The following is a 144,179-nucleotide window of genomic DNA, read 5'->3' on the forward strand; positions in this document are numbered from 1 at the left end:
CTTATGTGTTTGTGTTTTCTCCTGTGAGCACATTTTCAGCAGGGATTTTTTTGCAGGGGTGGAGAGATGCCTATGGAAATCCCATGTATCCTGTTACAGAAGTGTTGCTACAGGGAAATTTGGTATTTTCTTCTACAAATTACACTGAGTTACCCCTCCGTTGCGGAGCACAAGCTCTGGACGCGCAGGCTCAGCGGCCATGGCTCACGGGTCCAGCCGCTCCGCGGCACGTGGGATCTCCCCGAACCAGGGCTGGAACCCGTGTCCCCTGCATCGGCAGGCGGACTCTCAACTGCTGCGCCACCAGGGAAGCCCTGAGTTACCTTTTTAATGTTCTCTCTTGGATTGAAGATTCTGGGACTACTTGAGTAAATATAAATTTGAACGCCACCTACACAACTCACATGCCTGGGTCTCTGATTTCTCAAAGGCATAGAAATGCTTTAGATCACTTAGCTAAGTGAGCAAACTGTTTCTAGTCCTATTTTACTAAAGGTGCAGCCCTGGAAGCGTTCTGTCTCTAAGGAGAGCTCTCAGATTTAGTTTCATCTCTTACGAAAGCCCAAGGCCACACCTCTGTCCTCAAATGAACATAAATATTAAGCCCCCAGTGACTAGTCCCTTTGGTCCATTTCCAGACTAATATCTTTCTGAGCCATTGTAGCACCAGATCTCAAAGTCACACATCTGGCTTCACATTTCCTCATTGGTTTTGGCTCCCAGGGAATTCTCTTTCTTCATTTTGAGCTCGGGTATTGCATTTAAATTTTTTGTTTCAATATTTTGTCCTGCATTTACACATGCTTGGAATGAGGAAAGAAGATAATATGGGCTATCTCAGTAAGCCATATCCCCAGAACCCAGAAAATATATTCTTATAAAGTTTTCTATTAAATGGAAAGCATACATTATCTTGGCAAAATTCTTATCAGAAAATGTTGTTTCCATTTCCCAAATAACTTTGGTTCATTTCCCCAGCTGAAATTTCTTTTTTGAAAGTAAGTAGTGGAGCCAAAATTGGCCATATGTTGTATATAAAATTTTATAAACTGCCTTCTTGATGTATTGTTTTTATCTTAAAACATGAGATAATTACCATTTCCTGTATCATTAAAAATTCATTCAAAAAACCCTGATTTTTAGGACCTGTGTATTATTTCACTGCATATCATAAGTTGTTTAACAATTACTCTATATTGAACTTGGACATATTCTCCAATGTTTTGTATAAATGATACTATGATGATTATCATCATATTTAAATATTTGTTCACATTTTTTTATTATTTCCTTAAGATATATTCATAGAAATGTCTTTACTGGGGAGTTGCATTAACTCATTCAAGCCTGTGTACTACATGGGAAATGATTGTTTAAATTGTATCACTGCCAAGAACCGAACTGGCTAATGTGCCAGCAGGAAGAGAATGATTAGCAACTACCCTCCAGTAAACCGCAATTTCATAAGATTATTGTTTGTTTTATGAAAAGTTGTCTCTTGATTGCAAGTCGTTAGGAACCAATGATAAAGAAAACCCTAGATGGGTTTCACAAGTGTGTTTAAATTTCACAAGCTTTGCCTATACCACCAGAAAGCCAAATGCAGTTTGCTGCTTTCATGAAATCTCCCAACTTCCTTTTCAAAGACAGCCCTTCATTTCCTGCTCCACGTTTCCAAATGTCATCCGTCTATAAGGATCCAAATCGAATGCCATTACCTTCAGGATCCCACCTTATCAGGAGAAAAAGATGCCTAATGTCACCCTCCTCTGCTCTCCCCCAGCACTTACTATATTCTCACAACATCAAACACTGTCCACTCTGTCTTACAGTCATTGTGCCCATCTCCCATACTCAGCTATATATGCCTTAAGAACAGGATCTGTTTTCCCCCGTTTTATTGAAAAATAATTGACATATATCAGTGTGTAAGTTTAAGGTATACAGCATGATGATATGATTTACATGTATTGTGAAATGATTGCCACAAAAGGTTTAGTTAATATCCATCATCCCATAGAGATACAATAAAAAGAAAGGGAAAAAAATTCTCCTTGTAATGAGAACCCTTAGGATCTACTCTTTTAACAACTTTCCTATATATCATACAGCAGTGTAAACTATAGTCATCATGTTGTACATGACATCACAAGGACTTGTTTATCTTGTAACTGTAAGTTTGTCCTTTTTGACCTCCCTCCTCCAATCCCCCCTCTCTCCCACCCCACCTCTGATAATCACAAATCTGACCTCGTTTTCTATGAGTTTGGTAACTTTTGTTTTGTTTTGTTTTGTTTTGTTTAGATTTCACATGTAAGTGAGATCATACTGTATTTGTCTTTCTCTGTCTGACTTATTTCACTTAGTATAATGCCTTCAAGGTCCATCCATGTTGTCGCAAATGGTAGGATTTCCTCGTTTTTTGCGGATAAATAATATTCCACTATTCCACTCACAACTTCTTTATCCACTCTACCAATCAATGGACACGAAATGTTTCCATGTCTTGGCTATTTTAAATAATGCTGCTATGAGTATGGGGGCGCAGTTGTCTTTTTGAGTTAGTGTTTTCATTGAGGACAGAATCTTTTTTATAATTTATTTTATTGAAGTATAGTTGGTTTACAATATTGTGTTAATTTCTACTGTACAGCAAAGTGATTCAGTTATACGTATATATATTGGGTGGGCCAAAATGTTCGTTCAATTTTTTCTGTAAGATGGCTCTAGTAGCACTTAGTTGTCTCTGACTTCATTCGAAACAATTTTGTTAGATTGTATGTGACAGCTGTCATATCAGCATGCATTTTTAAAAAGACATCAAAATTGGTGAATTTTTGTGTAGCCATTTTAATATTGACGATGGAAGAAAAAAGCAACATTTTCGACATATTACGTTTTATTATTTCAAGAAAGGTAAAAACACAACTGAAACACACAAAGAGATTTGTACAGTGTATGGAGAAGGTTGCTGTGACTGATCAAACAAGTCAAAAGTGGTTTGTCAAGTTTCATGCTGGAGATTTCTCACAGGACAATGCTCTACTGTTGGGTAGACCAGTTGAGGTTGATAGCGATCAAATTAAAACAATAATTGAGAACAATCAACGTTATACCACTTGGGAGTTAGCTGACATACTCAAAATATCCAAATCATTTGCACCAGCTTGGTTATGTGAATCGCTTTGATGTTTGCGTTCCACATAAGTTAAGTGAAAAAAAACCTTCTTGACCATATTTCTGTTTGTGATTCTCAACTTAAATGTAACAAAAACTTTCCATTTTTAAAACAAATTTTGACAGGCGATGAAAAGGGGATACTGTACAACAATGTTGAACAGAAGAGATCATGGAGCAAGTGAAATGAACCACCACCAACGACACCAAAGGCCGGTCTTCACCAAAGAAGTTGATGTCGTGTATATGGTGGGATTGGAAGGGAGTCCTCTATTATGAGCTCCTTCCGGAAAGCCAAACGATTAATTCCAACAAGTACTGCTCCCAATTAGACCAACTGAAAGCGTCACTCGATGAAAAGCATCCAGAATTAGTCAACAGAAATGCATAATCTTCCATCAGGATAACACAAGACCGCATGTTTCTTTGATGACCAGGCAAAACTGTTACAGCTTGGCTGGGAAGTTCTGATTCATCCGCCACATTCACCAAACATTGCACCTTCAGATTTCTGTTAATTTCAGTCTTTACAAAATTCTCCCAATAGAAAAAATTTCAATTCTCTGGAAGACTGTAAAAGGCACCTAGAACGGTTCTTTGCTCAAAAAGATAAAAAGTTTGGGGAAGATGGAATTATGAAATTGCCTGAAATATGGCAGAAGGTAGTGGAACAAAAGGGTGAATATGTTTTTCAATAAAGTTCTTGGTGAAAATGAAAAATGTGTCTTTTATTTTTACTTAAAAAACTGAAGGCACTTTTTGGCCCACCCAATACATTCTTTTTCATATTCTTTTCCATTATGTTTATCAGGGTATTGAGTATAGTTCTCTGTGCTATACAGTAGGACCTTGTTGTTTATCCATCCTATATATAATAGTTTGCATTTGCTAATCCCAAACTCCCAATCCACCCCCCACCCTCCTCCCCCTTGGCAACTACAAGTCTGTTCTCTATGTCTGTGAGTCTGTTTCTGTTTCATAGATATGTTCATTTGTGTCATATTTTAGATTCCACATATAAGTGATATCATATGGTATTTGGAGGACAGAATCTTTGATTAATCTTCACATCCCCCAAAGTACCTAGAACTCTAACTCTGTCTAAGGCATAGGAAAAAGTCAATAAATAATGCTTGTAGATTTTAATGCACAAATGGTAATAATCCTAACTATATACAATTTCATTAACAACTTAGCAACAATATATAGTTCTACTATTAAAGAGTGAAAAATTAGTTTTTACTCAACTATTTTGAGGAAGTTTTGCTCTCAGAATATAAATACCGCCTTGATAAAAACTACCTAGTAATAGATTTGGAGACATCAAAACTTAAATAAATCAGTATGATTCAAGCAAAAATAACGTAACATTCAAAAATTCAGTTATAAAAATTCAGTTAATATGATTTTTTGCGTCTAACATTGTAACTAATTTTATCTACATGATGGCTGAGAATAAGCCTAATTATAATACAAATAGCAAAGTTAAGTGATTTTTTTTCCTTTTTGAATACTTTTTTCTTTTGAAATTTTAGTAACAATCCTTAACTATTTGAGAAATGAATCTGACCACCAAATGACCATTTCGTACTTTTTTTTCCTGTTAACAATAAGCTTATAGTGGATGGATGGATAGATGGATGTATGGATAGATAGACAGATGATACGCAAATACAGCAACATGTTAACAACTATATTATTTAAATCAGAGCTTGGTAAACTTTTTCTGTAAAGGGTCAGATAGTAAGTACTTAGGCTTTGCAATCCCCACTGCAACGACTCAACTCTGCTGTTATAATACAAAAGCAGCCAGAAACAATACATGAACTAATAGGCATAGCTGTGTTCTGATAAAACTTTATTTACAAAAACAGGCAAGCAACTGGATTTGACCCATGGACTGTAGTTTGCCAACCCCTGATCAAAATGATGCATATATGGATATTCACTATATAATTCTTTCAACTTTTCTGTATCTTTTAAAGATTTTATAATAAAATGTTGGGGGGAAAATATATCTATGGATTATCCAAAGGTTTTAACTACTATGCAAATGTTTAAAGATTAAAAGCTTATATATTGTCCCCATGTTTTTGTTTTTATATATGTTCTTTGATACAGCCTTCAGATGGTAAACAATTTAATACCAAATTTTCTGAAATATCCTTAGATTTGGGCATTAAAATCATCCTGAACAGGAATGACTGATCCAAAATGATTGGTCCTTGGTAATAATAAGAAGAAAAATTGCTTCCCTGCTTTTCTCCCCCCCGCCCCCCCAGTGACTTTCTGTGTAGCAATGACTTTCCACTTAATCGTGACCTTTCCTTTCCTGTCAGGGAAGGGGAGGTGGATGTTTTCGTGGCACTATTATTTTGTATACAGTGTATATGCCTTTTTCCAACCTTTTAAAGACGTTCTATTATTTAAAGTTGGCATTATCTAAAGTTGACAGCAGTGACTTTTCACATTATATTATTTCCCTTTGAATATTTCCATCTACATGGTACTTAATATAATCTGACATATTTTCATTTTCTTCACAATGTGGATTTTTTAAACTACTTTTCCTGACAGTTGTGACACTGGTTATTTAAAACATTACATGGAGTCTAAATTTGAGGTGTTTATAGTATTAGCTCTGCTAGACAGAACAAGATGACAATCAGGTCATAAGACACCCTTTAGGATCTGTGTAGCCTTTTTTTTTTAAATTTATTTTGGGCTGCGTTGGGTCTTTGTTGCTGTGGGTGGGTTTTTCTCTAGTTGTGGTGAGCAGGGACTACTCTTCGTTGCGGTGCACAGGCTTCTCATTGCGGTGGCTTCTCTTGTTGCAGAGCACGGGCTCTAGGTGCGTGGGCTTCAGTAGTTGTGCTGTGTGGGCTCAGTAGTTGTGGCGCAGGGGCTTAGTTGTTCTGTAACATGTGAGATCTTCCCGGACCAGGGCTTGAACCCGTGTTCCCTGCATTGGCAGGCGGATTCTTTTTTTTTTTTTTAATTTATTTATTATTTATTTTTGGCTGTGTTGGGTCTTCGTTTCTGTGCGAGGGCTTTCTCTAGTTGTGGCAAGCGGGGGCCACTCTTCATCACGATGCGCGGGCCTCTCACTATCGCGGCCTCTTTTGTTGCAGAGCACAGGCTCCAGATGCGCAGGCTCAGTAGTTGTGGCTCACGGGCCTAGTTGCTCTGTGGCATGTGGGATCTTCCTAGACCGTGTCCCCTGCATTGGCAGGCGGATTCTCAACCACTGTGCCGCCAGGGAAGTTCCCTGTGTGAAAAAATTCTGCGTCATAGTCACTGGCTTAATTCATAATCCAAACCAGCGTTAGGAGGAAATCATAGTGTCTTTTTCCCTGACAGAATTTTTCTTTAGGCCTATAAAGCAATTCTGGCCTTAGAGACAACCATTCTCCATAGCAGACAAAAAATGGGAGCAGGGAGGAAAACAGTCTCTGTCATAGAATCATTTCAGCCACCACAATCCCAAGAGCTTCTGAGGAGCCCAGACCTCCTGGGTGCACACACTGCCTGCCTCCCAAAACTGAGGATCCCCCCCAGCCTTCTCGCCACTTGGCTCTTTTATGGAGACCCCTGGTGTAAGACCCAGTGGATCCCCCCAGAGGACCTGGCCCTCTCCTATGCTGCAGTCACCTGCACTAAGCGCCCACAGTCACCCACCTTGTTCTAGAGAGTCACCATTTTAAATGAAGAAACTGACTCTGAGAGAAGTTAGATGCCTACCTACACCCTTCCCTCCTACTGGGATGAATCCCCAGTTCTGAACTCTTCTGTTTCTGTCCCATCACCACCATTTCCTGACAAGGTAGCTATCTTGCAAATGCCTCCTTTTTGAAATAGTGCAGAGTATAAACTCTGAAGTCAAGTATATCAGAGTTCAACTCTCATAACTGCCACTTACTAGGTACAGATTTTGATGAGGTTACTTAACCCTGCTGTGCTGGGCTGAAAATGGCTCCTAAGATATGTCTGCACCCTGATACCTGGAACCTGTGAATCTTACCTTATATGGTCAAGTTTTTGCAGGTGTGATTAACTAAGGATCTTGAAATGAGGAGATTACCCTGACTATCCAAGTAGGCCCCAAATGCCATCACAAGTGTCCTTAAAGAGAAAGAGGGAGAGTAGATGCCACACATAGACAAAAAAGTGATGTGAAGGTGGCGGTGGAGATTGGAGTGATGTGGCCACAAGCCAAAAGATGCAACGGCAGTTAGAAGCTGGAAGAGACAAGGAACGGATGCTCCCCTGGAGCTTCCAAAAGGAACCAGCCCTGCTAACATCTTGACTGCAGGCCTCTAGCCTCCAGAACTGTGAGAGAATAAATCTCTGTTGTTTGAAGCAACCTACTTTGTGGTAATTTGTTACAGCAGCCGTGAAAAACTAATATACCCGCTAAGCCTCAGTTTCTTCATCTATTAAACAGAAATAATATATACCTTGCTAGGCTGTTTTGATAACAAAAATTAACAAATGCAAAATACTACCTCAATCTCTGGCATACAGTAGGTATACAGTACATAGCAACTATTGTTTCTATTATAATTATCTTCATTATTTTTTAATATGAGTAAAAGAGTATAGGCAGCTTATCCTAAACCCGACACTGCTGTTTTAAAAATTAGTCAAACCCAGGAATAAAGACACAGACCTACTAGAGAATGGACTTGAGGATATGGGGAGGGGGAAGGGTAAGCTGTGACAAAGTGAGAGAGTGGCATGGACATATATACACTACCAAATGTAAAATAGCTAGTGAGAGGCAGCCGCATAGCACAGGGAGATCAGCTTGGTGCTTTGTGACCACCTGGAGGGGTGGGATAGGGAAGGTGGGAGGGAGGGAGACGGAAGAGGGAAGAGATATGGCAACATATGTATATGTATAACTGATTCACTTTGTTATAAAGCAGAAACTAACACACCATTGTAAAGCAATTATACTCCAATAAAGATGTAAAAAAAAAAATTAGTCAAACCAAATACTCAGTATATCATCTTTGTATGGGAAGAGCTGTATATTTATTTATAGTTTTTATCAAAATACTGCCTTTCATCAAAACGCTGTCTTCTATACTGTTGCTATATTATTATGAAGTGCCGGATCTATTCATGCCAATAATTAAATAAGCCATGTTGCATTTTTCCAAGCATTTAATTGTGAATTTTACCATAAATTACATGTTTAAAATGGAAAATAAACGGTTCCAGCTGTTTTGAGGACAGCAAACCTAAATTCAAACTGCTGAATTCTGGAAGAACTACAGATCTTTTAAGTAAACCATAATTTTTAAAAACCGATGTCAACTCTTTCTTATTCAAAACTTTAACATTCACTGATATGTAAGTAGGGGAGAGTGGGAGTTTTACATTATGAAAGACTGCATCCCCGCACACAGAAGTGTAGTACGTAGGGAAGTAGTCATTCATTTAACTAATGATTGTTAAGGAACTGTGCTAAGCATTGGAGGATAGAAAGGTGAGACAGACAGAGCCTCTACCTTGGAGGGACTCACAGGACAGTGAAGGACATAGAAATTTAAGCAGATAGATTAAAGTTCAGAGTAATAGTGAAGCTAACATTTACCAGGTGTCTCCTATGTGCCGAACACTGTATAACTCTTTGCATGAGTTATTTAATTCTCACAACAGCTCTAAGCAGTGAGGTTTTAGCAAGATTAACTCCCTAAAGGTCATATGGCTAGTTTAAGAAGAGTCTAATTCCTGAGAACTCTGTCCTAACCACTACTACAGAGGCACAAGCTACATACTATGAGAAACAGAAAAGAAGAAACTTACTGTGTCTGAAGGAAGTGAGGAGGCTTCATCCCAGAAATACATTTAAGCTGGATCAAAACTGAATGAGAGTTAGGAGGACTTTTTTAAGGTGAAGAAAAAGTCAAAAGGCACTCCAGAGGGAGAGAAGAACCTGTGCAAAAGTGAAGCATCAAAAAAGGGCTATTTTTTTACGATGGCTGGAGTGCCAATGAGGTTTGGTGGTCAGGAGTAGTATACTGTACACAAATAAGGACATCAAATGATTAAAGTCTTTGGGGAGAGCCAGAATCAGATTTGCATTTTAGAAAGATGCCTGAGGATCCACGTGAAGGATGGAGTGTACAAAAAGAAGTCAAACCTGGAGGCAGAGCCTTCAAGTTCAAGGTGGTAATCAGAACACCACTCACTTACCAATTTCCATTGGGATAATGAAGCAAGTACCAAAGAAAATACTTTGTATTACTGTTGGAAATCAGAGAAGGATGCCATCCACATATCAGAAGGCATTGTGGCAGAAGAGATGCTTGATCTCACTGACTGGTAGACCCATCTAAAAATGTCTGAAACAGGGGCTTCCCCAGTGGCACAGTGGTTAAGAATCCGCCTGCCAGTGCATGGGACATGGGTTCGAGCCCTGGTATGGGAAGATCCCACATGCCGCAGAGCAACTAAGCCTGTGTGCAACAACTAATGAGCCTGTGCTCTAGAGCCCGTGAGCCACAACTACTAAGCTGGCGTGCTGCATCTACTGAAGCCCACGCACCTAGAGCCCATGCTCCACAATAAGAGAAGCCACCACAATGAGAATCCCGCACAACGCAACGAAGAGTAGCCCCCCGCTCACCGCAGCTAGAGAAAGCCGGTGCATGGCAATTAAGACCCAACACAGCCAAAAATAAATAAATGAATAAATTTATTTTTTTAAAAAATGTCTGAAACAAATTTGAAGCTCAGTGTGTGTGCACACACACTAAATTTAGACAAAATAGAATTCAATGGAAAATATTTTTTAAAACAGGAAAAGGGGTAATGTTAGATGTATAAAAGGGAAAATTCAACCAGGAATACAGTCACGAATGATTATGCACCAAATAAGATAGCATCAAAATAGATAAAACCAAAGCTGCTAGAAGCACAGGGAAAAGTCCAAAGTTGTAACCATAATAGGAGACTTTAACATACTCTCTCTTCTTAATAGATCTAATTAAAAGCAAACACAGTTAATGTATAAAAATATAACGGAAAGCTTGAGTTAATAATATATATCATACTTTGTATCCCATAAGTTTTAAATTGTTTCACATCCTAGCCAACAAGAAAATCTCCATACATTCCAAAAACTAAAAAGTTGTACAGGCTACATTTCCTAACCACAATGCAATTAATAAAATGGAAAACAAACAAAAAAGTAGACCATTGGGAATTATTAAACACTATATTAAATAGTTTGGGCCACAAAAGAATATTAAATTGCAATTACAGACTTTTTAGAAAAGTCTAAAAGACTAAAGTCTAGTGTTTTTAGAAAACACTACATATCTAAACTTGTGGAGAAAAGTACTCAGAGGAAAACATGAAGCCTCAAGCATTTATATTAAACAAAAAAAAATCAAAATAACTTAAATATAGCTCAGTCAAGAAGCTGTAAAAAGTACCAAAAAATAAATTTAAGGAAAATATGAGGAAAGACAGAATGCAGCAGCTCACAGCATAATCAGTTCAAAGTATCAATTATTTTTAAGAAATGGTTCACTTTTACAGACTAAGAAAACTTAGCTCTGGCAATCATTATCAAGGTTAAGGAGAAAAAACACCAATGTACAACATAAGGAATGAGAAAGGAGGCACAAACACAAATAAATTTATTTAATCTCTATTTTCTGAATACATATTATGTATATATATGACAAAATCTTTGATGAAAAGGTGATAAACCTAGTAGGATAATAACCAAAGGGGAAAACTTTTCAACATGTCTAAAAATATCCCCACAAAAGATACCAGGTTATAGTCTCATGTGGTTTCACAGATTAGTTCTTACAAATCACAAAGAGGAATCCATAATTTATATGCTAAAGAATATAGAAAAAAAAAGGAATGTTTCCCATTTCATTTTACCAGATGATATAACCTTGATATTTAAACCTGAAAAATATGCAAAAAAATAGTTATCTAACATATAGAGATTTAAAATCCTAAAAATACTGAAAATTATAATCCAGAAGTATATTTTTAGAATATCTTAATTTATAATTCAGTTAATGTAGTTCACCTGTTAACAAACTAAAAATGTAAAAGCTGTGTGATCATCTCAACACACACAGAAAAAGCATTTGACATCTAAATCTCAGCAAACTAGGAATAGAAGGAAATTTTCTCAACATAATAAAAAATATCTATGAAAAATCTACAAATAATATCAAACTCAGTGGTGAAAGTCTAAATGTTTGCCACCTAAGATCAGGAACAAAATGAGAATATCCGCTCTCACCACTTCTAGTCACCATTGTTCTGGAGATTCTAGCCAGTGCAATAGCCATGAAAAAGAAATAAAAAGCATCCAGATTGGAAAGGAAGAAGTAAAACTGTATTATTCAGAGATGGCATGTTTGTCTATGTAAAAATATGATGAAATCTGCAAAAAATAAAGCTGTTAGAAATAATAAATAAGCCTGGCAATATTGCAGACTTAAGATTAATACATAAAAAACAATTGTATTTTTATACATACTAGCAATGAACAATTAAAATTGAAAGTTCAAAAATAATGAGAAAAAAAATTAACAAAGAACTAAATACATGGAGAGATTGGTCTAGAGATTCAATGCAATCCCAATCAAAATCTCAGCAGTTTTTTAAGAACTTTACAAGCTAATTCTAAAATTCACATGGAAATGCAAAGGACCTAGAAAGGCAAAACAACTCTGAAAAAGAAAAAAGTTGAAGGACTAACACTAACTGACTTTACGATTTATTAAAGCACTACTTTATTATTGTGGTACAGTGTGGACAGCATGGTATTAGCTTAAAAAGAGATAAATTGATCTATGGAACAGAACAGAGAATCCAGGGAAAAATAAATACATGAGCAACCTGTTTTTGCCAAAGGTACAAAGGGATGAAAAAAAATTCTTCAAAGAATTGTCTTTTCAACAAATGGTGCTGGAAAACTTGAACACCTATATGTAAAAAACAGCAAAAACAACTGATCCATACCTTGCACCATATACAAAGATTAATTCAAAATGAATCATAGACCTAGATGTAAAACCTAAAAGTATAAAACTTTTAGAAGAAAACATAGGAGAATATCTTTGTGACCTTAGTTTGGGCAAAGATTTCTTAAATATGACATAAAAGCACAATCCACAAAAGAAAAAATTAATAAATTGGACTTCATCAAAATTAAAAACTTTTATTCTTCAAAATACACTGTTAAGAAATGAAAAAGACAAGCCAAGACAGGGAGAAAATATTTGTAAAGCATGTACCTGATAAAAGATTTATATCAAGAATATAAAAAGAACTCTCAAAATTCAAGAGTACAAAAACAAAGAACCCAATTTTCTTTTAATGGGCAAAAATATTTAAACAGATACATCACCAAAAAAGATACATGGATGGCAAATAAACACATAAAAAGATGCTCAATATCACTAGTCATTATGGAAATGTAAATTAAAACCACTATATACCTATTAGAATAACTAAAATTTTAAAGTCTGACTGTACCAAGTGTTGACAAGGATGTGAAGGAACTGGAACTCTCATATAACGCTGAAGGAAATGTTAAGTGGTACCACCATTTTGGAAAATTGTTTGGCTGCTTCTTGAAAAAAAAAAAATTCAATTCTCAGTTTTTCCACCATAGATTGCTTTGTCTGTCCTTGAACTTCATCTAAATGGAATCACACGGTATTTACCATTTTGTGTAAATCTTCTTTCACTCATCACAATGACTTTGAAATTTATCTGTATTATTGTATATATGAGTAGTTTTTTCCTTTTTATAGCTGAGAAGTACTCAGTTGTATGAATAAACCATAGTTTGTTTATCCAGCCTCTTACGGATGAGCACCTGAGCTGTTTCCAGCTTGGGGCTATTATGAGTAAAGCTATGAATGCTCTCATACAAGTCTTTCGGTGAACCACGCTTTCATTTCTCTTGGGTAAATACCTAGGAATTCAATATCTGGCTCATAAAGTAGGCATATGTTTCCTTTCATAAGGTATGGCCAGAAATTTTCCCAAAGTGGTTGTACTATTTTAGATTCTCACCAGCATTGTATAGGCGTTCTAGTTTTGGGTGAAGCAGAGCTGGGGACTGACTATGCACAGTCGTGAGCAACTTTCTGGGGTGCTAGAAACGTCCTATATCTTTATATGGGTTTGGGTTCCACACATGCATTTATCTGTCAAAAACTCAGCAAAGGAACAATTCTGTATACATTTCATTGTATGTAAACTTCATATCATAAGAAAAAGCTGTAAACAAGTATTGAATACTAATGATTTGAATAGCTAATGAATGCTTACTGAAATATTTAGGGTGAATTGTTCTGATGTCTGCAATTTACTTTGTGATGCATCAGAAAAAAGGTAGATTGATGGGTGGATAGAGAATTCATTGCATTGATAGACATCTGATAAAGCAAGAGCATAAAATGTTAATGATACAATTTTATAGTGTGTATAAAGGTGGTCACTTAAAAGTCTTTTCAACTTCACTGTGTGTTTAAAATATTTCAAACCAAAATGCTAAAACTGAGCAAAAGATAAAACATAAATCTACCATAGGAGCCAGCTATCCTACTCCACTCCTAGGTATCAACCCAAGAGAAATGAAAGTATGTGTCCACACAAAGACCCACACGCAAATATTCAAAGCAACTTTATTGGTAATGACAAAAAACTGGAAACAACCCAAATGTCCACTAAGGTAAATGGATAAACAAAAGGTGGTATATCCACACGGTAGACTGCTATTAAGCAGTAAAAAGGAATACACTATAAATATGTGCAACTCAAAATAATTTTGCTATGTGAAAGAAGTCAACCCCTGCCGATAAAATTCCTACTGTATGATTTCATTTATATAAAATTCTAGAGGATGGAAATAATCTATGGTGACAGAAAGCAGAACAGAATTGCCTGGGGATAAGGTGTGGGGAAGAGTGTGGAAAGGGGTGGGGATGGGGAGAGAGGGGAGGATTACACATGGGAATGAGGAAGCTTCGGGGCTTGACTGTGATGATAGTTTCACAGTCGTGTGCACATGTCAAAACCTATCAGATTTTAAACTTTAAATAGGTGCAGTTTAGTATATTTCAATTGTACCTTTAAAAAGCTGTTTTTAAAATCCTAAAGAAAATATTGAAAATTTTAACCCAGCAGTATATTTTAGAATATTTTAATCATGTAAGCTTAATGCAATGAATGCAAAGATTACATAATATTGAAAAAGTATTAATATGATAAATTATATTAATTAGTTAAAATTTAAATTTTCAGCTAACATTTTTAAAGCCTGATATTTTTCATTCTAAGAGAATTTCATAAATGTTTCATAAAATGATTTTTAAAAAGTCTCTCAAGCTGATATCCAAAATGCTATTAATGATAAAATACTAGATGGGTTCCCATAAAGCCAAGAATGCCCACTATTACTACCTTCATTGTTTCTTTAATTAATCTGACATTTCTAGCTAGTAGAATTAAATAAGTAAAATGAATAAGAAATATAAATATTGAAAAGGAGGTGATAGAAATGTCATTATTTGTAGATGAACTGGTTTTCCAACAGAATTACAAAAATAAATCAAATGAAAGACTAGTGGAAGAAATTCCAATAAGTTGGTGGTTGGTTGTAAAACATACCAAAATAATGGTTTTTATATATTGTAATAACAACAATACAAAGTAGTTCAAAATACATTTAAAATAAATATGCAGATCTAATGTAAAGAAAACTACAAGTCTTTACTGAGGGGCATAAAGTAGTCTAGGAAAACTGTAAGAGGTGTTTCTGGACTAGGAAGGCTCAGTGGTAAGATGTCAATTCTGTAGAAATTAATCCAAGGCAACACAATGAAAATAAAAATGCCAACAGGATTTTCCTCCAATTTGACATGATTCAAAATTTCATCGGCAAGAATAAGCATACAAGAAAAAAACACAGAACAATATAGAAAGAATATCAGTGCAGGGAAACCCGTCCAACAAGCTAACAAAATGTGCTAAGAAGCCACAATAACATAAACGTTAGGCTGAAATTTGGGCAATCATAGACAGGTCAGTGGAACAGAATATAAAATCCCAAAAAGACCCAAATATAGCAATAACGTCTCAAATCAAATCAAATGGTATTCTAAGCACAAATCAAAAGAAGTCAAAATATAAAAACTGGCAAAAACCCCACACAACCTTAAATTTCTTTCTAACAAGAAAAAACAACACAAACAAAAAAGAAAAGGCAAATTGTGGGGAGAAAAATGTAATATGTTATGACAGAGAAAGAGTTGCTCAAATATAAAAGAATCTCTAACAAACTAATGTTTCATTAGAAATACATGCAAAATCATAAACAGTGCATTTTTTATTGAAGGAGAGTTGATTTACAATGTTGTGTTAGTTTTAGGTGTACAGCGAAGTGATTCCATTATACATACATATATTCTTTTTTTAATTTTTATTTTATATTGGAGTATAGTTGATTTATAATGTTATGTTAGTTTCAGGTGTACAGTTAAGTGATCCAGTTATGCATATACATATATCCATTCTTTTTCAGATTCTTTTCCCATATAGGTTATTACAGAACATTGAGTAGAGTTCCCTGTGCTATATAGCAAGCAGGTCCTTATTGATTAGCTATTTTATATATAGTAGCTTGTATCTATTAATCCCAAACTCCTAATTTATTGCTTCCCCTCTTTCCCCTTTGATAACCATAAGTTTGTTTTCTATGTCTGTGAGCCCATTTCAAACTGTATTTTTAAGAAATACAAATGTTGTATAGACAAAGAACAAACATAACATTACTATTAATCTGAGAAATGCATATTAAAATAATGAGATAAAGATATTTCCACCTGTCAAATGATTAAAGATAGTATCAAAGCATAACAATAGTAAATATTTGCAAAAGTGACTTTTTGTTGCATTTGACCAATGGGAGTCACCAGCAAGAGACAGGAAGCAGGAGAGAGATTGGAATTTTTATTTCCTGCATTTGGGCTGTGGTGTGCCATGCTGTGTTTCCATACCTGAGTCCACAGTACCTGTTAAATGGTCCTTCCCTCAGCTACAGCTCCCACCAGGTTCCAATAACAGCTCCCTCCCCAGACTCTTTCAAACCCCAGAGGCCTAGGGTGGAAAAGGTTTCCTGAGATATCTAGTTTCTAGATGCGCTCTACCTGCTAGTTCCTCTAACCCTGGCCTCATACTTCTGTAAATCCTCCCTCTGTTAAACTCTTCAAACCCTATAATAACCAACTTGAGTGCGGTTTCCTAGCAGGACCCTGACTGATACACAACCCTACAGTATGAATGTATTGTTGAAGTTTCCGTGTGTATGTGTGTGTGTGTGTGTGTGTGTGTGTGTGTGTGTGTGTGTGTGCATATACAAATGTAGACTTAGACATAGGTAGAGACACTCAGAAAAATATCAGAATGTATATATACCAAAATGTGTCTCTTAGAAACACACACATGTATATACACATACATACATTTCTACGTATATAAATTCAATAAATAATAAAGAATGTAGGAAAGATTTATTTTAAAAAATGCCTTTGCTTAGTTTTTATACAAAAACTTCATTTAGACCTTCACTATACAGACTATATAAAAACTGCATGTAAAAAAATTAAAACTTTAAAGAAAGAAAATATAAATTAAAATCTATACAATCTCTGAGGGAAAGCAATTTATAAATTCCATAGGAAGTTTAGGAGGGGAAAGTCTGAAAAAGATGAATCAATTTAACATTTAAAAATGTGATTTCTACTGACCACAAACAAAACTAAATGAAAATGTATATGAAAAACAAAAATATGTACATAATTACAAGACAAGCAAAAGGTTTATATTATTAATGTATAAAGGATAATAACCAGTGAGAAAAGGACATGAATGGAAAGTCCATGAAAGAGAAGGTGACTTTTTATACCTCCATTTAAAACTTCCAAGCCTCATCTCTTGCAGCACCTCCTCGACCCTATGACTGTTCCTTTGGCTTAGAATTCTCATCTGTTCCCACCCCGACATTATCCCAGACCCCCACGTCTTCACCAACTCTCGCCCTATCCACTCACCTGCACAGGCAAACATCTCACCTGGAAAACCCCAGCCAGGACCCTGCATCTTTGGGCCTGCACCCAAGTAACTGGTATAGCTTGGAATATCACACAACTGTGCAGACTAATCTCCCTTTAAATTAGTGACCAGCAATCTCACACTGCCCAGAAATCCCAATAACTTCCCTGATAATCTTGCTTTCCTACTTTTAAAGAGAGTAATTACATTTGACAGGATTGTCTACCAACGGGATCCACTTCCGTGTCTCTCATTCACTTTTCAACCTTCTCCCATCTTCCCCCGTCACTGACCCACTCTAATAAATTTTTCCTTACTCAGGTTGCCAAATCCCATAGACACTTTTCAATCCTAATCTTACTAAACCTCTCAATTGACCACATCCTCCACATTGAAACACCCTGCTGTTCCAGTTCCATGAAACTTCACCTCCTTAGTTTCTTCCTTACCTCCCTGCTTGCTCTGTCTAGGTTTCCTCTTCCAGCCTTCCCTTTTCTTCCCCATCTCTAAAGAGTGTGGAGTTATTCTAGGCCTCTATTCAGGAGTCTTCTCACTCTATACTGGATGATCTCACCCATTCTCATTTATTCCAATATCAATTCTATGCTATCAAATCCCAGATTTTTATCTCTAATCCAGGTTTCTCTCCTGACCTCAAGACTCATATCACCACCTGGATATCTCATAAGCTGCTCACATCTAATATGTCCAAAACAGAACTCATTCTTTCTACACCCTCCGTCATCCAAGCCTGTTGCTCTATCTCTCAGTAAAAGATACCTCCATCAAAACAGCTGCTCCAACCAGTAACCTGGAAGTCATCATTGTTATTTCCCTCTTCCTTACTTCCCAAATCTAATTCACCACAAATTCTTGCTGATTCTACCTCCAAAATATATCTCAAACCCATCCTCTTCTGCTGAGGATTTGGCCCCAACCAAGCCACCTCTGTTTTCCTTCCTGACTACTGTCATAACCTTTTGACCTCACTTCTACTCTTGCCCCTCCCAACTATTCATCACACAAGGGCCAGAAAAAAAAAAAAATCTAGAAATATAAACCTGGTCCAAACCCTTCAGTGGCTTCCTATTAAAATTAGTGTCAAAATCAAGAACCCTCACCATGACACTACATGACCTGGCTCCTTGTAACTTTTAGGCTTCATCTCATATCCTTTTTGACTTCTCACTCTCCTCCAGCCACACTGCTCTTCTCTCAGGTCCTCAAACGTATCAAGCTCTTCCCACTTCAGGGAGCTCACCTATGTTTTTCTCTCTGCTGAACCACTTTCCATGGCTCTTTGCTGGTCTCTTACTTATCCTCTGGTCTCCGCTTAAATGTCATTCCCTCAGAGGTTTTCCCTGACCACTACCACCCTCAATCTAAATTAGGTCTCTCTAGTATACCATCTTGTACTTTGCCTTTGTATAATTTACTTGGTTTGTGTTATATACTTATTTATTTGATTATTTCTAGTGTGTTTTCCCACTAGAACTAGATCATACACTGCATGAGAAAGGGTGCCAGGGAATATTTGTTTGGCTCATCACTTTTATACCCAGCACTCTGCCAGCACCTGGCACATGATCTTGGGTTTTTTTCCAACAATAGATTAATGAATACATGAAGCTTTGGCTCAAGCCTCACTTCTTCTATAACTCCTTTCTCAACCACCCTCCCTGCTCCCCAAAACTGGTAGATTTCAGCACGTGCTTCCTTGTTCCCCACTGAGTACCTGTAATCACACATGACAAACAGTCTCACTGAACTTCTTTTGGGTTCTTAAATGAGCCAACACTCCATATCGCTTCTAGGCCTTCACACATGCTAATCACTCCAACTGGAACACTGCTTTCCTCACTTAGCCAAATGATCCAGCTCACATGATTAGGGTCAGTTAATGTTACAGAGTGAATTAAGAACCTGCTCCAACCATTCCCTCCCTCCCTAGGAAGGTGAGAGGAGACCTGCTTCTACCTTCTTAAACCAACACGTTTCAATGTGAAAAACACATTAGGAAGAGGAAGTTCTAAAATGACCTACTACTGGCCCCAGAATCACACTTTGCCACTGAAAATACTACAGATTTAACTCCATCTCCCACAAATGGAGTAGAAATAAATAAACCAGTTTCTCTGAAATGGCTTCAAGGATGGTGTCAATGCAATCTGTGTTAACAAAATTTCAGGCAAAAAAAAAACAATGGTTACATAAGGCAAGAATGCCTAATTTTCCACATAGTCGATTGGCTTTTTCAGAAGAACAGTCTGGAAAGTATCCAGAAATCAATTGCTTTGGTAATGTACACTCAGCAACCTCAAAGTTGACATATGGCTTAAATCACCAAGTGGAAACCAGGGAGGCCTTAATAGGCACTGACCAAGTAAAGATGTACCCCGAGGACAGAGAGTACACGAGAAAGGGGTGACTGGCATGTGCCAAAACAAACTCAGTCATCAGTGGTATCACATGTGCCATTTTTTTAAATTATTTATTTATTTACTTGGTTGCGCCAAGTCTTAGTTACAGCTCGCGGGCTCCTTAGTTGCAGGAGGTGGGCTCCTTAGTTGCAGCTTATAAACTCCTTAGTTGCAGCATGTGAGCTCTTAGTTGTGGGATGCATGTGGGATCTAGTTCCCTGACCAAAGATTGAACCCAGGCACTCCACTTTGGGAGCATGGAGTCTTAACCACTGTACCGCCAGGGAAGTCCCAACATGTGCCATTTTTTATAATAACTATGTTGCGGGCATCACAGGTTGGCTCACTTGGCATTCATCCCTACTTTTCTTTCTTTGTTTCCTCTAGTATAGAAGTTAGGAAAGCGAAATTATTACTTTCTCGGCCTCTTTTGAAACTAGGGATGACTAAATGAACAGTTTGGGCTGAAGAAGCCTTCTGCATTCCCTCAATTGCCTAAGTCAAAAACTTGGAGTTGCTGGGCAGTTGGACTGGCAGTAATGAGTAATAGTCTAATAGATTCACAAAGTTTGATTATAATGGGATTGGGAGCTTATCTCAGAAGCCATTAAATGTATGTTTGTTTGCAGACAAAGACAGATCCAAGAAATATTTGAGGGTTGAACACAGCAGCATTTCTTAGGCCTTACCTAACACTGCCTCTAGCCTTAAGGCTTATCACCATCAATCATCTACAGGATTAACATCTCCCAATCCAGCTGTCCAGCCAGGTAGATCCATTGATTATTTAGGAGTGTGTTGTTTAACTTCTGTATGTTTGTGAATTTCTCAAATTTCCTTCTGTTATTGTGATTTTCTAACTTTGTTTCATTGGAGTTGGAGAGCACACTTTGTATGATTTCAATTCTTTTAAATCTGAGCCCTAACATATGATCTCTCCTGGAGAAGGTCCCATGTACATTTGAGAAGAATATATATTCTGATGTTGAGGGAGTGTTTTATAGATGTTCTGTGTCTGTTACTATGTTTATAATTTGATCAAGTTTCTATTTCCATGTTGATCTGTCTAGTTGTTATGTCCATTATTGAAAATGGGATATTGAAGTGTCCAAAAATTATTGTTGAATTGTCTATTTCTCCCTTCAGTTCTGTCAGTTTTTCTTCATGTGTTTTGAAGCTCTGTTGTTGGGTGCATACATATTATTGTTGTTTTATCTTCTTAATGAATTGACACTTATATCATTTAAAAAAAAACTTGGAGTCAACCTTGACTCCTCTATTTCTCCCACACCCCACATCTGATCTGTTAGCAAATTCTGCTTGCTCCACCTCCACAATGTATTCCAAATCTAAATATTTCTCACCACCTCCACCACTACTATCTTCATCTAAGTCAGCATGATCTATTGCCTGGGCCATTGCCATAGTCTCTCTGCCGCCGTTCTTACCCCCTACAATCTATTTCCCAAAGAACAGCTCTGAAGTTATCTCTTTTAAAATGCAAACCTCATCATATTACTTCTTTGCTCAAAGCCTTCCAACATCTTTAAACAGAATAAAGCAGAACTCCTTACCATAATCTACAAGGCCTTGTATGATCTGATTTCCAGCCACCTCATCAACATCCACATCCACCACTCTCCTGCCTGCTCACTCTGCATCAGCATTGCTGGCCTCCTTGCTGTTACTCCAACATGCCAAGCATGTTCCTCATCAGGGTCTTTCTATTTGTTGTTCTCTCTTCCTGGAACACTCTTCCGCCAGATACGTCTCCCCTTCATTTATTCGGGTCTTTACTAAATCATCACCCTATCAGAGACACCTTCTCCAAATATTGTATCTAAAATAGCATTATGCACATACTTCTTACTTCATTGCACATATTACAACTTGACTTTATCATTAATATGTATTGGTTTATTTCTATATTGTCCCTCCAACACTGACACATGCATAGACACACAGACGCTATTTTATTTACAACTGTATCCTTAGCATCTAAAAAAGTGCCTGACATGTAGTAGGAGCTCAGTTATTGTATTTGTAGAATTAATAAGCTTCCCATATACCTCTGCCCAAATTTGAGTTATCCTATATTACCATTCTTTACCATTTCTTCTACTTTTTCTAAATTAATAATTATGACACACATGGTTCATTTTCCACCCATCACTTAAGCCTCATACCCCACTTCCATGACAATAAAAGCCTGATTTTTTTCAAGTAACCATAGAGCCATTGATCTACCCCAGTCCCCAACAATGAATCATGATTCACCTAAACCAGTCATGGTAATCCTATTCTACTTTGGCATAGACTGTTATACAGTAAACATGTCGTCTGATTTTTTTCAAAGGAAGGGAAAATTAACTAAAATATTTCACATCTCAAATAAAAAGACCAAGTCTTAGAAGTAACTAATGTTTTGTACCTGTCTCTTCCTTCCTTCTTGGAACATGGCTTTGAAGATATAATGCTCAGAGCTGTGGCAGCTATCTTGCAACAATGAGGTGACATTCATGAAGACTAAAAGTCAACTCAATGAGAATAGTACAATGGAAAGACAGGAAGACGTAAATCCTGATGACATCATTGAGCCAGTGAATAAGCCTGGAACTGCCCACTTCTGATGCTCTTATTAAGTAAACAATAGATATTCTTATGGTTTAGTCTATTGTTAGTTAGGTTTTCCTTTATTAACAGCCAAATGAAATCATAGCTCTTTCAATTATTTTATTTATGAATGTTTGTGAGGACAAACATGTTTTTCTTTTATGTAGAAGAACATTCTGGATAAGAAAAGAGAAGGAAAGAGGGAGAGAAGGAAGAGAGAAACAAACTCAGCTAACTTATGGATGAAATAATCCTGGAAATGGAGTAAATTACAGGAAGGATAAAGAAGCAAATATATATATTTTTTTCCAATATCTTACCTAGTCTCAACTTCCTCCAGTCTATCTTTATCTGAACCTTCCACTAGTACATAAAGATCATAAAGTAAGCCACTTCTTTGATAAATCTGTTACAGTGATTTCATACCATCACACTCTAAAACCTTTAATGACTTCTCATAATCTACCAGGTAATGTTCATCTAGTTAGCATTCAAAGATTCTAAAATCCAGTCACACCAATCCATTGAATTTATCTCCTACTCTTTCCTAATCTAAATCTTACCACTCAAATAAAAACAAATAAATAAGAACAAACTGTCCTTACTGTTCTCTTATTCTTTATTATATCTAAGCCTTGATCTCCCCATTCCAAGTTGCTGGATAATCTAATAGAGAAAGTAAGTAGGTATTTAAAACACTAGCAAAACAGAGGGCAGAGAGAGAAAGAGAGATTCAACTATAATGCATTTATCCAGAATTTTGCAACCAGAAAACTAAAATAAACTGTTTAATTTCATCATGCATGCATGTTTTGTGCTTACAGTTTTAGAATTGTTTTATTTTGAATTGCATATGGTATACACACATCATAAATTTTCTTCTAAAAGTTAAATCAGGCCCTGACCATTTAGAACACATCTTCTCTCCTCCCATCTAAATCTGGCTCCATCCCTTGAAATCAAGTCAAAATCTAACCTTCTCCAAGTAACTTTTCCAGACCACAATTGGCTCCTTTTTTTTGATGAATTTTTGCAGTTTTTAGATCCAAGTTTTCTCTTAAATATATATTTGTTTATACTGCAAACTGATCTAAGTTATAGCTTACCTCTCTTATTAGACTCAGAGTTTCCTACTCATGAGTAAATCCTTAGAATACACTGTACTTTTTTTCAGTCTCCCACATCACAGCTAGAACAGCAAGAATGCAATGAACACTTGTTGAATGGGAAGAGTACAAACCCTTGACTTACCAGTTTATGTGACTGAGGTGCAGATGACTCCTTGAATATAAATTCTTTATGTTTCAAGAGTTATCAGCAATTTATTGGGTCAAAGATAAATCCTGGATTAAGCTAGAAAGTAGGATACTATAATCAGAATCAATAAATGAAGACCCAAATCCTCCTTTGAGAAGTTCTGCAGGACTCTATCAATTTTAACCATACGCTCCTTGCAAAGTCTTTCCTAACAGGCAAGGGAAGATAACACAAGAACTTCTTCCTAACACAAGAACTTACTAGGTCAGACATTAGACATCGCCACCCAGTCCCACTCCTCCCCTTTCACCCAGCATCACTGCTATCCCCATCGCCAAATCAAAAATGCATATGCTTTAAATCAGAATATAGAACGTCAGCGAATAGCACTTATGCCATACCAAAATTGATTGCCATCACATGCCTACCTCCCCGCTGCCTATGACAGTCTGCTATCTGCCTCAGTGACAAAAATTGGCAGCCAGCATGCTTATTCCTCCACTTCAGTGTCAGTGAGCTCTCCTGCTTCCTCCCTGTTTGGAAATCATGGCCAGCCGCCTCCAAAATGTCAAAGGGAAGGGAGTAGGAACTTTGGCACCCTACTTTTAAAAGGGTGCCAGTCCACGTTACCCCAAAGCAATTAAATCAGAACTATTTTAGGGTGGTGGGATCACACACACACACACACACACACACACACACACACATACACACATACAGATACACACAGACACACACACATGCACACTCTCCCTTACTCACTTTCTTAAATCTTCCCAGATAATTTAAGTGAGCAGTCAGGGTTGCAACCAACTGACTAAGGACTTCCGGCTCTGCCTTAGATCACCTGACCAGTGAGATCCAACTCCCTGTCACTTCATTGGTAGATCTTATTTTCTAGCCTCTGCTCTTTAAATAATGAAAATAAAAGGTCCTTTGAAGAGTCATACTTCCCCAAATTTCATCATTCATCAGTAGCTGGTCTAAGTACAGAGTAAAGAGGCTCTCAGACCAGGCTCCTAACTTGTCAACTATGAGTCTTGCATGTTTTATACAAGAATACGACTCTCCCTTCAAAGAACCAACACAAAAGATTTGCTTTTTAAGTTCATGCCAGAGAATGTACTTCTCTGATATCTAAATGCACCTTCTCTTATATCAGAAGCCTGGCTAAAAGTGACGCCATCAAGATGGCAACATAATCATTCCCAACTTCAGTCCTTCTCACAAAACACCATCAGCAACCATCCATAGACATGGCACCACTGTGAAAATCCCAGAAACTGGGGTTGAGGCTAGAGCATACTCCTGGACCACAGAGACTGAGAAGGACCCCTTTCGAAGTGTCAGGGGGCACTCTGACCATGTCACCCCTCCCCTAGGCCAGCATAGCACTGCACCAAGAGGACTCCCCTAGTACTACAATTTTTCCAGTGGGAAAAGAGAGCCCAAGGTGGATATCCAGCTCCCCCAGCATTGCAGGATTCTTCCCAGGAGGTTCACTCAGTTCTCATCTCGCAGGGACCACTGGGGGGATCTTCAGGGCTCACCCACTGGGGATCAGATAGAGATGGAGAAGGGGAGCAGGGCTTCCAGCAACCAGTCTCCAATCTTGGCAGACCGTGTTCCTGCTTGCAGCAGTGCCAGAGCAGAGATCTCAGCCAGCAGTTCTGCCCATCTGCAGAGCCGAGCCAGTGGCTGATCCCAATCTAAAATAATTCTGATTTAATGGATGTGGGTCATCCATTAACATAATAAAAGCCATATATGACAAGCCCACAGCTAACATCATACTCAGTGGTGACAGATTGAAAGCTTCTCCTCTAAGATCAGGAACAAGACAAGGGTGTCCACTCACCAGTCTCACCACTCATGTTCAACATAGTACTGGAAGTCCTACTCAGAGTAATCAGGCAAGAAAAAGAAATAAAAGGAATCCAAATTAGAAAGGAAGAAGTGGGAATTCCCTGGCAGTCCAGTGGTTAGGACTCCACGCTTCCACTACAGGTGGCAGGGGTTCGATCCCTGGTGGGAGAACTAAGATCCCACATGTGGCTCAGCAGGGCCCAAAAATAAAATAAATAAATAAATAAAAGTGTTCCAGTCCATGATGTAAAGGGAAGACTATATATTCTCTTCCAAATGTGGACCCTGCCTATTTCCTTTATTGTAGTCATTAGCTGATGTCGTTGGCAGTGAACATACCAAGTAAGCTTTTCCAGGATGAGCCTGTAGACTTGGAAATAAATCTTCCAAAACAAAAAGTCCAACTTCTAACTGTTTCTGTTTGTACCCACACATCCACCAACACACTTCATTTTTTCAAATATTTTTTTAACCAAGCAAGTCAAATTCATACTCCCTTCTGTCCCGTTACCAGTAGCAAATCATTTAGATTTCTACTTCTCCTTTTGGCCTATTTTCTTTCTCTTCTCAATTTACAAAAACAAAACAAAACAAAAACAACTTTTTTTGTCACCAGTCATTACTACATTGCCCACTTTCCCTTTTCTGTCCGCTGGCTTGTTTTTCCTGTCCTCTTCCTGAACAACAGAAATTTTAAAAAGTGAACTGTGGAAAAAAAAAAAAAAAGTGAACTGTGGGTAATCTATAATTGAAATTTTAAGGTCAGTATATTAAAACTGGATATGAATAGATCCAATAGATCATTTATTTCTTTATAAATCTGAATACAGATGTATTTAGTATTCATTATAAAGTGTTTTAAGGAGAAATGTAAAATTTTTTCTCAGGAAACTTATTTTGGAAGGCTGCATACTCGTTTTATGCCAATATCACATTATGATATGACAATAAATATGAACTACTATAAACTCTTTTCTACTGGATTCATTGACATGAGTCTAACAGGAAATCCAGAGCTCCAACTTCAATCAATTCCAGTATCAAATGTCTGATTATCATATGCTCTACTTAATGAGTAACTAGCTAGAGGGTAAAATGTCAGCTTGATGCAGCATGATATGTACAAACCAGACCACTGCATTTTCTACTTTTAACACAGTTAAAGAGTAACAAATATGTTTTAAAAGTCCATGGAAAAATACCACATAGCTAGGAGAATTGAAAAACTAAACGCTTCTAATTACAGGTTAAGTTACTCTCAAGGCTCTGGGCCTGATTTTTCCTTAGGATCTCTCTACCAGTTATCTATCTATCTATCTATCTATCTATATATATATATATATTTTTTTTTTTTTTTTTTTTTTTTGCGGTACACGGGCCTCTCACTGTTGTGGCCTCTCCCGTTGCGGAGCACAGACTCCGGACGTGCAGGCTCAACGGCCATGGCTCACGGGCCCAGCCGCTCCGCGGCATGTGGGATCTTCCCGGACCGGGGCACGAACCCGTGTCCCCTGCATCGGCAGGCGGACTCTCAACCACTGCGCCACCAGGGAAGCCCAGTATCTATATCATTTAAGCCATGATTGTCTAGTGTGAGGACAAAACCAGATTCAAGCATATCCATGATTTTTATTATGCTCTTCCTCAGAGTTAATCAAGATTTGAGTCCCAGTTCTACCACTCAAGAGCTACATGATATTTAGAATGCTTTTCAGTCTCAGTTTTCCTATTTCCTACAAAATAGAGATAATAACCTACTTCACAGGGCTGTTGTAGGAATTAAATGAGAGAACCTATATGAAATATCTATTGCAGTGCCTAGAATCTAGTGAATTTCCTTCGAACCTCTCCCCATCTCTAAACATTCTTACTATTGCAAGCCAGTAGGGATGTATATGGGAGCATCCCTTTCATTCCTTAACAGCAATGAGTTGAATGAGTATCTTTCTGTTTATAAGTGTTCTTGCAAAATATATTGTTTTGTGTGAAGGTAATTTTCATTTCTATAAATAGTATTATATATCTCATTCTAGTTTTATTCTATTTCCATTTTGGCTTCGGCTTGGAGGAGCTCTTTAATTCTTGTTATTGTGGTTTGGGAAAAGCATAAAATCTGTTAAATATTAGTCCTTCACAGCTCCTTTTCAAAGGCAAATTCAAAAGCAAGATTTTCTAAGTCAGGTATGCCCAAACTTGCTTGGAACAACTTTATCTGAAGAGATGAGATATACATGCAAGACAAAGACATGATTGTAAGGGTGCAGACTTTTTTTAATCATAGGTCTTTTTTGGGTTTTTTGGTGGAGGTGGGAAGGTGGGGTGGATGCCCCAGGTGCACAGGGTTGAGTTAATCATATTCTCCACTTCATGGCCCATTATCATCATTGGTCTGTGCACGGCCTCGCCCTTATTTTATTTATTTCCTTTAACCCCTATTCCTCATGCCTTTCTCCTTCATCCCTCATAGGCAACCATGCCAATGAGTTGAATAGATATCTTTTTGGCTGTTAAGTGTACTTACAAAATATATTGTTTTGCGTAAAGATAATTGTAATTTACTTAAATAGTATTTTGCTATATATTTTATTTCTTTTTTTCACTCTACACTATGCTTTTAAGTTCATCTATACTGCCATGTGTAAATCTGCTTAGCTATTTCTGATTATTGCCTTGTTCTATGGTGTGGAACCACCACACCTAGCCCCTGTCCCAGTAATGGACACTCAAGGGAGCATCCCACCACCTACCACTACAAATAATGCTGAAATTAAAATTCTTAAATGAGTTCCCACATTTACCTATGTGAAATTTCCTTGGCACACATATCTGGGAGCAGAGTTATATATTAATGTATATAATATATAATTTTATATATTATACTTGATAAAACTTTAATTTTATCAAGTACTGCTAGATTACACCTGTCTACTGGTACCAGCTGTCCCTGAGAGTTCCTGTAACTCCAAATTTGGCATGATATAGCTTTCTAAGAAATAGAAACTGATATCTCATCGTTTTAATTTGAATTTCTCTGATTATTGATGCATTTAAGCATTTCTTAATTTGCTTATTGGAGTTCCCTGCATTGTAAGTTAGGCAAATTCACGTTCATATCCTTTGCACATTTTCTTATTAGAATTGTTGTCCTAGTCTCCAGAGCATTATCTGTTATGGAAACTTGTCAAATGGTTCATGCCATGGAAATGTAAGGGTCATTTTTAATTAAAATACCATGATCCCTCTAGTAAGCCAAATATGCACAAAATAATGCTTCCCAGCTTTAAATTGAGGAATTTGGGTTGCTAAAGGTGAAAAAGAGGACAAAATTAAAGAAGCATCATTCAAAATTTCATTCCTCATAGTAAAAACAGCTATAAGTTATGGTATTAGTATGATGATTGTACTAAGAGCCATATCAGTAAAATTGATACTTTCCTCTTAGAAAGCATTTAGCAAAATTTATCAAATAACACTATTGAATTTTGAATATCTGGAATATAGCTGTGGAAGGCAATTACTATCACATACCCAGTCTAGAAGCTACTTCACTCTACGGTTGCTTAAAAGCACTGAAATTATGAGTCACCTCGTAACTCTATATATTTTATACAGGCAGTAGATACGCACTTGATGGCTTTATGTATTTAACACTGAAACCTTATGCTACAGGGGGAGAGATTATGATTGATAATTATTTTGTGAACCTGTGATGTGAAATGGAAAAGGTGTGCTGGATTTAGTAATGATTGAGTACCAGCTATATTAGAGCAAGGGATGTGCTGCTATGCAAATAAAAGAACCGGTGTCTAAACACAGATCCATAGCTCAGCGGGTAATCTACATATACCTCTGGGTCTTCACTCAGCATTGAAGAAAATAGTGAATTATGCCAATGATTAAGGACAGCTAATAAATACTTTAAGTTTGCAATGAGAAGAAATATTTCATTTATTTATTTTTAACATCTTTATTGGAGTATAATTGCTTTACAATGGTGTGTTAATTTCTGCTTTATAACAAAGTGAATCAACTATACATATACATAATCCCCATATCTCTTCCGTCTTATGTCTCCCTCCCTCCCACCCTCCCTGCCCCAGCCCTCTAGGTGGTCACAAAGCATCGAGCTGTTTTCCCTGTGCTATGTGGCTGCTTCCCACTAGCTATCGATTTTTACATTTGGTAGTGTATATATGTCCATGCCACTCTCTCACTTTGTCCCAGCTTACCCTTCCCCCTCCCCGTATCTTCAAGTCCACTCTCTAGTAAGTCTGCATCTTTATTCCCGTCCTGCCCCTAGGTTTTTCATGACCTTTTTTGTTTTTTTTTTTGACTGCGTTGGACCTTCGTTGCTGCGCGCAGGCTTTCTCTAGTTGCGGCGAGTGGGGGTTACTCTTCGTTGTGGTGTGCGGGCTTCTCATTGCGGTGGCTTCTCTTGTTGCGGAGCACAGGCTCTAGGCGCACAGGCTTCAGTAGTTGTGGCACGAGGACTCAGTAGCTGTGGCTCACGGGCTCTAGAGCACGGGCTCCGTAGTCAGTTCAAGTTATCCATGATCAAACCGGTCAGAGATTATTATTAATAATTTTAACATGCTTTATTTTTTAAATTAATTAATTTTATTTATTTATTTTTGGTTGCGCTGGGTCTTCATTGCTGCATGCAGGCTTTCTCTAGTTGGCGGCGAGCGGGGGCTACTCTTGCGGTGCGCGGGCTTCTCATTGCTGTGGGTTCTCTTGCTGTGGAGCGTGGGCTCTAAGCACGTGGGCTTCAGTAGTTGTGGCTAGCGGGTTCTATAGCGCAGGCTCAGTAGTTGTGGTACACGGGCTTAGTTGCTCCATGGCATGTGGGATCTTCCCGGACCAGGGAGCAAACCTGTGTCTCCTCCATTGGCAGGCGGATTCTTAACCACTGCACCACCAGGGAAGTCCCTATGCTTTATTTTTTAATGCTAATAGATTTTAAGGCTAAATTTGGTGACTTGCATATGCTCTAAAAATCCATTAAATGATCTGTGGACATCAAAAGTTAGAAAAACACAGTTTGATGGTAAGCTATGATGAGAGAGTGTTTTACTCTGTGCCTCTGGGTAGCACTGATTTACAACTAGCATCCAAGGTTTCAGACAGGAATCAAAAGGAGAGACTCTTTCTCTCCCTAGGTATGAGTCACGGAAACGGGTATTATTACTATACTGTACTGTCTATTTTTTTAAATAAGAAAACTGTAATTTGGGTAAGTAAAATGAGCAGAGTCATATAGATTGTACACACGAGAAGCAGACCTAACTCAGGTTTCCTCACCCCTAATTCAGACTCTGCTTTACACCATCCCTTCTCAGAATTGGAGCCTTTAGGGTGCATTTGGTATAGTACAATGCTTTCGTTATTTAAACCATCAACTTAAAGGAATACTCACCTGGAACTCTAATTGGGTTGATGACTACTAACTAACTGAACTTCTGACATCGCAACTAGGTGCTAGTTGTTCAGCTTTCATTGCGAAACTTCCTGCTATCCTGCAAAATTTTCTTCTTCCTACACTCTTGAAAGAGCATTCGATGCAGCTCAAAGCAGTGCATGTTTGAGTCCAGAGCTCTCTCTACTCTAATGGCACACTATTCCCCAGACTATGTGCAAAGCACCAATTTCTCTCCCTACCCGAAAACTTGCCTCCCCTCCCCCACTTCACTTTCAGACCTGGACATAAGGAAGCAACTGAACGCTCTTTTTATATTTCTTTTTAAGCCTTAAACCAACATTGCACTTTGTAGTTGGGCTGAAGGTTCATATTCATGCTATTTGCCAGTCTCTAAAAATGAGTAAAGCCATTTCCACTAGATGGCTGTCTTTACCAAGAACTGTAAGAGCCATGCCAGCTTGTAGCAATTTGCAAATTTTAAAGCCTACCTTTTACAGAGAAGTATATATATATGCAGCCATTTAGTAGACTTACTAATACAAAGCTTTTATCTATGATTCCATTTTTTTACGCACCACTTTGAAAAAAGTCAATAAATGTTAAAAACATAATGTGCTTTTAAAAAATAGAGAAATTATTTTTGTTTCTGGTTAAATTTTTTCTCCTTTTAATTGAACTCATAGTATTGTATAAATTTAAGGTGTACAACATGTTAATTTGTTATATTTATATATTGTAATATGATTGGCATTGTAGCAATAATTAACACCTCTATCACATTACATAATTATCATTTCTTTTTAGTGGTTGGATCAATTAAGTTCTAGTCTCTTATCAAGTTTGTTGATTATAATACAATATTGTTGTCTATATTCACTAGACTATGCTAATGCACAAATTTCTAGGACTTATTTACTACTCATTGCAAGTTTGTAGCCTTAAACAACAACTGAAAATTTTCTTAAAGAAATAAGGAATTTTACCCAAAAGAAAGACTGAAAGACATATATAAAAATTATCTCTTTGTAATTGTTGTTCATATTCTCAGATCAAAAAGTACTTGTTGGGAGGGTGGGAGGGAGGGAGACGCAAGAGGGAGGAGATATGGGGATATATGTATATGTATAGTTGATTCACTTTGTTATAAAGCAGAAGCTAACACACCATTGTAAAGCAATTATACTCCAATAAAGATGTAAAAAAAAATAAAAAATAAAAAAAGTACTTGTTGATTATAAAAATTAAGTGTTTGATATTTGGGAGAAAAGATTGGCTACTGATATTTATAGTTGACATTAGTGTTGCATTTTTTCCCCAGGTGATAAAGATACTTTTAAGTTAAAACATAATCCATTGAGTAGAATTTATCATATGCTGCAATTTCTACTCTGATCATCAATGAGATTGTTTCTTCCCCCTCACATGCTTTTTTATTTATTAGTATTTGATAATTTGTTATTTGATTAGTAGAAAAATTGAGCACCTTGAAAACTTCTTATTGAAGTATAACATAACTAAAGAAAAGAGCACAAATTGTAAGCGTACAGCTCAATAAATTTTCACAAAGTGAAATGAATATAAATGTTTTTGTGCAATTGTAGATTTTATCTTTTTAGATTCTATTTTCTGTCTGTTCGGTTACACCCAAGTAATCAGCGCCTAGATCAAGACTTAGAGTACTAAGAGTACTACAGCCACCCAGAAGCCCATTATTCTCCCCCCTGGTTACCTGCCCAAGATGGTGACCATAACCCTGGCTTCTAATGCTGTTAGACTTTTGCCTGTTTTTGAAACTTATATGAATCTTCTGAATTCTTTTGCTTTCCATTGTGTTTGTGGGTCTCATCCGTGTTGTTTTCACTGCTGTGGAATACAACTTTTTATTCATTCTATTATTAATGGACACATGTGTTTTCTAGTTTGGAACTATCATGAATAGTGCTTCTATGAAGTTCTGGAACTGAAATGCATATGCATTTCTTGGGGTGGGGATATACCCAGAAGTGAGATTGCTGGGTCATGGGATTTGCATATGTTCAGCTTTGGTAGACATTGCCAGTTTTCTGAAATGGTTGTAACCATCTACAATCTCACCAGCAGGGTATAAGAGTTCCAATGCTCTAGTTCTTCCCCAGCATTTGGTAGCCAGTCCTTTTATATTGTAGCCATTCTGATAAGTAAGCGTGATATCTCATTGTGGTTTTAAATTGCATTTCCTACTGAAATTGTTTATATGCTTACGGGTTAAGAACATTACAATCTTTTGTTCATTTTTCTATAGTTTTTTATATCCTTTTTATAATTAATGTGTAGGAGTTGTTTATATATCTGAGGTTTGTCAAATCGGTGGTCAGATATAAATATATTATAACCATCTCTTTCCACTCTGGGGCTTGATTTTTACTCTATAGTGGTATCTTTGATGAACAAAATCCAATTTATCATTTTTTTAAAAGATTTATATATATTTATTTATTTATCTTTGGCTGCGTTGGGTCTTTGTTGTGACATGCAGGCTTCTCATTGTGGTGGCTTCCCTTGTTGCGGAGCACGGGCTCTAGGCACATGGGCTTCAGTAGTTGCAGCACACAGTCTAAGTAGTTGTGGCTCACGGGCTCTAGAGCACAGGCTTAGTAGTTGTGGCGCATGGGCTTTGTTGTTCAGCAGCATGCGGGATCTTCCCAGACCAGGGATTGAACCCGTGTCCCCTGCACTGGCAGGCGGATTCTTAACCACTGGGCCACCAAGGAAGTCCCTATCATTTTTTTTCTTTATGGTTAGCACATTCTTTGAGTCCGTTTTTTTTTTTTTTTTTTTTTTTTTTTGTGGTACACGGGCCTCTCACGGTTGTGGCCTCTCCCATTGCGGAGCACAGGCTCCAGACGCGCAGGCTCAACGGCCATGGCTCACGGGCCCAGCCGCTCCACGGCATGTGGGATCTTCCCAGACCAGGGCACGAACCCACGTCCTCTGCATTGGCAGGTGAACTCTCAACCACTGCGCCACCAGGGAAGCCCCTAGTTACCAGTTTTTGATTTCTAACTGAATTCACTCTGGTCAAAGAACACATTCTGTATTATTGCAAACCTTTGAAATTTTTATGACACATGCTTTATGATCCAGCATATGGTCAATTTTGATAAATGTTCCACATGCATTTGAAATGAATGTGTATTATGTTGTTGTGTGTAGTGTTCTATGTAGGTCAGTTGTTTTGTTAATCACGTTGTTCAAATCTTTATACTTAATGATATTTTGTCTGCTTCTTCTAACTGGTGTTGAGAGATCCACATTAAAGTGTTTCACTGTGACTGTGGCTTTCCCTATTTCGCCTTTTAGTTCTGTCAAATTTTTGCTTCATGTACTTTGAAGCTATCTTATTGAGTGTATGTAAATCTAAAATTGTTATATCTTCCTGAAGGATTCATGTCTTTAAAATTATTAAATATTTCTCTTTACTCCTAGTAATATTTCTTGCTGTAACGTGTTCTTGTCTAATATTGATATAGCTACATCAGTTTTTATTTCATTAATTCTTTTAGATTCACATTTTCTGTGTTCTTATATCAAGGTATGTTTCTTCTAAGCAGCATATAATAGGATTCTGTTTTCTAACCAATATGACAATCTTTTCATTGAAATATTTAGTTCATTTACATTTAATGTAACTAAATGTACACTTAATGTAATGTAATGATTAATGCATAATATTATAATATGTTTACTATCTTATTACTTGTTTTACATCTCACCCAGATGGTTTTTATCTTTCATTTCTTATCTTCTTTTGGTTTAGTTAAATAATACTACATTATTATTATTAAATAATGCTATATTTTCCATCTATTATTTATTTATACTTTTTAAGCTATTCTTATAGTGGTTAGCCTAAATACTATAATTTATTACCACATGTACTAATTTCCTAAGGCTGCCATAACTAAGTACTACAAGCTAGATGGCTTAAAACAACAGAAATGTATTCTGTCATAGTTCTGGAGGCTAGAAGTCCAAAACTCAAGGTGTCAGAAGGGTTGGTTCTTTCTGAGGGCTCTGAGAGAGAACTATTCCATGCCTCTCTTCTAGATTCTGGTGATAGCCAGCAATCCTTGGCATTCCTTGGTTTGTAGATGCATCGTTACAATCTCTGCCTACATCTTCGTATGACATTCTTCCTATGTCTCTGTGTTGTCACGTGGCTGTTTTCTTATAAGAACACCATACTGGAGTATGACCTTATCTCTACTTCACTAATAATTCTCCAGTGACCCTATTTTCAAATAAGATCATTCTGAGTATCTGGGGTCAGCATTTCACATATCTTTTTGGAGGAACACAATTTAACCCACCACACAGTCTAAAATTAATTATTACTTTTATTACTTCCCTGACAATGCTAAGACTTTAGAACACTTTAATTCCGTTTACCATTTCCTGCCTGCTGTGTTATTGTTATCGTGGATTTAATTCCACATATTTTAAAATTGCAAAGAACATTACTGTTGTTTTATACACTCAGAATCCATTCATGTTTATCTATGTATTTATTCATATATTTAGCTTTTTCACTACCCTTCACTTTTTTTCCACATTTTCTTTCTCTATCTTGGAGCATTTTCTTTCTCTTTATCTCCTAGTCTGCTGGGACTCCAGTTACGTATATGTTAGACCTGTTTGCTATGTCCTATCTGTCACTGGTGAAATTCTCTTTTTCTTAATCTAGTTCTTCCTTCTTTTTCTCTGTTTTCTTGAATATATTTACCATAATTATATTAAAAATTTTACAGATATCTATAATTCTGAATCACCTGTCTGGTTTTTCCCTTATGTTTTTGGTTATTGTGTCCTATTTCTTGGCATGCCTAGTACTCTTTAGTTGACAGTCAGATATTGTGTTGAAAAGTTGTAGAAATTCTGGATGAGGAGGGAATCTCTAGAGAGGATTCACCATTTCATCTGCTAGGTAGGTAGAGTTAGGGCTGGTCACCTTAATCCAATCACAGACTGAGCTAACTCGAGGTTATGCTGCAGTTTTACTAAAGCTTTTTCTACCTCTTCATCACTCCCACCCTAGAGCATAGCCTGCAAAGTTCCAACTAAAAGCCTGACTAGTTCCCCAGGGCCTTTCTCCGATGGCTTGTCTTGAACTCTAATCCTTGACTGCTAAGTAGCCTGGGACAGCCAGAAACCCCACTCTGCTTTTCAGAAACTTTCTGCCTCCTATATTATACAGCTTCAGAATTCAGCAAAATGCTTTTAAAAAAAAAAAACCTGACCAGTTGAGTTCATTTTTCTACCCCTCCAGGCTCTAATTTATGTTGCTTTAGACCCACAGGATTACCAGATGCTCTGATAGTTTTTCTGCCTTCCAGCAGCTGTCCTTTGCCCAAGACTTTTATTGCATGTTCAGCCACATTCCTTGAGCCCAGAATTGTGAAATACCCTTTGGAAAAACGTCTGCAGAATGTTAGTTCAGCTCTCCGTGGTTTTCTCCTCTCCAGAATCTTGACCTCTCAAGTTCTAAGTTGTTTATCAGCTTTCCAATACCCATAAAGAGATTTTATTTGTTTTTGTTGTTGTTTTATCCAACTTCTCTCTAGTTATTCTGAAAGGATGCATTTTTCTGACATAAGTTACTCTACCATGCTAAAAGTAGAAGTCGCAACCACAGAGTTTTAGAGCTTCCCCTTCAGTGAAGCTATTGATTTTGCTTAAGGAAGTTAGAATGCTGAATAAGAGAATTTCTCTCTTTTTTTTAATCAGGTATATGATGATCTCTAAATACTAACTGTATAGTAATTAGTGCACCTTTTGACAAAATGTGAATTTAAATTAATTAAGAGAACTTGCCATTTGACTATTTTGTCAAGAAACAAATGAGAAAAATAAATATACACAATAAAAACAAACATGCAATTAATAAAGGACATGGAAAATAAATTTTGTTCAAGGTTGAAGCAAAAAGAGAATGTGGTAAGGTTTTCATAGGAATAGAAATGCTCTTATTAAGTAAATATATGCTGCACTAACCTAATAAAGTAATTTGCAATTTTAAAAGATGGAAGCAAAATGTTAATTTTATTTCATTTATTTCATATTGGTATAGGTAAACTAAAATATTTACAAAATAAAAATAGAATCCTTTCAAAAAGTGTTATACCTTAGTAAACTATTAGCAGAGCCTTCTTTTTTACCTCAGATGTATAGAATTGAATTGATAATATTAATTTCATGGCAAGCTATCATTATCCATTCAAGTTAAGACTCATTAACATTTTTAAAAATGTAGTATTTATTATCTTTTTCCTTTATTTTTGTCCCCAGTCTCCAATTCCATGTTCTTCCTACATCCCATCATAAGGTCTCTTTCTTATGTATTATATAATGTATGTCCTTCCAATCTACCTTTCAATACATGTATTTGTCCTTGAAAATATGTGGTATTATTTTGTGTATTTCTTAATTTACATACATGAAACTATTCTATCAATTGTATTCTTTTTCAATTTTTGTACAATCTTGTTTATGAGGTCTTATTTATGTTGCTGTATGAAAATCCAGTTCATTTCTTCTGATCATTGCATCATATTCAATCATATGCTTATATATTTTCCTTATCCATTCCTTTATTAAGGACATGTAAGTTGTCTCCAACTCTTGACTACCATAAGCAACTGCAGTGAACATCCTGTGCATGTCTACTTGTGCATCAGGTAAAAACTCTTGAGAGGAATTGCTACATCATAGCATGTACACATAAATTTTATTAAACGTTGAGAGACTGCTCTCCAGAATGGCAGCACTATATCATTCAACCATAAATGGTTTCCCAGTTTCCCCACCCTCTCCTAATATTATCTAATGATCTAATGAGTATAAGGTAGTCTCTCATCTTAATTCACATTGGAAATATATCAGTCTTTCCCCCAATTAATCAATAAAAGCAATTCTAATTAGAATTCCAGAATTTTTGAGGTACTCAAACTTTTTCTAATATTTATGTAGAAAAATAAATTCCACAAATAGAAAAGTCAATTTTATAGAAGAAGAGCAAAGAGGAGGAAACCTAACCTACAAGATGAAAGTATATTACAGAGTTATAATAATAAAAACATATGCTTGTATTGCAGGAACAGGCAAATAGACCATTGAAACAGAATTGAAATTCAAAAACAGAACATGGATATATGAGAATTTTTTAAATAATAAGAACAGCAACAATAATAATGTGGAAGACAATATTGTCACAATTCTTCCTTTCTTTTTGGCCCCTGCCATAGTTTCACTATGGACAGATATCCTTACCCCACTGTTTTGGGGCTTGGCCATAGGACTTGCTTTGGTCAATGGAATGTGAGTGAATGTGACATGAGCAGAGGCTTTACATGTGTTTCGTGGCTTGTCTTCTCTTGCATATCTGCCACCTGCCATGAAACACACACACACACACACACACACACACACACACACACACGATACACATATCACAGAAAGAGGTAATACAAATAGCAATAGCCAATACTTACTGTAGACTTTTTATCCCAGGTACTATCCTAAGTACTTTAGTTGTAATAACACAATTAATCTGCCCAGTCACCTCATGGGGTAAGTAATGTTATTATCATTTTACAGATGAGGCAACTGAAACATAGAACTTGCACAAGATTATAGAATGAAATAGGAATTCTAGGTAATACCATAATACAATGGGGAAAATGGATTATTTAATGGATGCTGTAAGGAAAATAGTTTATCCTACTAATTTTGATAATAATTTCACATCATTTTTGGGGGGTTTTTTTTGGCTGCATTGGGTCTTCGTTGCTGCGTGCAGGCTTTCTCTAGTTGCAACGAGTGGGGGCTGCTTTTCATTGCGGTGCACAGGCTTCTCATTGCAGTGGCTTCTCTTGTTGTGGAGCATGGGCTCTAGGCGCGTGGGCTTCTCATTGTGGTGGCTTCTCTTTTGCGGTACGCAGGCTCCAGGACGTGCGGGCTTCAGTAGTTGTGGCCTGCGGGCTCAGTAGCTGTGGCTCGTGGGCTCTAGAGCACAGGCTCAGTAGTTGTGGTGGACGGGTTTAGTTGCTTCGTGGCATGTGGGATCTTCCCGGACCAGAGCTCGAACCCATGTCTCCTGCATTGGCAGGCAGACTCTTAACCACTGTGCCACCAGGGAAACCCCCACGTCAATTTTTGAAAAGGTAAATTTGATATGGATCAAAGGCCTAAGTGTGAAATGCTAAGAGAATGAAGGAGTATATCTCTATGATCTTTGAGAATGGAAAAACTTGTTTAAAAAGACCCAAAAAGCACAAATCTTAAGGTAAAAATTAAAGGATCTGACTACGTTAAATTAAAGGATTTTTTTTTCAACAAAGAAAACCATAGAGAAAGTTAAACAGCCAGGGATTGCATTTGCAGAAGATATTTGTAATGTCGACAACAACAGGTTTTAATCAACTAGGCCAGTGGTCAGCAAGCCTTTCCTGTGAAAATCCAGATACTCAATATTTTAGGCTTTGGGAACCAGACTGTCTGTTGCAACTACTCAATTCTGCTGTTATAGCACAAAAGCAACCATGGACAAGGTGTAAATGAGTGGGCATGACTGTGCCCCAGTAAAAACTGACCAAGTCCCATATGTTATCAACAGTGCAAGAGGGTTCTGGTTTCTCCATATCATCCCCACATCTGACTTCCTATTTTTGTCATTCTGATGGATATAAAGTGGTAAGTCTTTGTTGTTTTAAATTTTCTAGTAACCACATTTAAAAAGTTAAAAGGAACAGAGGGAATTAATTTTAATAATACATGTTATTTAACCTAATATATCCAAAATATTTTCATTTTAACATGTAATACTAATGAGATATATTTATGTATGTGTATTTTAGGCTCATGGCACAGAACTAGCTAGGGCAACCTTAGAAGAAATTCATTGGAAAGTCAGAACTTCTGTTACCCTGGATCCCTGAATGACCATGTGGAAAAAAACCTTCCCTCCCCACAGCCCAATCACATAGACTTTATGGTATAAGAAATAAATTTCTATTGTATTAAGCCACCGAAATTTTGGTAGTTTTGTATTACCTTAATTAATACAGAAATTAGAACCTTGAAGTTGAGTGTTGTAAAAGAAAATCTAAATTGTGTGGCATTGGCTTAATGGTGGATAGGCAGTGAGGAAAATATTATGATTTGTGGGGTAGTGTTGGAAATGGATATAGAGACCCATATATGCAATGGCAAAATATATGGTAAACTGTTATCAGAGATAACTTGAAAGACAGACCAGGTATTTACCAGGTCCATAGCTTAGGGGAAGACATTGTGAAAACAAAAAGTTAACTGTGTGTTATGGTTGTTACTGATTGTATTTAGCAAGATATTAGAAAACAAGATAATCTCAGGTAAGAATTAGCTAATTTCAAGCAGAAATGAAAGGGAATAAAGAGAATCCAGAACGTGAGGCCTAGGAGGGTCACAAAAGCTAAACAGAAGGAAATAGCATTGAGAAAACTCTTGTGCAATCAAGGACCATTAAGAGTTAGCCAGGTAGCAAAGAATAAATTAAGAGGCTGGCCCTCCTTCTCAAGCCTTATGGACTTAATGTAGCTATCATTATAGTAAGAGAAAGAAGCGTGGCATCAAGGAAGCAAAAATTAAATTAGGATTGAGGATTGTGTTTGTGAAAGAATTTAACTGTGGTTACAGGCACCAGGAATTGACTAGATGCAAACTGATCAGAAACCTAATAAGTTTTTGAAGGAATTATCTGGCCAAAACCAAAAACAGAGTCAAAAACAGAGTCTACTAAAGAAGCATTGACTCTTCTGGTCTTCAAAATTCAGGTCTTCAAATCTGCATAGCTGCAAGCAGACTGAGAAAACTCTGCTGTCCCCAAGAAGGGTTTACTCCCCAACTACCTCTTCAGCTGTGGCCAGGAAGGAAAATGGACAAGGAAGAATATCCAGGAGGGTTAACTCAAGGACCATGAGAAACAATGGACAAGGGAACTCCTCAACAGGAACAGGATCAGTATCTAATCAAAAATTACCCCACACCCAAGGGTAGGAGGTATTCACAATGCAAGTCCCAGAGGATTTCATAATTATTATGAACCCCTGACTGCTGTCTCCCATCTTTTCCTTTTCCAAATAAGAATTTTTAATTGTAGCTATTCTATCCCCGTCCCATTAATATATTGGGTGTGTGGGAGTAGGGATGAGAAGAGGTACAAATAACTTATCTCTTTAGTTCATAGGTGCCTTGACCACCTATGATGGAAAGAATTGCATATCACCAGGAAATTCTGGAACTTGAGTTGCATGCAGTGACTGAAGGAGAGTTTGGGTAGTCTCTCTTAAGATGTGGTATAAACTATGTGGGAAGAAGCATGAAGCAGATATCGGTTGCCAGAAGAGTGAACTATGGCAGAGACTGGCCACCCACTCAACAGACCTAATTCCTTTTTCTCCTGGACCCTCAACTACACCATATTTTCCAGCCTCCCTTTTGGTTAGGAGCAACTGTGCGACTTTAAGCCTGTGGAATGTGAGTAGAGTGATATATGCCATTTCCAGTCTTGGCCTGTAAAAATCTCCCATGCAGTCCTCTACTCTCTCTCTTTCTTTCTGCATATGTTGGTTGGCTATCAACATTTAGAACCACGGCAAAAGATGGCAGAGCCTCCACCAGTCTAGGCGCTGAATGATTCTATGGAGCATGCCCCACCACCAGCTGGACTTCATATGTGTGAGAAATTTCCATTATGTAAAGCCACTGAGATTTTAAGGCTTATCTATTACAGCAGTTAGCTTTATTTTAATTGATATATGAATCCACCTTAACCCATAAATACCTTTTTTTTAAACTTTTTTACCTAAAGGGAATATGTACAAAAATTGCTTATGGTAGTGAGAGTTGGAATTAACTTGGGTTTTCGTCACTAAAAAAGATGGGGAGGTAAAATGAAGCATCTGGAAGCAATGTACTAGATGAACATACAGTAAGATATATAAATCTGAAGAAGATAATATTGGGAAAAACAGCAAGGAGCACAACTATAGACGGCAATAGCACAGTATCATCAATGTAACTGATGGAAAACTGAAAAGAACTACAGCTTAGTACCACTGATATAAATTAAAAACACATAAATACACAAAACAGTATTATATATTTTTCAAAAATAGTTCATAATCAAGGAATATACACCAAACATATCAGGGTAGAAGAATGGATCTAGGGATCAGTTGAAAGGGAAAAAAAATAAAATAGAAGAGATTGCTGCCAAAACAGATGGTGATAAAGTGCCACCATCTTAGTCAGCTTGGACTACTATAACACCATAGAAGGTGTGGCTTTAACAGCAAACTTTTATTTCTCACAGTTCTGGAGAACCTGCTGCCGTATCCTCACGTGGTAGAGAGAGAGATCATGTCTCTTATGTCTCTTCTAAGGGCACTAATCCCATTATGAGGACCCCACTCTCAAGAACTAATTACCTCCCAAAGGCCCCCACATCCAAAAATCCAACAGACTGGAGATTAGGCTTTCAACCTGTGAATTTAGGGGGGACACGAACATTCAGTCCATAGCAGCCATGAATTACAGAATATGATTAACTCAGTTTTCTATACCTATATGTGGTAAATGCTGCAATGTGCCACCCAGAAATGGGTGGACTCATTCCCCCAGCCACTGGAAGTACTTCAGGAAGACAGCCCTCTGTTCTCAGCCCTCTTTGGGGATTACTTTGCCTAAATAAGACTGGCCCAAGATCATACCTCCCTAGAAGGGTAGTTCCTATTCAATGACTGATCGATGTAGGAGGTGTAAGTGTCTGTTCCTCATGCCCAAATTTGGGACAATTTTAAGGGCCATCTGAGATCCAGAGTTTGTCATCAGGTTAGTTGATTGGAACTGTATCTCAGTTCAACTTCTCCCTCTACCCAATCCTGCTTCCTTCTCCTCCCTTCCACAAGTATTGATCCCAAGACCATTCCTTAATAAACATCCTGCACACTAGTCTCCATCTCAGAGTCAGCTTCCCAAAGAACGCAAGCTGTGACACGAACGTTAATGTGTGTGTGTGTGTGTGTGTGTGTGTTGACTTTTGTTAGCATATTTTTCCTTTTGCTGACCTCTATTTTTCAAACTTTCAACAACAAACATTTTGTGAAAAGAAAAAACAAGTACATTTTTTTAAAAAATGAGAATGCATTTCTGTCAGCTTTAGTCAAAAAAAAATGCCAAATTTTCTATCATGAACATAAAATAGCTGAAAGTACCATAGAAACTGAACAGCCAAAATACTTTCACTATTTATCTAGGGAAATTCAAAGGGCTATGAAAGATGAAGAGTAAATAGGCATATAATCTGTTTCCATTAGGCAGCAAGTTAAACACCAAGGCAAAGCTTTTCCACTAAATCATTTTGCTGTTTCTGTCTCCTTCCCAAGCTCCTACAACATAACCCTTGAGCAGAGGTCAGTTGGTAACCCTTTTCATTCCCTCACAAGTTGTACATTTAGTCCATTTTCCCACTTTGCCATGCTCTTGTGAGCTTTCAGTTCTTTGAGCACTTATATTTGACAAGCATTTCTCACAAGTATCAGTGGCCCTGTGTATTCATTTCCTACGGCTGCTGAACTGAGTACTGCAAACTGAGTGGCCTATAATAACAGAAATTTATTCCCTCAAAATTTGCAAGCTGAAAGTCTGAAATCAAGGTGTTGGCAGGGCCATGCTTTCTCTGAAACACTATGGAGGATACATCTTGCCTCCTCTAGCTACTAGTGGTTGCCAGTAATCCTCAAATTACCTTTTTCCATATGTTTCTGTGTCTGTGTGTCTTTGTCTTTTCTTGTAAGGACTCCAGTGATTGTATTTAGAGCCCATCCTAATCCAATACGACCTCAACTTAATTACATTAGAAAAGACCCTATTTCCAAATAAGGTCACATTCTGAGGTTCAAACTGGACATGATTTTAGAGGGGACACTATCAACTCAGTACAGTCTGCCATCCGCCTCCCCCAAAACTCGCATCCATCCCATGTGCAAAAATACATTCATCCCATCCCAAAGTCCCCTGAAGTCTTAACCCATTGCAGCATTAAATCTAATTCCAAAGTATTGTCAACTTAAAAAAAATTCCAAATCTTGTCATCTAAATCATCTAAATCAGGTATGGGTGAAACTCTGGGCATGGTTCATCATGGGGCAAAATTCTTCTCTGTCCACAGACCTGTGAAACTAGAAAACAAACTGTCTGCTTCCAAAATACAATGATGGGACAGCCATGGGATAGACATTGCCATTCCTAAACTGAAAAAAAAAAAGATTACCTTTCTAAAACAGTTCACCATCCAGAAAGACAAATTCTATTAGGCTTCAAGGCTTAAGAGTAATCCTTTGTGGCTTGATGCTCCATCCTCTCAGTCCTCCTAGGTGGAAGTCCCACCCTCTCTGGCCTCTGCCTTCATGGCTCTGCCCTCAAGGGTATTCATTTCATCCTGTCTCTCTCTGTCCCCTTCCATCCAGGCTGGCAGTGTTTCTGTTGGTGTAAAATTCTCCAAAACCTTGTCAATCTTCTGTGGATGTCAAGAGAAACCACACCATCAGACACAAGCGTTCCTGGGTAAACTTGTCTATTGCTGGCTGCTGCTGAGATGGTTGATTGGAGCCATAAATGACACACACCTGATCTCTATAGCAAAGAGTTGTCCACTCACACCCTTGGCCCTGTTTCCAGAGTATGCTATCTGGGTAGGCTAAGAATTTTCCAATTCATCATTTGCAGGTTCTGTTTTCCTTAACCGTTTATTTCTCAATTTATCTCTTCTCTTATTTTACTGTAAGTGACAAGGAGAAACCAGTCTGCACCTTCCACCTGTTGCTTGGAAATCTATCCAAATTCATCTCTTATAAATTCTATTTTCACCCAATAGTAGAACATAATTCAGCCAAGTTTGCTGCTGCTTTATAACAAGGATTACCTTTCCTATAGTGTTCATTAATATGTTCCTCATTTCTATCTGGCACCTCATCAGAAGCATTTTATCATTCATATTTCTGGTAACATTCTGTTAGTGATATTTGTATGCCCTCAGACTACAGAAGCTTTCTCTACAGTTTCCTCTTCCTTCTAGACCCTCACCAGAATTATGTTTAACTTCTTTTTCTACCAACCATCTCTTCAAGGCAATCTAGGCTTTTTTCTATTATGCACTTAACAATTCTTCCAGCCTCTACCCACTATCCAATTCCAAAGCCACTTCCATATTTTTAGGTATTTGTCACAGCAGCACCCCACTTTATAGCATCATAATCTGTTATTAGTTCCCTAGGACTATGATAACAAAGTACCTCAAACTGGGTGTCTTGTAATAATAGAAATTTATTCTCTCACAATTCTGGAGGCTAGCTGTCTGAAATTAAGGAATTAGCAGGGCTGTGCTGTCTCTGAAGGCTCTCTAGGGTAAGATCCTTTCTTGCCTTTTCTAGCTTCTGATGGTTGCCTGCAATCCCTGGCATTCCTTGGCTTGTGTATGCATCAAACCAATCTCCGCCTCCATCCTCACATGGTCACTTTCTGAGATTCTGGGTGGATATGAATTTGGGGGGGACACAATTCAACCTGGTATAGTCTTTTTCTGTACCTCCTTATTTCTGTTTTAACTCACTATATCTACGTCCAAGCTGTTCACTTCCCTTTTTTAAATTAACTAATTTATTTATTTATTTATTTATTTATTTTTGGCTGCATTGGGTCTTTGCTGCTGCATGAGGGCTTTTTCTAGTTGCGGTGAGTGGGGGCTACTCTTCGTTGTGGTGCATGGGCTTCTGGTTGCGATGGCTTCTCTTGTTGTGGAGCACGGGCTCTAGGCGCACAGGCTTCAGTAGTTGTGGCATGTGGGCTCAGTAGTTGTGGCTTGCGGGCTCTAGAGCGGAGGCTCAGTAGTCATGGCACACGGGCTTAGTTGCTCTGTGGCATGTGGGATCTTCCCAGACCAGGGATCGAACCCGTGTTCCCTGCACTGGCAGGCAGATTCTTAACCACTGCGCCACCAGGGAAGTCCATCACTTCCCTTTTAATGAAGGGAAAAATAAAGGTAGGTAAGGGAAAGTATCTTGTTTCCAATTAAGAAAATGACTGTCAGATTCAGTCCCACAGTTGCTTTAGTTATACATATAAACACCTCTGGAGTTATTTTTTGTGTGTTGTATTTGTTTTGAGTATTTTTTTTTCAAGCACCAGCTGGTTCTACATCACCTTTTTGGATTCTGTTAGCTTATCGTCTATTTAGAAGTTTTATATCTATGTTCATGATTGAAAGTGGTCTGTAATTTTCCTTTCTTGTCCTTACCTGCTTTGGTTTCAAGGTTATAACAGTGTCATAGAATGAGTTAGTGAGTATTTTGTCTTCCTCTAGTATCTGGAAAGAGTTTGAACAAGACTGGAATTATTCTGTGAAAGTTCGGTAGAATTTGCCTAAACAACTCTCTGGACTTGATGTTTACTTTGTGGGAAAATTTTAAATTATTGATTGGTTTGACATTAGAAAATCCATAAATAAGATTAACTACATGGACAGATAAAAGAAGAAAATATACCTCAATAGTTGTAGGAAAAAATCATTTGATAAAATTCAACATCCAATTATAATAAAAACTTAACAAAAAAGGAAGCATTTTATAAAGATTCAACATCCATTCATGACAACAATCATTAGCAAAGTGCAAACAGAAGGAAACCTCTTTCACCTGAAAAAAGTGTAACTACCAAAACATTATGGAAAACAACATCTTAAAAAACATCATTCTTTTTTTTTTTTAATCGAAGTATAGTTGATTTACAATATTAGTTTCGGGTGTACAGCAGTGATTCAGATATCTATAACTCTTTTCCATTATAGGTTATTACAAGATATTGAATATAGTTCCTTGTACTACAGTAAATCCTTTTTGTTTATCTGTTTTATATATAGTAGTTTGTATCTGCTAATCACAAACTCCTTATTTGTCACCCCCTCTCCTTTCCCTTTTGGTAACCATAATTTTGTTTTCTATGTCTGTGAGTCTGTTTCTGTTTTGTAAATAAGTTCATTTTTATTATTTTTTAGATTCCATATATATAAGTGATACCATATAATATTTGTCTTTGTCTGGCTTACTTCACTTAGTATGATAATCTCTAGGTCCATCCATGTTGCTGCAAATGGCAAAATTTCAGTCTTTTTATGGCTAAGTAATATTCCATTTTGTGTGTGTGTGTGTGTGTGTGTATATATATATATATATATATATATATACACGCCACATCCTCTTTATCCATTCATCTGTAGAGGGATACGTAGGTTGCTTCCATGTCTTGGCTGTTGTAAATAGTGCTGCTATGAATATTGAGGTGCATGTATCTTTTCAAATTAGAGTTTTCATCTTTTCCAGATATATGCCCAGAAGTGGGACTGCAGGATCATATTGTAACTCTATTTTCAGAGGAACCTCCGTACTATTTTCCATAGTAGCTCCACCAATTTCTATTCCCACCAAGAGTGTGGGAGGGTTCCCTTTTCTCCACATCCTCTCCAACATTTATTATTTATAGACTTTTTGATGATGGCCATTCTGACCGGTGTGAGATAACACCTCATTGTAGTTTTGATTTGCATTTTTCTAATAATTAGCAAAGTTGAGCATCTTTTCATGTGCCTGTTGGCCATCTGTATGTCTTCTTTGGAGAAATGTCTATTTAGTTCTGCCCATTTTTTGATTGGGTTGTTTTTTTGATATTGAATTGTCTGAGCTGTTTGTATATTTTGGAAATTAAGCCCTTTTCAGTCGTATCATTCACAAATATTTTCTCCCAGTCTGTGGGTTGTCTTTTCATTTTGTTTATTGTTTCCTTTGCTATGCAAAAGCTTATAACTTTGATTAGATTCCATTTGTTTATTTTTGCTTTTATTTCCTTTGCCTTGGGAGACTAAGAAAATATTGCTACGGTTTATGTCAGAGAATGTCTTGCCTATGTTCTCTTCTAGGTGAAAAAACTTTTTTTTTTTTTTTTTTTAGTGGTGGCTTTTTTTTATTATTATTTTTTGGCTGCATCAGGTCTTAGTTGCAGCACGTGGGTTCTTCGTTGAGGTGTGCAGGATCTTTTGTTGCAGCACGCAGGCTTCTCTCTAGTTGTGGCGTGTGGGTTTTCTCTCTCTAGTTGCAGCGTGCAGACTCCAAGGCACGTGGGCTCTGTAGTTGTGGTGCACAGGGTCCAGAGCGCATGGGCTCTGTAGTTTGCGGCACACAGGCTCTTTCGTTGAGGTGCGAGAACTCAGTAGTTGTGGTGCGTGGGCTTAGTTGCCCAACGGCATGTGGGATCTTAGTTCCCCAACCAGGGAATCAAACCGTCCCCTGCATTGGAAGGCGGATTCTTACCACTGGGCTACCAGGGAAATCCCCCAAACATCATTCTTAACAGTAAAAGGTTAGATGTCCTTTTAAAAACTAGAACAAGGCAAGCATATCCAATATTAATACTTTTACTCAATATTACATTAGCGGTCTTAGCCAACCCAGTAAGGCCTAAGGCCTAGGATGGGAAAATGAGAAACTTTTTCCAACATTCACATTCACAGATGATTAGACTGTCTAGAGCGACTTCCCTTGCAGTCCAGTGGTTAAGACTTCACCTTCCAGGGCTTCCCTGGTGGCGCAGTGGTTAAGAATCCGCCTGCCAATGCAGGCGACACGGGTTCGAGCCCTGATCTGAGAAGATCCCACGTGCCGTGGAGCAACTAAGACCGTGTGCCACGACTACTGAGCCTGCACTCTAGAGCCCACAAGCACAACTACTGAAGCCCAGGCGCCTGAAGCCCATGCTCTGCAAGGAGAAGGCTGCACACTGCAATGAAGAGTAGCTCCCGCTCTCTGCAGCTAGAGAAAGCCCGGGCAAAACAACAAAGACCCAACTCAGCCAAAAATAAATACGTAAATAATTAATTTAAAAAAAAAGACTTCACCTTCCAATGCAGGGGGTGTAGGTTCGATCCCAGGTTGGGGAGCTAAGATCCCACATGCCTTCTGGCCAAAAAAACCCCAAAACATAAAACAGAAGCAATATTGTAACAAGTTCAATAAAAGACTTTAAAAATGGTCCACACCAAAAAAATCTTTATTTAAAGAAACCCAGCTGATCACTACCTTAAGCGTGAGAATTATGTGCTTTTCTTGTTTCATAGCAAAAAAATAAATAAATCGCAACTCATTGAACTTTGTCACCAGTATATCCACACCTCAGCCAAAGCAGCATAATATGGAGTTACGAGTGGTCATTTAGTCCTAAACTAATAACTATGGAAACAGTAATTAATCTAAGCCATGCCTCTCAATTATTAATTTAGAATTGGAACAAACTTTCATTGCTTTCCTAATTTTCTTCAAATGACCTTGGGGCAGCTCATCCAAACTTCCCATCAAGCAACTCATTCATTTCCGAGAAGTGGCCCACAAGAAACAGCAAATTAGCAGTTGCGGGGGAAGGGAAGAGACAGTGGGGATGGGGGAGGGGGTGTACAAACAAACAAGCGAAACAGAAAAGAAACCCCCAGGAAAAAGGGATTGTGGAAGCTGAAAAAATGGAAATTTTCCACAAAAGAAGTCCAAAATAATATGCAAGATCGGGGAAAAACTTTCAAGAGTTCTTTTCAGTGTAATAATGAAATTCAGATCACGAAATCCATTCTTCAAAAAAGACGATAAGCAGAGTCGCTCGACTTCAGCAAAACCCACCACAAACATGGCGGTGGGACGAAGCCCCCTCTCCTCCCAAAGCAGGAGGCTCTCGCCTCACATTTCCCACAAGCCCCTCCGGGCCGCCCAGCTCGCCGAAACCTGCCCGGCCGTCTACGACCAGTGCGCACGCGCAGCGCGACGTCACGTGCGCTCCCAGGGCTCAGAGGAGCTGGCAGGAGGGGCCTTGCCAGCTTCCGCCTCCGCGTCGCTTCGGAGGTCGAACGGCGGGTTCGCGGTGCCTCCGCCGCCGCCGCGGGGCAGCCGGAGTCGCGAGGCCGAGCGAGGGGCGCGCGGCGGCGCGGCCATGGAACTGCGCCGAGCCCGGTGACAGCAGGGATCCGAGCGGCCCGGGCCCTGAGCGCGTCTCCTCCGGGGGGCCTCGCCCTCCTGCTCGCGGGGCCGGGGCTCCTGCTGCCGTTGCTGGCGCTGCTGCTGGCGGCGGCGGCGGCCAGGATCATGTCGGGCCGCCGCTGCGCTGGCGGGGGCGCGGCCTGCGCGGGCGCGGCGGCCGAGGCCGTGGAACCGGCCGCCCGGGAGCTGTTCGAGGCGTGCCGCAACGGGGACGTGGAGCGAGTCAAGAGGCTGGTGACGCCAGAGAAGGTGAACAGCCGCGACACGGCGGGGAGGAAGTCCACCCCGCTCCACTTCGCCGCAGGTAACCGGGGCCAGCGCCGCCTCGCCTCGCCCCCAGACTCCACCTGCGCACCCCGGCTCGCAGGCCCGAAACCAGACACAGTGCACCTCTGCCCCCGCCCTCCCCCCCGGGGCTCCGGTCCTGGTCATCTCGATGTCGTCGAGTGGGGACTAGGGGGCGAGTGTGCCGCACTCACTGGAAGCTGTGGGTTTTTTTGTTCGTTTGTTTGTTTGGGCTTTTCTGCTTTGTTTTGTGTCGACAATACCTGTACCAACTTCCGGTCTTACTACCCTAAAAGGTCTCTACATACTAGAAAGAGTAGGGACGTAGTAGACCTTGTGATTTAAAGGCCAATTACCTCCAAAATCTGTCGTTCTTGCACGTTCCACTATAACTCTTAAAAAGCCTTTGGGTTACGTTCTTAATGCTTTTGTAAAATGCAGGGATGTGATTTAAGAGCAGCAGCTTAATTGATCATTGACACATTAGCGTTAATAGGTTTACCCGGGTAGCCGTCATTAGCAAGTTTCTGGAGACTAGAGCTGGAAAGAGTCAAGTTTGGGAGAATTGATATCTGACTTAGGTGGTGTGCGAGCGGGTAATGTCTGCCAGACACGTACAAGTTGGGGTGGAAAGTAGTAGAATGCGAGGAAAGATGGTGCAGGTACTCTAGCTTGGATCTACAATTTAAATTGGGACTAATCTCGCCTCATTCTGAGATTTCGATCGTTTGAATTACGTTTTTTTTAAATTTACATCTTATTTCTATAAAGCATTTATACTTTTCACTTTGAGGAAGGATCGTGATTACCTCTATCCTCAAGTGAGCCATGCACAGTTGAAAGCGGGAATAGAGTCTCATACTTCCGATAATGCTGGTTTTTCACTTGGTGCGTTACATGATTGTTTAAAGTAATTTTTTGAAAAAGCAGAAGGGTATGTTTTAAAGCACTCTGGTTTTTTTGGAGTAGGAATGATGAGCAGAGGAGCATAAGAAAGATTTCCTTGTTCACAGGCATTGCTTTTACACTTTCTACCAATGGGAGATTTGTTTGTTTTAACCTGTACCTGTTTGAAAATGTAAATACTACTGGGAGGTATGCTTTCTCCATCAATTACAAATTTGTTGGGTTTCCATTGGGGGACCGTAGGTGGGAGAACTATAAACAGCCTGTGGGCAGCAGAAAGGGAAGGATGAAGAATACCAAAGTCTAATCTTCTGTTTGGCCATTTTGCCTAAAATTTTGGTGATCAGTGCTGCCTGTCCTCAGCTAATTTGGATTGTCCTGCTTGTCCGTGTAGTAAGCATTTAAATAACTGATTTGGCAAACCGTCATAACCAACGATATGTAATCCAAGGGGTAGTGTTACTTATATTCTGTTCACTTGATCTGTGGGATAAAAATAACCAAAGAAGATCTTAGTTGCTACCTTTCAAGAATTTGTTGTATTAATGAGTTCATATCTGAAAATAGTAATATTTAGAGGCTTAAGATTATGGATTAGCTTCTTATTGACCTTATTCCTCCCAACCATCCCACCCTGCGTTCTGTCCCAACATTGCAAAGTACTTTTTACATAGATTTCATGTGGTTTGTTTAGACTGAAATGGAAAACTTATTTTAGGAACCAACTTACCTCTCACAATTTATCCAAATTCTCAGGTACAGGTTATAAGCTTAAGAAGTCAAGGTATAAAAGAAACTAATAAAATAAAAATTACTAATAGTCTACATTAAATCAGATCTTTAAAGCCCTGCATTTAAACTCAGGTGTATTAGAAACTTTTTTTAATTAGCTCGGTAAATTCAATCTAAATTATTATTAGATTAATGAGAGAGAACCTGTTTTCTTAATTTTTAAATAAGTGCATCCAGCTGCATTTTTCTTAATATGTGGAGAATATATTTTATGAACTCTTCGTAGGTGGTGAGTTATTCGTTATGTTAATATGCATGTAAGCAGGTTATTGGAAGCTCAGTGTAGGTGGGACTATGTAACTGCCTGACCAAGCAGTTTCTTGTGTTTGTACATTATAGGGTAAGCTATGGGAGGGAAAATTTTTTTTTAAGCTGATCAAAGCTTGGAGGTTTTATTGGGGGGTAGGGTAGACATGATTTTGTCTTTTGTTTGGATTTCCAAGGAACAGGAACGAAAAATAAAGTGAATCACGATAGAACAGATTAGAAAAAATTTGGTCTATCTTTTCATCTAAAATATTTAGTTCGATTAAAGGAATAATCAATTGCCAGTCCTAAAGGAGTTCTTCTATCAAATGAAAAAAGTAATCAACGTAAATAGGAACTTTTCTCCTATTATTGGTCTAGATTACATTTCTTAGATAAGTATGCTTTAAGAAGTCACTTCTTAACAAGAAAAATTGTTTTCTCTTCAATCGCTCTGCCACCAGCCCCCTACCTACACCCCCCCCACACACACACACAGGATATGAATGAAACTTGTAGAGGCAGGTTGGTGGTAGGAAGGCTACAGCTCTAATTTTGCTAAAAGCAATTGCATCTGAAATTCTTGACAGTATAATCCCCTAGAAAACAGCAAATCTCAGTAAAGGAGATTGCTTCTCTGAGCTCATTTCTGAAAAATGAAGAGGGACAGAATCTTTGGGAGAAAGTCATCTTGTTGTCCATCATAGCCAAAGAAAGAAATACACAGTATTCACAAGAATCCTAGAACTCGGAGGACTGGGCTGTGAGGAATAGAATTCCCTGGCTTGAGAATCTTAAACATTCTTTGGAGTGTGCAGAGAGGTATCATTCAGTAGGAAAATATGTAAAATAATTTATTAGGTTCAAGGAATTCAGGTACAGAGATGGTGGAAAGGAGGTGATACATATGTGTGTAGCTAGAGAATGACAGGTTTAAAAAGAACTTGCATTGTTAGAGTTCTAGTTAAACAAGGTAACATTTGTTTTGTATTTGTAGCGTGTTGTTACTGTTCTGTATTTGTAGTATGCTACTCAGCCATATACATTGAACTAGTCAGACTTAACTTTATTATATTCAATTAAGTGAATTGCATATAAGAGGGGTTTTTTGTTTGTTTGTTTTTTTGTTTTCTTCCCCTGGAAGAGGGAAATGGAACTAGAGCAACTGGAACTTATACAAGCAACTGATATGAAAACTAGAGTTACTTATTCTAGAGATGAAAGAAGGCTAAGGTTAAACAATGTTTCTATCTACACATATGTGTAAGATAGTCAAGTAGAAAAGTGAGAGGATATGACTCCTCTGGCCTTGGCAGTCAAAACTAGGGGCTAGTAGGTGAAAGGTTACAAGGAGTCAGACTGCCTCTAACAATCTGTTCAACTGTGGGATTGGCTGGAATTCTCCAAACAGTGGTTGGATTGGCATCTTTCAGAGATGCTGTAGAAAGGATTTTTGTATAGGGTAGGCAATTGGACCAGTAAGTCAGATTCTGACTGGTATAAGAAAGTGGAATGATTCCTCCAATTGAAGATTTTAACAACTCAGCTACCAAAGATATAATAGCTTTTGTGATTGCCACTGATATCCTTTCCCAAAATGGGGCTATTGAAGACCTCCAGTAATGTTTCAAAAGCATTTCCTTCTTTTGGCTGTAGGTCACCGTCATAATTATGGGAGATGCACAAAATGTACCCACATTTCTTACCTAGGGCTAGAATTATAGACTTTTGTTTCCAGGATTGGTTTTTGCTGTGGGGAATAATTAAGTTCTGCATCAGTAGAAAACCCCAGTATCAAATAAAAAACAGTCTATTTAAGAATTCAGAATTTTTTTTGACTTATCAGATCTCCCAGTATATTATCAAGACTTGAGTTATACCTTTTTCCTCAGCTCTTGATGGATTTAGAGGTAGGCAGTTGACTTCAGTAACAACCAGTCTGGAGTACTTGTTGCAGTACTTCCGCATTCAGGTTGTCAGAATTTCATCACCCCAGAGGCCATGGCATCCTTTTCCAAGTTTCTTCCACTCTGACCAGATTATTTGTCCCAAGTTGAGCTAGGCAAAACCTTGTCCCTTGTGTTCCTCATTCTCAAGAAATATACATGGGAAGTACTTTTTCTAGATCTTAGTAAACTAAAGTTAATAGTAAATGAGAAGTATAAAATGATATTCCTTAAAAAAATCTGACAAGAGTCCTGGCTGTGTAAGTCAAGCTGAAGGCTGCTTGATTATACATTCCCAACTCCTAGGCCACAGGAGCCTTCTCTGTTTCATGGCATTGGTTGACATTTTCTGTGTCTGAATGTTTCCTTCTGACAAAGCCCTACATGACACCAGCCTACCTTTAGGTTGGCAAGACATCACTGTCATTTCATATTGGACCAGCTGCATCATCAATGGCCCATTCCACCTTTGGACTGTAAAAAGGGGGAGGTGGTGGCTCTCAATGAAACTTCCTAAGAGTCTAAGTTGGTTTCTCTGTAGTGACTTCCAATGCTTCACAGCTTTCTGGAAGCCATGCAGCTGAAAGCATGTTTCCAGTAGAGCAGCAAAATATGATACTGTTAACAATATTCATGGTTGGCAAGACAGTTCCTGGGACTGCTGAAACTGATGGCATCTAGATTGTAACGAAACTTGACAAAAGAGAAATTGAATAGACTACTTTTCTTAGTCATCACAAATCATTAACTTCATATTTTCTGTGGAGGTCGTTTGCTTACTGTTCCAACAAAGTATTAGCTATGCACCAAACAAATGTTTGTCAAGTCCTCCTATATACCAGATACCAGCCTTGTCCAGTAAACAGAAATGAACAGGGGACAATGCCTGCCATTAAGTAACACAGTTTATTGATCAGTAGATTTACTTTCCAAATAAGCCTGTTTTGTTTCATTGTCAGTGCTTTATAGTGGATTCAAACTCAGTGTATGATTTCATCAGGATTTTCATGTTTGAAGATGAGTGCTATTCCATAGTTATAAAATAAACCACAGTGTATCCTGAGCAGCCATGACTGCTAACTGTAGGCTTCTGATTCCTTTATAAAGAGATCCTTAGGATATGAAGATTGGCATTGACTCTGAGGATATGCCTATTCATGTTTTACCTGGCCAGTGAGAGCATGAACAGAATATACCTTGCAAAACTATTTTTTCTTCAAGAAATGAGTACTTAACAGAAGTGCTTTGAACTATTCTTGACACTGTAAGAATGGGGATTTTATCAGGAATTAACCCTCAGAGTTTGGGAAGCCATTTAAAGCTAAGGTTTCACCAAACTTCCAAAAGTAGAAGATTTTAAAATTTGAGCTAGCTACCTGCTGACCCCCACTAAATAATTCCTTTCATGTCAAGAAGTGGCTTCAAACATTCAAATCTCAGACTCTTATCTACTGTCTCAGGATAGCAGCATGACCTCTGCACACATATATAGTCCTTACACTGTGACTTGGAAAACATGCTGGTCAATCAGTCTCCAGATGGGTGTCAGACCTCTTAATGGCTAGGAAATCATGTTGATACAGTTATTGAAGTAGAAGTCATCTGTGTCTTGGACTGTTGGTAACTATGTAGATAAAATCACCTTAACCCTTTCTCCCCCTGTCTCCTCCCTAGCTAAAACTTCAATTTCAGTGTTTAGTCAGACACATCAGTATCGATTCTCTCTCTTCAGCTCTGGTTTGAGGCAGCCATCTTCTCTTCTCAATGGTATTTTAACAAAAGGCTACACTTGACCTTTCTTCAGCTTGATCACTGATCCTTTGGAACAGATATCTTCCTAATTGACACTATCTGTTGTAACAACTAGATGTTCTACTACAACTATTTCTATGCCCACCTCACACTCCTTTTTTGGGAAGTTACTCTGTGAGTCACCATTTTGACTACTCCACATGTGTCGATCTCCACCGAAGAAATAGTGATCCTTCTCAAAGTGCTTGGGCACATCAAGTAACTTTCCAAAGAAAGAGGTACCTTTACTAATTTTTCTTTATTTTGATTCCTTTTCTCTTACTCTCCAACCTAAGTCTTTTTTAAAAGCTTTTCTTCCAGGTGGGTGCTGCGTGGCTGGGATAGCAGAGCCATTGACTGGGGCAGCTGTGGGTGGCTCACTTGGGAGGACAGTGTGGTCAACAGTACCCAGGCTGTGGTAAGGAAGATTCAGGTCAGAGCATAGTGGCAGCAGATTTGGCCTTTCCCTCCTTGAAATTTTCCCTCGTGGCTTCTGCTTTGCCATTCTTTCTTTCTTTCTTTCTTTTTTTTGTTTTTTAAAGAAACTGCTTTTTTATTTATTTATTTTTGGCTGTGTTGGGTCTTCGTTTCTGTGCGAGGGCTTTCTCTAGTTGTGGCAAGTGGGGGCCACTCTTCATCACGATGCGCGGGCCTTTCACTGTCGCGGCCTCTCTTGTTGCGGGGCACAGGCTCCAGACGCGCAGGCTCAGTAGTTGTGGCTCATGGGCCTAGTTGCTCTGCAGCATGTGGGATCTTCCCGCACCAGGGCTCGAACCCATGTCCCCTGCATTGGCAGGCAGATTCTCAACCACTGCGCCACCAGGGAAGCCCGCCATTCTGTCTTAGTTTTATTTCTCAGTCTCCTTTTCTCATACCGTGATATATTAATTCAGCAAATATCAACAAATTGTTATGTGCCATGCAGTGTGAAGGACACTGGGGAAGTAATGATGAACTAAGATAGACATTGATCCCCTTTTATGGAACTTGAGAGTCCAGGAGATAAGTACTAAACAGTAATTACAAGTTTTAATAAGTGCCAGAAGATACTGCTGTGAACAACAAAGACAAAAACTCCTGTGTTTTTTTTCTGAAGTTTGCATTCTAGTGAAGGAGAGGGGAAAACCAACTGAATTGAATGTGTGGGTGTGCCGAATGGTCTGCTGTAAATAGAATGCTCAGGGATGGCCTTCTAAGGTGGAGACATTTAAACAGGTTAGACAGTGAATAGAAATGAGGGATGCAAAGAGCAAGGGAGGAGTCCAGGCAGACAGGCAGCATGTACCACTGAAGTAAGGTTGGCATACTTGATGAACTGAAAGAAAGCTGGATCACAGCTCAGAAAGGGAAGAGTGGTATGAAATGAAGTTTGAGAAGGCGGTAACGGCCAGTTCATGCAGCAGACCTTGTAGGCCATGGGAGCGTGATTGAATTTTATTCTAAGCAGCAGTGGGAAGCCAGTGAATTATTTTAAACAGGGGTATGGTATGATGATTGTCTTTAAAAGATCTCTGGGGACAGAGTAGAAATGAGAGGCCCAATTAAGGAGACTTTTGCAGTAGTTCAGGCTGGAGACAGTGGGTTGGGGCAGTGTCGGTGGAATGAAGAGAAGTTAGGGAACATGTTGAGTCTGAGATGCCTTTGAAATACCCAGGTGGAGATATGTCCAGTAAACAGCCTGGAATTCAGGTGAAAAGTCTAGACTGGAGATTTAAATTTGCGGGTTGTGTATCTATGTGGTGCTTAAAGCCATAGGAGAAGATGAGATCATCTAAGAGGGGAAAAGAGGGTAGAGAACTGAGTCTTGAGGAATCCTGGCATTAAAAATGGGGTGGAATAAGCAAGAAGCCCCCAGGGAAGTAGGACATGTCCAAAACCTGAATTCCTCATCTTTTGCCATGAACCTATTTTGGCTGTAGCCTTCCCCATCTGAGTTGATGCCAACTCCACCACTCCATTTCTTAGTCCAAAAACCTTGGAGTCATCCATGATTCCTCTCTCGGCCCCAACCTCTCTTAACCTCCTCACTCTTACCCTCACCCCACGTCCAATATGTGAGCAAACTGTGCAGGCTCTACCTTCAGAGTACCCAGAATCTGTTACTTAATATTCTGACAAGTTCCACCACATTATGGTCCAAACCACCATAATCTCTCATCTACTTCTATCCTAAACCCCCTTAAATCTAGTCTCAACACAACAGCCAGAGGGTACTTTTCAAATATAAGTCATATCATGTAATTTACCAGCTCAAAACCCTGCAGTGACACTCCCTTTTTCCTCAGAGTAAAAAAGCCAGAGTTCTTACAGTGGTCCTCAAGCCTCTCTAGCTGGTCCTCGTTACTTCTAACCTCATCTCCTGCTATGCTACCCCTTTCTCACTTGGCTCCATTTACTCTGACCTTCTAACAGTTGGTCAGTAGGGCTAACACTCTCTCTTTCAGGTCTTTCATCAAATATCACCATCTCAGTAAGGCCCATGATGACCTCCCTGTTCCATTTTATGACCCACTCCATACACACACCCTGATTACTTCTTATTCTACTCTTTCTCTAATTACCTTTTTTAAAAAATATTTATTTATTTATGTATTTGGCTACGCCAGATCTTCATTGCAGCACACGGTATCTTTGGTTGCAGCATGCGGGCTCTTAGTTGCAGCATGCATGTGGGATCTAGTTCCCTGACCAGGGGTCGAACCTGGGCCCCCTGCATTGAGAGCGTAACGTCTTAACCACTGGACCACCAGGGAAGTCTCCCTCTAATTACCTTCTAACGTACTCATTTTGTGCATTTGTTGTTCATCTGCCCCACCTCCGTAGAAGTTCCTCAAAGGCAGAGATTTGGGCTGTTTTGTACACTAGTATGTCCCAGGCACCCAGAAAAGTGTCCATTACATGGTTGATATTGCCTGATCATTTGTTAAATGAACAGATGAAACAAGGAAAACCCAGGAGTGTGTGATGTCATGGAAACTCGGAGAGATGTTTCACAAGGGAGGAAGTAGTCAGTTGTCGAATGTTGCTGAGAGGTCTAGTCAGATGAGGACAGACATGTGTCTTTTGGGTTTGGCAACATGGAGATTGTAAGTGGCCTTGATGAAAGCGTTGTAAGGAAGAAGCCAGACTGGATTTGGGAGAAGAGTAAATGAGAGAACTGGTGACTATCGTTGGAGGTTTGAATATGCAGGGGAGCAGAGAAATGGAAAAGTAAATTCAGGGAGAATGTTTTTAATAAGATGGAAGATATAGAACATGTTTACATACTTCCAGGAATGATCTGGTGGAGAGGGAGAGACTGATGTGAGTGGGAAGACCTTGAGAAGGTGAACAAGGGCTACAGTGTAGAAGGGATTGATCCTTGATAGAAAATACACTTCTTTCAACAAAACAGAAAACTAGTAGTGCTCACTAGTCAACTTCATTCATTTTCTTGCATGGCTTCAAACACCATCTTTATGGTCAGGACTTCAAAATGTCAGTTGCTAGCTCATACTAATTTCCTTAGATCAAAATCCACAGAACCTTCTACTTACTAGGCATTTGTTCCTCAAGCTAAGCATTTCCAAAAACAAATAATCTTATCTCACAAAATATCCTGTTTTACTTTGTGTCTCAGATATCTGATAGTTATCTCTTTTCCCCAAATTAAAGAAGTTGCCAGATACTGTCAGTTTTCTCTTCTGTCTTTAGTTACTCCTGGCAACATTGTGTGCAGTAGCAAGAGATTAGACACAACCTAACTATTCATGAGAAAGGAACTTGTTAAATTTTGGTACTTGCAGTCAATAAAATGTGTGCTGATAGGAGTTGATTTCTAGCATGTTATTAGTTTTTTGTTTTTTTTTTTAAGGAAGATGCAAAACGGGTTTAAAATATACAATATATTAGTAAGTATTTGCTTGTCCTTCAGTGACCATTGATGTGTTATGTAGCAGAATTTTTCATACTGTTTCTACAAGATGCCTCTGGAATAGGGGGGTAATTTCCTTTGGGTCTTTGTGAAGGAGAAGGCAGCAGATTCAACCTGAATAGTATTGTTTTAAATTGAATTCAGTTAATTTGCAACTTTATGAGTGCCAGCTATGTACCAGGCATTGGGTATTTTTGCACTGAATGAGACACATATTGGAATTTTATATAGGATTTCATTAGAAAATGCTAACTCAAAACAGCTTGTGCGCCCCTGTGTTCACTGCAGCATTATTTTTCTTTCTTTTTTTTTAAATTGAAGTATAGTTAATTTATAATGTGTTAGTTTCTGGTTACTGCAAAGTGATTCAGTTTTATATATGTGTGTGTGTGTATATGTATATATATTCTCTTTCATATTCTTTTCCATTATAGTTTATTACAACATATTGAATAAAGTTCTCTGTGCTATACAGTAGGACCTTGTTATTTATGTTTTATATGTAGTAGTTTGTATCTGCTAATCACAAACTCCTAATTTGTCACACACACACACACACACACACACACACACACACACACACCGTTTCCCCTTTGGTAACCATAAGCTTGTTTTCTATGTCTGTGAGTTTATTTCTGTTTTATAAATAGGTTCATTTGTATCATATTTTAGATTCCACCTATAAGCGATATCATATGATATTTGTCTTATCCATTCATCTGTCCATGGACATTTAGGTTGCTTCCATGTCTTGGCTATTGTAAATAGAGCCACTGCAGCATTATTTACAATAGCCAAGACATGGGAAAAAACTTAAGTGTCTATCAAGGGATGAATGGATAAAGAAACTGAGGTGTATATACACAATGGAATATAATTCAGCTGTAAAAAAAAAAAAAAGAATGAAATCTTCCATTTGCAACAACATGAATGGACTTTGAGGGCATTATGTTATGTGAAATTAAGTCCTGGGGATGAAATGTACAGCATGATGACTATAGTTAATAATACTGTATTATATATTTGAAAGTTGCTAAGAGAATAGATCTTAAAAGTTCTCATCACAAGAAAAAATTTTTAACTATGCATAGTGATAAATGTTAACTAGACTATTGTGGTGTCCATTTTGCACTATATACAAGTATCAAATCATTATGTTGTGCACCTGAAACTAATATAACCTTATATGTCAATTATATCTCAATTTTTTTAAGGCAAAAAAAAATTGCATTAAATCTGTTGCCTGAAAGCAGCTTGAAAAACACTAGTCTATAGGACAAAATCCATACACCACCTTAGTGTGGCTTGTAAGGTTCTTCCTCATCTGGCTTCTGCCTACTTGGGCATTCTATGTCCTGGCTACTATGAATGATTAGCTCTTTCACACTTCAATGCCTGTGTACATTTTATTTCTTCTGCTTCAACTGCAGTGCTCTTTCCTTGCTTAGCTTTTTCCCACTCCCTGTCTCTCTTCTCCTCACCTCACTTCTCTCATTTTCCTAATGATCCCTTCATTTTTCTGTAAGCCTTCAGCTCACATGTCATCACTGGACTCTCCTTTGGGATAGTCCTTCCTGTTCTCTGCTTTCCCCCAATTAGGTATTCTCTTCTTTGAGTTCTAGTAGCATTTTCTATATACCTCTTTTATGACAGTTATAGTACATTGAGATTACTGTTTCTCCACATCCTAAATTGTAAACTCTTTGAGAGTAGGGAGAATCAAAGATGGAGAATAGGGAGTATCAAAGACACCCACCTCTGTGACATAGAGCTTAGAATGTTTAGACAAAACAAAACAAAACAAGACAGTTAATCTCTTCAGTCATGTAACTCTTCCCTCAGTTGCAGCCAGGCCAGCCTCAGACATACACCTTGGAAACATTGTATGTTGTTGCTTTCTCATTCAACTCCACTCTGGTCTTCTTAGAAGGACTATATTCAGGCTTGGTGGTTTTAAGAATATTCTGATAAAATTTCAGATGAATGTAAAGGTCTTTTGTCTCTCTCCCAATACACAGGTATGTCTCCCCAACTACTTTAACATATGCCTGAAATCCTTTTCTTTTTACTATTAAGTGTAAAAAGATTTCAGGTGCTGTTACATGGGAATGGTAAAAGATTGAAACTCATTGGTACTAAATCTATTAACCAGTATAAATGAGTTGTCTTTTTTGGTATTTTTCCTTACGGGGGCAATTGCAGCAGAACTGTGGGACATGGGTTTCTAAAGAAGGCCTCCTGCCTAGGCAGAAGTTGCTTGTGTTGTGCAAGTGGCAAAGTAAGGGCTCCTTTGAAGACACCTCATATCACACTTCTGCCTAGTATCACCTCTCTATCTTCACTACATAGACAAATACAAACATTTTTGTTGCTGTCTCATAGTCCCCCAGTTCAGTAGAAACATTTCATGAGATACATGTGGGAAAGGGATTCTAGCAAGAGTTGGTTAGTATTTACTTTGAATACCTGAAAATGTCTGCACACAAAATATGCAGAACTCATCATTTGCAATTAGGAATGCTATTGTAGAGTGGAAAATGTTTGAACTTTGGACTTTCAGTCACTAATTTCATAACCTTCCTCTGAAGTTAGTAGTAGTACTACCTGATGTATTGGAGAGACCCTTTGACTTTCTAATTAAGATTAGTTAATGATATATTTCATGAATCTGTTACTGTTTTGCATCCAAAAACATTTTAGCATGGCTTGTACTTATTGATTCTAATTTGATATATTTTCTTTGGAGAACTTAAATGTGGATCATTTGTTTTCTTCTAGGTTTTGGACGGAAAGATGTAGTTGAATATTTGCTTCAGAATGGTGCAAATGTCCAAGCACGTGATGATGGGGGGCTTATTCCTCTTCATAACGCATGCTCTTTTGGTCATGCTGAAGTAGTCAATCTCCTCTTGCGACATGGTGCAGACCCAAATGCTCGTGATAATTGGAATTATACTCCTCTCCATGAAGCTGCAATTAAAGGAAAGATTGATGTTTGCATTGGTAAGACTGTTTACATTCCAGAATTTTTCTGAAATAGTTTGTAACTATTCTCGATCTTAATTGAATTCATTTGTTAATGTGATCAAATTCTGCCAGGCTGAATTTAAGTATTTAAGAACATTTCGTGATTAATCCAACCACTGTTTACTGAGTGTCTTTTTGTATGTGGTACTGAGCTTAAGTATTTTAGAGAATAGAGTAGTACAGAATTTCTCTTCTCTAGAAATACGGATTCTCTTGGGAATAACACACACAGAGAACCAGATGAAGGCGTGGTGGAAGTGAACAGAGTGTTAGAGGATAATGAGTGCGGTGACTGGGCTGGAGTTGAGTCACTCCTTCCTGAGTCTTCCCAGGAAGTACTGGGGAGAAAGGTCAAAAAGGTAGGTAGTGACTTCTTTATAAGGAGCTTCGGATTCCAGGGTAAGGAGCTTGATATTGTTACGTAGATAGTTTGGAATCGTTGATAACTTTTAAGGAGGGGACAGTGTGGTGAGAGCAGTATATTTTAGAAAGAGTGATGTGGTAGAGGGCTGAGTAGAAAGGATGGCATTAGGGAGACTAGCTAGGAAGCTATAGAATAATGCAGATGAGAAATGATGAAGGCATGAACTAGGGTGGTTGTAGGAGAGTAGAAATGGCAGGATAAGTCAAGAAGCATTTGAAGGAAAAACTATCAGTCATTTAGGATACTTTAATGAATGAAATAGGATTTGCTTAACAGTTTGGTCACTGACAGAAAATTATACGTGAGAAGGCTGCTTATTTGAGAATTGTCATTAACCCGGTATTGACTTTTCTGAGCTTAACAGAGTCAGAGATTTTGGACTGCTACCTTACCTCTATTTCCTGATGCAAAACAGGGACACTTGAAATCCTTGAGACAGATAGAAAACCAGTTCTGTGCACTAGGAAAAGTCTAGGGGCTCTATGCTAGACTTAAATTGTTCTTTCTCTCTCTCCCAGCCCCCCACCAACCCAAATCACTTTATACTGAAGTCATGAGCTTAGTTTAAATTAGGTTAGGTAATTTATAAAGATAAGAAAAGGATTACCTAGTAACCTCTGTCCAGTTCTCCTTTCCTGTATGTTATCTTTTTTTGGTTGTTTTTGTCCTTTGTGTTATCTGCCCTCTGCTCAGAATCCTTTTCTGGTACCTGAGTTTCAGGCATATAAATAATTAGCTTTAATAATGTAGGGTTTTCCAAATATAGTTATAGATCTGCACTGTCCAGTATGGTAGTTGAAGACTTGTAATGTGGCTAGTTCAAATTGAGATGTACTGTAAGGGGAAAATACATACCAGATTTCAAAGATTAGTACGAAGAAAAGGAATGCAAAATATCTCAATTTTATATTGCTTACAATATAAATGTAAATATTGAAATGACAATATTTGGGGTATATTGGATTAAATAAAATATGTTAAAATTAACCTTTTTCTTTTTATTTTTATAATCTGGCTGCTAGAAAATTTTAAATTACATATGTGGCTCACATTTTATTTCTATTGGACATCACTGTTAGAGATAGGAGTACAGTGGAATGAACATTAACCCTATAAAGGAACAGGAGCTGAGCTTCCCTTTCTGCATGTATTTGCCTGTCTTTCCCCAGCTCCTTATTTATACAGTGTGATGGAATATCTTTATATAACCAAATAGCAATATGTACAGAGTATAGCACAAGTCTTTTTATGCTTTTTGGGTTGTAATGTAGCAATTTTGATTGGGGGTTTGTTAACTCTACAGAGTGCTTTTTTCTTTTTCTTTCTTTCTTTCTTTTTTTTTTTTAATCCCGCAGATCCCTATTCCTGGGCTATCCACAGCTTTAGAAATTTCATTTTTGCTATTATAATCTTTCTAGACAGTGTTCATTTGGTGTGAGAAAACAAGCTTTCAAGTAAACTTGCCTTTTAGTTCTTTATCTGTCCTTAGTCACTTGTTTAGCAAAGGAAAATCTGACATTGAGCTTAGGGGAGATAAATTAAATGTGTCTAATACATTAAATAATGGAATATTTTATATATTCTTATCTTTAAAATATAACATTTACCATACTATCAGGATATAAAAAGTCTTTAAATTACTGTTGTGGCCTCTCCCGTTGCGGAGCACAGGCTCCGGATGCGCAGGCTCAGCGGCCATGGCTCATGGGCCCAGCCGCTCCGCGGCATGTGGGATCTTCCCAGACCGGGGCACGAACCCATGTCCCCTGCATCGGCAGGCGGACTCTCAACCACTGCGCCACCAGGGAAGCCCCTGGATCAGAATTTTTGAGAAAATGATTTATTAAAATCAAATTGTCACAATTACCATTTTGAAAGGTAGTGTTGCTGTTTTGCAGTGCTCTTACAGCATGGAGCTGAGCCAACCATTCGAAATACAGATGGAAGGACAGCATTGGATTTAGCAGACCCGTCTGCCAAAGCAGTGCTGACTGGTAAGTCTACATACTCTCTTTGGGTGTTCTGGGAAGAATATAAAGAATGAACTTGCTAGGTAAACAGTCAGTTAATGACCTCAATGAGATTTTTTTAATAGTATCAGTTCAGTTGCTATTCTTTTTTTTTTTTTTTTTTTGCGGTACGCGGGCCTCTCACTGTTGTGGCCTCTCCCGTTGTGGAGCACAGGCTCCGGACGCGCAGGCTCAGCGGCCATGGCTCACGGGCCCAGCCGCTCCGCACCATGTGGGATCCTCCCAGACCGGGTCACGAACCCGTGTCCCCTGCATCGGCAGGCCGACTCTCAACCACTGCACCACCAGGGAAGCCCTCAGTGGCTATTCTTTTTTGCATCTGAACAGTTGACATTTGATTCTTGTCCAAGGAAGGTAAAGTTTTCTGTGTTTTTTTTTTTAATTAGCTTTTAAATTTGTGATTCCTGCCTTATTGGGGGCAGGGGTGGTAGATAATTGTGTGTTAATAATCATTCTCTTGCTTTTCTAAACAGGATTCTGGGCACATCAATTTCAGTACCATGAAGAGTGAGAATTATTGTGTTCTACTAGAACATATTCATGTGCTTGGAACATATTAAGATATATAAGGCTGTGGTCCCTAGGTTTAGGTTTATTTTAGACTGTCAGGCTTTTTTGAGTGGTAGTATCTACTTCACATATTTTCTCCCTTACCAGAGTATTTCCTCTGAAGCAACTCTCTGCCATATTATTTTTTGTATTCTTATCTACTGTGTGATCACCATTAGAATTATGTCTAATAGTCAGGAGCTTGAGGGGCTCTGCTGTGAGCTTTTGTGCTTGGGCTTTGTGATATTGCTTCTGGTATTACTGAGCAAATTTAGACTAGTCCCCTAAAAGAGTTCTAGAAAAGTAAGCTATTGTAACCAACAATTAAGTGTTCATTTCCTCCTTCCCTATTCCATGCTATTCCCTACTTTTACCTTTGTTAAAAATCTTGGGGCTCAAAAGAAGCCTTGCACAGCAATCAATATACAATTCATATTATGGACACCAGTTAGGATTTCATTTAAGCAAATAAATAAACACTTTATTATGTTAATTTAAATTGTATCGATTTTAAAGTTTTTGCTTGTATTCATTTGTAAATATAAAGGCTATAGGCATAAGAAGTTTATTTAGTCCTGTTTTTGTGTGTATATATATATATTTTTTTTAATTTATTTATTCATTTTTGGCTGTGTTGGGTCTTCATTGCTGCACGTGGGCTTTTCTTTGGTTACAGCTAGCAGTGGCTACTCTTCGTTGCTGTACGTGGACTTCTCATTGCGGTGGCTTCTCTTGTAGCGGAGCATGGGCTCTAGGCGTGCGGGCTTCAGTAGTTGTGGCTTGCAGGCTCTAGAGAGCAAGCTCAGTAGTTGTGACGCATGGGCTTAGTTGCTCCGTGGCATGTGGGATCTTCCCGGACCAGGGCTCGAACCCGTGTCCCCTGCATTGGCAGGCAGATTCTTAAGCACTGCGCTACCAGGGAAGCCCTGTTTGTATATATTTAAAGCAGCATTGTAATAAAACAATTTTAGTGTAGAAAAATCTTCTGGATTCATAAAAATGTTAATGATTATGTTCCATTGGTGATGCTTAGAGTATCTTTTGTAATTTCTGTGATATTGTTATATTTTTATATTGGATTTTGTTTTGTTCTGATTTTGAATGAAGTTGTGAATGCATTTTGTCTGTTAAACAAATAACATTGGTTTTCTGAAATTTGAGGAGTAAAAACGAAATGGAAAAGGTTACCCATAACCTACCCCCTAAGACAAACTTTGTTAAAATTTTGATTTATTTCCTTCTCGGCTTTCCTCTTTCTGTGCATATTGTTTTCATATAGTTGCGGTAATGTTTCATTATATAACATTGAATCTTTTTTTCACTTTCATAACAGAGGTATTCTGTCTGTCTTCATATAAATATTTTTAAACTGCACAGTATTCTGTTGATTAACTATTTTCCATTTATTGGACATTTATTTCCAATTTTTTCTACTTTAAATATAGTTCACTGAGCATCTTTATGGATAAAACTGACATTACTTCTGTAATTAATTTTGTTTTAATTTCTGCTTTTTTTTTTTTCCCTAATTCACAGGTGAATATAAGAAAGATGAACTCTTGGAGAGCGCCAGGTGTGTACTAGTGTTATAAATATGTATCATAAATATTTCACCATTTAATTTTTAATTTTATTTTTTTTACAATAAACAAACTCTCTAAAAGAGAATGAATTTTTTTTAATGGTCACATACATGTCTCCAGGTAGGATCTGATAAAGAATAAAAATTGCTAATACATTTTTTTGTATGCTAGGAGTGGCAATGAGGAAAAAATGATGGCTCTGCTTACACCATTAAATGTCAACTGCCATGCAAGTGATGGCAGAAAGGTACTTCCTTTTGCAACTAAGTTTGTGTGCATCTCCTGGTAACATGAAATTGTGTTTATCTCTTAAGTTAAAACATTTGACAAAAATGTTGACATTTTCTTTTAAGCAATAATTTGGATTAATTCTTAACCTTAGTAAAACTTTGTTAATAATGAACATTTAGGTAGCTTCCTATTTGCAATAGTGAACTTATAAACTATTATACTATGCCTTCAGTATATATGTTGGATTTTGTAAAACCAGATTAATACTATTACTATTACTATTATTTAGACAATGAAGTTATAAAGGTTTCTCTGGATTTCTGGTTTTATATTTGGATTTTTACCTTTTCATGCATATTTCTTAGCTATTGAATTTTACTAATTTGTCTGTTTAACATTTCAGTCAACTCCATTGCATTTGGCAGCAGGTTACAACAGAGTGAAGATTGTACAGCTGTTGTTGCAACATGGAGCTGATGTTCATGCTAAAGATAAAGGGTAAATAAGCATTTAAACAAAAATGAGGATTTCTTAAATGTTACTCTACTTGTGATAATCTCTGTAATCTTGTAAAAATCATATTTTTTACTAAACAGCATAAAACATTTATTGAGCTTTTATAATATGCAGATTGCTCTGAGAGCACAGGGAATTATAAAACCTTAAGGCCACCACCCATAGGCCTTACACTGTACTCTAGGAGGCATGAAAAGATACCTAACAGTATAAGTTCTCTACTAAGTGTGAGGTGATAAATAGAAAGGGATAGCACTTATAGGAGTTCCTAGGAGGGAATGCTTAGTGCTGGCTGTAGTGGTTGAGAAATCTTTCAGGAGGAGATGATACTTGACCTGGACTTAATTCAAGAAAGCAGAGAGTTTAGGAAACATCACTCCGTGCAAGAGAATTGATGTGAGAGAAGGTGCTAAAACAGATACTGCAGCATATCTTAAGAAACAATGACTAGACCAGCGTGGCTGAAGCCTATGATTAATATAGGGGAGAAGTAAAGGTTAGGGTTGGAGAAGTAGGTAAGAACCAGCTTTTAAAGAACTTGGTATTCTAGCCTAAGGAATTCAAGCTTGATTCTGTGAGCCACAATAGCTGTTGAAGGATCTTAAGCAAGGGGAATGATTCTTCTAAAAGAGGAGTTTTATGCAAAGAGGAGTTTTAGGAAACACACTCTGGCAGCAATGTGTAGGGTAGATTGAAGAAGGAGACTAGAGGCAAAAAGAGCAGTTAGGAGAGTGAGCATTGTAGGGGTTCGGGCGTATTAAGGTCTGCAATAGTAGTGGCAGAGGAAATGGAAATAAAAAGAAGGCACAGATGCAAGAGATATTACAGTGTAAGAATGGTTAAGGTTTGTCGAATATCTGGATGTGATGAGGGAGAATAGTAGAGATTATTCCATTTCATATTCTGAAGCTGAATGAGTGAGACCCAATGATACACATACTGAAATCCAGTAGAGAAAATTAATTATCCTGGAGGGGAGAAACCTTGCGTTCACTTTTAGAAGTCTTGGTTTTATGAGATGATGATGGGAACTCGGGTGGAGGTAGCTAGTAGATAGTTGGGAATGAAATTGGCGCTCAGGTAAGTAAGAAATCATAATCAAAATGGTGAGGAAAGCCATGAGCCTCTACAGAGAGGACTGATAGAACCAAAGACTAAGCCATGGGTAGCCATCACTCAGTGGTGGCCATCCCTCAGCAGCGGCCATCATGATGATGTCTGTGGTGATTAGTGAGTGATTCCCAAGGAGGAGCAACTTAGAGATATAATTCAGGATTTTAAGGTTCTGCTGTACCTTCCTGTATAGAAAGTTCTTCCTCCATTGCCGTCATGAAGGAATTCGGTTTTGTATTACGGAATATAGCAATTTACCTTACAGAATCTTAAAAAAAAAAGTTTCAAAGAAGAGCCAGTGTTTGAGCTCTGAGTTTGGAAAAGATGTGTAGAAATCAGAAGGAAGGGAAATCTATCCCATTACACCCAGGGGATACTATGGAGTTCAGGGAACTTTAAATGGTTTAGCATACTGTTATCGAAGGGTAAGGCTAGAGAGTCAGATCATTGTATGCCAGGCTAAACAGTTGGAGCCATCATTTGAAAGCAAGGAAGTAGCAGTGAAGGACATGAAAATGAGGACTAACCATATCAGATTTACCTTTTAGAAAACTCTGGCTATAGCGTGGAGGATAAATTGAAGTGGGGCCCATTTCAGTAGTACAGGGAGAAATAAACAAGGCCCAAACTAAGGGGATGGCAGTAACAGTGGGGGCAGGGGTGGGGGGCTGGATTTGAAAGAGACTTGGGCATTAGAATTGTTAGGACTTAGGGTTCAAATACATATTATTAAGTTTTATACACTTTTGTTAGAAGGTCACATAAGCTATTTGCTAGTTAAATTTGCGTAAATTTAATTAAAATTAAATTAAAGCCTAGGGAATCTGTAATAACACAGGGTTTTCCCCCTTCTCGTATTGTAGTGACCTGGTGCCCCTGCACAATGCCTGTTCCTATGGTCATTATGAAGTAACTGAACTTCTGGTCAAGGTTAGTTCTTGTATACTTTCCTTATAAAATATTACTTGAAATACATAGTATATATGTCTTCTTTGTGTTTTTAGTGCTTGGTGGATATAGAAAGAGTATTTACAATCATTACAAAATGTGGATGATCGATAGATCAGCATCTGACTGCTTTGAGATTTTTGAGATACAGTAAGATTTTTTATATAAAGTACCTGTCCCATTTTGTGAATATCAGAATAAAGTTTTGAAGTTTCAAAACTCTTGAAAATATCAGACGTAATTTTTAGTGGACCATATGTTATTAAAACCACCAGTTAGATTTTCAAGACCTGCCCAGTTGTACTTTGGGTTGGAACAGGCTTACTTGGTAAGCTTCACTTCCTCCCTTATGCTGGGCAGCTATTGTTTAACAAGCAGGTTCCAGGGACTGGCAAGAAACTTCTTGTTTTGCTCCCTGTTGGATGAGAATAGAAGCTCTATATTCTCTTTGAGAGTGGATTCAAGGATGTTACCCACACCCATTTCTTTTTGTCCCCCAGTCTCTACATATGTATTTGACATTCTTTACGCTTCTCTCACTCCGCTTTCATTCTGCCCTTGAAACTCTTCCTCATTGTGTCAGCAGCTGTCATAAGAAGGGAAAGAGAGCATTTGTTTCCAATGCCTCTCGGCTTCCTTTTGGGCATGTGCTACCACCGAATATATTTTCCCACAGAAATAACTTTACTATAATGGTTAGATACTCTGAGTAGCCCATAAGCCTTTTAAAATGTATAAGGTGACTATAATATTACACATTTAACAGTAATGCTTTTGCTTATTGTAAAACTGAATCTTGAATTTAACAGAATATTTGGAATGTTAATTGTGGATGAGAGTGAAATATGAGATAGATTGCATTGGGACTTACAGGCAACTGAATGGTGTTTTCCTAAGACCTAGTGTTCACTAAATAAGAGTGGGAGGAGGTCATATATAGAGAGGACACTAAGTGAGGTGAGGGTGCAGTTACCAGAGCAGTCAAGCTCAGGAGAGTCAGGAGTTATCTAATAGTTATAAAACACTGTGTTCGTTGAGAATTAGTTTCCCATCATTGAAAGTATTAAAAGAGTAAGTAGCTGGTTTGCCTTCTGCAGAAATGCTATGAAAGGGATTTTGTGTTTGATGAGAGGTTGAGCTAGAATGACCTCTGGTTTATCCAAATCCAATACTTGGAAATGTCTAAAATTAAAAAGACTAACAATACCAAATATTAGCAAGGATGTGGAGCCCTGGAACTCAAAACGTTGCTGATGGCAATACAAAAATAATACAACCACTTTAGAAAACTGTTTGGCAGTTCTACTAAAAGTAAACATACATCTTCCACAGGACCCAACAGTTCCACCCCTAGGGATTTATCCAAGAGAAATCACAGCATGTATCCAACATTCATAGTTGTTGTGAATGTTCATAACAACTTATTCATAATAGTCAAAAACTAGAAACAGTCCAAATGCCCATCAACAGGATGATGGATAAGTGAATTGTGGTATATCTATACAGTGGAATGCTACTCAGCAATAAAAACAAACTTTTTTTTTTTTACTTTTATTTATTTTTGGCTGGGTCTTCGTTACTGCGCGGGGCTTTCTCCAGTTGTGGCCAGCGGGGGCTACTCTTCGTTGTGGTGTGCGGGCTGCTCATTGCGGAGGCTTGTCTTGTTACGGAGCACAGGCTCTAGGTGCGCGGGCTTCAGTAGTTGTGGCACATGGGCTCAGTAGTTGTGGCTCATGGGCTCTAGAGCACAGGCTCAGTAGTTGTGGCACACGGGCTCAGTTGCTCTGCAGCATGTGGGATCTTCCCGGACCAGGGCTCAAACCCGTGTCCCCTGCATTGGCAGGCGGATTCTTAACCACTGCACCACCAGGGAAGCCCCAGCAGGCGGATTCTTAACTGCTGCGCCACCAGGGAAGTCCCCAATAAAAACAAACTTGATACAACAAAATGAATGAATCTCAGAAACATTGTGTGAAAGAAGCTAGACACAAAAGTCCATACTGTGCTATTCTACTTTTATGAAATTCAGGAACAGGTAATTCTAATATATAGTGCTAACAGTCAGAATGGGGGCAGGAATTGTCTATAAAAGGAGCATGAGGGAACACTCTGGGGTGATGAAAGCATCCTCTATCTTGAATTGGGTGATGGTCTCACAGATATATACATTTGTCAAAACTCATCAAACTGTATACTTAAGAACTGTGCATTTTACCATATGTACATTATATCTCAGGAAAGGAAAAAATAGTTCTTGAAAAGGATGCAGGTTAAATGTAAAGCTTCATTTTTAACTATTTTTAACAATAAAAGTTAAATAGGCACTTGTGGGTAGGCCTGGCAACCACTGACTGTTTTTCTGTGGGGAAAAAAATTACTCTTTCTGAAGTAATTGGTTTGAAAAGTGACCTTTGGGAACATAACCTTTTTAAGCTTGCATGCTGTTAAATTACACACCACTGATAATTCTAAATTCTCTTAAAAATTGAGCGCTAAGTATATGCTTTACCCACCCTACCCCACCCCCAGCATGGTGCCTGCGTAAATGCAATGGACTTGTGGCAGTTCACTCCTCTTCATGAGGCAGCTTCCAAGAACAGAGTTGAAGTGTGTTCTCTTCTCCTAAGTTACGGCGCAGATCCAACACTGCTGAATTGTCACAATAAAAGTGCTATAGACTTGGCTCCCACACCACAGTTAAAAGAAAGATTAGCATGTAAGTATAAAATGATGAATGTTCATTCAGCTAAGCTGTTATATCAGTAAACTAACAGTTTTTCTTTCTTGTTTTTTGGAAATTTTTGAATAATAAGGTATTTTCCTTAGCCATGGGTATCTGTTTTTGTTCACACTAACATATTTAATCATTTGAATGTTTTCTACTCATTTTGCTCTTAAGATGCTATGAAAAGAAAGTATATTTGTATTTGCTTTTTTCAAGTCAAGTTAAATGCTTTTTGTGTGTGTTACTCTTATAGATGGTATGCTTTTGGAAAGAAAGAATTTGAGTTTTATTCCTGTCTTTGATGTGACTTTCTTATTAGCTGTTGTGAAGTTTTGAAGTGTTATTTGTAGGATTGCTGTCTTGTAAACATAGTCCCCAGATCTTACCATCTAATATTCTTTGGTATCTGGGCAATTCTGTGCTTTTCTGTCTATAACTGAAATAGATGTAGTGGTGAGAAATAGCCACGTATTTCAGATATAGTATTACTATACATAAATAGGAAACTTGTGTTAAGCTTGTATTATTCTGGAATAGTAAAATATAATGGGTGGTTTCACAAGTCTGATGAATAATAGCGAGGAATCTTGAGAAAATGCCCTCTTTCATTTGTTGATCAGTAGGTGGCTCTTAGAAATATCCCACTAGTCTAGTCCCCAATTCTCTGATGTGTGAGCAGAACCGTCTGCTGCTGCTGTAATGTTAATATGGGGACTATGATCACCTTTTCTTTTATTTCTTCACTGAGAAAAGTTCTGTGCTTTGGAAAATTCTCAGAACTCTCTGGTCTGGGAATATATAGCAATAATCCTTATATCAGACCAAAATAGACCTTGAATAGGCCATGTTGTATACACATGGGAATGAATTGGGTCATAACTGAGGGGAGCTGGCATACCACTGTCTCCCTTTCCAAGGGTTATATTTGGAGACTATCTTTAGAGCTTCATTCTGGCTACTTGGTAGATAATTTTGAAAATAAGTTCAAGAAAAATACTACGTCTGGCAAGTCCCATAAATTTGGTAATTCTCATGCAGATTTAAATGCTTTTTCTTCATCTAGATGAATTTAAAGGTCACTCGTTGCTTCAAGCTGCACGGGAAGCTGATGTTACACGAATCAAAAAACATCTCTCTCTGGAAATGGTGAATTTTAAGCATCCTCAAACACATGAAACAGCATTGGTAATGTTTCAGATTTAAGTTTTTAAAATGAAATAACCAAAAACATGCTAAGTTAATCATAATGTCTTCTTTTGGTGATGCAGGATGACTAACATAATGTCCTACTTTTAATAATAGTATTGTTTTAAAAATATGTGCTTTTTAAGAATTAATGCCTGTAGGTATATAAAGAAAAAATTTCAAACAATACAGAAAAATAGACAACCACATCTCAAAATGCAGTACTGTTGTTCATTTGCACATCCTTCCAGACAAAAATTTTATTCACATACTGGCATGTATTATATATGACTTTTCTATTATCATAAATCGTATATATCATTTGCTTTTTTTAATTATAAAGAGCATAAATGTTTATGATTGAAAATTTGGAACCCACTGAAAAAGAAAATAATCTTGCCATCAAGATAAAAGCCACTTGATTTTCCTTTTGGTATTGTCATTTTTTCAGAATTAGATCTAAAGTCTGTATATATCCCCTTTATACTGTGAGAGTAAAGTATCTGTGTGAGTAGAGGCAGCTTCTCTGATAGAGGTAATGTCAGCTCTGTGGTGCTGTAACAAAGTAGATGAGAATTGGGCAGTCTATGGAAAAGCAGTAAGAAAAGAACGGAAGCTAGTAGAGGTAAGTGGTGGAAGATAGGAAAGGGAATGTTGTGATCAAAGGCTGCCTTAGAAGTAGAAATTTAAAGGAACAAAGCTGTATGAGTTGCAGAATGTGCTTTCGGTGAGGGAAGATGACACTAATTAATGTCTTTAGGGGAAGATTTAACTTGTAATAGCCTTACTTACCTAATATCCTTTATGGTTAATTTTCTTCCTTATGCCATGATATAAACTCTGAAGTTTTACGTAGAAACCTATCTATAAAACATTGTAGAAATTTTTGCTACTTTAAAAAAAAAATAGCAAAGTTGCAGACTAATAAGAAATACCACTGCAAAATTTAAATCATAACAGTATCAAGATGGTACAGGGAAACTTGGAAAAACTGACTTGGAAAATCTTCCAGTCTGAAAAGTTAATTCTACGTGTTGTTTTCCTCTGAGTATTCTACCATTAAACGATTAATTTTTTTTATTAACCTTAAAATACAGGGAATTAACTGTTGGTAGATAGTTGTGTTGCAGAGGCATTGTCTTCCAGGTTTCCAGAGATTACAGGCCCTGTCTGTAACAGGTTGGGGCAGAAGAGTAAGGGTGCAATTTGAAATGGATGAACTCAAGAATTCTTGGTTATAAACTATTTTCCATTCTTTGTGCCATCCTGATAGATGTCCTGGGATGATTATTCAAAACATACCAAAAGAGCTGTGTTCACCAATTAGAAATGATTTTATTGAGGGCAAAGGAATGATTTTGGTGACAGCAACAACATCAAAGAATGAATCTGAAGCAAAGTCATGAAGATCAGATAAGCTTTATAATTAGCAATAGGTTAAAATCAGACACATTTCATATGTACTATGTTTAGATGTGTGCGCAAGTTAGCTTGACAGTTATCCAGAACTTTTATTCCATGAAATCTCAGGTTTCAGTTTTAACTTAACTTTCATGCATTAATTTAGTCATTCACTCATTCTGACATTTATTGAACACCTGTTGTGTATGGGTATAATCCTGGATGGTGGAGAGACGAAGATCTGAGACATGACCATGAGATACTTATTGGGTTTATGACTGGCAAATCCCTATCTCCTATCTCCTTTTCTCCTTGATACATCATAGACATAGATCCTGCAGCCTCCAACTCAGAGTATATAATTTTCTACCACTGATTTTACCAAACAAGTAATTCAAAGTCCTTATCCTGCTGGAGCAACTCATTGAGGAAGATATAAATACCACCCAGTTTGTTGGGTATTCCATCAATGTTTTTCTAAGCAGAATCCAGAGCTGACAAGTGCTGTGTTATTTCTTCATGTAAAGAAATCCCAACCTTTGGGGTGTTTTATTAACCTTTAAAAATAACATAAACACCATGCTTTTTGGGAACAGTTTTGAAAGGACTGTTGGTCACAATTTAAGTTTTTCATTACAGCAGGAGTAGCTTTTTCAGAGATATAGGACAACTATGAAGCTTCATCAAAATATTTAATAACATATCACTTGCTAAATAGGGGTTTCAGGCCCTGTCAGAATTTGGTGATCATTGCACATTCTATCCAAAAGAAAGTCTTTGAAGAGCAAAGTTAAGTCAAAAATGAAACAAAGACATGAAATAACTTCTTAATTGTTCTTGATGGGAAACACGAAAGTTCTTAAAAATCAGTTATGTATAGTCCTTGATTAATGCTGCAATTTAAATTATCTAGCATTGTGCTGCCGCATCTCCATATCCCAAAAGAAAGCAAATATGTGAACTGTTGCTAAGAAAAGGAGCAAACATCAATGAAAAGACTAAAGAGTAAGTATGCTTTTAATAATTAAAAATTATTGACACTTTTATTTTTGGAAAATACATTCATTGTCCGGCTGACTTTTTCTTTTTAAGATTCTTGACTCCTCTACACGTTGCATCTGAGAAAGCTCATAACGATGTTGTCGAAGTAGTGGTGAAACATGAAGCAAAGGTATACTTCATTTTTGGTAATCTTTGGTAATCCAGTGAGTTGTTTTCTATTTAGCAGGTGAAATGCCTGACTTCCCAAGCTATTTACTCTTTCATAGGTATTTTTCCCTCAGATTAGTTCTGCAGATACTTTTTCTATATCTTTCTGCTAGAAAGTCTGTGGATTTACTCAAGAAACATTATTCCTATATATCTTTCCTTCTCCCTTCCTTTTAACCACACCCCACTGGTCAAGTTATCCTTCTTTTTCTAACAATACACTCAAGAATATCCCCAGCCAGACATATTTATTCTGACCTATCATCTTTTCTGGGATTCTCTTCTGTTATCTTCTGTTGCTTGGTTACCATGATAACTCCTGTTATTTACCCCAACCACAGTCTCTCTTACCCTCTCTTATTTCATAACTAAGCCAGAGATCATGGAACAGAAGGAAATAAATTAAGTAACTTGACTAAAAACGTAGCTCCTCATATTGCGAAATTCTATAGTTGGCATTTGTACACAAAGCATTTTTTTAAAATCAATCACAAAAGTCATTCATTCCAGATCATTCAATAGAGAAATGTATTCTAAAATGTGGCATGTAAGATGGTTTTAGGGAATATCCCAAATGAACATTTTTATAAGAGTTATAATTTTTATTAGGAGAATATTGGTTTCCTATTTGTAGAAACGGTATACTTAAGTTTAAAAGTCAAGGTGATTTCACTATGTTGGACACCTGAAGCTTATATAATGTATGTCAACTATACCTCAAAAAAAAGTCAAGTGGATTTAAAGAAAACAAAGCATTTTATTCATGGAATAATCAGGTTTTCATCAAGGCTAAAAGTCATTATTTCTTACCCAGGAACTTAAAAAAAAATTACTCAGTAAACAATACACATAGCATCTCAGATTGGAAGAGATAACAGTCACCTAATTCAACAGTTTTCAGTTTATAGCCATTGATTGTTGCTTTCTTCAAACAAAATCTGTGGTAGAAATTCATTATATAATAGAATTGAGCTGCTGTGATGAAGGGAGAAGAAAGAAATAGAGATCCCTTTACCCCTTGGGGACCCCTGAGGCTCTTCTCTAAATGAACTTTGCAGAATGATTTTCTAATCTGTCCTTCCTTGTGTTTCCACTCAAGGAACCACTTAGAATTCTACAGTTTCTTTTTATGTTGACTCTCAGTGTCCTAATTTCTCTTTTATTTGGGGGAATTCTTGATAATGTATAATCTCAATCTTTCCTATTGTAAATTATTGAAAAAATAAAGTTTATTTCTGCTTGACTGCTTGGCATATCTCATTTGTCTGTCTGTCCTATAACTTTTCGTTGATTGCACTTTTTTTTACATGTGGTGCATTACTTGAGGAATATCTGGTTGCATATTAAATTTGAGTTGTGAAGCTCAGTGAAACAATCTTGTCTAGGGTGACCAACCATCCAGGTTTGTCCCAAGACTAAGGGATTTAACACAGGACTTCTAGTGCTAAAACCGGAAAAGTCCCAGGCAAACCAGGACGAGTTCGTCACCCTAATAACCCTAACACAGAGTGGCACCCAAATAAAGTTTTCAAGTGGATATATAGTTCACATCGCAGTGAATTTTGGTACATGAATAAACAGATTAATTGCTCTGGGCATTTTAAGTTGATTTTTCTGATTCTGTAAGCATGGAGACTAGCTCTTCATAGGATACTTTTAGATTCATTGTGAAAGTCTTACTATGTAATCCTGTTCAGGTCTTCTCCGATTCCATGAATATGAATTGGACAGTGTCTCAAAACACTAGTGGTCACATGATTGATTACTGAGGAATTTGATTTCTCAGTTAGGTTTCGAAGAATTATTTTCCTGGGCGGGGGGGTGGGGATGAGATAGGAGGAGTCTTACAGGTGATTTTTTTTTTTTAATTATGAAAAATTTCAAAAATACAACCAAGCTGAAAGAATTTTACAGAGTATAACTATATACTTACCACCTAAATTCTACCGTTAGCATTTCACCATATTGTTTTCTTACATATCCATCAATTTCTCTCTCTATCCATCAATGTCTTATTTTTTGACACACTTCAAAGTAATTCGCAAGTTACTACACACTTCTCCCTAAATTCTTTTAATAGGCATCAGCTAGAGGTCAATATTTGTTTACAGTCTTTGTTTGGATGTGAAATTTACATGCAATGAAATGTACAAATCTTAAATGTACATTTACTGAATTTTGCCTAATGCATACACCTGTGTAACCAGAACTCTTGAAGATAGAGAACATTATCTCATGGCAGAGGCAATGTCCCATCCAAGGCAGTCTCCATGCCTAGAGGCAACAATCATTTTGATTTTTTCTAACATATATTAGATTTGCCTGTTCTGGGCCTTCATGGGATCGTACAATATATACTCTTTTATGTAAGACTTTTTCCACTTAGGATAATGTTTTGGAGATTGAACCACGTATCAATAGTTTGTTCTTTTTATTGCTGAGAAGTATTCCATTGTGTGAATATACCATAGTGTCCTTATCCGTACAGATTATATTTTACTTGATAAATAAGATAGAAGATTAAGGCAATAGAAATAAGTATTTTAATGCTAATTTAGTGTCTGGCTTTGTTACCGACTGTTATCTTGGGGTTAGTCTCTCAACGTTTCTGCACCTCAGAGATCCATAAAAGTACATGCATTAGACTTTCTTAGGCAGTGTCTCACTCTAAATGTGGTGAATCTATTGAGTACTTCAGTGCTAAACAACTGTTATTCAATATTTTTAATCAAAAATTGGACCTTCATGAATTGGTGAATTTATACTCTAGATTTGAGCAAAAATACTTTCTTTGGCACTGGATAATGGGCTTCATAAGAAATTAATTGAGATTTTTTAATTAGTAACAAGTGCTGGATACATGAGTAGATCATTTTAAATTTTGTACCGCAGGCTAACTTCACCTTTTTCTGATTGTTAAGGTTAATGCTCTGGACAATCTCGGTCAGACTTCTCTGCACAGAGCTGCGCATTGTGGTCATCTACAAACCTGTCGCCTACTCCTAAGCTATGGGTGTGATCCTAACATTATATCCCTTCAGGGCTTTACTGCCTTACAGATGGGAAATGAAAATGTGCAGCAACTTCTTCAAGGTATTGAATGAATACTTCCATGAAATTATTATTGTTTAAATTAACCTTTTAAGTTTTTTTCACATATCATGTAGGAGTTGGTAGTGAAAAGAAAATTTTTCAGAATTGTTGGCTGTTACTTCTTCTTAATCAACTCATTGTACTCAATGCCCAAATGTTGTAATTCTTTTATGAGTTTGTTCCAGTAGCATTTGCTGCCCAGCTTCTGTGAGTATATAGCTGTCTCTTAAGTTTTTATCTAGAAAGGTTTTAAAATTGAGACACAACAGTTGCTATTTCTTTTTAAAGAAAGGAAAACTGAAAAGGGTAGATGAAGTCTCTCAGAAGAGCAACCATAGTGATAAATAGTACTCTAAAGACTGGCCCTGCCTCTTCACTCTTTTTTAGATCCTTCATATAAAGCATATAGAATTTGTACAAGGTAACCAACTATTTGACTTACATGTAACTGTTGAATGGACTGATACTTATTACATTTTAAAATCAAATCAATTTAGATCAGATATCTATACATTTGGCATAGGTTAAACATTTCAGCCTAGAAATCTGGTCCCATAAATTTTAGTGTCTTTGCCTATATCTCTGTATTTTACTAGAATTTAATGGAGTGTCTTTGACATCTCAAAGCTCAAATGAGAAGAAATGTAACAGATCAAGCCTTTTGTACCTTTTGTAGTCACCCTTGATGATCCTTATGCCTATGGTCTGGAAACTACATTTTGAGAAAAACACTGCTTGAATAGATGAAGGCAGATTAATAAGATCTCCTGTGAACTTCTAAAATTGTGAACTAACTACAAGACTGCTCTCAAAATTGCCTTTACTTCCCCGTATACCATGCATTTGTTTCAGTGTCAGTTTTGGGGGTAATAACATTAGTCCTATTTAGTTACCTAGTGATGGACATTTACAGTCTTCCTAGTTTTATACTAAGTGCTATTACTTACCTTTCCAACCAGTTTCTTAGAGTCAGTTATCAAAGTGGAATTTCCAAGTCAAGGTTAACATGATTGTTAAATCATTTCTAGAAAAACTGTTACATACCATTTTACATTCCTACCAGTAGTATGTGACAGGACCTGTTTTCCTTGTCAGCCCCAGGTATTATGATTCTTAATCATTTCCTTGGGTGAATGTGTGTCTATGTGCGTGTATGTGAATTACAGAAGTAATAGACTCTTTTTAAAATGCAAATTATAGAAATATTGACAGTGTAACTCCCCATTTGCTCTTTGCCCACTAATGGATGAAAAAAAAAAGCCCAGTATTTCATTATTTTAATTTGCATTTCTTAGATTTATGTTGCAGTATTTTTCCCATTTTGTTCTTTGCCTATGATTTTGTTTAATGCTGTGTTATTGCCTGACAGATATTTTTCCAAATTAGTTTTGTTTCTGCCTTTGATATACTGCTTTAAGATGCTTTTCTGCTCCAAGACAAAAAATATTCACCTGTATTTTCTTTTAGTATTTTTAAGGTTTAATTTTTTTATACTTAGCATCTTTAATCCATCTGAAGTTTATTTGCTCTGAGAACAAGGTACATGTTTTCTTCCTTTCCTCTGAGATTTTAAATGAGCTATAAATCATAGAGTTTCAGACCTGAACATAACTTCAGATGTTTCTAGTCCAACTTCTCTCTTTTTAGAACTGGAAAAATCAGAGGCCCAGAAAGTTCAAGTGACTTGCTCCAATTCAGGTAGCTAGTCGATGGCAGAAAGATATCTAGCTGTTGCTCTCCTCTAATTTTTTTTTTTTTTTGCGGTACGCGGGCGTCTCACTGTTGTGGCCTCTCCCGTTGCGGAGCACAGGCTCCGGACGCGCAGCCTCAGCGGCCATGGCTCACAGGCCCAGCCGCTCTGTGGCATGTGGGATCTTCCCGGACCAGGGCACGAACCCGTGTCCCCTGCATCAGCAGGCGGACTCTCAACCACTGCGCCACCAGGGAAGCCCTGCTCTCCTAATTTAATACTTTACCCCCAGTCAACTGACTTGGTTATAGAGCAAGCCATCTTTCATTACATTATGTTCCTTTATATTACTTAAATCTCATTTTATAATTATTATTCACATCTACATACGTTTGACATATGTAATGTTTCAAAAGTTTTTACTGCTTTTCGCCTACTACCATGGAGATTCCCTACATAATTATCACCAAACTATAAAAAGAACTTTACTCTCAGATAAGATGCCTTCCTTAAAATTTGGTCCCACCTTCCAAATGGGAGTTAATCACTCTTTACTTCTCTTTCTTTTTAGAGGGTATCCCATTAGGTAATTCAGAGGCAGACAGACAATTGCTGGAGGCTGCAAAGGCTGGAGATGTAGAAACTGTAAAAGTAAGACATAATCTTATAGTTTTGTTAACTTTGTGTTTTTATTTTGACAGTGTTTAATGAATCTATACTGTAAGAATGAAAAATCTAGTTATTTATATGTGTATTGTTTTAAAAGGTAAACAATGCTAATCTAGTTCTGCTCTGCAAATAAGGATGGCTGGGTAATGAAAGAAACTTTTTAGTTTCACATGCATCTCAATAAATACATCATAGTCACAAATTTAAATTTGTGACTGCGTGTTTATGGGAATGCATTTTGTTTAAAGAACCTATTCATTTGTCCTTTTAAAAGAATAAGGTATATGAAATTATTGTCCATTATTATTTACATATGACACATAAAACAGGAAAGGAAGAAAACTAAATGTATCCCTCTGTCTATATGTTTTTTCTGGTTTCTTCATTTCTTTGCCCCCTCTACCTCTGTGAGGACCCAGTGTTTAAATATAGTAATAATATAGTGTCACCACCTTTCAGAGACGCTGTCTCCTAATAATCTTCAATTTATCTGGACTGAAATATTTTTTTTTCTTTCTCAGAAGAGCCAACTTGAGCCCGTCTATGGCCCCCATCTCCTATAACAGTCTTCCCTAGAATAACCTTTTCTCAAATTTTGCTTTTACTGTAGAATCATATGTAACGTCTCAATGCCTATACCAGATATTTCTGTTACCTACAGAAACTGTATATCCAGCTAAATAACTCAGAACATTAAAATTTTGAAAGAGCAAGACTGCTTTTCAGGTCAACTAATATAAATTAACTCGGCATGTTTCTTGATTAAATAATTTTTTTTTAACAATCTTTTATTTTATTTTTTATTTTTGGCTGCATTGGGTCTTCATTGCTGCGTGCAGGCTTTCTCTAGTTGCAGTGAGCGGGGGCTACTCTTTGTTGCGGTGCGCGGGCTTCTCATTGCGTGTTGGCTTCTCGTTGCAGAGCACGGGCTCTAGGCACTCGGGCTTCAGTAGTTGTGGCACGCGGGCTCAGTAGCTGTGGCTCGCGGGCTCTAGAGCGCAGGCTCAGTAGTTGTGGCGCACGGGCTTAGTTGCTCCGTGGCATGTGGGATCTTCCCAGACCAGGGATCGAACCCGTGTCCCCTGCATTGGCAGGCGAATTCTTAATCACTGCACCACCAGGGAAGCCCAGATAATTCTTCAGTAATGCAATAATGTTAAATTTAATTTCCAAAGCTGGGGCGGTGGGGGGAAGCCCGGTTGTGCCCTCCCTCCCCACCAACACCTCCCCCACAGACTTTCAAAACAGTGCTAGGTCCTATTTGAGGGGGCATTGATAGGTAATAAGAAATTTTATAAAAAGCTAAAATTATTGATTTGATTCATGGCAGAAGTCTCTATTTCAACCAATTTCACTATATTTCTATATGGTGTTGTTAATCCTGAACAGACCCACCCCACAAAGTCAGTTTTACATTTCCTGAGAACAAAATGTGAATGTTGGCCTCATCAGAACTTGAGCTCTGAGGACATTTATTCACTGTCCTTTTAAATAAAGAGATTTCTGGAAGTTGATTTAAAAGTCCATGTGATCTTTTCCTATTGCTTTATGTGTGTAGGTAGTACAATCATCTCCAAATAATTTAAGGGTTTTTTTTTAATAATTTCATTTTTTGAAAGAAAAATGCTATTATGCAATTTTATTGTTTGACTTGTTTCATAGTTACTTTCTCATGCCCTTAATTAGAAGGTTAACATGATATTGAACGGGGGATTTTGTTTCTCTTACTGACTAATGACTTGTGGAAAAACAAATCACTTGAGTTAAGGGTAGTGAGCTGAGTTTTTTCCTGGAGGAGTGATAAGTTGGGCAGGTGGAGTTAGAGTCAACTAGCTGATTTTTTTGTGCGTGGGGTGGAGGTGGTGATAAAAAATTGTAATGCTCATCTACTTACGTATGTTAAAGAGCATAAAACTACATTCAGTCCATCTAATATTAAAGACCAGGCTTTGTTCTCACAGAGATAGAAGAAGCCTAGAGGAAGAAATAGATGAAGAGAGGATGAGATTGGGGGCAGGAATTGGACTTAGAGAATAACAGAATGCCATTGAATTGAGGAAGACCTTTCTCTATCCCTGTGATAGTCATTAGGCTGTCTTCCCTTACCTCTGCTTTTAAAGTCACTTAGAGGAGGGACTTCCCTGCTGGCGCAGTGGTTAAGAATCCACCTGCCAATGCAGGGGACACAAGTTCGAGCCCTGGTTCAGGAAGACCCCACATGCCACGGAGCAGCAAAGCCTGCGTACCACAACTACTGAAGCCCACGTGCCGAGAGCCCATGCTCTGCAGCAAGAGAATCCACTGCAGTAAGAAATCCGTGCACCGCAATGAAGAGTAGCCCCTGCTCACCACAACTAGAGAAGGCCCATGCGCAGCAATGAAAACCCAACACAGCCAAATAAATAAATTTAATTAATTAACTAAAAAAATAATAAAGTCACTTAGAGGAAATTTATCTCCAACAACCTTTCTATTCCTTGTATATCTCTAGACAGGTGGCTTGGTATGAATCACTGGGACATATTACCCAATGAACACTTAATTATGTGCTTGGTTGTGTTTGTTTACTGGTGAGCTATCAGGCTAGATACTTTTTGGACAGCTTACTATTAGAAAACTTGTCTGAGTGGACAAAATTAAACTTGAGAGCTAGGGAGTTAGAGTGGCCAGTGATAACTACCAAACCTAGCAGCACTTGACACGTGTTAAAAATACTCATTCCTAGAGCCTGGCTTCAGACCCATGAAACACTGTTTCTCAGTGGTGGGACATCTTGTTTGGGAAGCACTGAAGAGCTTTATCAGCCCTGTTACTAAACCTGTTGAGATAAATCCACTGATAGCTGGCTCCTTTGGTTTATTAGGCTTAAAGTTATCCCTGCTTTTAGGGTAGGGTAGTTTTAAAAAGTGGGGGAGGGAAGGGTTTTTACTAATATTCTTTACTAAAATACTCTTGACTTTTTTTGAACACCATGATTTATTATCTGTGTTGCTTTCCTTCCCCAAATGTTCATACTTTTCATGCAAAATACTGTTGAGTATTTTGAGTGTTACTCTGACAGCCTTTCTCAGCTAGACTTCCTCATCTGAACCAACAAAACAAAAAAAATTCTTTGAGTGACTTTTTTTTAATTCTCCCAAGGATGGTACCTAACCAATAGCATTCTATTAGTTAATTCATTCCATATAGTACAGTATAATTCTCTAAGTGTAATTCCTCAACTGCCAGCATCAGCATCACCTGGGAGCTTGTTAGAAATGCAACTTCTCAGGCCCCATCTCAGACATACTGGATTAGGAAATCTGGAGGTTGCACCTACTGCACATGAAAATTTAAGAACTACTGTTCTAGAACAGTACTTCTCAAACGTTAATGTGCTTACAGATCACCTAGAGATCGTGTCAGAGTGCAGATTCTGATTCAGTAGGTGGGAGTCTGAGAATCTGAGTTTTTAACAAGTTCCCAGGTGATGCCATCATGCTTCTATGATCCAGTGTATCTCTACATACATTTTTCACAAAATGAAAGCTATGATTGCTTTCAGGTACTTGCGTTACCTTTATGTATATAGCAGTAATGGTAGTAATAAAATTTACCTACTAGCTTTAGCAAAGGTAGATGATTTTAGATAAGAACACCAGAGGGATTCTCAATAAATGACAAGATGAAATAAGAATAAATAGCAAAGAGTTTCTGAAAATACTGATATGATGAAACAAGAAAATAAATCAGACATTTGAAATTTCTACTAAATGAATGAAAACAAGTCAGAATATGTAGCATCATGTGTATGAGAATACTGATAAGATGAGACAAGAAAATAAATCAGACATTTGAAATTTCTACTAAATGAATGAAAAGAAGTCGGAATATATAACATCCTGTGTATACTGTGTTGCGTCCTATAGAAATTGTGTACTGCTCAGAGTGTCAACTGCAGAGACATTGAAGGGCGTCAGTCTACGCCACTCCATTTTGCAGCTGGCTATAATCGGGTGTCTGTGGTGGAATATCTGCTGCAACACGGAGCTGATGTGCACGCTAAAGATAAAGGGCAAGTACCAACAATTGCCATGGCCTCTCTGTTCCTTTATCTGACCTTTTTAGGAAAATCTGAAAACATTTTTATGATAGATGGTAGTTCTTTTATTTTCAGAGAAGTCTGCTTCCTAACTGGCTTAAATAAAACTTCTTAATTTCAGTTAAGATTTTATGATGAGTAGCATTTATATAAAGACTTAGTTGCATAATGCCTTTTATAATGGCCAAGGAGACTACAACAATAGTGTGATGCTGATTTTCAATGTGGTAAATTTTTCAGTTTGCATTGAGGATACTTGAATTCTTCCAGTTTATCTCAAAATTATTTTTCTTTAAAAATATGTAATTCTTGGGACAAAGTGAGAGAGTGGCATGGACATATATACACTACCAAATGTAAAACTGATAGCTAGTGGGAAGCAGCCCCATAGCGCAGGGAGATCAGCTCCGTGCTTTGTGACCACCTAGAGGGGTGGGATAGGGAGGGTGGGAGGGAAGGAGACGCAAGAGGGAAGAGATATGGGGATATATGTATATGTATAACTGATTCACTTTGTTATAAAGCAGAAACTAACACACCATTGTAAAGCAATTATACTCCACTAAAGATGTAAAATAAAAAAAGAGAAGGAAAAAAAAGTATATATATATAATTCTTGGGAATTCCCTGGCAGTTGAGTGGTTAGGACTCAGTGCTCTCACTGCCGTGGCCCCAGGTTTGACCCCTGGTCGGGGAACTAAAATCCCATAAGCTGTGCTGCATGGCTATAGAATAGAATAGATTATTCTTAATTCTAGATGTTGCAAAATAGATGTTTGTTGTGTTCTCTGCAATTTTAAATATTTTTAAAATGTCCTCTCTGCCCACCCCCCCGCCCCAAAGTAATTCCATTTCTGCTTTCAATAAATTTAGGTTCTATAAATTTAAATCAGTAAAATTTCTTATGCAGGTCAAGAAATTTATCAGCTGTATGTAATTATTTAAATTAAATATATCTTTGTGTTGTGTTGCTTATTTAACTTTTCAGAGGCCTTGTACCTTTGCACAATGCATGTTCTTACGGACATTATGAAGTTGCAGAACTTCTTGTTAAGCATGGAGCAGTAGTTAATGTAGCAGACTTATGGAAATTTACACCTTTACATGAAGCTGCAGCAAAAGGAAAATATGAAATTTGCAAACTTCTGCTCCAGGTATATTTAAGTACTTATGGACAGGGTATATTATGTAGAATATGTTTATGATATTTCTAATAATTCTAATATAAACTTAAACTAGTTAGGGGGTAGGAAGCAAAAATCTGATTCTGTACCTAGATTTCAGAATAAATGTCATGAACAGTATAAGCCAGGTTTATCTAGTACTAATGAAATTGATAGTACTTGTTTATCTATACTGGTACCAGTGTAGATATTTTACAGTAAAAACAAGAGTATAGTTAAATTTATACGAACATTGAAATATGTTTGTGAAAACTAAAAATAGCATATGTGAAAGGTAATTTTTAGTGAAATACTACCTTGTTTTGAATGTAGTTTAAAATTTTGACTATATTATTGCATTGTTAAAGTCCAGTAATATTTAAGTGCCTCTGTATTTTTTATTGTAATTTTTTATTTATTAAATTAAGCATTATTAACAGTCATGTTAACCTTTAAGGTATAGTCTCTGTATAAAATAGTTTTCTTTAGCTCAGTGCTTTGTGACCACCTAGAGGGGTGGGATAGGGAGGGTGGGAGGGAGGGAAATGCAAGAGGGAGGAGATATGGGGATATATGTACAGGTGATTTACTTTGTTATAAAGCAGAAACTAACACACCATTGTGAAGCAATTATACTCCAATAAAGATGTTTAAAAAAAAAAGTTTTCTTTGGTATCGTTACATTGAATATTTTCTCATTGACCAAGGGCAAACTTAAGGTAATTCCTCCTTTTCTGTTTTTCACATGCCCAGCATGGTGCAGACCCTACAAAGAAAAATAGAGATGGAAATACTCCCTTGGATCTTGTTAAAGATGGAGATACAGATATTCAAGATCTACTTAGGGGAGATGCAGCTTTGTTGGATGCTGCCAAGAAGGGTTGTTTAGCCAGAGTAAAGAAGTTGTCTTCACCAGATAATGTGAATTGCCGTGATACCCAAGGCCGACATTCAACACCTTTACATTTAGCAGGTAAGTGAATGAAGTGTCACAGATTGAGGCTGGTGACATCTAAGATTCGTTTTACCTGAGTAAAATATTTCCTGTAAGTAAAAGTGAAAGATTCAAATCAAGTATCTTCTAATACAACAGTTATACTCTAGTGTATTTGTACAGGGCCATGTTCACTTTAGCGCTAGCATGTTACATTCATTAAGAACAATCGAAAGAGGCTCTGCCAGTCACCATGTGCTTTGGAACCTTTATTCCAGGTCATCATATTGTTTGAATCATCTTTGGTGAGTGTGTTTTGGCTACAGAAACTTTAAAAATAGGCCTGCTGAGCTGGCCGTCCTCATGGAACGCTAAATCTTTCCATTCTTCTGATGATAGCTGTTAAGCATAAGCGGAAAAAATCTTTAAAGACTTCCAGAAGTTACATAAACTTCTTGTTACTTGTCATATTAGTTTTTAAGGCCTGCCTTAACAAATTACCACAGACTAGGTGGCTTAAACAACAGAAATGTTTTTTCTCAGTTCTGGAAATGTTGGCAGGATTGGTTTCTTCTGAGGCCTCGCTCCTTGGCTTGCAGATGGCCACCTTCTCTCTGGGGCTTCACATGGCCTTTTCTCTGTGTATGTGCATCACTGGTGTCTCTATGGCCTAATCGCCTCCTCTTATAAGGACAACAGTCGCATTAAATTAGGGTTGACCCTAACGGCCTTGTTTTAACTTAATTATCTCTTAAAAGGCCTTATCTCCAAATACAGTCACATTCTGCGGTACTAGTGGTTAGGGCTTCAACACAGGATATTTGGGGAATACAGTTGAGTACAGAACATTTGTTCTAAGTTTTTACTCATAAAATTGGCGCTGTGTATCTTTGTCTTCACTGCAAGTAATGCAGCATTGTGATTTCAGCACAGCTTTTTGAGCTGCATTGAAGATGGCTAGAGGCACTTCCCTGGCGGTCCAGTGGTTAAGACTCCATGCTTCCACTGCAGGAGGCACGGGTTCAATCCCTGGTCAGGGAACTAAGACCCTGCATGCCACTTGGCCAAAAAAAAATTTTTTAATAAAAACAGTAGGGCTTCCCTGGTGGCACAGTGGTTGAGAGTCCGCCTGCCGATGCAGGGGACACGGGTTCGTGCCCTGGTCCGGGAAGATCCCACATGCTGCAGAGCAGCTGGGCCTGTGAGCCATGGCCGCTGAGCCTGCGCATCCGGAGCCTGTGCTCCACAACGGGAGAGGCCACAACAGTGAGAGGCCCGTGTACCGCAAAAATAAATAAATAAATAAATAAAAATAAAAAATAGGGCTTCCCTGGTGGCGCAGTGGTTGAGAGTCCGCCTGCCAATGCAGGGGACACGGGTTCGTGCCCCGGTCCGGGAAGATCCCACATGCCACAGAGCGGCTGAGCCTGTGAGCCATGGCCACTGAGCCTGCGCGTCCGGAGCCTGTGCTCCTCAATGGGAGAGGCCACAACAGTGGGAGGCCCGTGTACAGCAAAAAAAAATTTTTTTAAATAAATAAATAAAAACAGTAAAGTTACAAATGCATATTCCTTTAAAAAAGATGCTAGGGAATGGGCCATTAAAATCACTGAGCTACAACTAATACTTTAGTGGAGTTGCATCATAGGCACATTTGACTCATACAGGTTTTATCTAAATACACATGGTTTGAAAAGAGAAAAAGAATGCAGGTGTTTCTGCCACTTTGTGTAATGTAGGAGGTGTAAGTTTACTCTTCTCTCAGTTCCTTTCAGCCTCACAATGTGAGCAACTATGTTCCTAGGTTTTTGTTGTTTTGGGGGGGTTTTTTATTGTGTTTTTTGGCCACACCTTGTGCAGCATGTAGGATCTTAGTTCCCCAACCAGGTGTGTTGAACCCGGGCCTCTTGCAACCACTGTACTGCCAGGGAAGTCCCTTAAGAGATAATTTTAGTGTATGTGGTTTTTACCTTTAAATTATGACCCCATGTAAGTTGGAACCCCACTGGCAAAGGAAAAGAATTACTCCATCTATGTGTCTTTTAGAGCATTAAAAGTGCACTAAAAGCGATAAGCCACAAATGCCAACAAAGCGAGGTAAAGCTTTTCTTCTTCCACTGGCAATCAGGAGTTTCTAGTCCATGGAAGACAAGATGTGGCCTGACCTCTGATTTGAATTGTGCTGTGCATAATTGCGTATATCAGCTTTGTATCTTTATGGTAGCTTACCTAGAACATTTAATATTACTATTTAAGTTTGTGTTCTTTGTAAGTGGCAAATACGTTGTATACACAAAATGTTTCTTACTTAGGCGGTATTATACTTTGAGATCTGGAAGGACTTTTGGATTTGGTGTAGTATTTAGCTTATGGTAGTAGTTTCGTTTTTCTTTACTTGATCTTACTAAATTTTTTTTTTTTTTGCTTTAGATCTTTCAGCAAAAGGCTGAAAACTACAGTAAAAATGAATGAGTTAAATACTTTGAACTATTTTAAAGTTTCAAGTGATACCTGATTTTATGTTGACAAAATTAAGTTCCAGATTTGCTTTCAAACTATTGATTATGTGTCAAATAAATATACATACTTTACCGTGAGCATGCATTTACTAAGATAGCTGACAGTTCCCAAAATGACAGCTGGGAGGTTACGGTACATTTATAAAATACTAGGTTTTATGACTTCATGGCCTTAGCAGCAATGGATTCTGCTGCTTGTAGAGATATGCACCCTTACGTTCTCTCTAGCAAAAAGCATGTCCTTGTGGCCTTATAGGGAAATGGGGCCCTGAGACCCACACTGGTGTGTTGTCTTCTGCTCTGCTAGCCACTTGTGTTCCTAACTTGGCTTTTATATGATTGGATGTCTTTTGCTTGCAGCCTTGAGACCATGTCCCTGAGTTCAGGAAGTTGTGTATACAACAACTCTGAAGGCAGGGACTTTGGTAAGAAGGTTTTAAAAGGAAAGATTTAAGTATAACAGTCAATAGAACTTTAGAGTCTCCAAAACAAATGGGTATCATTACTGAAAGCTTCCAACTTGAGGCCGGTGGGCAATTTTTTTTTCATAAGATAAATCTTTAATAGACTCCGTTGGAGAATTTCAGATTTCTATAAAAATCTCTTATTTTAAAAATCCTATCCTTTGTATATATACATATATGTAGCTATTTTTTATATTAACAAGTAATTTTACTTTTTTTCTAAATTAGCTGGTTATAATAACTTAGAAGTTGCAGAGTATCTGCTACAACATGGAGCTGATGTGAATGCTCAAGACAAAGGAGGACTTATTCCTTTACACAATGCAGCATCTTATGGGGTAAGTTCTTTCATGTTACCATTAAAAATGTCTGAAATTTTTAAAGTGAAAATCAGTATTACAATTCAAAAGGAATTTAGTTGACCATCTCATTTTACAGAGAAGTAAATATGAGAACTAAAGAGGTTAAATAACTTCCAAGTTTCAATTCCGAATCTACTGTAGCTTGCCATATGACGTGCAGCACGTTTTGTCTTCTGTTGTATTGCCTTCCTTAGCACATGTATCTTATTTTCAGTGAGATGTTGGTGATTTTGTTTATTTGTTGGTGCCCAGAAACTCCATTGGGATTCATACGAATCTGTAGAGATGAGATGCGTTGTTCCTGACTTATAATAGCCTTGAATGTTAACAATCAGTATTGACCATCTTCAGTTGATTAATTAAGGAAAGCTGCTGGTTTATAAATTGATGTTTAGCAGTTATAACACTTAAATAAATTAGAAACTGTTAAAGTCCTATTAATTTAGTTCCTGTGTAGAATTCTTAATGATTTTCTAGATATTTTCTCAAGTTAGGTAAATGTCTACTACTGTAATTTTTAATCAGCTACCCATAAATTACGATGATGGGGGGAAAACACAGTTTTTCATTCTAGAGTAAGTTTGAAACTGGAAAAATAGGTATATAGCTGGTTTCTTTTTAAGAACTAAAGTACAATAAAATAATATTTCCGACTGTAACAGGAGTATTTTCTTTTACAGCATGTAGATGTAGCAGCTTTACTAATAAAGTATAATGCATGTGTCAATGCTACGGACAAATGGGCTTTCACACCTTTGCACGAAGCAGCCCAAAAGGGACGAACACAGCTTTGTGCTTTATTGTTGGCCCATGGAGCTGATCCAACTCTTAAAAATCAGGAAGGACAAACACCTTTAGATTTAGTTTCAGTAAGTGATGGGCTCTTTGAAAAATCTCAGTGCTTTCCTGACTTTTTAAAATTCACTTGGTATATATAAAATGTCTTTATGGTGAATGTGGCAAAATCTGGCTTTTAGCCCAATTTAAATTTTAGACCTCTTTGGTATTAAAACATAATGAGTAAATAATAGAATTATCAGTTACTGTAAGCTGAGTACTTTTAGAAATGGGAAAAAGAAGTATAAGGTATAGCTGCTTACATTAGTTAGGAAACAAGCAGGCAAGGCCCTCAGTGGATGCTGTTACAGTGCATAGGGCACAAGATGCTACAGGCCCATGGGTCTTTATGAACTTCCCCAGCTGGGAACATGGCCTTCAGGGTGCAGCCGCAAAGCCTGCCTTTATAGAGATTTTCTTCCCTCCCAGCACTGCCTCATCCCAAAGATTTTATTGCTTACCCCACCAAAACTGTTCATGAAACAAGTTTGTTCCTCCAGTTCTCCATGGGAAGTCTTTTTTTCTTTCCCCTCCCAAGGAAACTCCTGTAGGTGTCTCCATTGTGGCCTCCAACCTCTGCTTTGGCCACTGTGATGCAAGTGCTTCTCTTGCCTCTGCCACTGAAGACATTGACCCAGAGCAGTGGAGGGAAACGGGGAAGAAATTCTTCTTGAGGTGGAGAGGAGGGGGAGTCTCTTCTGCGCACTGCTTTCTACTGAGATTCCACTGTTGCAAGTTACATTGAGAAGCTGATTTAGTTCAGCTGCATTGGGGGTTGAATTGAATTTTCTCAGCAGGCTGACAACCCAACCATATTTGCAACATTATTTCTTAAGGGAAATATCCTTCCAGTTCCAAACTACCTTAGAAGTGACCTTTTCTAATTCAGTCTGCACATATGTTAGTCCACGAGATATAATTAAGTGACATTGAAACAGGGTGCACTAAACAGGCATGGGTTTTAGAGTCAAACAGACCTGCCTTAGAATTCCAGCTGTACCACTTACAGTTGTACAGTGTTGCAAGTTGCCTAACCTCAAAGCCTCAGTTACCTAATCTCCAAATGCAGGTAAAATATATCTGGTTAATATGAGAATTAAATGAGGTGATGTATTTAAAGTCCTCGGCGTGGTATCAAGTACATAAAAAGCACCCAAAAAATTGTGCTAATGTTACTTTTAAGTGTTAGATACCAACTATGAGTGTCATGGGAGTCCTCAGATTCAGGGGAAGAAAAAGGTGAGGAGTGCAAAGGCAGTATAAATGAAAAGCCTTGAAAACAAGTACTGTTTACTTCTTGCTGAATGTTAATTACTTAGTGTCTTAATTGAGCATTGTTAAAGAATAGTTATTTGTTACTTATTAAACAAATTAATATACCAGTAAAGTTGGGATTTTTTTTCCATTCTAGCAGATTTGATTAAAATGATTATCTTTTTTCCTACCCTTCCAAATGTTCAATTTTGAGGAACAAATATATTACTGGATATTTAAAGAAAAAAAAAAAACCTCATTCTGTTTGCTAAAGTTCTATGTAGGTTGAATTACGTCTTCAGAATGCCTTTAAAAGGTTTTAAATCTTTTTAAATTTTATATTTCTAAAATTCAGTGCTTTTCAATCATGATATCTTAGGATTTTTTTCTTGCTTTGCCACATTTAACAGTTTTATTTTGTATGTCTCAGAAGATGTGTTGTGTATTAATGTTTTATGTTTAATAACTGAATATCACTTATTTAGCTGAATATTACTTATTTGGTTCACTTTTTAAAATAATTTTTATATAATAAGCAATTCTAGTGCAAATCTGCTGGGTTTTTTTCATATTTTTTAATGCGTTCTATTGGGTATAGTATAGAATTTTAAAACTTGCTTATTGCAGATTTCATCTCTCTGACATATACCCTAGGCAGATGATGTCAGTGCTCTCCTGACAGCAGCCATGCCCCCTTCTGCTCTGCCTTCATGTTATAAATCTCAAGTGCTCAATGGCGTGAGAAGCCCAGGAGCCACTGCAGATGCTCTGTCTTCAGGTCCATCCAGCCCATCAAGCCTTTCTGCAGCCAGCAGTCTTGACAACTTATCCGGCAGTTTTTCTGAACTGTCTTCAGTAGTTAGTTCAAGTGGAACAGAGGGTGCTTCCAGTTTGGAGAAAAAGGAAGGTGAGACATTCAGCCAAAATAACTGGTATTGTAGCCACATATTGTCATTTGGATTACTAAAAAGCCATTTTTTTAACCTTAGATACAACTGTTAGTATCAGATTAACATAGCCTAAAAGTTTTAGCCTTTTATTGTTTTCTTTACATTAGTATTAGAATTCCTAATGAAACTTTCTCCCTCTGCGATGAGACTTGATGAGTGTTCTGCTGCTAACCTACTCTTTAGATGTAAACATACTTTTTGAAAGGTATAGAAGTCCTTTTGGTTGAGTACTTATGCCTTTATTTATCTCTTCCAGTGTACTATTACAGAATTATGAAATACTTTTAACCCCACATCAAAATACCTAATTTTGAATATCATTTTTTAAAAAGAAAAGAAATGGAATTCCCTGGCGGTCCAGTGGGTAGGACTCAGCGCTCTCACTGCTGTGGGCCTAGGTTCAGTCCCTGGTTGGGTAACTAATATCCCACAAGCCATGTGGCACAGCCAAAGAAAAGAAAAAAAGACACATACCTACAGTCTCTTTACCTTTTTCCTGTCAAAATTGATCTCACCCTATGCAACACTGGAACTTATTTTCATAAACTTTTTTTGTAAAATAGTTTACCTCTTCAAAGATAGGGAGACTCTGCTTTTTTAATTGAGATATAATTGACATATAACATTTTATTAGTTTAAGCTGTATGGAAACGTATTTTAAAGATACAATTAAAAATAAAATTTCTTAAAAAGAAAAGATAAAAGATATCTTTGTAACATGAGAGTTCCCCATTGGTTAACTCTTCTCTTCTAATAATGTTGAAATTTTATAGCTTCCTCCTTGCAATTTTTGATGTTAAGTTTAATATTATATCCCAAACGGCTGTTAATATTTTGCTTCATCTTTACATTCTTCATGCATGTAATAATGTCACAAAACTTTGCTGTTATAATGTTGATACACGTTATTCTGATATGAAATTTTGTGTACTGTGATTTTTTTTTATTTTCTAGTTCCAGGAGTAGATTTTAGCATAACTCAGTTTGTAAGGAACCTTGGACTTGAACACCTAATGGATATATTTGAGAGAGAACAGGTAAGTACATGAGTTGTTTTGCTTGGTTTGGTGTTTGGGGGAACCTCAAGGGAAAAATAGAACATACTTGAAATGCCCTGAACCATTCAGCCTATTGAGGGGTGAAAAGGATGTTTTTTTAAGAGACTGGAAATCAGTCAGTCTTCTAATTTGGCTTGTTCTTGGAATATCCATTTAGTTTATTAGCACATAAAAATTGTTTCTTATGTAGTAGCAGTAAAATAGCTTTCTTGAGTAAGTTTAGCGTATTCATTTCTTAAAAGTAAGTTATCCTTGAGCTCAGTTTGTTCAATTCTGTTGTGTCAGTCACTACCCACTCTAAGCCTGACACTTTGCTAGCCACTATGGGGAGACACATAGACACACAAACTATATATCTAGGCATTTCTAGAACAGTCCTAATTTAAAGTGTTCTGTCAGAATACAGTCACTGATTTTTTGAGTCCAGAAAATATAATTATTATAGACTTGCACCCCTAAGGAACTTTTGATCTAGTTAGGGAGCTATACCAAGAACATATAAAGAGTCAAGTTTTTGGCATAGAAATTATAAGAAAAAAAGGGTTACTACAAGCTGGACTGTTCAGGGAAAGCTTCATGGAAGATTTGTAAAAAAAATACAGGATTTTAAAGAATGTCTTCAGTTTCACAAAATGGGAATAATATATTTGAGGTAAAAGGCTTAGTTTGAACAATGATGCTCAAGTTATCAGTTAGCATAGTCCAGAGTCTGTAGGAACATTACATTAAGACATTGTGTAAATAGGTTGGATGCAGAGTGATGGTAAAATAGTGTGCCTAAATGTGGCTAATTTGAAAATGCATTTTTGTTTTACAGTTTAGTTCTGCTCAGGTTCTTATATTAAATGAAAATAATGATATTTTTGGTAGTTCATGACTCAACTTTCTGTTTAATTATCTGCAACTTTTCAGTTTCAGTTTAACAGCTGGTGTGCTTTCATTTCTAATCTGTTTGGAATAATTTGAAATAAATGGATAAATCTAATACATTGTGAGAACACCAATATATGAATGTCTTCCAAACAAGTCTTCTAAACAGTTTCATTCTCTTTTGTAAGATCACTTTGGATGTATTAGTTGAGATGGGGCACAAGGAGCTGAAGGAGATTGGAATCAATGCTTATGGACATAGACACAAACTAATTAAAGGAGTTGAGAGACTTATCTCTGGGCAACAAGGTATTTCATTTTAAGTCATTGCTATCATCAGTTTAACAGCTTGCACAAAGGCAGCCCTCAACTTAGTAAATGATAATTTTAAAATCTGTAACAGAGAGTCCATTTAATAAGAAGCGTACTGAGTAGGATTCCAGAAACCTGGGATCAAATCTTAAATCTGCCACTGTTAAGCTTCCTGAGCTGCTGCCTTTAACTCTGTGAACCTAAGTGAAGTGTCTGGGCCATTGAGAAATGTGGGTGTTGCTTTATCTCTGAAGTTTTTTCCGTTATTTCCATTCACTTATTTCTGAAGTTATTGTAGCTCAAAAATTGTATGGTTCTAAAAGATCTGAAACTTGGATATCTAATATCTTATGGTAATATAATAGGTAATGACTAGATGTTCAGGCCTGCCCATAAAATAATGTTGTGAATCTCTTTTGTTGTAGTTAAATTCTAAACACTTGCAGTAAAAATATTGGGGAACAAAAGAAAAACAAAAATATTGGGGAATAGTAATGTTGCAACTAAAGAAACTTAGCAAAACAAAGTTGAATAATATTTTATTTCTCTTGAATGTTGATATGTTAGGAAAATGCAAATTGCATTTGTTCAGTAGATATTCACACTTCCTGTATATCAGGTATAAAAGATGAAGTATTTTAGGTGTCAGAGCCACATTTTAAGTTCATTGTTAAACTGAGGGAGTGATGTACCCCAGGGTCAGAAACATCCTGTAATTGAAGACCTGGCTGTACAACTGTGGTTAAAGACAAACCCCCATTAGCAAAAATGAGAGCATTTTTAGGGAAGGATGTATGCTAGCCAGGATAGGTCCATCTCTTGAAGAAGAAAAAATACAGCTTTGAAAATCAGGTGATTCAAGCTAAAGAATGTTTTAAACTGGAATTCTGGAATAGAATTGATTAAAGGTAGATGCACTTTACTTGCCTGATAGGAACTGGGGCAAAATATTTAAAATGCGAGATAGTCTTGGATATTTCTAGTATAGAAGACAAAATTTTATGAGATAAAGAAGAGGGAAGATTCATGGCTCCCTGGAATGTTAGTATGAAGAGGAGCTAGAACCCTCAGTTGTGGACTGGCATCATGACTCTACTAGAAAACACTGGCTCTGGTAGGATAGAAGTTAAGATTGTTGAAAGGCTCAGGAAACAATGATGGAAACAGATACACCGCCTTCAAGTGTCAGGTACGTACCTCCGTGCTGCCTCTGGTCATTCTGATAACATCCAGCTACAATTTAATAGGAACATTCATTCCTACATGGAGGAGAAACATCATGACACAGAATGACTGTCTGATCTAGCACATCAGGGTCACTTTCCTACATAAAGTTACCACCTTCCTCATTTTCATTTGAAGCCAAGATTCTATACCTATATTATACCCAATTTGCAAAATGGAACCAGTGGCAAGCTTCTGACACTCCCTCATCTCGCTGACTTAACAGCCTTAGCTATCATTCAGTGCGTCAAGTCAGTAGATTACTTTTTCTGGGACTTACCTGGTGGTGCAGTGGTTAATAATCCTCCTGCCAATGCAGGGGACACAGGTTTGAGCCCTGGTCCGGGAAGATCCCACATGCCGCGGAGCAGCTAAGCCCTTGCACCACAACTGCTGAGCCTGTACTCTAGAGCCCGCGAGCCACAACTACTGAGCCCATGAGCGGCAACTGCTGAAGCCCACGCGTCTAGAGCCCGTGCTCCACAACAAGAGAAGCCACCACAGTGAGAAGCCCACGCACCGCAACAAAGAGCAACCCCCGCTCGCTGCAACTAGCAAAAGCCTACGCGCAGCAACAAAGACCCAATGCAGCCAAAAATAAATAAATAAATAAATTTATTTTTTTAAAAAATAGATTACTTGTTCTCATCTTTCAGCACTGATAAATGTCTTCTTGAGGCCATTAGAAGATGGCTTAGTCAAGTGTTTGTCACAGACTTTATTAAGTATTTTTTCTATAAAATACCTTCTCTGTATAGTCTCCATACTTCCTGTAGACATTGTAATTCAGCCATATCTATACATCTTTATCAGAGTTTGGCATGTTGGTGGTAGTACTGTTACTCAGACCAGAACAGTGCTCTTAGTCTCCAGAGGCAAACCGTCATGCATTAACCCAGCAGTAAAGGATCTGAGCCCTAACTCAGAAAACAGTGGAGCTCTGGAGATCTTGTAGAGATTAAAGGAGAGTTGTGTTACAGTTGTAACAAAGAAATTAGAAAATTCTGTTTTAAGATTCCATTTAAAAAGCTTTTGTGAGAGTAAAGATACAAAAATATATATGATTATCTTGACTGTTGACGTTCAGAAAATATGACAAATTCATTGCTGAATTAAAGAATCTGTCATGGGTTAGAATAAGCATTCCATCGTTAGTAGACTTTATGACTTCTCATTCTTGGATGATTTAAAATTACCTAAGGCCACGCAAGTTTCTTCCTCAGTTTTACAAAAAATAAAAGGACCAAATGCTGAAAGGGCTGCCTAGTTAATAAAGGAAATAATTTGAAGAAGAAAACATGTGACAAATAGGAAATAAAGAATAGAAAGATTTTCTGAACTATTCTCACAAAACCCTTATGACTTGTAAGATAAAAAAAAACAGTCATCTAAATGCAGTGTGATATTCTGGTTTGGATCCTGGTAAAGTAAAAGGACATTAGTGGGGAAAACTGGTGAAATCCGAATAAAATCTGAACTTTACTTAATTTTTGACAGGTGTACTATGATTGTGTAAAATGGTAACATTAAGGAAACATTAATGTTCCTGATGGTAACATTAGGAAGTGGAGTGAGAGCACACGGGAACTCTCAGTGCTCTCAGCCTTCCTGTAAATCTAAATTATCCTAAAATAAAAAGTTTTTTAAAATTGGTAGTAAGCATCAGATAAATTAGGTGGTTGTTTTGGGTTGATGTTTATTGGGGGGTTTTTTTGGCAAATTTTTTTTTACCTTTAAATTTCATTTGATAGGTCTTAACCCATACTTAACTCTGAACACCTCTGGAAGTGGAACAATTCTCATAGATCTGTCTCCTGATGATAAAGAGTTTCAGTCTGTGGAGGAAGAGGTATGTTCATATACCTTAAATAAATGTTGGTTCAGTAGGCTAAATTTCCCAGAAGTTTCCAGATCTACTTGAACATGTATGTAGCAGGGTTTTTTAATGTCCCTAACTCTTTACCACCTGGAAAACTTCTGAAATCAGCATTTAAAGTACACTATCTCAGTAAACCTTAATTCTAATAACTTGGTTTAGCACTACAATTAATACACAGAATTCTGTTGAAGAAGAGGTTGCTAATACTTTGTTCCTTCGTGAAGGCAATTGCAAAGCCCAGTATCTTAGACAAGACCCAGAACATGTGAATGCTACTTATCTAGGAAATTTTTTTCTAGCTTTCTTTCCATAAGACTCTTGGATCCACCAAAATCTTAGAATACTGCCTTGCACTTTGAAGAACATCATACCCTAAATGTGTGAGCTGAGCACAGAGATACAAAGTTGAGTGAGACCTAGTTCTAAAGCTCAGGAAACTCCAACTCTCAATGAAATACAAATTGTGCTTTATTAGAGCAAAACAAATGGAAACAAATCATTGGGGGGTTTTTTGGTATGTGAAGTGGTTGGCTTTGTATGTTTAGCTCACCTATGCATCTGCTTGTTTCTTTTTCTTCCTGTAGTTTGCATTATATAATTTTCACCTATATGTATTTTTAGATTGATTGTATTAGCTATCTGCTATCCCTCAAAAATAGTATGTGTGAACTTATAGAATTCATTCCTTAAACAACAAAAATGTTAAAAACCCATTTTGTATTCTCAAAAATAGAATCATATGAGTCAAGAACCATGTTCCCTAAATCAAAAAAAAAACACAAAAGCTAATGCACGCATATTTGGAATATTTTTCCGTCAGATGCAGAGTACAGTCCGAGAGCACAGAGATGGAGGTCATGCAGGTGGAATCTTCAGCAGATACAATATTCTCAAGGTAATAAGTTAGTGGAAATGAAGTTTGCTGAGACCATAGTTTTCAAAGCCTGAAGCCATGATTAACTTTCACAAGAATGTAATCTGTCCAGCCCAATAAGTCTTTCACAGGGCATATGGGGATATTTTGGGAAAGAATATGTCCTTGGAAGGTTAAGATCCTCAAATCTCTGTACTAAATACTAGTTCAGCCTCCGTTGAACATATTTAAGTTTAGGGATTATGCTTTATCTTGGGGTAAAGGTAAATCCTGCAGGTTTAGGACTTTAAATATGTAAACTACTATTAAGGTACTCTGTTGTAACAAAGTTGAATTTTTTTGTGACTCATGGAAGGACTCCCATCGTTATAATTGCACCATGGTTTGTTTGTCCTAACTGTGACTATTCCAGGTTTCTGTGAGTCCCCACATACACCAATTTTTGGTAATTTTAATAGTACTCCTTCTATACCTTCCATCTTTCCAAAAATAGTCTTTAAAAAAAGTGTTTTAAAGAGAGTCCTGACTGTTATTGATATCATTTACTCTTCTCAGGACCTTTTTCAGCTTTGCTAGTTTGTGTTGTTGTTGTTTAAGCTATATAGCAACCAAACTGCATACTCTACTTGAGATGCATAGTGATTTTCTATTAACTACACTGATATATTCTTAATCATGATAAGAGTTAGAGTTATAATTAAACTGTGGCAAGTATCTTTCTAATACCTAAATTTTAAACTCAAAGGTGAACAGTATCAAATCTTTCAGCTGTGTTGTATTACTGTTTCACAATAATATACTGTTATGAGTATACTAATAGATGTCATATTTTAGAATTAGTGAATACTAAAATTATTCGTTGAGATTGCTCTGTTCATACTATTTAGAAATAAGATGATATAAAACAAGCACACATTAGTCAGGTGAAACGGTTATTCTTCTGGGAGCTGTATTTTATTCATATCATAGTATGACCTGAGTGACATCTTGAGATTTCTATTCATGGATATATATATATAGTAATTTTTAATAAGACAAATAATTATTCCTACTACAGGCAAATTTCAGTCAAGTCCCTTTTGTGTGCAAGCAGTAACAGAATGTGTAGAGGTTTGTTAAGGGTGCAGGCAGGGAAGAGAATATGTGTTTGATTTCCAAAGTTACTGAATTTGGGAGGTATGCTATTTTCTTCCTCTATAAAGGTATTTTAATGTAATATCTAATAAAAGTTTTTTCATTGATAAAACTTTGTTCCCTTTTATTTTTAAACATTAATGAGCTCTGTTTATGCTGGTTGTGTGCCTTGATTATGTCTGTGATGGTATTTTGAGTTAATTTGAACCAAGACTAAAACCACCAGCTCCCAGATGTGTTCTAGGACCAGCAGGGGGCTGTAGCACCCTTAAATACAGCTAAGAAACAGAACTAGGATTGTAAATTTTGACAGTACTCCTAATGAAACCAGTATCCATCTTTAACTCTTCTCCAGACAAATTTTAGGAATTGGAGGGGTAGGGAGGGATAGAGGGAGTACTAGGTAGGTGTATGTGTTTGTGTATGTGTGTGTGTGTGTGTGTGTGTGTGTGTGTGTTTGGTGTGGCTATTTCAATTTTTTTTAACATCTTTATTGGAGTATAATTGCTTTACAGTGGTGTGTTAGTTTTTGCTTTATAACAAAGTGAATCAGCTATACATATATGTATATCCCCATATCCCCTCCCTCTTGCGTCTCCCTCCCACCCTCCCTATCCCACCCCTCCAGGCGGTCACAAAGCACTGAGCTGATCTCCCTGTGCTGCGCAGCTGCTTCCCACTAGCTATCTATTTTGCATTTGGTAGTGTATTTATGTCCATGCCACTCTCTTACTTCGTCCCAGCTTACCCTTCCCCCTCCCCGTGTCCTCAGTCCATTCTCTACGTCTGCATCTTTATTCCTGTCCTGCCCCTAGGTTCTTCATAACCTTTTTTTTTTAATTCCATATATATGTGTTAGCATATGGTATTTGTTTTTCTCTTTCTGACTTGCTTCACTCTGTATGACAGACTCCAGGTCCATCTACCTCACTACAAATAACTCAATTGCGTTTCTTTTTATGGCTGAGTAATATTCCATTGTATATATGTGCCACATCTTCTTTATCCATTCCTCTCTCGATGGACTTAGGTTGCTTCCACGTCCTCGCTATTGTAAATAGAGCTGCAGTGAACATTGTGGTACATGACTCTTTTTGAATTATGGTTTTCTCAGGGTATGTGCCCAGTAGTGGGATTGCTGGGTCATATGGTAGTTCTATTTTTAGTTTTTTAAGGAACCTCCATACTGTTCTCTATAGTGGCTGTACCAATTCACATTCCCACCAGCAGTGCAAGAGGGTTCCCTTTTCTCCACACCCTCTCCAGCATTTATTGTTTGTAGATTTTCTGATGATGACCATTCTGACTGTGTATTTCAAATATTTTTAATTAAAAACAGATAAAGATGGTACTTTGAGCCAGATAAGGCAGGGGGGAAAGGATAGTATTCTCTTTCTTATACTTCCATACAGAACTCAGCATGTCTGATTTGGAGATGTTTTAGTAATAATTCTAAAGTAATGAGAATGGAAGTATTTTAATCAATTAACAGTACTCTTGACCTTTACATATAGCTTTTTTCCCCTTTGTAGTTTTTTGATTTCCAAAATGTACCTATATTTCCATTTTTATGGTTGGGTTAAAGTTTTTTAGCTGACTAAAAATAACACATAATTTATATTTCAGAGAAAAGTTTTGCCTCTCTTCTGGCCCTATGTGGCCCATTTTTGGATAAGATTAATTATTATGATCTAGAGATTTTATTTTTCTGGTTTCTTTTTAAAGATTCAGAAAGTTTGTAACAAGAAACTATGGGAAAGATATACTCACAGGAGGAAAGAAGTTTCTGAAGAAAACCACAACCATGCAAATGAAAGAATGCTATTTCATGGTAAGATTCCTCTCCCCCAACCCTACCACCACCCTCCTCCGCATTTTTTGTCAGGTTTGAAATAATAATGAATCTGTATATTCCTCATGTCATTTTTAAAAAATAAATAGTATTTCTGTAAATCTTTAAATTTATATTTTTTTGTGATTTTTTTTGGCTGTGTTGGGTCTACGTTGCTGTGCATGGGCTTTTCTCCAGTTGCGGCGAGCAGGGTCTACTCTTCGTTGCAGTGCGCGGGCTTCTCATTGCAGTGGCTTCTCTTGTTGAGAAGCACGGGCTCTAGGCATGTGAGCTTCAGTAGTTGTGGCGCATGGGCTCAGTAGTTGTGGCTCGCAGGCTCTAGAGCACAGGCTCAGTAGTTGTGGTGCACGGGCTTTGTTGCTCTGTGGCATGTGGGATCTTCCAGACCAGGGATCCAACCCGTGTCCCCTGCATTTGCAGGCGGATTCTTAACCACTGCGCCACCAGGGAAGTCCCTGTATTTTTAACGTCTTTTGAGTTTGTATGTTTTACAGTGGGTCGTGTATAAATAGGATTACCATAACAGAAAAAGTGTAGAAATGAGAATGTTGACTATTCATATTTTCCCTTTTATTTTAATATAGTTGATTTTGTGTGATGATTACTCTGAAAAATGGTGTTTTACTTTTAACTGGTTGGGTGAATTAAAGTTAAAATATGATCTGAAAATTGCCTCAGAAGAATATATGCATCCTGTTCTGACTGATTCTAAGTGTCAAGGCTACATTTAACTTCAGCGAAAAGAGCCACTGTCATTGAACCTATGGAGTTTTCTGAGAACTTTTGCTGAATTGCGAGCACCATTACTTGTCATTCTTGAAATTTCCTGTTTATGTTGCAAGTTGGTAGGTGTTGATGATTGGTGTTTCGTGTTTATAGCAAAGATTAATATAGATATTAATGTAGTGTTTATCAAGTCTTCAAGCACGTTATCCATGATTGGTCCAGTCTGTTCCTTCAGTTGGCTTTGATTGCAGAAAATTTTTAGAGACTGGTAAAGTTCTATAAAAACACAACATTTAAATTTCACAGTCCCCTGGAAGAATGGCTATAGCAGACTGAATTGGTATATAATATCTAAATGGTACTTCTCATTCCAAAACCCTAAAAATCATCATGATAATTTCTTGGCACAGAGCATATTTTTTTATGTATTGACTTAATGGTTGTAATGAATAATTTTTTCTGTTTTATAATAGAAATGGTTTTGGGTTTTTCAAATTCAAATAAGTTATTGTATTCTTCAGTATTTCTGTAAAGTGGAATTCAGTGTATTTTCCTGTCCCTTTATGAACAGGGACACTGATCTTGATGGATCAGTTAGTTGTGTTATACTGACTTTTCCCAACCCCCAGCCTCACTCCACTCCCTGGCCTGGTACCCATGCTTAGTACCTCCTCTCCTTTGGCTAAGCTCCTTCTTGGCACACGTGCAAGGAAGGAGGAGAAAGAAGTCAATATGTAGGGAATGAAGGAATACACCACATTTACAGTTGAAATCTGGTACTAGCAAGTGATAAAAGGCAGAGAAGTGGAAGGATAGGAGAGAAGAGGTGTAAAGAAGAAAATGAACATGAAAAGATCACTTTGGCCACTTTTGATATCTAGAAAAAGTACACAGATGTGGGCATCATTGCATGACCTAATTGCATTCAGCCTTGCCATAAGAGGTGAATTATGAGACTCTTGGTTCTGGATATGTATGAATTTGGGGCCTGGAATTTGATAACTCTAGCATTGATATTTCGGGTGATCTGTTTGTTTTTCTAGTTGAATCTGTATGTGTCCTTACTTTGGCATCTGAACCACCACCCTATTAGAAACATTCATTCATATTAGCAATTCTTCTAAAATAACTATTTATTCTAAAGTGGTGAGCTAGCTGACAGTTAACTTGTTAACCCTTGTGTTTTGAATTTGCTTTATTGTGGTGGTGGTGTATATATGTTTAAGAATTTAACTTCTAAGAGGCTTTAGCTTTTGTTCTTTTTCTTCTAAGATAATTTTTAAATGTTATGTATTTATATGTATTTTAGGGTCTCCCTTTGTGAATGCAATTATTCATAAAGGCTTTGACGAAAGGCATGCCTACATAGGTGGCATGTTTGGAGCTGGGATCTATTTTGCTGAAAACTCTTCCAAAAGCAATCAGTATGTGTATGGAATCGGAGGAGGTACTGGGTGTCCAGTACACAAAGACAGATCTTGTTACATTTGCCACAGGTAAGAGATCACTTGTTCTTGTTTATTTTGATAAGAATCAGATAAGAACTGGTTTCAAATTTGAGAAATTTGGGGGGCACAACATTATCTCAGACAACTTTAGGAATCCAAGCTAGTCATATTTCAGGTTGCTTTTGGTCCTCTCACCAGTTCTAGTGATGGTTAATATTTATTAAATGATCTGTATGGGCCAAGCACAGTTCTACACACTTGACCTATTCAACTCATTCAATCATTAGAGCATATGGTGCTTTTAGAATATGGAATAGAAGATATCACTGGGCATGAAAGAGATTTTATTGTGGACTGTTTAAAAATCTAGTGTTCAAAGGCTAAAATGGCATTACTTGTTAACACCTAATCATTTCACGGCAATGTGTGAGGGAGCCTCTCTTCCAGTGTGATAGTGATCTTAATCCTCAATCTGTGATGTTACTACTCAAAAAGTTACAATAAAATACATCAGCCCCTTTAGAAAGCACATTATCAAAGAACTACTTTGTACTTTTTTCCTACTTTCAGTTACCCTGGTCTAACTCAGTTGTTAAAATCATTCAAATGACTTGGGTCTAATTGATAAAATCCTTATACGTAAATAAATTATCTTTCACCGTTTGAAAAATCAAGTAAGATTAATTACTGAGGTTTATTCTATAGTTAGGACACTGCTTATGAAGACCTAGAACAGTAACTATCAAACATGAGCAAGCTCAGAATCACCTAGACAGCTAGTAAAAACAAAGATTCCGGTGCCATGCGTCCTGAGTTGTTGATTTAGTAGGTGGAGCCCTAGAACTTGAATTTCTGCCAGTTTCTACCAAGTTCCTAGCTGATGCTGAAGCTTCTGATCACTGATGTAGAAACCCTAGAGCAGTAGTTCTCAGCTTTGGCAGCACATTGGAGTTACCTAAGGGGCTTTAAAAACTAGTGCCTGTGTCCCACCCTCAAGAGATTCTCACTTAATTGGTCTGGGGTCTGGTCTGTGCATGGGATTTTTAAAACCTTCCCAGCTGACATTGAAAGGTTACCAAGGGTAAAGGACTGTAGTCCTGAAGGGAAACAAAGACTGTTTATGTTTTGTTCTTGTTGTTTGCCCCCTAAATTTAGACTCACATAGGTATCTACAGTCAGTCCTCTTGGGTATGACCTCCCACCCATTTCTATTTTAGATCATAAGTTGGAATGGTTAGGAGACTTGTAATTTCTTGAGATTCTGTAAATTGAACATTGCTACTTTTACTTGTCATATATTATCTGGAGGCTGAATAGTTCTGATTATTAGTATTAGTAGTAAGCATTGTTCGAGTACCTCTTCTCAGCTGTCTTTGGAGTAGAATGCTTGTATGTCTGGAAATAAGTTTATTTATTAACTTAAGATTTCTGTATGCTGGATTATCATGGGACTGATTGTGACTATAATAGAAAATCTATTAGAAACGCTAAGAAGGGCTTCCCTGGTGGCACAGTGGTTAAGAATCCGCCTGCCAATGCAGAGGACACGGGTTTGAGCCCTGGTCCGGGAAGATCCCACATGCCACGGAGCATCTAAGCCTGTGCACCACAACTACTGAGCCTGCTCTCTAGAGCCCACAAGCCACAACTACCGAAGCCCATGCACCTAGAGCCTGTGCTCCACAAGAGAAGCCACCTTAATGAGAGGCCTGCGCACCGCAACGAAGAGTAACCCCCGCTCTCTGCAACTAAAAAGAAAGCCCACGTGCAGCAATGAAGACCCAAAGCAGCCATAAATAAATAAATAAATAAATGAATATATATATATATATATATATATATATATATATATATATATATAAAGAAAGAAAGAAAGAAACGCTAAGAAGGTTTCCATAGGGCATATTTAGAATAAAAAGTACATAGCCCGTCTTCTTTGGAGACAGAATCATCAATTAGTCCACCAAATCTCCTCTTCTCCTATATAGAAAAAAGGAAATTAGAGAGAGAAACAATGAAGTAATAAAAAGTTCATTGGATCTAAGGAAGGCCAATAATATGCCTGTGGGGAGTGGGAAAGTAATACTTAAAACTTCTGGTGAGGGAAGACCTATTTGAAGATGTGACATTTCAGCTGAAACTTGAAAAATGAATATTAGCCAGTAGAAGAGTGGTAGAATAATATCATTCTAGATGATAGAGGAAACAGTATGTCTGATGGCCATAAGGCAAGAAAGTTTGGCCTGTGGGAAGAAAAACTAATGCTCCTGGGCATAATGAACACAGAGTAAAATTCAAGAATTTAGAGCCATTAAAAGGAATTTGGATTTTCTTCTAGGCACAGTGAGTAGCCTCTAAAAGGTTTTAAGCAGAAAAGCGATGCAATCTGATTTATGGTTTTTGTTGTTTGTTGTTTTTTTCCCCTAAATCACTGGTTGCTTGGATGGAAAGTAATTTAGACAAGAATTAGAGTAGAGGGCTTCCCTGGTGGCGCAGTGGTTGAGAGTCCGCCTGCCGATGCAGGGGACACGGGTTCATGCCCCGGTCCGGGAAGATCGCACGTGCCACGGAGCGGCTGGGCCCGTGAGCCGTGGCCGCTGGGCCTGCGCATCCGGAGCCTGTGCTCCGCAACGGGAGAGGCCACAACAGTGAGAGGCCCGTGTACCGCAAAAAAAAAAGAATTACAGTAGAAACAGAAAGACTAGTTCAAAGGCCATTGTTACAGTCCAGGTGAAAATTCAAAGGCCATTGTTACAGTCCAGGTGAAAATTTTGGTGATTTGGACTCAATTAGTGACAGTAGAGTTAAGAGAAGAGAATGGATTTCAATACATTTTGAAAGTGGAATCCACAGGACTTACCTGGGTAAATGTTCAACTTTGTAAGGCACTTCATGGAAGCCCCTTAAAACCTCCTCCTCCTTCCCACTTGGGCTATGATTTGTGCTTTTGCTGGGATACAAACAGGATGGCAGAGTCTATATCACTTTAAGATTATTACAATCGCTATATCATTTTATAGTTAAAATAAGGATTAATTAAAGTGACAAATTCTTTCATTAGTGAGAGTAGTAGAAGACATTCTTACAAAGTTCTTTAAAGGGTAAAATGATAGAAACAGTCATAAGTGTTCACGTATAAATGCATTAAAAAGCTTATGTAGTGTACATAAATAAAATTGTCATGTACGACTTGTCTTCAGGGAGATCTTTTCCTTTTCACGTGTTATAGGCAGCTGCTCTTTTGCCGGGTAACCTTGGGAAAGTCTTTCCTGCAGTTCAGTGCAATGAAAATGGCACATTCTCCTCCAGGACATCACTCAGTCACTGGTCGACCCAGTGTAAATGGACTAGCATTAGCTGAATATGTAATTTACAGAGGAGAACAGGTAATTCAGTTTTATTTGCTCATCTTCAAAAATGCTTTAGAGCCATACTTTAACCTCTTACTAATCTTTTAAATTGACAAGACATATTGCCTTAAGAGCTGGATTTCTTTTTAACTCATATTTGGAAATTATTTCAGGCTTAAAGAAAAATTGCAAAAATAATAAAGAGAATTCCCTTATAACCTTTACCCAGATCTTCCAAATGTTAACATTTTAGCATTCTCTCTTTCTCCTTTATCATGCTCTCCCTACTGTATGTGTGTATACTTTTTTTTTTTTTCTGAGCTGCTTGGAAGTAGGTAATAGGCATCTTTCTTTACCCTTAAATTCTTCAGTGTGTATTTCCTAAAAACAAGGACATTCCCTTAAAATTGTCAAAATCAGGAAAATATCATTAATGTAATATATCTAACCTACAGACCTTATTCAGATTTTGTCAACCATACTTTTTTTTTTAGCTTCTGTAAAATATAATTAGAATCCTATATTTAATAGTTAACCTCTCTGTAGCAAAGAAATGTATAATTCCCTCTTGCTCTTAGTGACATAGATCCAGTCAAAAGCATCTCTAGAGCGTTGTGTACTGGGGATACATATCAGGATCACCTCAGTTATTAAAAACAAACACATGCTTAATACTCATCCTAGACCTGCTGATTGAGAGTCTAAGGGATTGGAGTCAAGGTAAGGCTGTTTTGGGAAAATGCCCTTTCATGATTCTGATCCACAGCACTAATTTAGAACCTCTTCCCTAGGAATCCTTATAATAAGTCTCCTTTCAAAAAATTTGTTTACCAATATTTGAATTAATCTTTCTCTTCTAGGCTTATCCTGAATATTTAATTACTTACCAGATTGTAAGGCCTGAAGGTATGGTTGATGGATAAATAGTTGTTTTAGGAAACTAGCAACACAACCTAAAATCATCTAAGCAGCTGGTGGCCTCGTAAGTTTTACTCCTTTGCTGAGAAAAATCATCTTGTCCACAAGCCTGTGGCAAAAGGTTAAAAATGTGAAAGGATTTTAACATTCTGACTTGATAAAGCTTTAATAATGTACAGTGTTTTCTAAATATTTCCTGTTTTTCAGCACTTTAACAGATGCCATTCCAGGTTAAACTGGGTTTGTCTGTACTAAATTATAAACAGAGTTAACTTGAATCTTTTATACGTTATACATTGATTCTAACAGAAACTGTAATTCCCCTCAACAGAACTCACTTTACTAATATAGTACTGTGTTCTTTAAAACACAGCATTTACACTGAATACAGTTTCATTTGTAAAACTGTAAATAAGAGCTTTTGTACTAGCCCCATATTTATTTACATTGCTTTGTAATATAAATCTACTGTTTTAGAACTGCAGCGGTTTACAGATTTTTTTCATATGTACTGCTCATCTGTACTTCATCTTGCATCATCATGATCGAATGATCTTTTACCTTTGATTCCAGAGGCTATGTTGAGTCGTTAGCAGAGACCTTGTCACTTGGGAAGGATTGATTCATCAGATTTAATTTGCTGATGGAAGCATTTATGTCTCATTAGAAGTCTTTCCCATTTAAGAGCTTGTTTCATAAATACTCTGGGAGTTTAATTTGTGATAACTTTGTACGTATAACACACATTCCAAAGAGCTCTAACTATGATGGTCCTGATTATTAAAGACACTTCTTTACTAGCCTCAAACTCTGGGTTTCACATTGGAAAATTTTCTCATGTCATTTTGTGAAAATTAGAGCAAGAGCTTCTATTTTTTAGAGAGGCTAAATCCTGCCACTGAACAATTATAGTGTTCTTTTCATGGAATGTAAATAGGAAGTTGAATTTTCAGATGCGGGAAGGGTAATCCTGAAATTTTTCCAGCCTGTTCTAATTAGCTTAAATCTAAAGGGAAAAAAATAGCAGATGGGAGTGGGTAGTTTTTTCTCCGAAGTTATTTTTCTCCTGTTCTTTTTCTTTGGCCTTACTGTTTTACTTATAGCCAGTCTGTACACCATAGGTAAGCTCAACCCAAAACCATGAAATGTAGGTGTCCCAGTTCTCTCCCGGCCTCCTGAATAGGCAGGTGCAGTGAAATGGGTGCTTCCGCTCCTGGGTTGCCTCATCATGACATGGTACACCCACTTGGAAATAACGCTTTATTTATGCACCACCTGGTGACCAGGCTTGTTGGGCAGCTGTGGAGGGGAATGCTATCCCATAAAATGCCATTCCTATTTTTTAACATAAAACTATCTTTTCCATGAAATATGCTAAAGCATCTTGGTACAGAGACATGAGTTACAGCTTGGCAGTCTGTTTGTTGACTGTAGTTCTCTCAGAAGTCAACGCAAGATTGTTACCCATTAAATCTTTGTTAATGAGGCTGTTCCCCTTCACTCTCTGTACCAGTTCACATTTGTTTTACATTTTATTCGGTCTCTAAATTAACTGGGCTTTTGCAGTAACTTGTACATAAAGTGCTAGAAAATCATGTTTCTTGTCTTGAGTAAGAGTTAATCACAGTAAATGTATTGCATATCTGGAGTTGTGTTTCTATGATGTAAATTGTGATCATTTAAGAGGTCAATTCCTGACCATGAAGTGCTTTATACAGCTCTCTAATAATGGCAGATATCCTAACGTCATTCTTGGAACACAAATGGAGTATGCCAAATTTTATGTAATTTTTCAGGTTCTGGAAGCTTCTAAGTTTTATAATTAGAAGATAATGAGATGAGTTAATGGAGTTTATATTTACATACCTTCTCTCTCAACATTTAGCCCATATTGCTCACCCTATGAGTGACTCTGGAATTGCTTATCATGTAAAATCATCATGGTCTATGAGTTTACGATATTGCAGCCTGTGTTGTTTCATCTAATCCATTGCTTAATTAGTGTGTTGCTTTTCTATGAATGATTATATTGTGGTTAATATGTTAGCATGGCACTATTTCAGATAGCTTTTTGTTAGGAGCTTGGGGGGGTTGGGGGTGACTGGGGATTTCTTTGAAGTTTTTGCATGAAATACCTTACTTTATGATGATGGAATTGCTTTTTCTTTTGTCTTGTGATTTTTTTTTAAGAGATTTAAATTTTTGTGTGAGTAGTACTATTATATCCATCTTGAGTGTCTTACTTGTATCACATTCCATACCCTCATTTAATTCTTAATAAACTGTTCACTTGTTTTTCTGGGTAGCATGGTAATTACTGGAATAGCATAAATGTGTTGTTGAATGGTCTTTGAGAAAATGGATTAAGATTACAATAAACCACAATTTCAGGAAAATAATGTAGTTCTGAGTCTAATAGTGATAAAGAGTGCAGTTTAAAATTTGAAATACTGAATGTCGTGACCATACCTGCTCAGATGCTTTAAGATGAAAGTAGCTGTCAGACACTTTTAGACATTTAGTCTATCCTACACAAGTTTTGGCAAACCTTAAAGCTGTTTCCTGGGAAATCTATCTTTTTTTTTTTTTGGCCACACCACACAGTTTGCAGGGTTTTAGTTCCCCGACCAGGGACCAAACTCGGGCCCTCAGCAATGAGAGCTTGGAGTCCTGACCGCTGGACCGCCAGGGAACTCCCCTGGGAAATCTATCTTAACTTATAAAGAGTAATAAGAATATATTTTTGTATTCTGTGTCATAGAAAATTTCTTTACAAATCTTAAAGTTAGTAGTATTTAGTATTCTTAAAAGAAAGTATAGTAAGATAAATGTATTTTAGGTTTCAATATGCTAAGTGTCTGTGTGTGTGATCAGGTCCCTGCTTTCCATAATAGGAGAATGATGGTGCAAATGATCCGTAAGTCATTTGGCTTTGAAATATTTTTCAGCAGCTTTATCTTACTGCTTGATTTGGTATAATATGAAAGTGTTCGCTTGCTAGTTCCTAAGCATGCATGCCATTGTATGATGTGATCCAGTTGTTTGCAGGGTAATGAGGAAAGAAAACTTGCAAATAAATTTCCCTAAGCTTTTGTGATTAGTATTCCTGACTGGCCCTTTACCTACTGTCCTGTCCTATTAGAGGACTAGAGTAACAGAGGAAGCAAGTGGTCATATACATTCTTCACCAGGAGAACTGCCGGATTTGTGTAGAGTTAGACTGTAATGTGGCCTTTTCGCTATCTGCTGAATCTCTATCCGCCTCCTCCTTTTCATGCTTACTAGCTGAGGAAGACGGACATAAAATACTTAATGGTACCTTCTTAGAAGGTTCTTGCTCTCCATATACAAGCCACCATTGTTAGAAGTGTCTTCTCCACTTTGTTATTCACCCACAGTTGTCAGCGTCATCACAAAAATCTGCACAAAGCCCCTCAGATGGCCTGCCAATACACTGTGGAGCGGTGCTACGCAGAAGTGGCCTGCAGGTGGGGCTGGTCTGCAACCTATTTGTTACCAGCCCGTGGAGAGATGAAAACAAAAATTGAGAGGAAACTTTTATAGCGGTTTGACATTGATGCAATGTTTTAAATTTCTTTTTTCTTTTTTTTTAAGGCCGTGCCGTGCAGCACGTGGGATCTTAGTTCCCCAACCAGGGATCAAACCCATGCCCCCTGCAATTGGGAGCATGGAGTTTTAACCACCGGCCTGGCAGGGAAGTCCTCTTAAATTTCTTTAACTAAAATATTGGTCTGCAACAAATTGGAAATTAAGAGGAAAACAGAAACAGTAGTCCCTCACAGATAATTTGAAAGGTAGAAGAAAGATATCTGTTTTTTTTACCACTAGACCCATCACTTAGCACAGGCTGACACATAGTAATTCCTCAGTAAATTTTTGTTGAGTGAATAGTGATTAAGTGATTGGGCTCTAGATGGATCTGGATTTGAATTTTACCTTATCCCACACCAGTTTTACAGCCTTGAACATATTACATAACCTTTATAAGCCTTACAATACTTACCTCATAGGTTTGTTGAGGGAACTAAATGATCTTCTGTATGTGCCACTAAGTGCTGTATTTGGCAAAAACTGGTTATTGTAATTATATTATTATTTCCCTGAATCCCCAGGACGAGTGGTTGAGTTTTCTCACTTGTAATGGAGATACAGAACATAGAATTTTAAAACAGCAAAATTCATTTGCCACTGGACTGCTCCCTTTGTTCCAATGAAACCTTAATAAGCTCAAATATGAGTTATGTATGTCCCTAGGAGGCTGAGGATCTCAGTTTGAAAAAGACTGACAAAAGCACATAGACATTATGGCAACCTGGTTGGGGAAGGAAGACATACCCATAACCCAAGCCTGCATCATATTCCTACAGTACAGAAGAAACAAACTCCACTCAAATGAACTCATGACCAAAAGTCCAAAACAATCCACTGTGAGCATAAGTCAGTAGACACAACCTTAGAGCTTTAGCACCCTCACAAACTTAATGTAGGATGATAACTATGGAATAAGAATATTTAAAATGATTGGCTGGGGGAGGAAAGCATAAAAACCATTAGAAAAGATGACACTGAAAAAGGCAAAGTAGATTTGAAAAGCTAACTCTTTTGGGGAACTAAAAAAATGTATAGTTAATGAAATTAAGAGCCCCGTGGACAGATTAAACCACAGATTGGGCATATATGAGGAGAGAATTGGTGAACTAGAAGATAAATCAGGAAGATACCCTGGTTATAGCAGAGGAAGGGATGGGAAATAGGAAAAGGCTAAGAAACATGGAGAATAGAATGAGAAGATCCAACATAAAGAATAGGGGAAGGAAGATATTTGAAGATTTTTCCAGAATTTTAAAGGAGGTATGGATGCTCAAGAAAGTGTAACAAATATCTAGGAGAGTGAATAAAAACAAGTCTGTTTCTAGACATATAGTACAACTACAAAAGAAAAGAGAAAAGTCTAAAAGGGACTAAGAAGAAAAGTTACCTGCAAAGGAATAACTACGCTGGTAGCAGGCTTTTCAATGGCAGCAATATGGGCCAGAAGACAATAAAATAAGTTGTAAGTGTTGAAAAGAATTGATGTTAAAAAAAAAAGAAAAAAGGATGTTAGCCTTGAAATCTATACAGAGACAAATTAACATTCAAAAGAGAGGATGAAAAACACATTTTCAGATTTTCCTGAAAGAACTCATAGGATTTATTCCAGAAAGAAGGCAGTTGAATCCAGAAGGAAGGAGTGGACTGCAAGAAGCATGGTGAACAAAAGAATTGGTAAACGTGTTGGTAAACAGACTGAAATTATACTCGTGTAAAAAAAAGAACAAGTACTAACTCATAAGGAATCATCTTCAAGATACAATAAATGAAAAAAGTAAGAGGTTGATGACTATGTATGATTTGGTACTCTATTTGTATAAAACAGGAAAAAGTACAATATACATTTGCTTCTTTATGCGTAAAACACCTCCGGGATACACACAAACTATTGGGAGGACACCTAGGTGCCAGGGTACAGAGGTGTTGAAGAGACTTTTCACTGTATAGTCTTTTATTCCTTTTGAATTTTATAGCAGGACTATTTTTTTATATTTATCTTTGGCTGCATTGAGTCTTCGTTGCTGTGCGCGGGCTTTCTCTAGTTGCGGCGAGCAGGGGCTACTCTTTGTTGTGGTGCACAGGCTTCTCATTGTGGTGGCTTCTCTTGTTGCGGAGCATGGGCTCTAGGTGCGCAGGCTTCAGTAGTTGTGGCTCACGGGCTCTAGAGCAGAGGCTCATTAGTTGTGGTGCATGGGCTTAGTTGCTCCACGGCATGTGGGATCTTCTCGGACCAGGGCTCGAACCGTGTCCCCTGCATTGGCAGTTGGATTCTTAACCACTGCACCACCAGGGAAGTCCCTAGCAGGATTATTTTATCTATTTAAACTAAACTATAATAAAATAAGCGTTGTCTATAAAAATACCGTCGGAGTAATAAATAGATATGAGATTTTAAAAACAAGGTGGAATTTAAAGTACTACTTGACAATAATGTGGGAGATAGGAGAAACTTTAAAAGTGTTGATGAGCTTCAGAGTTTAAGTATGCATATTAAAAATTTAAGAATAATCACTAAAAGAGTAGAAATAGAACTGTAAAGATGAAAAAAGGTAAAAGAACACTCCAGCAAAAGTGGGGATCAGAGGTGACTCATGTACTTTTTTTCTCCCAAAAGGTATGAAAGAATCCTAAACAAGTCGGAAATTATCTGTAAAGGGGTAAGAACAGGCTGGACATTCCTGGAATGGTGGGGGCGGGGGGACCAGACGTCAAGAATAGCATTAAGGCGCCAGTAACTAAGTATAGTAATATTGGTGCAGGGATGGATTCATCTGACCAACTGAACAGAGTATAAATGGGATTTTTATATACACCAGAGGTAGCACTGCAGATCATGTGGGAAGAAGGAGCTGTTCAATAAATTGTCAGGAAACAACTGGTTATGCATATGGGAAAAATTTGTATATCTGGATGCATACACAAAAATCACTTCCAGATGGATTTTATATGGGACTTAATATGAAAATCAAAAAAAAATTTTTTTTTTGAAAATCAAAATATTTTAAATGTTAAGAAAATACAGAAGAAGACTTTCTGATTGGGGGATAAGAAAGAGCTTTTAACTGAGCTTCAAAGAACACTTAACCCTAAAAGAAAAGATTGATAAATTTGTATTAAAATTAAGAAGATCTGTTCATCAAACGACCTTTGTAAAGAAAGTAAAGAGGCAGGTCACAAAGTGGGAGAAAATATTTGCAACACATTTAAAGGGCAAAGGATTCATATCCAGGATATATTAAACTAAGGGGGAAAATGAGTAAAAAAATAAACAGGCATTTCTTAAAATGGGAGACCCCAGTGACCACTAAGCATTCCAAAAAATGCTCAGCCGTATTGGTAATCAGGGAAATTCAAATTAGGTAACATGGTAATACCATTTTACACCTGCTGGAATTGACAAAAGTAAAAAACTTGAGACAATGCAAACTATTAGAGGATGTGGATCTCTTACACATTGCTGTGGGTCTAAGTGCTTTGGAAAACAATTTGACATTACCAGTAAAATGAAAGAGCCTACTTCTGGGTATACAAAGAGGAAGCAATAAAAGCAATGAAAATAATGTCACATAGAAACAAAATAAGACTGGCACAAATAGGATACTATATGCTATTGGGTAGAAAAGTTCAATATTATAATGATTTTGGTTCTCCTTAAGTAAGTATATAAATTTGCCATGACCTAGTAACATACTGGATTGACATATACACACTACTATACATAAAATAGGTAACTAATAAGAACCTACTGTACAGCACAGGGAACTCTACTCAGTGCTCTGTAATGACCTATATGGCAATAGAATCTAAAAAAGAGTGGATATATGTATATGTATAACTGATTCACTTTGCTGTACAGCAGAAACTAACACAACTTTGTAAATCAACTATACTCCAATAAAAATTAATTTAAACAAAAAATACCAACCCTTTTGAGGGAAGGGGTGGGAACCTATGCAAACTGATTCTAAAGCTACTGTGGAAAAATAGATATACAAGGATTCTTATAAAAAGTTTCTGAGAAAAAAGTACTGAAGGGCTACTAGCCATATCACATATTTAAAAATTTTTAAAACTATTAGTAATACTGGCACATAAGCTAATTACTGGAATGGAATAGGGAGTCCAGAAATGGTCTCAGATCTACGGTAGGAAAGGTAGGATATTATGAAACTGTGGGGAAGATAATGGTCTTGCAACAACTGAGGAGCCATCAGGACAAAATAAAGTTGGACCCTTGTTTCATACATCAGAATACTTCAGTTGAGTCAAGTATGTAATGATAGAAAGTGAAACTACAAAATTACAAGAAGAAAAACAGAACAATGTTACCAATATTGGTATAGCAAAGACCTTTCTGATTATAACAAAACCCAGAAGCTTTGAACAGAGATTGATAAATCCAACTTCACAAAAATTTTGTCTGCAAAGTTAAAAATGGCAAACTGTAAGGAATATTTGCAGCACGTAAACTAAGGATTTATTTTTTTAACATTAAAAGCTCTTCAGAATCAGGAATCAAAACACCAACAACCCAATAGAAAATGAGCAGTATACAGGGAAGGACATTTTTTAAAATGGCATTTAAAGAGGAGAAATGCAGCTTAACTATGTACCGTGGTGCCATTTTCCGCTTCTCCTCCTAGTAAAGAAAAGATGGAGTGATATTCAGAATATTTAACACCCAGGCACTGACCAGTCAGAAGAGACTGAAGACCGCCTCTTCTGCCTGGTGTTAACCCTTTAGTTGAGGGATGGTGGGAGATTGTGGGGGAAGTAGGGCCTCTGGGCTCTCTCGGAGGCTCTAGATAGCAGAGAGGAGCACTCAGGACTGGGGGCAGCAGGTAGTTACCAGCGGGCACAGAAGCATGCCAATATTTAACAGCCGGTACAGTCCCGCTGGTGGAGGAAAATACCTCTCTTGCTTCATCGAGAAACAGCCTCTAGAAGGAAAACCGAGCAGTACTTGTCCAAATTTTAAATGGGGATACCCTCTGAGGAAGAGGACCTGTGGTAAGGAAATACGTTACAGCATTATTTGGAAAGAGAGTTATAAGCAGCACATCTCTCCATCAATAGGGGACTGGTTAAATAAATTACAGCGCATTTATACACCAGAAAGTCTGGAACCATGAAGAGAATGAGCCAGTCCTACATGTACTGATCGAGGTAGATTATTGAGTGGAAAATACAAAAGCAAGGTTCAGAACTGTGTGTAGAGTCAGTTACCATTGTAAAATATAGAGAGGAAATACGAACACACAGGCATAACTTGTGCTGAGGAAGAGATCCAGGTGGCAGGAGACATAGGGGTGGAATGAAAGCCAACTTTCTGTTCTGTATCTGTTATACTTAGAATTTTGTACTTTGTGCACTCATTTAAAAATATTTGTCTAAAGATGAGATTTGAGTTAGGTAATATCTAAGAGGTTTTTTAAAGCTGTAAGTCTGGAAAAGTGTGGCCAAAACTGAACTGAGAAATCCCCCAAGGGGGGTTGGGGGGTGGGATGATTTGGGAGATTTGGATTGACATATATACACTACGATGTATAAATACGTAACTAATGAGAACCTACTGTATAGCACTGGGAACTCTACTCAGTGCTCTGTGGTGACCTAAATGGGAAGGAAATCCAAAAGAGAGGGGATATATGTATACGTATAGCTGATTCACTTTGCTGTACAGCAGAAACACAACATTGTAAAGCAACTATACTCCAATAAAAATTAATTTTTTTAAAAAAAGAAAGAAATCCCCCAAAGCTGCTGTGCCTTCAGTCTTCCTCTTCGTAGTGAAAGACCTCTCCATCCGTCCAGTTGTTCAAGACAAAAACCTTGAAAGTCAGCGTCCTCTTTCCCTCACAGCCTACATCAGCTCACCTGGCCTTCCTGCTTTCACCCTTGTCCACTACCGACCCCTCCCCAACCCCACGCCCAGGTCCCTTAGTCTACTTTCAACTCAGGGGCCAGAGTGATCCTTTTGAAGCATAAGTCAACTATGTCACAAAACCCTGTAGTGACTCCCCATTTCACTTAGAGTAAAAAGCTTAAAATACCCAGGTTGACCCTACTCGATCTGCCACTGCACCCCTGTGATGCCATTTCTCACTCGACCCCTGGCCACTCCAGCCTTCTTAGCATGGGCATGCCTGCACCCTCAGGGCCTTTGCAGGGGCTGTTTCTGCAGCTAGAATGCCCTTCCCCAGCATTCTCTGTAATTCGTTCCCCACCTTCCTTCCTGGTTGTTCAGGTATCACCTTCTCAGGAAGGTTCTCCAGAACTACCTTACTTTTTTTTATTTTTTTTTTTATTTTTTGCGGTACGCGGGCCTCTCACTGTTGTGGCCTGTCCCGTTGCGGAGCACAGGCTCCGGACGCGCAGGCTCAGTGGCCACAGCTCACGGGCCCAGCTGCTCCGCGGCATGTGGGATCTTCCCGGACCGGGGCCCGAACCTGTGTCCCCCTCATTGGCAGGCAGACTGTCAACCACTGCGCCACCAGGGACGCCCCAAAACTACCTTATTTTAAATGCCATTGCATACTCCCCATCTCCCTTAACTCACTCCCAGTCCTCCCTACCCTGCTCTGTTTTTCCCTATTAAACTAAAAAGTTCTAAATTCATATAATTAACGTATTTATTCTCAGTCTCTCCACACTAAAAGGTAAACTTCACAAGGGTGGATTCCACTGATGTAGCCCCAGTGCCTGGAACAGTGTCTGGCACATAGGTGGTGCTCGATAAACAATTGTTAAGTGAGTGAGTGGGCTTGTATGATCTTCACTCTGTCCTTTTAAAGTCTACTCACCATTATATGGAGAAATGGTTAGTACTGGCATTACCAGCAGCAACAGTAAAAAGTTTATCAAATCCACTACCAGCAGTAACACCAATAATCATAGCTATCATTTTTTAAATTCACTACTGGTAATAATATCAATAATCACAGTTCTCAATTCACTGTCAGTTGGATCGGTAATCATAATTACCATTGTATTAAATGCCTGCATCATAAACCAGATAATCCCACATGAAGGGAACTGGAGCTCCAGAGTTAAAGAAACTTCCCCAAAGCCAAGGCTAGTAAGTCTTTTCCGATTCCCTTTTGCCTGTGTTTCTCAGCCCTCCTAAGTGGTGCTGTGCTCATAGCGAGCAGTAAATCAGCCCTGGGGAGACAGGAGTCTTTCATGTAGGCTCTTTGGGAGTGTCACTGGTTGCCTCTACCATATGGAGATTCAGGGTGGGTAGGTCTTTCCTGGGACGTCCAGTCTCAGATCAGGGGAATTAACGGCCGCGTGCCTGTCCTGGAGCCAGCACTCCTCCTTACCTCAATCGATGTGCAGAATCTGTCAGAGGAGCTTTATGACTCTAAAGGCAGAAAACCACTACCATGCTTGGAGGCTTGACCCAAAAAGGAAGTTGATGAAAATCTAACTGCCTGCCTCAGTGCCTCCCCTTTTGAAGCAGATGCTGGAAAGTATGCTTTTACTTAGAACTTCTAATCAGCAGAGTTGTAAACTGAACAATTGGAGGAACAGATGGATTCTGGATGGAGCTGTAATCTAGAGGTGGAAACTGATTTCTTTTGATAGTTTCAACCCTACATTTTTGTCAAGAGGAAATAGTGGGAACTCTTCTGGGGGAGTGTTCTGTCCCAGAAAGAGGAGAATGTTTCTGTTCTGACCACTGAATAAAGGGAGAATTAATCTAGGCAGAAATGACCTGCCTGAAGTTTAGTAGATTTCATTATAAAAAGGCTAGCAGATTCCAGTGGAAGCGAATGTAGGCAATTTGTATTTATAGACAGGGATTAAATAAACCAATCTGACGGGATTCTCTGCAGGCAGTTGTTTGGGAATAAGGTAGATCCATCTGCATGCAAAGAATTGTGAATGAATAAAGATCCATGGCTCAGTGGGCAGGCGGGGCATAGGGGAGACCACCAGTCCAGATAATCAGACATTCACATTTCCCACTGTTTTGTTCTATTGTATCAAAATGTGAGAAGCTGCTTTCCAGGCCCCCACATACAAAGCTCTTTACTGGACTTTACTGAGGCATGATCCTGGCTGTTTTACTCAAACTGCCAACCTCAGAAGGAGCTTTGCTTGATGGCGTCTGACAGCTCAGTTGTGCCCCCAAGTAGATTTATGAGCTGAGAAAGATGGTCAAATTCACACCCTAAGCATTCCTGATAGAATTAGAAGGTCGGAGGTATGCCAGCATTTGTATACCACCCTGATGCAGCACACCATCTTTGTGTCTTCCCAGCCCTCCTGGGTGGGGTTTGGAGAGGGCGAGCAGGAGGTGACACCCACAGCCCTCTCCCAGCTGGCAACACAGAGGGTCACCAGGAGATTCCAGATGATGTTATTTGTCATTTAACATGTTCTAATGGCAGCATCTCTCAATCAAAAGGACTGAACTCTTTCAGGGCTGGATACCCGTCCACGACTCCCTCTGGAGAGAAAGAGCCAGTCTCTTCTCTGGGGTGGGATTGACTCCTCCAACCGTCCTGACAAGTACTGGGGGTGGCCCTTAAAACATCCATTTCAGTAATATTAATTACTGATTGTTGTGCTTATAACAGTAAAGCACATTCGCTGCAGAAAATCTGGGAAAGGCTGAAAGATACAGGTAAGTAAAAATCACCCATCATCCATCCCATTACTTAGAAACAGCTTACCATTAACATTTTTGTGTATTTATTTACAATCTGTTTTCTATGCATATAGACAGGAAATTTGTTGGTTGTAACAAAGCCAGATCATATTGTTTAACCTGAATCTTTTAATATTATATGCAGAGCATTTTCCCATGTTGCTAAATATCTCCTTTTGGAAAAGCTTCTTTTTAATCACTGCATCCTGTTCTACCATATAAAGTATCTCAACTTAGGTTGCATTATCCAAAGTAATACGTTTTAATTCAGGGGACAATGTGCATGAATAAGTGTGTGACACACAAGCAAGATGCAGTATCAAGACTCTCCCCCCGAATTTGCACTACCTGATTCTAAAACATATTACAAGGCTATAATAATTAAAATATGTGCTATTATTATAAGAAGGGACAGTGAAAGTTATTGAAAGAGAATAAAAATGGTATTTCCAATCAATAGGGAAATAATGAATTATATAAGGGTTCCTAATAGAAGTAATTAATTGTTTAGGAAAAATTAAAGTTAAATCTTTACATCATAGTCTAAAATAAATTCCAAGTGGATCTAAAAGTCAAATATTTTTTTAAATAGAACTAAAAGATGATAAAGGTGAATATATAATCTCAAGATGAAGAAGCATAAAAGCAAAAGTTGTAAATCAAAAGATTGAGATGTGATTACATTTTTAAATTTAAATTTGATATGTAAAAAATACATAGATACAAAAAAGGAATACAAAATAGATCAGAAATATGACAGGAAAAAAAGTTCAACACTAGAACTAATAAGATGAATGAAAGTTAAAATAACTTATACCAGTTTTATCTATCAAATTGACAACTTTTTTTTTTTTAAGAATGATACTCTGTGGTGGAGGTGCTAAAAATGAGTATTTTTTTAAACTGCTGGTGGGAATGTGTATTGGTGTAACCCCTTTGTAGATTCATTTGTAAATCTGTAAATCATAAAACAGCATTTTCCAGCCTTCCTTTTCAGAGATTAAAAGAAATAAATACCACCTACTGTGAAGTGTTACATATCAGACTCCTTACCTAAATGATAACCATTAATTTTCATAGCAGATCTATGAGGTTTTATCTATAATGATGCCCAATTTATAGATGAGAAAAATGGGGGTTAAATATTTGTCAGCTGGGGACTTCCCTGGTCGCGCAGTGGTTGAGAATCTGCCTGCCAGTGCAGGGGACACGGGTTCGAGCCCTGGTCTGGGTAGATCCCACATGACGCAGAGCAGCTAAGCCCGTGCGCCACAGCTGCTGAGCCTGCACTCTGGAGCCCGTGAGCCACAAGTACTGAGCCCTCGTGCCACAACTACTGAAGCCCACGCGCCTAGAGCCCGTGCTCCACAGCAAGAGAAGCCACCGCAATGAGAAGCCCGCGCACCGCCACGAAGAGTAGCCCCCACTCGCCGCAACTAGAGAAAGCCTGCGCGCAGCAACGAAGACCCAATACGGCCAAAATATAATTAATTAATTTTAAAATATATATATATATATATATATATATTTGTCAGCTGTATGTATTTCATTGTTCTGACACTAATTCCCATGTGTTGTTATTTTTTCTTTTGGTCTGATTAGACCCCAGTAGAGATAATAAAAGCATTATTCCCCACACCCCCAAATAAAGTTTAAAGGAAAATCCTTATGCATAGTCCTTCACCTGCCTTCTGAAATCTTCAGAGCTGCCCACTAGAGAGGGTGTGGGAGGAGTGGTAACTCTGCACTGTGGGGCCCACTGACTGAAGAATCATCATCACCATGGCAGCACACACTTGGCCCCAGTCATAGAGACAAGGAACGACCAGACGGTTATCTGTGTAGTTGAAATTCCACTGGAACCCTCTAAGGAATGGATGGAGGCTATGAGAAAACCCTGTGATTTAAGCAGTTTGGAAAAGACTTCTTGATTCCCCAGGACTCTTACCGCCAAGGTATTCCATCCTGTCTCGTGGATAAGCCCTGATCACTCTATGGCATGTTTTAATATTGTATGCCTGCCACTGGATATTTTTTAAAGCATGTATTCAGGCTTCTTGTCATTTATTTCAGGATTAAAGTGTTGTTTGTGGTATGAAATGGGGTTTCAGAACAGTGCCCTAGTTCCTAGCCTTGTATCTATAGAAAATACTTTCCATTTTTATGATTCAATTAAGGACTGTCATCTAGGAGTCATTTAGATTGTATTATCAAATAGGAAGTTGTGTAACTCTTGTGTTAGGGGTTCTCAGTCCTGGTTGCCATTAGAATCACCTGGGAAGTTTAAAAAATGCTGCATGGTCCTCACTTCCAGATTCTGATTCAGTCTGCCAAGAGGGGACAATACAAGAATATTGGCATTTTTTAAAAAAGATCCCAAGAAATTCTAATGTGCAGCCGGAGTTGAGAGCTGCAGTATTTGATCCCTTGTCCAGTTGCCTTTCCAACTGGGCTATTGGCTCCACGTAGACAGGGACCATGTCAGTCTTGTTCGTGACTGTCTTCCAGCATCCTGCCCAGTGCCGTGGACACACGTTTGAAATGAATGCAGTGATATCCTTGGGAGTTCATTGATTCAAGGCCTGAGTGGCTTTTGGGAGGATGCTGGAGGCTCTGAGAACCAGTTTTTGCCAAGCTTGGAGGTAACTGGAGGAAGCAGGTAAAGATAAGCACATGATGGGTGACCAGGGTATGTGGGGGGTTAACCAAGGGTTGGGGGCAGGCTCAGCTAGCCTTGAGTTTGAAATGACTGATTTAGTGTGAAAGGCAATTATTTATCCCTTGAAGGACCCGGGGACGTCAGCTGTGTGAGGACATTGAGATGTGGCGCCAGTTACGAGCTTGCAACAGAGACAGGAGTTGGCCAACCCTAGGGAGTGGTTGGGACACCCCCGTGTTCAGAGCTGTGCTTCTGCTTTCCTTTAATTCCAAGCACGAAGTTGTGCTGTAAATCAGAGCTCTGGTGGCTACAGGCCCAGGGAAGATTGATGAGACTTGAGTAAGGGGGACAGATAAGAAAAAGGGGGGATTAATGCTAGCATGGAACAGTTCTGAAGACTAGGAAGCTAGAGGGAAGAGATGCTGCTTTGGATTTTCTGCAAGTCGCTATTTGAAAGGATGAAGGGAGGCCCGAGGACTGGCTTCTTTAAAAGAGTGTGTTGTTCTGGCCCTGAAGCAAAGCCATAATGGCCATGCTGGTATAAAGGAGGGTGAAGCCAAAGCGTAATTTTTATGTGTTTGTTTTAAAACATTTATTTAATTTGAGTAGGTGTTATATTTACATGGTTCAAAAATATTAAATAAAATCTCTCTTTTATCCCCATTCCCGTCACCCAATTCTCCCACATTAGATAAATGCTATTATTTGTCTCTAGTGTACCCTACCAGAGATTTTAATACATACACAAGCAAATATGGATGTACATATATATGTACGTATTTTAACCCCCTTTTAAAATTCATATTGCACACACTGTTGTGTGTCTTCCTGTTCTCACTCGACAATGTATCTTGTGCATCTCCGCACATTAGTACATTGAGAGCATCCTCAGCGTACTAATTAGCACGATGCATGGCTTTTCATTTTGTAGGTGTGCCACGATCCGTTTTACCAGTCTCCTACTGGTGGATATTGACAACGTTTCAAACATTTGCCATTACCAAAAAAAAAAAAAAAAAAAAAGCTTCAGTGAACAGCTATAGGGTCGTGTCATGTTTTGAATGTGAGTAGACCTGTTTGATCAGTTCCCAGAAGTGGTATTGCTGGTCAGAGGGTCAAAGGGAGTGATGGGGGATACCCAAGGGTAGTTTAAAAAAGTAAAATGCACATAGTGAAAATCAAAAGGTAAGAAAAGGTATAGCATGAAGAGCAAGCCTCTCTCCCAAACCACTCCCTGCCACCCAGTTCCCTTCACTGAAGTAACCAGCATTATCACTTTTCCATACATGTATATGGGTTCCTTGCTTCTCTTTTAACACAAACAGCAGTACACAAGACACCTTGCTTGCTTTTCTCTCTACAACATTTCTCCAAGATACTTCTATGTCAGTATCGTGTTCCCTCAATCCAAATTGAGGAATTTAGAATTTTCTAATCCTACTCCAGTGTGCTGCAGTTGTAATCATTCTTTTTTTTAATTTCTTTTCTCATCCAGCTAGAAGGCAGTTTAGCTCAAGTCTGAGATCCTCACACCGTTGAAAGAACTCTTAGAGGTTACATCCGTTTTTAAGACGTGTGTGATTTGGGAGTTGGTTTTATTTGCATCTCCATCTCTGTGAGCCATGGTGTCAGGGAAGAAAGGTGATTCAAGGAGGTAAAACTTTAAGTGAAGCCTCACATGTGCTCTGCACTCTCTGACTTTCTAAGTCCTGGTGGACACCTGTCGTATCAGACTTCCCCTGTTCTATACGTTGGTCTTCAGCATAACGTTAGAAATAAGGATGTGGATCTGATATACCTTCTTGGATTTCAGAAGAGGGTAGTGAGGCCAAGAGAGGTTGAACAACTTACTTAAGTCCACCCAACTGGTAGGTGCAGGAACAGAACGAGGGTCTCCCAAGCAAGGTCCACATCCTTCTCTCCTCATGCCGGGACCCTCATCCACCTTCTCAGGACAGCTAGTGTCCTAAGTTGACAGCAGAGTGTTTAACCAGATAACACCTGTGAATGTTATCACCACACCACCCAAACCTGAAGAACTTCCTAAAGAGTGGACACGCTAGGCATTCCAGAAGAACCACTGGGAGGACTTCGGGGGAAGGAGGCAGTAGGTAGACATCTGACCTGTCCAGCAGCACACAGGGCTAGTTGGTGCAAGGCCAAGGAAACACTAGACCCAAGAGCTCATAGGAACCACGAATCAAAGTGAAACACTCCGGAGTCTTGTCTGGGTAACAAGTTACCAAACGTGATTCTTACCAGAATCGCTTGGGCAATCTGCAGGTTAAAAATAGTCTCCCCGGTGCTGCCCCAGATGGTCACTTTCGGAAGATCCAAGTGTGGTCCAGAAATCTGTATTTTTCATGAGCTCTGTGGGTGGTTTACAAAGAGCTACTAATGTTCAGCCCAGATTTGAAGAAATGCCATTGAGTAGAAGGGGCACTTTAAGTCAGACATGGGTTCATGGGGCAGCTCTTCCCTACAAGACACTCGCTCTGAGCCTCAGTTTCTCACAATGTTAATTGGGGGAAAAGATCACGCATGCCCTGCCAACCTTACAGGGTGGCTGTGGGGCTCAGATGAGGTCATGTCTGTGAAAACACTTGGCAGATTATAAACCGCATATACATGTGAGGGGCGTTACTTCACTGTGCCCAAGTGGGAAAGATATTCGGAAGAGCCTGATTGATTCTCAGGGCTCAGCAACAGCTCCCAGCTACCCTTGGGCAGACTGCTGCAAAATCCACACTTGTTTTCCTACGAAACATCCTCTCCTTCCTTGTCCATGGGCTTTGCCTGGGACTAGCTTCATTTTAGGTCAGCTTCCATTTTGCAGGGGTTTGTGCTGATAGGTTGGTTTCAGAGGCTCGGACCCGTTATTGCATCAGGTATGGGACTAATGAAAAGAGTGCTCTCTCTCCAGACCATTCCTGGCCCTGTCCCCTCAGAGTCCCCTGGATTGAGGAGCGCCTTTGTGACTTGAATCTAGGTCACAGGATTGCCTTTGTTAATCCCATGGGGTCACAGTTGCACCCGGTGCTTGGAGGAGGAGCGATGAAACGGAATAAACGCCTTACCTTTGACTTCCCGCTTTCCTACAGAGAGATGCGAAGGTTCCTAGAGGTTAATAAGGTAGAGCACTGTGGGGTTAATTCCCTGGGGCTCTCCTTGAGTGGTGTGACATCATGCTGTTTCCTCGGGGCTACAGTGGGTCTCCTAGAATGTCAGAGAGTAGCACCCCGCCCCTCGCAAAAAAAAGTTCATATTCTGTAGTCTGATCTACTGAAAGTGCAGCCTGCCTCAGCCTGGATTGAGCTTTTCTTCCCCCCACCCCTTTTAAAGTGCCTGTAGGCTTGGAACTACCATTTAAAACAAGAGGTAAACTGCAAGAGGCTATTTCATGCCAAGATAGAGTAGCATCTCAAAGAACGCTTAGGTAGGAGAGCGTAATGGGAAAATCCTTCCGCTCCCTGAGCAGGCAGGGAAGGTGGCCCGTGGACGGAGAGAGCCCTAGCTTCACCCCGCACAGCTTGCCTACACTTACTTAAAGGAATATTCTTTCGAGTGGCCTCCTCCTTAGGCTGTTCATGATTAATGTACTTAATGTAATTAATTAATGTGATTAATTATTTTGGCAGGCGTTGTGCTTTTTTTAATAAAGAGGGGGAGCCATTTTCAAGATAGAAACGATAGTCCTTTAACTGTTGGCCTATGAAGCGACAATTACAGCATTTTTTCCCCAGTTGTCAAAATGTTGCATTTTACCTTCTCTTTAAGGAAGGACCTGCCATTGTAAGTTTCAGACCCCAATTAGTCCACCGGCATTCCTTAGGAGGGCCTGGTTTTCTTACACATCCGGATTTTGATTCGCTTTTTCTCCAACTTCAATAGACATTTCCTGAATGTGTCCTAGAGGCAGGCAGCGCAGTGGAGATGGAAACAACAAGAACAATGACTAGCAACTACTACATGCCTGCTGAGCAAATGTTTTCCTTCAGAAAACTAAAAAACATCAGCTTCCCTCCCTTTGCTTTAGTAATTCCCCCAACTTTGCTATACATTGGGATTACCTGGGTTTTAAAATAATTTTGTTTTTTAACATTTATTTATTTGGCTGCGCCCGGCCTTAGTTGCGGCACGCGGGATCTTCCTCGAGGCATGTGGGATTTTTAGTTGCAGCATGAGGACTTCTTAGTTGTGGCATGCATGCAGGATCTGGTTCCCCTACCAGGGAACAAACGCGGGCTCCCTGCATTGGGAGCATGGAGTCGTACCCACTGGACCACCAGGGAAGTCCCTTAAAATAATTTTTAAAAACACTGTTGCCAGGCTCTCACCCCCAGACGTTCTGATGTATGGGAGTGTGACCTGGGCCACAGGGATTTTAAAAAGCTCCCCAGGTGATTCTAATGTCCACGAAGTTAGGGAACCCCTGGCCTAACTTCTTTTCTCAGGTTTCAGCTCAGTATTTCTTCTTCAGGAAGGCTTCCTGATTCCCCCTCTCTGACACCTCCACACACACCCATGACCCTGACCCAGTCCGGTGTCCCTGCAGCACCCTGGGCTCCTGCAGCACCTGGTACTTACTCTTTCATAATACTGGCCACCTCAATCAACGCTCTTCCTCAGGAATACTGGGAGATTCTGGAGGGCAAGACCGGTGTTCCACACACTCTTGAATCCCTGGCGCCTGGGGCATTGTGGGTTCTCTAAGTACTAGTTAAAGGAGTGATTTAATTTTCTATTGGACATTTCCTTTTACTCATTCTGTACATGCCAATTTACTTTTTCTGGTGATAATATCATTTTGTATTGCCCACTTAATCACACTTTCTCCAATTTTCATGGTAATTGGATAGGTGATAAAGATAAAGGATTTACATTATTTTATGTTTTATATATTTTATAAAATAGGAAATATTGCCAGCTGAAGCTATTTTTAAAATATGGTTTTTACAGAAAGAAGAATAAATTATTAGATTTGGTGGAGGATTATTTATGAAAATAATATATTCTTTTCATTTAGGGTTCTATAAACTTAAAACCCAGTTCTTCTATTATTTAAAAAAAAGTTTATATTTTATGAGAGGTGCTTTATAAGATTAGACAAGGGCAAATCAGGAAAAGTGTCTCTTTTTTGTTTGATTCATAGGGATTTAATGAAAGGGTGCGCGCACACGCACACACACATTTCTCCAGTTGTACCACGCTTTATTTCCAAAATTCAGACAAAGGAACAGATCTGCAAACACAGGCCCCCTGTCACATCACGAAAGGGGTCAGATTACTAGGCTAGTCGACGACGGGGGCCTTAAGAATCACGGTAATTGTCTCCACGTTCCTAGCCCATCATTTCTAGATTCTGCGACGACGTCCATAGACTTCTTAATGTCCCGCTTTGTAACCCCCGTCGGGCCGCGTGAATGGTGGGGAAGGTAACGTGACTGCAGAGTGCAGGGTCGGCCCCGGAGGGGCGCGAGCTTGGCCAGTGGGAAGGTTGGATGCGGAGCCGCGACATCACCCCACCGGCATCAGGCCATCGCCTCCATTCAGCGGCGGAATGTGGGCGGGCAGAAGATGCGCGGGCCCCTCGGCCTGCAGTTAACCCTGTGTGCGCCCGCGGTGGAGCATCACCCGGCGCGCGGAGCATCACCGGACGCACAAAACATCACCCGGGTCGCGGAGCACCGCCCGCTCCCGAGCACCGCGCGCAGTGCTTTGGCTTGCCAAATTCATTTTCCTCTAAAATATACTTGTGTTCGTGGCTCTTTTTTTTTTTTTGCGGTACGCGGGCTTCTCACTGTTGTGGCCTCTCCCGTTGCGGAGCACAGGCTCCGGACGCGCAGGCTCAGCGGCCATGGCTCACGGGCCCAGCCGCTCCGCGGCATGTGGGATCTTCCCGGACCGGGGCACGAACCCGTGCCCCCTGCATCGGCAGGCGGACTCTCAACCACTGCGCCACCAGGAAAGCCCCGTGGCTCTTTTAGTGTTGTCTTTTTTTTTTTTTTTTTTCAATCTTACCATTTAATCACCATGGTTACATTCCTCAGGACCACATTTTCTCACTACAATTCAAATAATGTAGAAAACATTTTAAGGTAATCGTGGGGCCTGGGAAGCTTCCGTTGCACAGAGCCCACAGGAGAGAAGCCAGCAAGGCAATGGCTCTGTCTCTCTTACTCTCTCTGTAACTTTATTATATTCCTAAGTAGAGGCGTGATCAGTTTCCAGTTAGTTTTTCTTCAGACTTGCTATTTAGGAAATATTCAAATCTACAGAAAAGTTGAAAATGTAATACAATAAGACAGATGAACATTCCTCTACCCTTCATCTACGTCCACCACTTGTTAGCATTTTGCAATTTAGCTTTATCATATATCTGCATAGAGAGATTTCTTTCTCCTGAATTACAAGTAAACTGCGCATGTCATAACTGTTTGCCCTGAAATAATTCACATGCAGGAACTAGGCATAAGGACGTTTTTCTTCATAGACACAATACTGTTATCACACCTCGGATAATTAACTCTGCTTAAATATCATTTAAAATATAGGCCATATTTAAATGTTCTCAGTTTTTCCCAAAATGCCTTTTAACTAGATTTTTTTTTTTTTTTCGGTATGTGGGCCTCTCACTGTTGTGGCCTCTCCCGTTGCGGAGCACAGGCTCCAGACGCGCAGGCTCAACGGCCATGGCTCACGGGCCCAGCCGCTCCACGGCATGTGGGATCTTCCCGGACCGGGGCACGAACCCGTGTCCCCTGCTTCAGCAGGCGGACTCTCAACCACTGCGCCACCAGGGAAGCCCTAACTAGATTTTTTTTAAAAAATCCAGAATCCAGTAAAGTTTCATGCATTGCATCTAGTTATGTTTTTTCTTTTTATAGTAATTTTGTTATATATTATTATTGTTATTATTTTCAGCCTCCCTGGCATATTTCTGGAGTTTAAATTTGTGCACTGTGCCCTACAGTGCAATATGGATCTTGAATATAGTTCCCTGTGCTATACAGTAGGACCTTGTTGTTTATCCATATTACACTTTATTTTTTAATCCCTTAGATCACTGAGAATGAGTACTAGTCAAGTTTGTAATAGAAAATATCCAAATGGAACTCATAGCAGAAAAAAAGCTGAAGGAAAAAGGAAACAGAACATTTTCAGAGTGATCTGTTTATTTTTTAAACCCTAAACTGTAGGACATGACCATATAAAATGTGCAAATATGACATTAGAAATTCTTTAATGAATATTTAACTACTTTTCAAAACAATGAAATCCGGCTAGAAAATTACTCTCATCAAATCTACAGCTCGAATAAGTAGATGAAGGTCTCTGCGCCTCCAAAGTCTTTACTAAGTGGAGAAGTAATGACTAATCAAAGCAATGAAAAATTTAAAAGAATTATTCCTTTTAAATCACAAATCAAAACTTCAAATGCTACTCTGGACTATTAGCTGATAAAGAAAATTACATTTAAAATATAGGCCATGAAATCGGCAAACTAGATGAAAAAGAGGAGACCTCTGGAACGATTTTGGGGGGTTAGGATCCTGGAAAATGGCCCTCACATCCTTCCAGCATGAGGATGTTCCTAGCGCTACCCCCCAAAAAAGGTTAAGTTCAAGTAAATGATTATCCAAGTTTAATATTTCATTGTACATAAAAATTTCTTCAGATGGAAAAACTGACTTTTAAATTCTAAGCACAAATGCAAAGTATTCTGTAGCTCCTCTTACATGTTTCACAATTATGTCATAATTAGCTTTGACCAATGGAGGGACTTGTGAAAGGACACATTTAGATGCTCTATTAGAAGAACATGACTGTCACTTGTGCATTAAAAAAACAGACACACACAGACATGCAAACCCTAGAACTGAAAAAAAAAAAGCTGAATAAACAATTAATAGTATTTCAATAGCTGATTCACTTTGTTATACAGCAGAAACTAACACAACATTGTAAAGCAATTATACTCCAATAAAGATGTTAAAAAATATTATTTCACAAGGACAACTAAACACCAATATAAAACATCCACATAATAGTCATAAAATAATAATACATATCCAGTATTCAGCTAGACACGATATTTTTCATGGCACTAACAGCACAATATTTACAGAAAATAACAGCAGATTTCTGGATTTGATTAAAATGATTTCAAAAGTTATAGCCAGAACAGTCCAAACTAATGTTTCATTAGTTTCACACCTATTGTAAAAAACACAGGTTTTCACTCAAGAATTGAAGAAACGAAAATAAAATGTCAACTGTAGGTATTGATTTAAAAGGTTATTGGGGACTTCCCTGGTGGTCCAGTGGTTAAGACTCCACGCTTCCACTGCAGGGGATGTGGGTTCAATCCCAGGTCAGGGAACTAAAATCCACCCCCCCACCTCTCCCCCCGCATGCCGCTCCAAGAGGACTAAATAAATAAATAAAATAGGCCTATACCATCTTGGTTAAGGGAAAGATGTGCAAACCAGAATTTTGGACAAAAATCCAGAAGCATTCTTGGTGTTCTGCACCAGCACTGTCCAATAGAAATATAATACCAGTCACATACATGATTTATTTTTTAATTTAAGGGGTTTTTTTGCCTCACCATGTGGCATGCAGGATCTCAGTTCCCCAACTGGGATCGAACCCGTGCCCCCTGCAGTGGAAGCATGGAGCCTTAACTACTGGACCGCTGGGGAAGTCCCACATATATGTGATTTTAAATTTTCAAGTAGTTATATGAAAAAAACATAAAAAGAAACAGGTAAAAGTAATTTTAATAATTTACTTTCTTCAACCTAATATCTCTAAAATATCACTTCCACATGCAAGCAATATTATAAAATTTTTTCATGAAACATCTTACATTTTTGTGTTGTAGGGGGAGGGGTACCAAGCTTTTGAGACCCAGTATGTATTTTATACTCTCAGCCCATCTCAATTCAGGCTAGCCACATTTCAAATGCTCAGAACCTCATGTGTCTAATAGCTGCTATATTGGGCAGTGCAGTGCATAGTTTGACTTTATTTCAGGAGACAGGGTCTCAACTGTGCTAGTAGCAATGGCATTCTTTGGAACAATTCAAAGATTATATGCTCTATTTTCTGGATCTGCCCAGAGATGTCACATCTTGATGAAGTACGTATTAAAATTGACCTTTCTGACACACAATGTGAGAGCCTATGAAATGGTGCTAAAGCAATTGGACTTAAGCTAGATAAGACAGAACATGTGTGAGATGAGTTAAGTGAAACAGATCTTCAAATGAAGAACAAATTGTAGTTGGTGATAGAAAATGAAATTAATTTAAAATGTGCTCTCTCCGTACTTATTTTTGGTATATCACTTGCTATTAATAAGGTTATCAAAAGCTTATAAGAACAACATATAGATTCAAGATTGCCTATTTCACTTTTTAAAAAATTAAAAATACTTTTTTAATTTTAGTGAAAATTGGTTATTTAAATTGAATGAAACCACATGTGACATATGAACAAAAGTGACATTCTAATAAAACATAAGGAAATCAAAATGGAAAAGAATGTTTGCATGACTTTGAAGGAAAAGATTTATTCATAACTGATTCTAAACTAATTTCAATAGAGCCTATTTTCTGGCCTTTGTAGAGCAAGGTATCCTGTCAACTGAAGAGAGATTTGAACAAATTGGAAACTTTGAATTTGATATTGAATGGTTCTAGATATTGCTTTAAGAGATGAAACACTGAAGTATAAGTGGTAGCAATTTATAGGATTAAATTTAAATGTTTTACAAATACATTAAATATTTTATGCTACTGTCTATAATAATGTTAATTATCATTTGCAATTCCAACACCAGTGCTTGAATGTGATTTACAAAATTTCGGGTTCATTTCTGAATCTAAGAAATTCATTGACAAATTCAGTTGTTACTGCCTCAGCAGAATGAAGTTTCTCAAAATCGAAATGAATAAAAAGCCACCTAACAACTAAGATGACTCAAAAATTATTATGTAATTTGGCATTTCTGTTACAAATCTTGCCGTTATAATCCAAACAACATAATTAGCAATTTTGCTGAAATGAAGACAAAAAATTACAATATAATAACTTGTGAATTATATAGGTCACTATTATTCATCCATCATTCACCGGCCCATCAAGAGGACCCCAGACACGCACCATGATCATTAAGTTTCATTGTCTTGGACATTTTACCAACTTTCAATCGTATAAAAATTATAGTTTTCATACGTATATATTTAGAATTCTGTTGTTCAAAGGTATAGCCAAGATAGGAGAATAGACTATATACATTAGCTTGTGTTACGATTATTTAATATTTAGACATACCGTATGTGGACTTCCCTCCATTGGAACTCTTGCCACAGGCCCTGCAAATGTTGGAGGAGGACCTAAAGAGGGAAATGCTACTTGGAGTGATGCCTCTGCCTAAATAATCGTAGTATTCCCACCCCTATTTCTACAGCTCTGAGAATCAATCCCTTACTCCCAAGGGGTCCCCTGGTACATTTCCAGAGAAACTCTAGTGGGACAGACCTTCTTTCAATGTGCTCCTGGGTTTAGTGCAACCCACCCCTCCCTGGGGACCTGGCACGCTTTCCTGGGGGTTAGGTGGGAAGTCAGTTTGAGCAATACCATGTAGTGCAGTGTGCCTTTGATCCCCACCAGCTGTTCCGCCTGGGAGGTTAATAAGCAGCCATTATTCCCCAACACATGCGGAGTTCAGACTTGGGAACAGGCCACCAACACAAGTTCACAAGCTCATTAACCCTTCTCACTCTTAGATCTGAGCTCTCACTTTCAATATTTAACAAGGACCAGGAAGTCTATGAATTTCAATTAGGATTTAATGGCAAACTTTGAGATAAACAACAGAATGGTAAACAAAGGGACTTTTATGTTATTGATATAGAATTTTGTGAAACTGCATTCGTTACCAAAATAACGCACCAGTCATGTCTAAATGGTTTTCTAAGTTATTTTCAAAATTCAAGAAGATCACTGACATTAAACAATAGCTATTATTATTTTTTAACGGCAAATGAAACTTCATGACTATTAAAAGAGAAGGCCTCCTCTACTATTTTGAACAAATTTACCATTAAACAGTAGCCAAATTTCGAGGCTGCAGTCGAAGGGGCTCAGTCGAGGCCCCTTCTGGCCCATCCCCTCTTACATCCTACCAGCTGGTCCCATGAGGCTAATTATCCCTCCTGCAAATAACTTCAGCTCTCCAGCCTTCAATCTGCCCCCAGCCTTCCTAAGGCAGCCCACCTGCTTTTAGGCATACGTGCTGTCCTCTTACACTGAGGTCCTTCATTCTCGGTGACTCAAAGTTTTTATAACAGTGTAGGTGCCAGCCATTCACAGTTACTCAAAGTGATTTCACCTTCCAGATTTTCCCGAGGGTTTATGTTGTGGATTTTACCAGGGCTTTGCAGGAACATCCAAACCCATCTGAGAAGCTGGTTGCATACCCACATGGTGGAGACTGCTGGTGTGAGCTAAGGAATGAAAGACGTGACTGTCCTAATCAACTTCTTTCCTCTGGGCATACTGCAGGCAGTAAGCTTTCAAAATACTCCAATCCTCTGTGTGTGTGTGTGTGTGTGTGTGTGTGTGTGTGTTCTGTTGTGTAGTGTGTTCTTTTGCTTTGCTTTTTTAAAATTTAATCGAGAGCCCTCCCAAGCCTTAAGTAATAATAGGAAGGGAGAAAAGAGAGACGGTAAAGAGCTACCTCTAAATGCTGGCAAACATTTCATCCTGTGGCACTCCCAAGGAATACTAACACATGATTAAACATAAACTGTGACATCTCACCCTCTTGGGGATCCCACACTGGCCATCTGCCCTTCACCTCTCTCCCCACATCTTAAAATCAATGCATAAGGGCCCTCTCCCTGTCTCGATTTGGAGAAGAATCGTTCTCATTGTGATCGTTATGCATGGGAACAAAAGAACATATGGATCAAAGGTTTAGGGTCCTCAGCCCCTCCACGATCACATGACCACCCAGCTCAGAGGCGGCAACAGTCAACTGAAACGCTGGTTGGAAGCTTCTGGCCTTCTATGGAGAGTCCCTGTGGTTACCTAGAAACAGTCCACTCACATCATTTACATTGTTTTGCAGTGTGCTGCCAGCAGTCCCTGGGGAGATTCTATATTTAACCATTTCAAATTGTACCCTTAACTTCAATGAAAGCATCCTTTTTTTCTCGCTCTCTGAAACATACAACCCTGCACCCCTCCAGTCCCCAAATTCGTTTTGGTTTTCCTTTGGAATTTTAGAATCAGTTTGCCCAATTCTCACACCAAAAAATCCTTTTGGTAGTCTGTTGTTATCATGTTTAAATGTATAGATTATTTACAGATTGACATTTTTAAATGTTAAGACTTCTTTAATCATAATCCACACATGTTTTCATTTACTCAAGTCTTTCTGTTCTGCCCTCAGAAGTATTTCTGTGTTCTTCACGTAGCTCTTGTATATTTTTTTTTGAATTTATTGAATTGGATTGCTATTATTAATGGCACCTTACATTATCTTTTTCTAACTGCTGTTGTCTGTATATAATGACCACCTAATAATTTTAATATGGCTGAAGCAGCTGTCTTGCTTTACAAAAGGGAAAGGAAGGCTTTGGTCTGCTTTTATGCCTGCTTTTAAAAATTGAAATGGGGAAGAGTTTGAATGTGGTGAGCCAGAGGTCACAGGAGGGACAAACTTGGGGTAAGTTCATCAAAGCTCTGCAGCTGTAAGCATCGGGCAGGAAATAAGGAGAGATGCTCTTTGAAGTTGTAAGAAAACCATGGAGCTGGGAGGGCAGCTGTGGTCCCCAAGCCTCGAAGACCAGAAACATTCTCATCTCCTTTCAAGTCGTTGTCATCGAAGGACATCACACATACCCTCTTGCTTACGTGTCAGGGATGCGAGCACTGTATTTTGTTCTCCTCATCAGATAATTCTCCCTTCTACAACTACACATTTCTTGCTTATTTCTTTTTATGTGGCTCCCAGCTGAGATGGAGAGTTTCTGATCAGCATTTTGTGTAAGTGCCCTGTAAGACTGAATCCCTTTGGGGAATTCCCTGGCAGTCCACTGCAGGGGGGCCAAGTTCGATCCTTGGTCGGGGAATTAAGATCCCTCAAACCTTGCATTCCTATCTTTAGGGGGTGGTCTCAAGCTACTCTGAGCTTCCTTTCCTTGGCCAAGATGAATTTTATCTAATGGTCAATGTTACTCAGAATGTGATTCATAAACGTGGCATGAAACTATGGTCAATCTGAATGTTTTGCCAATTGTGTGAAGAATGTATAGAATAGGTAAAAGATAGTTTACATTTTCTAGGGGCTGGTCAGGGAGGAAAAAGTTCAGGAGATCTTCAGTATCTGTAAGATTGTTGCATTTACCATTATTTTAAAGGAGAGGAGGTGAGAAAAACAGAAGGTCAGCCAAAAACCCTTATATCTGGTGGTGGCTTAAATGTCTCATGGGTTCAGCCCTGTAATATAAATGAATAAAGTCAATTTATAAGATGTGCAGCAGCAGTGGGAAAACCCAAGAAAATATATCTAATCTAAAGAGGTCAGCCAATATTCAGCATCAGCCAGTTGTTGCAATGTGGCAAGATGTGTCCAATGTCATTAGATCTAATTTTACAAGAGAATTCAGACATCTGGCTTTTTATATGAAATTATCTAATTTTTAAATGCTAGCAACAAATCCCAATTGGGAGGGAGGGAGGAAGAGTGGAAAAATGAGAGAACTGCATGCAGGCCAAACAGAGCAATGATAGGACCCAGGGTTTGTCAGTTGGTGATTTTTCCCTTATGCAGACTTGTTCTTGTCTTTCCCCAACAATTCAAGATGTTTTTAGGAACTAACTTCAAGGTATACTCAGAACTAGATCAAATGCAGTCAAAATTTCCATTGTCCTGCCAGTTCTTTAAATCTAGCCGTACAGTTTTTATTGAGCACCTAACACATGCAAAGTCTATCATTTCATCTTATTTAAAATGAAATATGTTAACAATTAATTACATGAGACAGAGAGATGACTTCCATAATGGTCCAAATGACTCTGAGATATGTACTTACATTTTAGCTTTTTTAAAAAATACGATCAAATACAAAGAGAATTGTTTTTTAAAACCTACTGGAGCACTCAACTCTTATAATTCACTTCTGAATTTGGAAGGTTAATAGGAAAGTTTCAGAACACTAGGCATCATTCTGTTTAAAAGCAGCACTTCTAAAAGAATTCAAAGGCAATCATGCTGAAAACCTTTTCACTGGAGTCAATTTTGAGCTCTGAATGGCTTCGATCCCTATAGGGATCATCTATGACAGGAGAGAGCACCCAAGTTCATACTAATTCCTAAAGAGAAAAAAAGTTGGTAATCTTGTCAGCTCAGTAGGTGAGATGGCACTGAAAATTCAACCTGGCTCAGGTTATCAGCTGCTCATGAGTATATTTTAATAGAAATGTGTTGAACAGTGTACATTGTATCCTGCTTCCCGCACGAGAGTCACATCATTTTAGTCAATTTTTCCCACTCATTTTTTCAGCCTCTCTGTACCCGTCTCTCTCCCCAGTCTACAGTTTTTGCACATTTAGGGTATGCCTACTTCTGTTTCTACTAGTTCTTCTGCTCTTAATCAGGGTCGACTCCTTATAATTTTTAACTTCCCTGCTGTCTCAGAGACTCTCCATAGCCTTTATACTCTCATCCCAAGCCCCACCTCCACCCCCCCAGACCCATTCTAGAACCTGGACTCTTCCCCACTCTCTATCCAGTATCTTGTGGCCTAGGATGCCCTTAGCTTCCCCTCCCGGGCTGCGCACAGATCCCCTCCCTCCCTCTCCCCTTCCCTCCCCAGGCCCGCACCCTCAGCCATTCCAGAAATTGACAAAGAAGTTGCAGAGGGAATGCCACTTCTCAGCACAGTAGGTCTCCGTGAGCTTCGCGTTCTCGTCCAGCTCGTCGGGATCGGGCCGGGTCCCCAGAGATCGCTCCTCGTCTGGGTTCCAGGCAGCCTTTCTCTTGCCTCCTTTGGTCTTCTTCTCAGAGGGCTTCCCTTTGGGCGGCGCGTTCGGGGGAGGCGGGGCCCCTACGGTGGGGCTGCGCGCGGCCTCTCGGGGCTGCCCCCGGCTCCTGGCCCGGAGCTTGGGATCCCGGGGAAAGCCCGCCCCAGTAGGGCTGACGAATGGGGATGCATGGGGCACCAGGCGCAGCTCCGCGCCCTGGCCCTTCTTGCCCGCGCACAGGCGGGCCTTGAGCGGCGCGGGGTCGTGGCAGGGCCGCCGCTTCCTGCGCAGCCCACCCAGCACCTGCTTCCAGTAGTGTGAGCGGCTGGCGGCATAGACCGGGCAGCGCCCCGGCTCCCCGCGGTAGGCACACTGGTGGCGCGCCCCGTCCGGGCCCTGGCAGCGCAGCGCCAGCTCGCTGCCCGCCGCGGGCCCTGGGGCGGGCGGCAGGAGCTGCCAGCTGCACGCATGCCGCTCGGGGCTGACGAAGCGGCCGGAGGAGCCGCCCGCGGGGCCCGGGGCTGACTCGACCGCGCTGCCGACCGCCCCCTGGTTTCTCCCGGCGCCCTCGAGGAGGTAGCCACCCAGCAGCAGCAGCAACGAGAGAGACGCTCGCAGCCTCAGAGGACTCATGGCTCGTGGTGTCTGCACTCAGGTCGGCTTTCCAGGTACCCCTGAGCGCTTCAGTGGTAGCAGGCCCAGGATAGCAGCATCCCTTAGACCTGGGGACAGAGGCAGAGACGGCTACTGACTGAGTCGGGCACAGCCCTTGGCCCAAGCACAGGCACCTGCCAATCTTCCTCCCCAGACTTTCTGGGCGTCGGTTTTCAGTGGGCAGCAGCAGTTTGCGAGTGGCCCCTCTGAAGATGTTTCCTGGGAAAAAGCCAATTACTGTCTAATCTTTTTGAAACTATTTGCGCATTGAGGTTTTTCTCCCCATTGCAAATATGATAGCAAAGCGATGCCTGATAATTACCACCTCCACCCCTTCCTCCACCCCCTCCCTTCTCCACCCTCCTGTAAATTATCTACAATGTCATTTCAGATTATTCTTTGGAAAAACGCACTTTTACTGCACTTTGAACTTACCGAGTTCTGGGCGAGGTGGCGGAGCCTTGTTAAGATAGAGGGAATGACTGCAAGAAGGATTAGTCTGTTTTAGCCGGCTTCCAGTGAATGAACGTGTTATCAATGGAACAGAACAGGCCTCCCCGACTATGCCCCTCCCAGACTTCTCTCTCTCTTTCCCTGGGAGACTTCCCACCACCGTGCCACACACACACACACACACACACACACACACACACATACGGACACACACACACGGACACACAGACACACAGATGTATGATAGAAGTGGCAATGTAACATGAAATATAAATCTTTTTTGCTTCCAGTGTTTAAAATAATCACGCGAATTTTAACAAATCATTCTTTTCTTTCCTTTTACATATTTTACTTGAATTTTATTTATTTTAATTGAATTACAGTTGATTTACAGTATTGTGTTAGTTTCAGATATACAGCAAAGTAACTCAGTTATACATATATATATCTATATTCCTTTTGAAAAAATTCTTTTCCATTATAGTTTATTACAAGATACTAAATATAGTTCCCTGTGCTCCACAGTAAATCTTTGTGTATCTATTTTATGTATGGTAGTGTGCATCTGTTAATCCCATACTCCTAATTTATCCCTCACCCCCAAACCACTTGTTTTCAATGCTATTTTAAAAATAGGCATTCATAACTATATTTGCAGTATTAGAAAAAAAGCTTGAATAGTGCTTCCTTCACCTACTTTTTATTGAGATATAGTTCATATACCATACAATTCACCCATTTAAAGTGTAAAATTCAATGGTTTTTAATATATTCACACATACGCACAACTATCAACACAGTTAATCTTAGAACACTTTCATAACCACAAAAAGCAACTCTGTACCCTTTAGCTACTACACCCCCCCTCCTTTTACATATTTAATCATGTGAAGATAAAAGTTAAACAGAAAGATCTAAGTTTTAAGAGTTAAATAAAATGAAATTAAACAAAACAACTGTCAATGTCCTTAGCTGGGCATGATTTACACTCTATTTTTTATATCATTCTGAGTTCTATATTTTCACCCACAATTTCTGATAGTTTTTCTCATCCTAATACTCTTAATCCTAATAACTGTTACTACTAATAAAAATGTAATATCCTCATTTATTGATGCATTATAATGTCCAGCATTTCATCCAGCGGTGAGCATTTGGTCTTTTGATTGTTTTTAGGTATTATAACTCAATTACAAACTTCTTACAAAAATTAGAAGTTTAAAAAATTATTTTGATTATAGTGTAATATTACCAATTCAAATGGTTAATCTTTAAGAATCAATGTGTTCTTGAATCTTAAGAATTTTACAGGTAAACAAAGCAATTTTTCTTTTACACTTTAGGATATTCCATTATCTTTTAAAAACTGTTCTCAGTAGTAAATGTGATCTTTTTTATTTCAAGAGTTTATACCTCTGACTATAATTGTTTAATACAAGTATTTTCCTAAAATACTCCCTCAGGACATCGAGAAGTCTCATTATATTTCCTAATGTCTTCTTGTGGGCAGTATTTTCTATTACTGAACTCCCATTGGTATTGTATTTCAACAGTTACAATTTGATTACTACTATAAAAACCAAAATATTTTAGAATTAGAATGTACTTAAATATGTTTTAGCACAGAGCAAATATACGGTAGTGTATATTGACCTAAGAAAGGATGTTTCTACTACTCTGGTGAAATCAGAGAGATTAAAGGACTTACCCAATGCCACACATCATTTAGTGGTAAAGCCACCTGACTTTCAATGATAAATGATCTTTACATTTCAGCTTTGTGTTTCACTATCACTTACAAATTTAGTTATGTCTTAATTACACAAACTCAATTTATAGTGAAAAACAATTAGTACCAATGAAGTTAATAAACATTAACATAAATTTCATGAACAGAGTAGCTTATTAATACATTTCACAGATGGAAACCTTCTCTTTCCCAGAAAACCGTATTTGTATGAGCAAAGCACTATATACAGGCTTTTATCTGATGCTCTGTAATTACTTATAGCTATCGGCTACTGAACCAAATTGGAATAGTTTTTCAGCTAAAGAGTGACATCTAGTGACATTTTCCCCTAATTACAGTGAAAAAGTTGGCTGCTGGAAAGTCATAATTATTAAAGGAGACATTCGAGACCATGCTTTCTGTCAGAAACATTGCCCCCAAAACAAACATAAGGGCACACAGATGTGCTATGCCATGTCAGAAAGGGGTAACGTCTTACTAGAAGTTACTTTTTATAAGTTGTGGTTAAATACACAAAACATAAATTGTACCATTTTTTTCTTCTTTGCATTTTGTTTTTAAAATTAACTTTTATTGGAGTATAGTTGATTTACAATGTTGTGTTAGTTTCTGTTGTACAGCAAAGTGAATCAGCTATACGTATACACATATCCCCTCTTTTTTGGATTTCCTTCCCATTTAGGTCACCACAGAGCACTGAGTAGAGTTCCCTGGGCTATACAGTAAGTTCTCATTAGTTATCTATTTTATACATAGTATCAGAGTGTATAGATTTCAATCCCAATCTCCCAATTCTTCCCACCCCCAAATTTACCATTTTAACCATTTTAGGTGTACAATTCAGTGACATTAAGTACATTCACACA

The 144,179-nt window shown here is 38.4% G+C and overlaps 2 protein-coding genes across 5 annotated transcripts; one reads left to right on the top strand and one right to left on the bottom strand.

Annotated features, from left to right (window-relative positions):
• Positions 1-49,936: 49,936 nt before the first annotated feature.
• On the top strand, positions 49,937-112,782 carry TNKS2 (tankyrase 2). Of its 4 annotated transcripts, XM_022569357.2 has the most exons (27): positions 49,937-50,310; positions 62,664-62,888; positions 65,235-65,330; positions 67,452-67,488; positions 67,670-67,745; positions 68,133-68,227; positions 70,222-70,288; positions 72,836-73,022; positions 74,095-74,216; positions 76,531-76,622; positions 76,710-76,788; positions 79,748-79,919; positions 82,181-82,260; positions 86,187-86,332; positions 87,348-87,513; positions 88,276-88,495; positions 91,668-91,777; positions 92,482-92,670; positions 94,547-94,799; positions 95,797-95,879; positions 96,959-97,079; positions 100,058-100,155; positions 101,006-101,080; positions 103,919-104,024; positions 106,081-106,267; positions 109,449-109,605; positions 110,430-112,782. In XM_022569357.2, exons 1-27 carry the CDS (start codon positions 50,112-50,114, stop codon positions 110,490-110,492), a joined length of 3,501 nt encoding a protein of 1,166 aa, XP_022425065.1. In that variant the 5' UTR covers positions 49,937-50,111; the 3' UTR covers positions 110,493-112,782. The 4 variants fall into 4 exon arrangements, with proteins under 4 accessions (XP_022425065.1, XP_089754048.1, XP_022425064.1 ...); XM_022569356.2 differs by having other exon boundaries at positions 50,027-50,310; positions 109,449-112,782; XM_089897922.1 differs by lacking the exon at positions 92,482-92,670 and having other exon boundaries at positions 50,026-50,310; positions 109,449-112,782.
• A 27,521-nt stretch (positions 112,783-140,303) lies between these two features.
• On the bottom strand, positions 140,304-141,495 carry FGFBP3 (fibroblast growth factor binding protein 3). Its single transcript, XM_022569542.3, has one exon. It carries the CDS (start codon positions 141,087-141,089, stop codon positions 140,319-140,321), a length of 771 nt encoding a protein of 256 aa, XP_022425250.1. The 5' UTR covers positions 141,090-141,495; the 3' UTR covers positions 140,304-140,318.
• Between the last annotated feature and the right edge of the window lie 2,684 nt (positions 141,496-144,179).

The sequence above is a fragment of the Delphinapterus leucas genome, chromosome 16, assembly GCF_059928025.1.
Source record: "Delphinapterus leucas isolate spDelLeu-1000000601 "Yukka" chromosome 16, BTC_Dleu_Yukka2, whole genome shotgun sequence".
NCBI classification, from domain to species: Eukaryota; Metazoa; Chordata; class Mammalia; order Artiodactyla; family Monodontidae; genus Delphinapterus; species Delphinapterus leucas.

Bases quoted from the DNA above. Each gene is read 5' to 3' on its own strand.
- TNKS2 (XM_022569356.2), top strand. From the start codon at position 50,112: ATGTCGGGCCGCCGCTGCGCTGGCGGGGGCGCGGCCTGCGCGGGCGCG. The intron at 62,889-65,234 runs GTAAGACTGTTT...GCTGTTTTGCAG, and splicing joins AAAGATTGATGTTTGCATTG to TGCTCTTACAGCATGGAGCT. The intron at 87,514-88,275 runs GTATATTTAAGT...TCACATGCCCAG, and splicing joins TTTGCAAACTTCTGCTCCAG to CATGGTGCAGACCCTACAAA.
- FGFBP3 (XM_022569542.3), bottom strand. From the start codon at position 141,089: ATGAGTCCTCTGAGGCTGCGAGCGTCTCTCTCGTTGCTGCTGCTGCTG.